At 39.7% G+C, this 144,179-nt stretch overlaps 4 protein-coding genes and 1 long non-coding RNA gene across 8 annotated transcripts; 3 read left to right on the top strand and 2 right to left on the bottom strand.

Moving 5' to 3' along the window:
• The first annotated feature begins 1,061 nt into the window (after window positions 1-1,061).
• LOC149500712 (uncharacterized) lies at window positions 1,062-3,504 on the top strand. Its single transcript, XR_016324755.1, has 2 exons — window positions 1,062-2,098; window positions 2,173-3,504. It is a non-coding gene; the product is annotated as an uncharacterized LOC149500712 (long non-coding RNA).
• Window positions 3,505-37,933: 34,429 nt separating this feature from the next.
• On the bottom strand, window positions 37,934-39,516 carry LOC149500711 (uncharacterized). Its single transcript, XM_089735740.1, has one exon. It carries the CDS (start codon window positions 39,155-39,157, stop codon window positions 37,934-37,936), a length of 1,224 nt encoding a protein of 407 aa, XP_089591866.1. The 5' UTR covers window positions 39,158-39,516.
• Window positions 39,517-64,013: 24,497 nt separating this feature from the next.
• LOC114248954 (phospholipase A1) lies at window positions 64,014-83,691 on the bottom strand. Its single transcript, XM_089735944.1, has 4 exons — window positions 83,538-83,691; window positions 74,357-74,509; window positions 71,591-71,744; window positions 64,014-64,927 (listed from the first exon to the last, which is right to left on the bottom strand). The coding sequence occupies exons 1-4, from the start codon at window positions 83,656-83,658 to the stop codon at window positions 64,255-64,257; spliced, it is 1,101 nt and encodes a 366-aa protein (XP_089592070.1). The 5' UTR covers window positions 83,659-83,691; the 3' UTR covers window positions 64,014-64,254.
• Window positions 83,692-110,896: 27,205 nt separating this feature from the next.
• Window positions 110,897-113,502, top strand: LOC114247724 (carbonyl reductase [NADPH] 1). The gene has a single exon (XM_089735649.1). The coding sequence runs from the start codon at window positions 112,530-112,532 to the stop codon at window positions 113,376-113,378; it is 849 nt and encodes a 282-aa protein (XP_089591775.1). The 5' UTR covers window positions 110,897-112,529; the 3' UTR covers window positions 113,379-113,502.
• Window positions 113,503-113,556: 54 nt separating this feature from the next.
• On the top strand, window positions 113,557-140,766 carry LOC114248629 (uncharacterized). 4 transcript variants are annotated; one of them, XM_028181936.2, is made up of 16 exons: window positions 113,608-113,749; window positions 114,334-114,476; window positions 123,203-123,323; window positions 127,065-127,172; window positions 127,793-127,879; window positions 128,195-128,361; window positions 129,081-129,179; window positions 129,735-129,857; window positions 130,811-130,976; window positions 131,408-131,586; window positions 132,056-132,211; window positions 133,750-133,929; window positions 134,769-134,893; window positions 135,933-136,040; window positions 137,355-137,451; window positions 138,235-140,766. In XM_028181936.2, the coding sequence occupies exons 2-16, from the start codon at window positions 114,351-114,353 to the stop codon at window positions 138,316-138,318; spliced, it is 1,926 nt and encodes a 641-aa protein (XP_028037737.2). In that variant the 5' UTR covers window positions 113,608-113,749; window positions 114,334-114,350; the 3' UTR covers window positions 138,319-140,766. The 4 variants fall into 4 exon arrangements, with proteins under 4 accessions (XP_028037745.2, XP_028037737.2, XP_028037731.2 ...); XM_028181944.2 differs by lacking the exon at window positions 114,334-114,476 and having other exon boundaries at window positions 113,557-113,749; XM_028181930.2 differs by lacking the exon at window positions 113,608-113,749 and having other exon boundaries at window positions 114,196-114,476.
• Window positions 140,767-144,179: the final 3,413 nt, after the last annotated feature.

Genomic DNA, 144,179 nt, shown 5'->3' with positions numbered 1-144,179 from the left:
AGTGTAGCAACTTTTAAAAATCATCATATCGTTTACTTGGCAAATTCGAAGGACGAACTTGTCTTAGATTTCACCCATCTAAATCATATCATATTTGCACATAACAATATACCTACTTACTTCCCATTAAAGTATAAATTCTACAAATAAATAATACTCAACAATATTTAAAATAAAATGAGCCAAGAACGTTTATCGATAAAACCTGATAACATTGAAATCTTTTGTACAGCACTAAAGCCGCCATGTTTTGTGGCCAGATGACGTCACAGCGGCACGAAATTTTGGTTGACGTTTCATTTCCATAGGTTTCCTACTTCATTGGTTCAACCATAGACCTATATAGTAGGGACACGACATATTGTTCTATACGTACAATTGCTTATATAAATAGCACCCATTTTGAAGGCACATACATAAACATATATCTATCTCGTTCTTACTCAGCACTTTAACTCGCAGGAAAACAATATAACAGTATTTCAGTGCGTACATAAAATGAAATATGAATATACGTAAATGTCTCCGTCTCCGTCTAATGAGGCCGAAAATCCGCCATGTTTAGCGCGCCAAATGTCATTGTCACGTCAGTTCGGCCGTCTGTTTTGGGTTGTACATTATTTATTGACTTTGATATCGATTTAATATGATTGCTTATATAAAATTTCTTATTTTATCATGCTTAAAACATACAAAAATAATAATTAAAACATATTTTATAGGCTCTCAAGAAAGTCGTCGGAACTATTTAAATAAAATAGTTTTATAACACTATTGTCAACTCGTTAAATATTTAATAATTAAGTGATTTTAGAGAGGAAGTCACAAGGAATGACGTTTGTAATTTTATTTACGAATAAATGTTCTGTAGGTGTTTTTTTTTATCAGGCGGTCCCTTGATAAGTTTAAAATTTTAATCACTCTCAAGTGAGAGTGATTCAAATGGTGCGGCGTACCTTCCTTGAGGTGCGCTGCGGTAGTGTGTTACGGACTTTAGGTCAGCAAAACAATTAAAATAGATTGTAATAGTCTAAGAAAAACACGTACTTGACGGCGTTAACGATATTTATGTTATACAGCACGTGCAATAGGAGTGACTCACACAAGCGAGGCGCGCCGGCCGTGTCGTTCCACTCGTAAACAACAGCTGCAACAGAAGTGACTCATAAGCCAGCTGCGCCGGCTAGTATAAAAAGGCGGAACGTGCCTTGAAATGAACATTCGTTGGACTGCGCTTGCCTGGTGCACTTACTATATCTTTGTTACGTTGTGTGATTCAGTGATTGTTGTACGTACTGGTTAAAGTTGGACAAGTGTTAAAGTGAATTGTTAAGATAACATATTGTTGATTAAATCAGGAATCAGAAGTGACATCGTTTTACTTGGTGTTCAACAAGATAATATCTACCCTCAAGCTTACATCAGAAGTGAGATCAGGACTCTACTCTCACTGGCGTGACGTGTTTGAACATGTTCAAAGTACAGCAAAAAAAACATGATGCAGATCAGAATACTAGTAGTGGTACGCCACAAGAGCGTGAATGCAGCATACGTAAGTCGTGTAATAACGTCTCTGTTACCTCGATGGAAGATCTGAGCTACGAAGAAATCGTCACATCTTACGTTCTGGCTCATGTTGCCCAGTTTGACTGTCGACTTCATCACATGGCATTTACTAACGGAAATACAACACGTAACAAGCTATTGCAAGAAATTAAGGCAAGTGCAAATCTCAAGTGAAACTTCGATCGCAATAATGGATCTGTCATGACGAGTGGGTAGTTCCGACACGAATCGTTTTTAAGCCAATGACTACTGCTAGAGTTACATGGCACTAGTACAGTAAACCAGGACATGAGACTGTGAATTGTCGCTGAAATTTTAGAATCTACTCGATTCAATACCAATAACACTACACGTTCGATGACTTCGGGCTCCAGCAAGCAAGCAAACAAGAAAGCAAGCAAGTTTCCGTGGGGAAGAAAAATTGACACATCTGAAGTCGTCGTGACCTGTAAGATAAGACGTCCGGTGCGTTCGTGTCTGGCGATGCGGCGGTGTTCGGGTTCCGCTGGCGGATGCAGGTTTTTCCGGTGAAGTGCATGCTTGTGCGTGCTTGACATGTGTTCGCGGTTGGCTTCCTCAGTGTGGGAGTAACATCGTGTAAGAGAGGTAGCCGGAGGTGAGACTTCCGCGGTCGCGGCCCACCCAGTCCGCGAGAGCCGGGCAGATCGCCTCGACGGTACGGAGGCCGGCCGACGGGTCCGCCAGACGACGAGACCACGCCTCCAGCACGGACTGCCGATATTGGAGCCCCCGCGCTCCGGCTGCACTTGCGCTAGGGCGCGCCGCCTCGTAGGAGACTGTGAGGTATCATTGAATAACTGCGATCGCGCGCTGCCGGCGTCGCAGCGCGGCGACGTTCTCGTGGGTAAGGACGTGGCACCAGACGGGTGCTCCGTATAGTGCCATCGACCGCACGGGTACCATCACCCTGCCTATTTCTGCCGTGAAGCAGTGGTGTTTTTCGGTTTGAAGGGTGGGGCAGCGGTTGTAACTATACTGAGACCTTAGAACTTCTATCTCAAGGTGTGTGGTGCGTTTACGCTGTGGATGTCTATGGGTTCCAGTAACCACTTAACAGAAGGTGGGCTGTGAGCTCGTCCACACATTAATACGAAGAGCATAATCAAACTAAATTAGATACGAAGTTTAAAGGGCCGTTTAAAGTAGTTGAAGTATTGGATGGTGTCGATTTAATTTTGACTCTCACACATTCGCTTAAGGCTCGAGCTGCTACTTGCCTCACAAAAATACAGCCTGCAAAACCTGAACAACCTCCTCATCCGTGGGCGCCCGGCTCTCGCCTGCAAGTCGGCTGTTACGTGTGCGGTGATGCGAGCCATGTAGCTTCTGGGTGTTCCATGCGCTACAAGAAGAAAAACGACACTGCTCCAGGTGCTGTGGCAGGTCCAACCAGAGACGTCAACGTGTGTTCCAGAGCTTCAGTGTGTTACAGATAAGTGGTTTTGGCTCCCCCTTTATGTTCCATTCAGGGTCAGACTGTAGTCTTATAAAACAAAGCCATAGTAATTTATTCAATGGTAAGCGGTTTCATGAACAAATCACCGTAGTCACCCTAGACACGTCCTTACGGATCCATCAGATCCAATAACTCTTGCATTAGATACCTTCAGCTCTAACACTAGGAGCAGGCTGAGGAACCCCAGTAATCGTACTCGTCGAACTCGACAAAGAGGTCGACGTGCAACCTAACCCATGCATCAGCCCACTGAGTTTCTCGCCGGATCTTCTCAGTGGGTCGCGATTCCGATCCGGTAGTAGATTCATTCGCGAAGCAATTGCTCTTGAGTTGTTAGGTCTCCTGCGGAGGCGCTCGGGCAGTTGTTAGCAAATCCCACCCCTCTTGGCTGAGCCTTTGCTCGCCCACCCGTCCTGGTGAAGCAGGAAAGGCCTCCGGGCCACCAGTAATCTTTCAATCATCTGCAGTTTTGGAAAACGATAGGTATAAGTTGAGATATGTAAATGGTTCTAGTGTACAAAGTTCCCCATGAAAACTTACGCGAAGTACCTCGAGGCCCGTCAGGCCTACTAGAAATTTCTGAAAATTATAGTGACGATGACGTGACGGCGTACACAGATGGGTTAATTAATCTTGTTCGTGAAACTGATCTTAATGATGACGACTCTATCACTGACAATAGAAGCGACATTTTTGTCCGCAAATAGCGATACAGCAAACATAGTCTGTGGGTAGTGATACAATGTCTGTAAGCTCAGGCACCTCAGGTGCAGGTGTTGGAAATGTAGAAAACGATGGTCGGTCTCGCACTATTTCTGAAGAAATTCCGTATAAATGTTCTGGTTTAAGAAATGTTTTAACAAACGCTACCGTACACGCAGATTAAAAAAAAAAAAAAAGAGAATTGTATGTGGCTAGAGAGATGTTAATCCGGACTAGCAAAAAAAAAAAAGAGGAAAAAAAAAAAAAAAAAAAAAAGGTGTGAAGTCATTGAAGGGTCTGTCCGGTCCAATGGCTTGGCTATAGGGATTTTCATCCAGATTAGCCACAACAATTAGCTACAGGGATTGCGATTCGGTCTAGCATTATCCGGTCCAGTTCGAAAAACTGAAGGGATAACAATTCCGGTCTAAGTTAAAAGGGACATACTTACATACCTGAAGAGTTTTAAATGAACTGGCCCAGGTATGTAAGCAGTCTGAAGGTTATTTATAGCCAGTATAGGATTTTCTGAAGAATTATGCGAACCGAACCGTACTAGATTGTTAATATCATAGACCACGTTTTAAGTTGCATCCGTTAATGTCAGGATGAACGAACACGTTTGTTGTTCACAGACATACCATAAGAATGCGCGCACGAGGACGAGCGCACGTCAGTATGGCCGTGACGGCGTTAACGATATTTATGTTATACAGCACGTGCAATAGGAGTGACTCACACAAGCGAGGCGCGCCGGCCGTGTCGTTCCACTCGTAAACAACAGCTGCAACAGAAGTGACTCATAAGCCAGCTGCGCCGGCTAGTATAAAAAGGCGGAACGTGCCTTGAAATGAACATTCGTTGGACTGCGCTTGCCTGGTGCACTTACTATATCTTTGTTACGTTGTGTGATTCAGTGATTGTTGTACGTACTGGTTAAAGTTGGACAAGTGTTAAAGTGAATTGTTAAGATAACATATTGTTGATTAAATCAGGAATCAGAAGTGACATCGTTTTACTTGGTGTTCAACAAGATAATATCTACCCTCAAGCTTACATACTCAAAATACGATAACATTCAGCATGCTAGAAATGGGCAGATGGCACTGTACTACGCCATATCTTTATGTTTTGCGACAAACGACAACTTTATAAAATCAGTGTAGCAAATTTTAAAAATCGTCATATCGTTTAGGTACTTGGCAAATTTGAAGCACGAACTCGTCTTAGATTTCACATAATATCTAAATCACATCATCTTTGCACATAACAATATACTTACTTCCTATTAAAGTATAAATTCTACAAATACATTCACTCAACAATATTTAAAATAAAATGAGCCAAGAACGTTTATCGATAAAACCTACTAACATTAAAATCTTCTGGGCAGCACTAAAACCGCCATGTTTTGTGGCCAGATGACGTCACAGTGGCACGAATTTTTTGTTGACGTTTCATTTCCATAGGTTTCCTACTTCAGTGCGTTCAACACATTCACACGTTGCGCTTGTGTAGTGTTTGTGAACAAGCGCGTGGCGGGACGTCACACTGCATTTTGTTTGTTTTATTGCATAGATGGGTGAACGAGCTCATGGCCCACCTGATGTTAAGTAGTTACTGGAGCCCAGTAACCATTTAACATTTACAACTATTTTTTTTTTAATTATTGTTTTAATATTAAATTATCATTGTCTAATTATAATTGCATAAGTTGATAAAAAATGCTATGCAATAGCTTTAGCGCGGCAGTTCCCGAGGGCCACACGTTTTTTTTTTTTTATGTGAAACATCTATAGCCGCACGTAAAACCGATTTCTGGCGTGGCGACGCGTCGCCATGCGCAATCGACTGTGCGATTCTCTCCCACTCGATCCGGCGTTAAGCCATCTCTCTCGCTACACTGAGCTCGGATACCTATAGTGTATACTCCGTAGTGTATACAGTGTTGCTTACTACAGTACACATAACCTGTGTTTTACTTGAAAACAAATTATTTTTTCGTAATATTTTATTTTATCATTATGACATATTTAGTTCCTATCACAATCTGTTCTTTTCTGCATATTACTTTTACAAAATAATGTCGATGTTTCACATCTGCCAGGCGTCCCGTGACGGCTCACATTTTTTTTTATTAGTGAATTTCTATTACTTGATTATGGATGAAAATTTGTTAATGTCTTCAAAGGAAGACATGGACAGGGAGAATGTACAGGCCACTTGCGAATGAGCTTCAGCGCTCATAGATGTCACAGTAATGCTCAAACCTCGTTTAAAAGATAACAAACATATAGCTCAAATGAGGGTACAATATGTTTTATTGGGCAACTAGCTGACCCGGCAGACTTCGTAATGCCTCAATCGATAAATAAAAGATCTAAACTTTTGTATAAAATAAACTTAAAACAAACAAAAGGAATCCGTCCGACGGGGGACACATCAAAGGAAAAACAAAATTGTTATTTTTATTTAGTTCCGAGCATTTTCATATTTATCTTTTATCTTTTAAACCTTCTCTGGACTTCCACCAATAATTCAAGACCAAAATTAGCCAAATCGGTCCAGCCGTTCTCGAGTTTTAGCGAGACTAACGAACAGCAATTCATTTTTATATATTTAGAAGATATAGATAGATAATTCGAAGAACTTCTACGATTGTGTATTCTATGGCGTTCTTCCGACGAATTGTCTCGATGACGTTCGTGTCCCGTCGTATTCATTTGCATTCGAAATATCTCCCCGTCCTTATTTACTTTATTTATAATTCAACGTGTGAGTGAGACAACAGCTCGTGCTCATTGAAGCGTGCAAATTAAATGAACCGATTAAAAACCTAGACGTCTCTATCACACCGAGGTAGTAGCTTTAAAAAGATTTAGTGTAGGAAAGAGATGAAGATAAATCTAAAACTTCCTATTAAAGTGAGTCTTCCACTTGATTGACTTCCACGGTGAAGGAATAACATCGAGTAATAAAAATCAAACCCGCAAAATTATAATTTGCGTAATAACTGGTGGTTGGATCTCTTGTGAGTCCGCACGGGTAGGTACCACCACCCTGCCTATTTCTGCCGTGAAGCAGTAATGCATTTTGGTTGGAAGGGTGGGGCAGCCATTGTAACTATACTTAAGACCTTATAAGTTAAATCTCAAGGTGGATGGTGGATTTACTTCGTAGATGTCTATGGGCTTCAGTAACCACTGAGCTCGCCCACCCATCTAAGCAATAAAAAAAGTCTCGCTGTTATAATGCTAAAGCAATGAAAAAGGCACTTAAACTTCCGAACAAGTATCTCCGGGAGAAACAGATTGACAATGCAGCTGCCCTTGAGCTCTTAGATTTCCTTCGGAGCAAAGTTCGGCGCTCAAACTTACCCTCCTGTCCTGGCGAAACTGGAAAGGCCTCCGGACTAACAGTAATTCATCCCGGTCAAAAAAAAACCCAAATGTGTCCGAAGACTATATAATATTATATAATAAAGCTTATCTTGAAAATGTCGTTAGCGAGTGCTGCGTCTATTTCTTAGAGGTATCTTGAGGTGGCCAGGAAAAAGAATAAATGCGCTTACTTCTTTAAATACTGATTATATTATTTTTAACTAGTTGACAAGGCAGACTTCGTAATGTCTCAATAGATAAATAAAAGACCTAAACTTTGGTATAAAATAAACTTAAAACAAACAAAAGGAATTCGTCCGACGGGGGACGCATCAAAGGAAAAACAAAATTGTTATTTTTATTTAATTCCGAGCATTTTCATATTTATCTACCTTTTAAACCTTCTCTGGACTTCTACTAATAATTCAAAACCAAAATTAGTCAAATCGCTCCAGCCATTTTTGAGTTTTAGCGAGACTAACGAACAGCAATTCATTTTTATTTATACTAGAGGTCCCGCAGTAGTCGAAATTCGACTATAATTAATTGGAATTGTATGTTTGTACACTATTATGATTGTATTTTATACTTTTACAATCACGAATTTCACCAAGGCTACACTTTAAAAAATATTAATAAAGACAAACAATATTTAATCTATTCTCAATTTGACAACAGACGTCACGAACAAAAGTTTGACAATAAATAGTATGCATGCATGTGTGCGTCAAATACATGGCAGTGTGTGTAATGTTTTCTTTATTGATTTAATGTATCTTTTACGCATTATTTAAAAAAAATATTAGCATTGTGCACTTCTTCTCTATATTCTCTATAAGTGTGGAAAATTTCATACTCCTCTGTCCGCGCGATTTTCGTAAAAAGGGATACAAAGTTTTTGCTTCAATTATTAATATATAGATAGATTATATTACAAAAATAGATTAATTGACATGCGCGTCCATCTTTTTTCTTCGAGTAAATAATTTTGAAATTTTGACAATTGGTGCCACTATTGCGTTTCCTGACATGTGATTGGTTCGTGTGATATGACGTCATCGTTGACCAATCACAGCCATCAATGTATGACGCGAAGTTGATTCGTTAACAGCGAAATTCTAGCATCTGTCAAATATCTTGAGTTGTATGATAGCTACCGCAACACTTCATAGCTTCATAATATCCATATATTAATACGTGAAGCAAAAACTTTGTACCCCTTTTTACAAAAATTTGCGCGGACGGAGGAGTATGAAATTTTCTTATAGAGAATATAGAGAAGAAGTGCAGAATGCTAATATTTTTTTTTAATAATGGATACATTAAGTCAATAAAAAAAACATTACACACACTACCATGTATTTGACACACATGCGCATGCATGCTAGGTATTTGTTTATTGTCAAACTTTTGTTAGTGCTTAAAGTCTGTGGCCAATTGAGAATAGATTAATTACATATGGTTTGTCTTTATTAATATTTGTTTTTAGTGTAGTCTTGGCGAAATCTGTGATTATAGAAGTATAATAATTAGTCTTTGACAATAGAATCATAATAGTGTATAATTTCAATTAATTATAGTCGAATTTCGATTACCGGGAGACCACCTAACTATTATTTTCTGTTAACCATAGAGCGGATCTTTATTCTCGTTTCAGCTTTGAGAATGGCCGAAGCCCTTCTAAATTTCGCAATCAGCCCACGAGGCGGTACTCAAATTAATTTATTTACTGATTACATGCCGTGGAGTCTATTAATACAAAAGCAACATCTTCCCTATCAGACTACACTCAGCAATAATTTTAAGCCATTCTAAATTTAAATGCTTAAAAACGTTGTCAATAAATATTAATTTAAATTAAAATTTAAGCAAGAGGAGCAACGGACAAAAGCCATATACATTCTTGATATTCTAGTGAAGAGTCAGTAGGGTTTGCAATACGAGTTTTTTGTTTTTTTTTATTGCATTTAATAGTCTCAGTCGGTGCTAAGTGGTTATCGGAGCCCATAGACATCTACAAAGTTAACGCTTCTCCCTACTTGAGACATGTGTCTAAGTCCAGTTTACAGTACAATGGCTGGTCACCCTGCGAACCGAAAGGAAGAACTTCTTTACAGCATAAGTAGGCAAGATATTTGGCGGACCCACAAGACGTCCTACCACCAGTAATTACGCAAATCATATTTGTTTATATTTTGATTTTTATTAGACGATGTTGTTCCTTCATCGTGAAAGTAATTTAAGGACATTTGCCAAATTACATACAAAAATTGGTATCTGCGGTAGCATGCAGGTACCAATTTTTGCATGTTGCCTGTTTTTTTTCCTACCGAAGCTGGTAGCCTTGAGAGGCTATACCAGCGTAACCTTAACTAGTAGGTGAGCTCACGGGGCTCAAACCTGACGACGTTGCTAACACGACATGTTGCCTGCTGCAAGCTACGGGGTTCAAGCACTGGCACCATTGCACTGCCCAATGCGAATGGACCTGACGTCTTATCGTTTAGGCCAATCTAGTCTAGATATGAGTCGACTATTATCAAAGCCGGCAATGTGACTTTTGGACAATTATTGGTAAATCAGAAAAACGAATTATTGACTTTGTATTCCATTGGCAGTCACAAAACTCTTCTGAACGACATCTTAGATAAATAACAGGTTAAGTATTAACCTTTATTTAATGCAGGTTTTGAACCGTATTCTTTGAAGTAGACGATTATATTCAAATCAATCTGTATTGACATATCAATAACATTTTTTTGTCCAAATGCACAGATTGCCACCTTTGATAATAGACGACTCATATATAAAAATAAATTTCTGTTCGTTAGTCTCGCTAAAACTGGAGAACGGCTAGACCGATTTGGCAAATTTTGGTCTTGAATTATTTGTGGAAGTCCAGAAAAGGTTTAAAAGGTAGATAAATATGAAAATGCTCGGAATTAAATTAAAAAAAAACAATTTTGTTTTTCCTTTGACGTGTCCTCCGTCGGACGGATTCCTTTTGTTTGTTTTAAGTTTCTTTTGTACAAAAGTTTAGGTCTTTTATTTATCGTTTGAAGCACTACGAAGTCTGCCGGGTTAGCTAGTCTTCTTTTACTATATATATAAAAATTAATTGCTGTTCGTTAGTCTCGCTAAAACTTGAGAACGGCTGGACCGATTTGGCTAATTTTGGTCTTGAATTATTTGTGGGAGTCCAGAGAAGGTTTAAAAGGTAGATAAATATGAAAATTTGGATTCCTTTTGTTTAAGTTTATTTTATACAAAAGTTTAGGTCTTTTATTTTTCAATTGAGGCATTTCAAAGTCTGCCGGGTCAGCTAGTACCTAATAAATAATGTGTCCAATAAAATTCAGAGCGCACCGACCCTGAGCAACCAAAAGGGCGAGTCAATATTGACATTGCGGCCAAAAGACCTTTGTTGTTCGAAATTTGCATACGAGAGCTTGTAATTTGATAACCGCACTACTTGACAAGGTTGCGGCGACCTGTCAAATGTCACGCCTCCAATACGGGTGCTTGTTCGAACGAAATCAAAATGATATTTCTTTTGACTATACACGCGAAAGACGTATTCGCGAAGGGGATGTAGCCCGGAGTGATGTTTGCTTTGTGAAACGAAGTGAAATAGGACTGGATGAATTAAAATTAAACTAGTGGTCCCTCTGTAGTCGAAATTCGACTATAATTAATTGAAATTATAAGTTTGAACATTATTATTACATTGCGTTTCGGTTTGAAGGGTGGGGCAGCCGTTGTAACTGTACTGAGACTTTAGAACTTGTATCTCAAGACGCGTCTACGTTGTAGATGTCTATGGGCTCCAGTAACCACTTAATACCAGGTGGGCTGTGAGCTCGTCCACCCAACTAAGCAACAAAAAAAAATCAAGGTTCTATTGTCAAAGACTATCATACTTCTATAATCACAGATTTGGCCAAGACTACACTATAGACAAATATTAATCTATTCTCAATTTGATTACAGCAAAGTCTGTGTAGCAAAAGTAATGACAAAAGTTTGACAGTAAGCAAAGGGTATATATTATATTATATATGTGTGGGTGTGTGTGTCAAATACATGGTAGTGTGTGTAATGGTTTTTTTATTAAATTAACGTATTATATAATTTTAAAAACATATTAGGATTCTGCAGTCCTTCTCTATATTCTTTATAGGTGTGGGAAATTTCATACTCCTCCGTCCGCGCAATTTGCGTAAAAAGGGGTACAAAGTTTTTGCTTCACGTATTAATATATAGATTGATTGTTATCGAATTAATAACGAAATGAAATGATATCGGAACGAGGTGAGATGAGACGACATCGCGTATAATTGGATGATGGTGGGAATTAACTCGGAGGTCAATGGACTTATTGAGAAATAGGAAAAGTCACATACAGCTGCTGTTTTTTCTTATTCCCATGCTTTTGACGTTTTACTCATTCTAAATGGTTAATTAGCTACCATTCACTACACGCATTACAATACCAAATAAAATAAAAACACGTGTGGCACTCTTGGACTGCCGCGGCAAAGCTATTGCATAGCATTTTCTATCAACTTATGCAATTATAATTAGACAATAATAATTTAATATTAAAACAATAATAAAATAAGACCGCGCTATATTTATAAACATTAACAAAAGCAAAACATTAACTGTCCCCTTCACACTCATAAGCTAGACCGCGCGAGAGAGAGTTGGGCAGACTTTTATTAATGCGCATGCAGTGCGACGTCAGGCCGCGCGCTTATTCACAAACACTACACAAGCGCAACGTATTAATGTGTTGAACGCGAGCTCCATGGTAGGCGGAGTGGTGGGTGTTAGGTTTTATTTTCGTTACGGAATTTCTTGATTCTGTCGCCGCGCTCAAAGTCCGTGATAAAAGCTATGCTTAAAAGGACTTAGGTTCTACCGTGGAGATAAGGGTCGTTGGTCATTGTCTATCACCTTGACGACCAGGCGCTCGGATGTCCTCGGGGTGACGCCGCGAGTCCGGTTGTAGTGTTCACCGTAGGTACCCTTCTACTCTGTCCGTGGGTGGATATCGGACGGTGGGTGAGGGAGTAACAGGGGAATCGTTTGGTGGGTAGAGCCCTAAAAACTCGCGTTGTGCGAAATATAACCTATCATTTCCTAATTCAGCTCTTCCAAAACCTTGTTTCTAGACATACTGTAGGGACACAGTTTGAGTAGCGCATGCGGTTGAACATCGCTTATTAAAGTCAGTCGTTAGTTCTATGGATTACAAATTTTGTTGCGGTTTTTTTCCGCAACAATTTTGTAACATTTCGCGGTTTTAAAATCAGTCGCGGGAAAAAACCGCAAGTGCGGCCGCTTGTATTCGTTTTCGTGTTTCATAAACTCACACGGTTAATAACCGCGGCGGTTTCACCGTAGTGCGGCCTAGGCCTAAATAGCCCGCCCGACACGGCAGACACTTTTTTTTGTTTTTTTTTTTTATTGCCCTTGTAGGCAGACGACCACATGGCCCACCTGAAGGTGAGTGGTTACCGTCGGCCATGGACTTCACCAACGCCAGGGGCAGCGCCAAGCCGCTGCTTACCGCTTAATACTCTCCACAAGCCTCGTTTGAAGAAGGACATGTCATAGCGCTCGAGAAACACCGTGGAGGGGAGCTCATTCCTTAGCCGGATGGTACGCGGCAAAAAGACCTCTGGAAACGCACTGTGGATGACCGCATTGGCTACAGGTAGTATGGATGAACTCTACTCCGATGGTGGGCATTGCGATGGTAAAAACGAGATGACGGCATCATCTCGAACATTTCCTCAGAGCACTCTCCATGGAACATACGGTACAAAATACAGAGGAACCGAAGTCCTTCCGCAGACCCAGAGGTTCCAAACGATCCGTGATCCAATATGCGGAGTAAAATCGGAACTAGCTTGTTTTATTTATAAAGGACAGCTATCACCTTTACCACGCCTTGTAAGCCGTTCAGTGTTCCTTATAAACCGTACACATACGAATTGTGATAGCAATTAAGCCGTAAGCTCTTAATAGAAAGACGAATGTCCAATTTCACAATGAAGTCATCACCAAATCAAGTCCTTACTAAGCAACGTACGTATGGAGCACTACAATTGTATTCGGTTTTTTTTTAAAGAAAAAGCAATTGATATAAATACATTGAAAATTATGTATTCCGTTCACGGCGCTTCGGCCGAGCGTTGTCATACAAGCGACGTGCTCTACATCTCCAAGTGATCCGTGAACCTTCATGTCACCCGAAGAACGGGTGCTTTAATATAAGCACACCATTTCAATAATAATTCGTGATCTGTATCGATCTTTCCTCAAAACAATATTCGTTGTCTGTATAGACGGTTTACGGACGTGATAACGTCACTAGCAGAACTATTCTAGCTCTGACGTCACACGAGAACTTACTGGTGGTAGGACCTCTTGTGAGTCCGCGCGGGTAGGTACCACCACCCTGCCTATTTCTGCCGTGAAGCAGTAATACGTTTCGGTTTGAAGGGCGGGGCAGCCGTTGTAACTATACTGAGACCTTAGAACTTATATCCCACACTTATATAACCCACAAAACCGTAAAGCATGCTTGCTTCACTAAAAAAATCTCACTGTCTACTTTTTAATATAGAGCTAGACACTACTAAAGCAGAGCTCATCCCTAGCACTTGGAACCGTTGCGCTCATCCCCAGTGTGTTTCCAGAGCTGAAATTCTCTTTTTTTTAACCTAAGCTTTTAACCTTGAGAGGCTATGCCAACGTAACCGAGTAAGGTGAGCTCTCGTAGCTCTAACATGGGGGCGTTGCAAGAGTAGTGCTTCGCAGAATCTACCACCAGACCGGTAACGCGACCCACTGAGAAGATCCGTCGAGAAACTCAGTTGGCTGTTTCTATGGATTAGATTACTCGCCGAACCATTGGTCGCAAGCGACGAGTAAGTACGGTCACCGGCGCTTGAGGTACCTAAAAGCACCGTTAATGGATCGGGAGGTCCGAAATGACGTGCTTAGAGCGACGTCAGCTGTTTACCATTCGGGTATATAGAAATTCTCACTACGTACTAACCGACTCTGGAACGTTCACGGCTGTGTTTCTCCAACACTGTGAGATATACTACAAATAAAGATTGCAATGAGCTCTGAGCGTTTCGCAGCGACCTGACTTTAGCCCTGGCATTGTTAGTGTCAATGGTCGGCTGTTTACCATTCGGGTATATAGAAATTCTCACTACGTACTATCCGACTCTGGAACGTGCTCACGGGAGTGTTTTTTTTCAATGCTGTGAGATTTACTACAAATAAAGATTGCAATGAGCTCTGAGCGTTTCGCAGCGGCCTGACTGTAGCACTGGCATTTTTAGTGTCAATGAGCGATGCTGATCATATATATGGGCGTAAAGGCCACTATTAGCAATAATTAATGTAATATATACTTTAGTTTATTCTATTTTATTATTTATTTATTATTAGCCAGGTGAAACTGTTATTCTACCATATTTAATATTTAGTAGACACTGTTTTGATGTGAAAATGTTCAGAATATGTTTAATGTTTATATTATTGCTTAAAAATCTAAATGACTGTATAAATAACTAAATATTAATTAAGCATAAATATTAATAATAAATTATGTTTTAATTAACATTAATAATTTTATTAAGTATTGTACTTGTTATGCAAATCATGTTGTTGGCGCCATCTATTATTGGCTGGTTAATAACAATGTTAGTTTATATTACTTAAATTAATTTACGAAAATAAATTATGAAAATAAATTAATATAAAAATCACTTAAATATTTATTGTGAATATTAAGCTATATTTTGTGAATTGTTTTGCAGTAATTACATTTGTTTATAAGAAGTTGCAGTTGCTATATATAGGTAACGATCACAAAATGTCTAAATGCGTAAAAACTAAGACGTGACTTTTTGTAATAATAATAATATAATAATAATATAATAAATATTATAAAGAGGAAAGATTTGTTTGTTTGTTTGTTTCGAATAGGCTCCGAAACTACTGGACCGATTTGAAAAATTCTTTTTCCATTAGAAGCCGACATTGTCCCTGATGAACATAGGCTACTTTTTTTAATTTTTTTTTTTTGGTTTCATGTTTCCGAAGCGAAGCGAGGGCGGGTCGCTAGTTTTGTAATAAACAAGTAATGTTAGGGTTTTTTTTTATGTGTGAAAACTCTGGCGTAACACCGACATATAGGATCCTTTGAGCCGTATGTATGCTTACCAGACTTTGTAGGTATTGAAAGCAACGAGTGTTTAAGTTTTTTATCAACATTTCATTTTCGGTGTGAGTTGCGAAGAGAACGTTCTAAACTACCCGCGTTTTTATTATTTGCATTCTACAATGTCGTACGTTGGACCTTACGAATACTTTAAACTTTAAAGTTTTTATTACCGCGAATTTTTTTTTCTTGTTGTATAGGCAGATGAGCGTACGGTCCATCTGATTGGTGAGTGGTTACCGTTGCTCATGCACATCAGCAATGCCAGGGGAAGAGCCAGGCCGCTGCCTACCGTTGCTATCCTACCGTATCAGGTGGAAAAACGATTGTCACTTAGTTCACTTACTAAAGATAAATTGTATGTTTTTATAATCAAATTCCTTTGCCAACACAAAAAAAATACTTTCAAACAACTTTAAGTAGCCTATTTATAATGAAATGAAAAGGTTTCGTGCGAATGGCCACAATTTATATCAATAAACTTGACTTATTATGATAAAAGTAGAATTTAAACTGTCGGTTTTGAAGCTAAAGCTTTTTCTGAACCATTTACTAACTACAATGAACGATGTACATAATTCATTATTTGCTTATAATAAATGTAGGGTGGATATAAATTATGAATACATACGAGATATTTTTAGTTATCTATATATATAAAAGTGAATTGCTGTTCGTTAGTCTCGCTAAAACTCGAGAATTATTTGTGGAAGTCCAGAGAAGGTTTAAAAGGTATATAAATATGAAAATGCTCAGAATTAAATAAAAATAACAATTTTGTTTTCCCATTGATGTGTCCTCCGTCGGACAGATTCCTTTTGTTTGTTTTAAGTTTATTTTACACAAAAGTTTAGGTCTTTTATTTATCGATTGAGGCACTAAGAAGTCTGCCGGGTCAGCTAGTTTGCAATATAAGTTTAAATATGCAGTTAAAAAACCCTGAAGTCATCGTGGCCTGGTTTTCCCCCGCCTAATCGTTGGGAGCTTAAAGAGCTATTCCAATTACGCGTAGACTGATGGGTGGACGAGCTCACAGCCCACCTGGTGTTAAGTGGTTACTGAAGCCCATAGATATTTACAACGTAAATGCTGCCACCCACCTTGAGATATGAGTTCTAAGGTCTCAGCACAGTTACAACGGCTGCCCCGCCCTTCAAACCGAAACGCATTACTGCTTCACGGCAGAAATAGGGTGGTGGTACCTACCCGTGTCGACTCACAATACGTTCTACCACCAGTAAGTAACCTAAGAGCACCGAGGGTAGATGCATACGAAGACCTAAATTATGTACTCGTATTGAGCAACGCCAGACCCGCCACCTGGTGCCTACGTTGTAGATGTCTTTGGGCTCCGGTAACCACTGAACACTAGGTGGGCCGTGAGCTTGTCCACCCACCTAAGCAATAATAAAAACTGACATCTGTAAAAGTACCGTTAAGATAACGAAGTTTTAATATTCAGGACCCATAGCTCCGAGAAGATCCGGCGAGAAACTCAGTGGGCTGTGTCTGTGGGTTAATTTACTCATTGAACTTATTGTAAGTGAAATAGATGTTTTTTCTGATTGTCTCACTACTTACAGGAAAAATCTGTCGCGGATCATCTCCCAATGAAATTAATCTTAAGCAATGAATGAAATGTATTCAAATCTTAGCTGTATATTTTTTTTATTTTTGATGTTAATGCACTGTCGATTGCACCTATAATTGAGGTGACATCTGCCATGAACTTTTGTCAATTTGTCAATGTTTTGTATTGATGATCACTTTGTTGGTGCGACTTAATAAATAAATAAATAAAATAAATAAATAAATTGAGCCCTTCGTCGCAGTGAGAAATGTTTATGAGGTATGCCTGAATATCAAGCTCCAGGCTTAAGCTATGGGTCCCGAATATTAAAACTTCGTTATCTTAACGGTACTTTTACAAATGTCAGTTTTTATTATTGCTTAGGTGGGTGGACAAGTGGCCCACTGAGTTTCTCGCCGGATCTTCTCAGTGGGTCGCGTTTCCGATCCGGTGGTAGATTCTGCGAAGCACTGCTCTTGCTAGGGTTCGTGTTAGCAACGTCGTCAGGTTTGAGCCCCGCGTACTCGCCTACTAGTTAAGGTTACGCTGAAATAGCCTCTCAAGGCTATCAGCTTAGGTAGGAAAAAAAAGCACACTTAAAAGCTGTTCACCCTAGTCCGGAATAAATCAACGTGGCGGTCCTAATCCCCCGGACCATTAGCGTCGCATTATGCTCCTGTTTATAGACTGAGCGTTTTTGCATGTCATCCTTGAACAAGATAATTAGGGGACAATTTTTTTTGTTCAAATACAAATTCTTATTATTTATTTGCCAGAGACACGGTACATAAATGATGGAATTAGAAAATTTTAACATTCCAGCATTATTATTTTTTATAGCCCTCGTAGGCAGACGAGCATACGGCCCATCTGATGGTGAGTGGTTAGCGTCGCCCATGGACTACATCAATGCCAGGGGCAGAGCCAAGCCGCTGCCTACCGTTAAGTATTCTCCACAAGCCTCGTTTGAAGAAGGACATGTCATAGCGCTCGGGAAACACCGTGGAGGGGAGCTCATTCCATAGCCGGATGGTACGTGGCAAAAAGACCTCTAGAAATGCACTGTCGATGAACGCAGCGGTTCCAGATAATATTAGATCCGATGGCGGGAGGTGCGATGATAAAAAGGAGATGAAGGGATCATCTCAAACAATTCCTCAGAGCAGTCACCATACGGTACAAAATACAGAGAGAACCGAAGGCCCTCCGCAGATCCATAGGGTCCAAACGATCCGTGAGAATCCGCATATGAAGAGACCTGCACTCAGCATTGAAAGGACATGGGTTGAAGATAAACAGAAATTACACCCGCGTCATGTCTTTAAATTGTATTGCCTACTTTTCAAGATTAATTCTTTGTTCATAAACCTATTGGTATTAGGACGTATTATAAAGCTGTTGTACCACAATTAAGGGAAGAAAGCTTGCGTCCCGGTTTGTTGGGTCAAGCTTTTGTGGCTATCTCTGATTCCAATACAGGGAATCCTAGTTTGAGCCCGCTGAGTTTCTCGTCGGATCTTCTCGGATAATAGATTCCTTCGCGAAGCAGCTGGTCTTGAGCTGTTAGGTTCGGAGGCGCTCGGGCAGCTGTTAACAAATCCCACCCCTGGCTGAGCCTTTCCTTGCCCGCCTGTCCTGGTGAAACTAGCCTCCGGGCCACCAGTAATCCTTTAATCATAAAAACGCACGTATTAACATTGTGATAAAGCACAATTTCAATTCGAACAGATCCTCACAGAATCCTTTGGTACCGTATCACATTACTGGAAGTTAACCCCTCAATCGACCATTACTTTCCTTCCCATTGTATTTAATTACAAAGCGACGTTTTCTACTCGCAAACAGTAAAGTTTCAATTACCTTAACAACAAGAATTTCGTGTTTTGTTCGTTGCTCTGTGCGATCGTGTTTCCTTATCTCCTCATTTACAAAATTTAATCCACAGACACAGCCCACTGAGTTTCTCGCCGGATCTTCTCAGTGGGTCGCGTTTCCGATCCGGTGGTAGATTCTGCGAAGTACTGCTTTTGCTAGGGTCAGTGTTAGCAACACCTCCGGTTTGAGCCCCGAGAGCTCACCTACACGTTAGGGTAACGCTGACATAGCCTCTCAAGGCTAGCATACTACCTAGGCATAGGTAGGAAAAATAAAAATTATTGATCTATTGATTATTGATCTAAATCTGGCCTTGACAGTAAACAAACGCAATAAAAAAGATCGTAACAAACAAAAATCTAATCTTTCCCCTTTTTATATTCGTGGTTCATTAATTTCGCAAAATGGCTTACAAATAAAAGATAGATAGATATTATGCTGAGTTTTTTTGTAGGACTATTTAAAATAAACATTTCAATTTAAATTATATACGTAGGTATAACTCTAACAGTTTTTGCGGCACACGCGAAAATAGCTCGCAGATGGCAGATTTTTTCCTTCTTACTTATAACAACTTATATTTTGGGTAATTCAAACTATCTATACATATCAATAAAATTGGAGCGTCTGTTTCTAATATTGAAATAACCGCTTTTTACTACATGCATATGAATATATACGGTACATAAACCAAAATAACATTTTTTACAGTTTTTGTCTGTGTCTCTCTATCTAAAGTTTTTTGTATCTCGTGCTGTTGAGTCCCTCACTACGCTCAGGATTCTAACTTTGAATCATTCGCTACGCTCGTGAATCAATCATACTACGGAATCAGCACTCGAAACAAAAAAACAAGTGGGCTGTGCCTGTGGGGATCAATAATAAATTGCAGTTCCCGAAGCAAAGCAAGGGCGAGTCGCTAGTATAAAAACAAATATCACCAATGATCCGCTGTTCGCATTTTACGTCGATATAATATACAATAAAATCTGGAGACTGTGAACGAACCACGGCAAATGCATGCGTCTTTTGTTTCGATCCCTTTGGCAATAACTTTGTATTCGCATGCAAATGATATTGTCCTGAGACCGCAGAGTAAAGAGCAATACAATTTATCTTAGAGTAATAAACTTCAAAGTTTTAAGATCGAATCATAAGCACAATATTAGCCTCAATTACAGGCTAGTCATACTATATGTTCGATCCGAACCCAGCGCTGTTGTGGCAGCCTAGGGCTCCGGAAACCAGCACAAGGTGCCCGTCAATCACGTGCCGTATGTACTTTTTTTACCAAAATATTGTCTATACACTCACTGGAACCGATAACCTCGTCGACTCACGCCGTATCACTTAGGCTTTAGCGCAGGGATGGATAAGGATTAGTGATCATGGAAAACCGTAGCGAAGACCACCACATATGTGGGTATGCCGCATGTGGTCCGTGGGTAATGCCGCGCCAATTCGCAACCCGTCCCCAAATATTATTTATATTACAGATAGCTGACCCGGCAGACTTCGTAGTGCCTCAATCGACAAATAAAAGACCTAAACTTTTGGGGGACACATTAAGGGAGAAACAAAATTGTTATTTTTATTTAATTCCGAGCATTTTCATATTTATCTACCTTTTAAACCTTCTCTGGATTTCCACAAATAATTCAAGACCAAAATTGGCCAAATCGGTCCAGCCGTTCTCGAGTTTTAGCGAGACTAACGAACAGCAATTAATTTATATATATATAGATAGATTGCTTAAGTGAGTGGACGAGCTCACAGCCTACCTGGTGTTAAGTTGTTGCTGGAGTCCATTTACAACATAAATGCCCCACCCACCTTGAGGTATAAGTTCCAAGGTTTCAAGTATACTTACAACGGCTGCCCCACCCTTCAAACCGAAACGCATTACTGCTTTAATTTGTCATTAATCAATCAAATGGGAAGAATGAACTGAGGCATTTTTTATCGTGAACATTAGAACCCATCGCTATAGCACGCGGCACTATGAAGCACAGATTGAAATTACTCAATCACATAACAATTCTCGACAATATAAAAACAACAAAATCAATGACTACACTTGGGACAACCCTAGCTAAATATCAACTGGAGCTTAAGTCATCGTCCTAAATCTCTTTACTATTATATGGTTCACGAAGTGTCAAAGTTCTAGAGATATTTTCAGTTTTCACGACGAAAAGGCTAATAATTCGCAGCTTCCACCTGGTCAGTTCGCTGCGCGCAAAAGCTGACTTGAAAGCTATTTAGGGCTGTCGGAAACACTGTAATTAACGCCTTTTGCAATTTACTTTCTGTTTACGGTGCAGAAAATATATATCGGCGCAACATTACTATCTAGTTAACTAAGATTAGTTAAAGTTGACTGTTTCCTTAATATTGACGTTGTTGGTAAACTATTGTAAGTCCACCGTGTGTAAAATTGTTCAAGACTGTGTACATAACTCATGACTAAGCTACCCCCAATTTCTACTCTAAATACGAGTAACTATTGTCGCACAAACAGAAAAAAGAGATGAGGAGAGGCCACCACACCAAAGAACCAAAGAAGACGGAAGAAAGGAAGAAAGAAGAGTTAAAATGGAAACGAAGAAGGAAGAAAGAAAAGAAAAAGGGGTATCTGTCCTCAACTCCAACACACCATGCCATTTTGTACCCAACCCGCATACATGGAACCATATCAGCAATCTCATCACCCCTGCCTCGTTAGGCAGGCAAGCCCAGGCAGAGGGGATTGCCCCGAGACCCGATCCGTACCCCCTTAATGGTACACGAAGACCCAACGACGCACAAAACGTTCCGGCTGGAGCAGTCGAACCGAGCGGAGCTCTCGGTTGCTATCGTTGTACACTGATATGTAATGAATGGAATTCATTGGAAAAATGAGTATTATTTACTATCACTATAGAAGGCAATGAAAACAACGACGAGGGTCGCTGACGTCACCATTAGGCCAGTGGCAACATCATCCGTCGTTGACGTTATCAGCAATGGTGACGTCACCATTTAAAAAACAATAAAATCAGTCACTCCGTCATATACATACATTCAGAAGCGGGCCGTTCGGATTGTCGATAATCCCATTCTCACGGATTGTTTGACCTCGTTTCCCTCTGTATTGTGTCCCGTGTTGGAACGTTGGCCTACGATTACCGCTAGGGGCGCTGTGTTCCAACTGCATACAAACTTGAGTTAACTTTTACACTATAGAGAACGTTAAAAAACTCGCACTAAGCACACAGATCTTTGGCAACAGTACGAATTTTTAGGTTAGGAAATACTGAAAGGATAAAACAATTCAATACAATGAAGCAGTAGTAGCAAAAACCTTGCGACTTCGTATCTAAGTTGGGCGGCGAGGTGTACTTGTCAAATTAATTAAAATCATAATCGAAATCGACCCAAAACTATTTTGAACCTTAAACGCTCATCTATGAAGTCGGTTCGTAAGTTGCACTGAAATTTCTGAAGCGCTTTAAAACTTTTTTTGCATTGTTTTGATTTTGTTTTTATTACGTTTTTTTGGGCTGAGTTATATATATTTTTTTATTGCTTAGATGGTTGGACGAGCTCACAGCCCACCTGGTGTTAAGTGGTTACTGAAGCCCATAGACATCTACAACGTAAATGCGCCACCCACCTTGAGATATAAGTTGTAAGGTCTCAGTATAGTTACAACGGCTGCCCCACCCTTCAAACCGAAACGCATTACTGCTTCACGGCAGAAATAGGCAGGGCGGTGGTACCTACCCGCTCGGACTCACAACAGGTCCTACCACCAGTAATTACGCAAATTATAATTTGCGGGTTTCACTTTTATTACACGATGTTATTCCTTCACCGTGGAAGTCAATCGTGAACATTTGTTGAGTACGTATTTCATTAGAAAAATTGGTACCCGCCTGCGGGATTCGAACACCGGTGCATCGCTTCAACACGAATGCTCCGGACGTCTTATCTTTTAGGCCACAACGACTTCTAATATTTTTTCTTATATTTTTCGTCCTACAAATTTAGGCAACCCGAAGTATATACATTACATATGTATATGTTTTGTGTATTTTTATTTATGTAACGTCGCATACCCACGTATTGTATTATCCGTTATTGACTGACACGTGTAAATAGTGAAGCGACAGTTTGCTCTCATATCACTGGCGCGCTTGCTTGGTCCCACGTCAAATGTTGACGTTGACATCCCCTAATACGATAGTGACGGGAAAACTAACAATAAAACGGATATAAGATTATCTATTATATTTGTTCTTAAAGCAAAACACTATGTGATTCATCTAAAGCAGAGTTTTATTTATTAAACACAGATATCTTTTACTTAACAAATATCAACTAATGCAATAACTACTAACCTAAAACAGAGAATCGACAATTAAATGTTCATGCTTTACTATTCTTGTATTCAAATTTGAATCGTCCTTTTCACTTTATAATAAAGCTAATTCACAAAGAGTTTTAATGAATTTTAATTATATACCTATTTTTATTCCGATCGAGAAAAACGTTTCTTTCTTTGTCCCACTCATGGCTCCCTCTTATGGTTGAATGCTGATCTGATATACCGTTTTTTTTTTTAACGCTGGGTATCCGTTTACGGATACCCGGTCGAGAGGGGTAATAGACCGGGTTATGTCGGACTCCGGCGCCTCCAGAGAAGAAGAGGGACAAGAGGAAGATCAAAGTCCTCCTCTTCTTCCAATTCCTACCGGGAGACTACGCCTTGAGAAAAGCGCGCGAGGCGCTGCGCGGCGTCTACCACGCAGGACCCGCCCCGCAAAACCGACTACCGGCTAAACCCCATCGAGCTCCACCAATCTGACTCCACGAAACCTACGGTACCGCACAATGCGCGCCGCAGGCTCGCCGTCGCCGGTACCCGTCCTGACAATAGGACGGGATCCCATCCCCGGGAAGATCCCGTAGGACGTCGTCTCGGGAGACACACCGTGAGTGGCACATAGGAGCCACCTTGCACCGCCTCACCACGGAACCGACAGCAGAGCACCGGGCGCCCCCGCACCCAGTACCCAACAGTCCCCACGGGAGATTAACGGGAGCATCGTGCCCGCGTCGCCCACCCCGCCTTCTTCGCTGAGGAGCCGAAGAGGGATCCCACTCCCTTTCGCGCTCCTCAGCCTCACGGAACGCCATGACCAGGTCGCTGATCTGATATACCTACATACCCAAATATTAATGTTGCTGTCAACGTCAATGTCAACGCAAAGCTTACATAGGTATTGACATACTGCATTTTTAACGACATTCAAATTCAAAATTTTCGCGCTAACTCTCTTCTTTTCTCCACCTTATCCCACTAGGTGGGGTCGGCACAGCAAATTTTCTCTTCCATTCTCTTCTATCAGCCGTCATCTCAACACTCACTCCGCTCTTTCTCATATCGTCACACACGCCATCCCTGTCTTCTTTATTCGACCTATTCCCCTCTACCTTGCACTACCATTTCTACACATCTCCTAGTCACATGCATCTTCTCTCTACGCATCATATGTCCATACAACGCTAACACGCAAACTGTTTTTTCAAAATTAAGTATGCGTTTTTCAGAAATCTCGCTTGAAGGAAGCTACATGTGATGCTAAGGCTGGCTGGTACTTTGCACAGAGAGTGAGTCTGGCTGTCCAATGAGGTAACGCAGCCAGTATCTTGGGAACTGTGCCCCTTCAAGCGCATTGAAAGATTGTTCTACTGTATGAATGGATTTATGTTAAATTATTTTGATTTGTTAAGATTATTGACATAATTATTGATATAGGCAAAACGAACTAATTCTATGCAAAACAATATGCGTTTTTAATTCGAATTCATTATGTTTTTTACTAGGCCTTTTTTGTTTTATGTTTTTTTTTATGATTGAAGGATTACTGTTGGCCCTGAGGCCTTTCCAGTTTCACAGGTGGGCGAGCAAAGGCTCAGCCAGGAGGGGTGGGATTTGCTAACAGCTGCTCAAGCGCCTCCGAAGGAGACCTAACAACTCAAGAGCAGTTGCTTCGCGAATAAATCTACTACCGGATCGGAATCGCGACCGCTGAGAAGATCCGGCGAGAAACTCAGCGAGCTGATGCATGGGTAAGGTTGCAGTGTTTTAATGTGCTCGATAGTCATTAAAATACTATGAAAGACAATGTAAGTGAAAAGGTTTGATAATTTTTAAACACTATTGTGGAAATAACGACAAAGGGAAAATCTTCCATTAAACGGGTGTGATTGCGCGGTAGAACGACGGTCCAAATGTTTAACCTAAGCTTGAGAGGCCATTTCAGCGTAACCCTAACTAGTAGGTGAGCTCACGGGGCTCAAGCCTGACGACGTTGCTAACACGAACCCTAGCAAGAGCAGTGCTTCGCAGAATCTACCACCGGATCGGAATCGTGACCCACTGAGAAGATCCGGCGAGAAACTCATTAGGCTGTATCTGTGAGTTAATTTCCTCGCCGAGCCCTTCGTCGCAAGCGACGGGTTCGATGGAAACGATGATGGTGCTTGAGGTACCTAAAAGCACTGTTAGTGGATCGGGAAGGATCCGAAATAACGTGGTTTGGGCGACGTAGAAAGTTAGGTCCGCAGGATCGGGAATGCGGTCCAAATGTTGTGGTTCGGAACTTGTGCAAGCTTATCTTAAAAATGTCGTAAGCGAGAATCAGGCATCCGTCAAACATCTTGTGTTGTATGATGGCTATCCCCTCACTATGTATCGATATTGACGTCATCACCGCCCTATCCCCGACTCACTGTTTTGATCATTTGTTATACGTCATTCGCGCGGAAGATATTGAATGTTCACGGAAACAGTAGCACGTGCGGTGCTTGCCGATTTCCCACACGTGCATACATGCCCGAATGACCCGTAAAAACTCTGTATTAAGTTGGCAATTTACTTAAAACACTATTAAAATAATTTTCGTTATTCATAGACATAATTAGAACTGGTTTTACGGTTTGATCTCGTGTTTTCTTGTCGTGCTCAAATAAATTATCGTTAAATTATCTTTAATTTTCAGCTTTGTATTTCATCACATAATCAAGACGTTCATAGTTGGATAAAAACCTATCTATATATTAATACGTGAAGCAAAAACTTTGTATCACTTTTTACGAAATTGCGCGGACGGAGGAGTATGAAATTTCCACACTTATGGAGAATATAGAGAAGAAGTGCACAATGCTAATATTTTTTTAAATAATGCATAAAAGATACATTAAATGAATAAAGAAAACATTACACACACTACATACCATGTATTTGACGCACACACGCATGCATACTATTTATTGTCAAACTTTTGTTCTTGACGTATGTTGTCAAATTGAGAATAGATTAAATATTGTTTGTCTTTATTAATAGTTTTTTATAGTGTAGCCTTGGCGAAATTTGTGATTATAGAAGTATAAAATACAATCATAATAGTGTACAAACTTACAATTCCAATTAATTAAAGTCGAATTTCGACTACTACGGGACCTCTAGTAAAAACTTAAAATCTCTATATATAAAATGAATTGCTGTTCGTTAGTCTCGCTAAACTCGAGAACGGCTGGACCGATTTGGCTAATTTTGGTCTTGAATTATTTGTGGAAGTCCAGGGAAGGTTTAAAAGGTGAGAAAATATAAAAAAGCTCGGAATTATATAAAAACAAACAATTTTGTTTTCCTTTGATGTGTCCCCTTGATGTGTCTTTTATTTATCGATTGTGGCACTACGAAGTCTGCCGGGTCAGCTAGTATATTTATAAATCTGCCGCCAGGCTAGAGCCCCGTGAGCTCACCTACTCGCTCGGTGAATCTAGTATGACCCATAGAGCTCACTAAAATAAGTAAGAAAAACTTACTGGTGGTGGGACCTCTTGTGAGTCCGCAGAGTGAGGTACCTCCACCCCGCCTATTTCTGCCGTGAAGCAGTAATGCGTTTCGATTTGAAGGGTGGAGCAGCCGTTGTAACTATACTGAGACCTTAGAACTTATATCTCAAGGTGGATGGCTCATTTACGTTGTAGATGTCTATGGGCTCCAGTGACCACTTAACACCAAGTGGGCTGTGAGCTCGTCCACCTATCTACGCAATAAAAATTTGGACGTAAATATTATGGTTTGACATGTACATTAATTGTACAATTTGGCTCTTAATTCTCAGTTTGTGGCGACACTAGGGTTGTGATTCAGATGGAGTTCGTTAACCAAATGAGAGCAGCTAGACGACGAATCCTTTCAATAAAAATAAAGTAAAAAAAGTGTGCTTAGTTCAGGTTTGCCGCTAGCGGCGCTGTTTTTGAGTTGCAAAAGTTGAGTTAACTTTTACGCTATCGAAAACGTTAAAAAAACCCGCACTAAGCACACTGTTTCAATTAGTTTTTTTTTTCTCCTACCTATGCTGATAGCCTTGAGAGGCTATTTCAGCTTCGCCTAACATGTATGTGAGCTCACGGGGCTCAAACCGGAGTGTTGCTAACACTGGCCCTACCTAGAGCAGTGCTTCGCAGAATCTACCACCGGATCGGAAACGCGACCCACTGAGAAGATCCGGCGAGTAATTCAGTGGGCTGTGTCTGTGGGTTAATTCGCTCGCCGAGCCTTCGTCGCAAGCGACGGTTCGGCGAGGACGGTGACCGGTGGTTGAGGTACCTAAATATCCAATTAGCAAACTGTAAACAATTTATATTCTTAATGAAACTGACAACGCTTATGTTGATACAGCTAGTTTGCGCGGTAATCTCAAAAAAAAGGAATAAGATATTCTACGTTTTAGTTAGACTTGCATATATCTTGTGTAGCTCCCTAGCTTGGAGCAAGACGGTGCAATAAAAACATTCTACGAGAATAGCTTCGTGGCTCACTTGCTTTATTTTAAACTTTATTAAAAGGCGGGTTGTTACGTGGCCGGTTAAATCTAAATGAAAATCGGTTAATTTTCTCCAATATATTTTAACAATTCCGGACTTAAACATGCTTTTTTTTTCAAGTAAAACTGCTGCTCACTTAAGTAAGAGTTAAATCCAATCATCATGAGTCATCTAGTCAGTTTCATAAATTGTCTTCCCAACACATTTACACAATGATTAGTTGATACGGTAGCCAAAATTTTGAACAGTCTGTATTGATTTAGTAAATTTCATGAATTATTGACAAAAATTTATTTTAAGTATGTTCCACTATATGTAAACGCTGTCTGTATAGAACATTCAGAATTATACATAACTATTTGTATCATAGTTTATACGTATTTAAAAATACTAGAGGTCACGCAGTAGTCGAAATTCGACTATACTTAATTGGAATTGTAAGTTTGTACACTATTATGATTGTATTTTATACTTCTATAATCACATATTTCGCCAAGGCTACTCTATAAAAACTATTAATAAGACAAACAATATTTAATCTATTCTCAATTGACCACAGACGTCAAGAACAAAAGTTGACAATAAATAGTATGCATGCGTGTGTGCGTCAAATACATGGTATGTAGTGTGTGTATGTTTTCTTTATTGATTTAATGTATCTTTATGCATTATTTAAAAATATATTGGCATTGTGCACTTCTCTTATATTCTCTATAAGTGTGAAAAATTCATACTCCTCGTCCGCGCAATTTTCGTAAAAGGGATACAAAGTTTTTGCTTCACGTATTAATATATAGATATGGCAGCATATGTATTTTAATTACGTATGATGTCTTATATTACCATCAGTAAGTATATGCAGTCGACATTAAGGAGCAATTTCGCGAAAGCGGCACGACACGAGAACCCTCTCACCGTGGCCGCCGTAACTACATTCCCGATCTTGCAGACCGAATGGTAAACAGTCTATGTCGCCCAGAACCCGTCATTTCGGATCCTACCGATCCACTAGCGGTGATTTTAGGTACCTCAAGCATCGGTCATCGTTCTCGTCGAACCCGTCGCTTGAGACGAAGGGCTCGGCGAGTAAACTAGTCCACAGACACAGCCCATTGAGTTTCTCGCCGGATCTTCTCAGTGGGTCGCGTTTCGATCCGGTGGTAGATTCTACGAAGCACTGCCCTTGCTAGGCCAGTATTAGCAACACCTACTTACTCGCTCGGCGAATTTAGTATAACCCCTCGAGGCTAATAGAATAGGTAGGAAAAAAAAGTAGATTTGGTAAGTAAAAGTAGGTAGTAAGTAAAGTGTGGTAAATAAAAAGTGTGAGTAAAAAAAGTAGGTTAGTAAAACTGCAATCTTACAACTTGTAACTTGTAACTATACTGAGACTTAGAACTTATCTCAAGGTGGGTGCGCATTTACGTTGTAGATGTTATGGGCTCCAGTAACCACTAACACCAGGTGGGTTGTGAGCTCGTCCACCCATCTAAGCAATACATAAAAAATTAAAAAATACATATCAGAAGAACATACGCTTCAAGGTTTTTTTATTGCTTAGATGGGTGACGAGTTCACAGCCCACCTGGTCTTAAGCAGTTACTGGGTGACCGGGTAATCCATCAAGGCACTAGTATACAAACGTTCTCTTAAATCTAACAAATAAATATCCACAGTCAGCATACATACTGCACGCCATAACTGATATCACACGTCTAACCAATGATTAGCCGTTGTTTTAATATTGCTGTGTAACCCGCCGTCGGGCGCGCGTTCACGTTGTTTTTCTAAAGCGAAATAAATTCTGTTTTATAAAACTACGTAAAACGCTTTGCACGTGTTCCTAAAATGATATCGAGGGGTGAAAGGCTATTTGGTTTAAGCGACATTTTTGCAACTTTACACGAGAGCCATTTAAAGTTTAAAATTTTGGAAAAAAATTCATAACAAAAAAACTTCCTCAGCATTTGAATGGAGTAAACTTAATTGAAATTCAATTAAAACATCAAGTTGTTGATGCTAATACCGAATAAAACGGACCTTTAATTAAAAGATAAACGTCGCTTAATACAAATTGCCTTAAGCCCTTATTTTTCAGAGTATGGAATAAAGATTTAAGTGACTTCATAACCACAATTGGCTATAGGGAAAAAAAATAAGCGACGCTGCAATATATTTCAGAGTAAGCCAAAAGCATGAAGTGACTTAGCCCAAATTAATAGTAGCAAGCTATTTATCTCAACTACCAATTTAGATTAAAATGATGACAGGCGAATTTACTTATGTGACATATAATATTGAAATTTACCGTTTGATGTTACATTTTTTACGTCTAATACTATCAGTGGCTGTTAAACAACCTAAATATATCGCAATCACTGAAAATCTCAGGTGCTTATATTGAATAAATAAAGAATACACAAACACAACAACAGTTAAAGTATTTATTTAGAAAAATAATTAAGTAGATCAGTCTCAATGTGGAACATCAATTATATTTATTTATTTTTTAGTCTTAATCAACAACATCAGTTAAACTATCATATTTTGTATAATAATCAGTAAATCAGTCTGAATGTAGGAAAATCAACTATAATTATTTATTATATTATTATAATTATAGATGATTTTCCTACAGTCAGACTGATGTTACTTGATTAATATACAACATATTAATTAACAACATCAGTTAAAGTATTCATATTTCGTATAATAATCAGTAAAATCAATCTGAGTGTAGGAAAATCAACTATAATTAATTCATTATACATGATTTTCCTACATTCAGACTGATTTACTTGATTATTATCACATCAGTTAAAGTATTAATACGTATTAGTATTTTGTACATTATAAGTATTATATTTTACTGATGTGATATTAATCAAGTAAATTCAGTCTGAATGTAGGAAATCAACTATAATTAGGTATTATTTATTCAGTATTACTTGAGATCGGCTGTCATAAAACTTACTAAGAGTATAATTACCACAACCAATATTGTTTAATTATAACTTAAACTAATAAAAACAAAATAAAAATATCAAATCAATAACAAAACTTGTAGTAATTATAAAATACAGCCAATGCTTGATATAATCATAATGCAATAAGAAAGAACGTATTTAATAATCATTTTCTTCGACTGTATCTTCTACATCAGTATCCAGTAGAACATCTTTGGAATTGCAGTGTTGTAGATTATGTATTCTTTATGAAATATCTTGGGTATAACCCAGTGTCACACAATTTCTTTAGGTCCATGTATTGGCTTTGGTAATCGGCAAACTTGAATTATATCTACGATTGATAGCTCTAGGTTTCGCAATAATTTGTATAATCTCTTCGGATGCATTATCTTTCATTGAAATTTACTTTCATTTGATTTTCATGAGATTTTTAAATGTTGCTGTACGGGTTTTACTAATTTTACCTAAAAGGTTACCCTTAAAATTTTTCAGACATATCATCAAAATTTAAGAAATCCTCGTGTGTCAGATTTTCAACATTATAAGGTGCTGGTTCTTTTCTGCTAGCTGGCTTATTGTAGCCCATGCGAAGGGGCGCATTTTTTTTTTTTTTTTTGGTCAGGAGGAATCGCCGGACTTCCGCCCTCCACTGGGATAGAGGGCGGGGCATGTCAGAGTCGAACTGACTAAACCTCCTGTCGCTCAACAACCAACGTCCAAACCTCGCATGAGACAGAATCATGAAGAGGCAAAGGGGGAAAGTGAAGCGTTTAGTGCGGAGCACATCTCTCCCATCACCCTCCCCTCGGGACGCCGGACCGGCGGTCGTCGGCGCCACGACCACCAGCCCTCTCGGTCGGCAGGCTATCCGAAGCCCGCCTAGATGGCGCCGGTTAGAGTGAGCTATCCTACGGAATACCCCGCTGGACCAGAACCAGCGTGGGTCGAGGATAGCGGCCTTCATCACCCGGATGCTCTTGCGTAAAACGCGTGCAGAGCACTTGCACGTCGTCTTCTTAGGCCCCCCTCGCCGGTCCCCAGACCGACATGTGAGGGGGGACCCGAAACACTTAGAGGGCCAGGCTTGGGCGAGATCCGCCTCCCTGGCCCCGCTCGACGGCGGCGGGATTGTGCGTCTCTCACGCGCCCGCCGCCTCCTTCTGCGAGATGGTGCACTCGCAGAAGTCGAGCATCGCCTTCCACGACTCGTCGTCGCCGAGCATCGATGCCACAACACTCGGCAACGACAAGTCGTTTCCTACTTTTGCGACGAGGACACGGCGCCACCCCTCCCATGCGGGGCAGCGACGAGTGTATGCTCTGCCGTGTCCAAGTCGCAATCACAATGGTGGCACTCTGCCGTCGGCTCGGCTCTGATCCGGTGCAGGAACTCACCGAAGCAACCATGCCCAGTGAGCACCTGCGTGACCGAAAGTGAGGCGTCCTCTGTCACGATTCACCCAATCCACAAGGACCGGGCGAATCGCCTCGACGGTCCTACGACCGGCCGAAGGATCAGCCAGCCGTCTGGACCATGACTCCAGCACGGACCGCCGAGATTGGGCCCTCCGCGCTCTGACCACACTGTGGCTGGGACGCGCCACGCCCGGGCGCGAAGGTCAGCCCGCCACTGATAGTCAGCGGCGAGCGCCTCCGCTTCCAGAGCCCAAGGCGGCGTCCCAGCCAGTACACACGCCGCCTCAAAGGAGATTGTGCGATAACCACGGATGACCCTGACCGCGATGGTGCGTTGCGGCCGTTGCAGCAGCTTCGCCACCCCGCGCCAGGACTGGCCCCACACAGGCGCCCGTATAGGCCATTGATCGCACCACCCCGTATAGAGACGGCGCGTCACTGGTCAGGCCCCCGACGTTGGGCAGAAGCCGGCTTGATGCGCCGGCCACCCCCAACAAACGAGGGACCAGGTGCTGAAAGTGAGCACGGAAGGTCCAACGACTGTCCAGAATGAGGCCGAGGTACTTCAACTGCACCCCGACCCCAATCCGGACGCCTCCAACCACGATATGGGCATCGACAGTGGCACTCTCCGGGGCCTGTGGAACCACATGGCTCGGATTTACTGAGTGCCACGTCGAGGCCCAATCTCCTGATTTGCCGACGACATGCGCCACCCAGCGGTAGCAAGACGGGCAGACTCAGCAAAACTCCCCCCGGGCCACGACCAACGTGTCGTCTGCGTAACAGATTACGCTTAGGCCCGGAGGAGGGCACCCTCAGTACCCAGTCATACCGATATTCCACAAAAGGGGGCCAGCACCGACCCTGTGGAACACGCGCACGACCGGGAACGGTGCACGATCCACCGTGTCCGGTACACGTGACCGATCTGTCCTCCAAGTAGGAACCACCAGCCGGCGAAGGTAGGGGGCACTCCGTGCCGTTCCAGCGCCCCCCTATCACGGACCAGGGCAGGGTGTTAAACGCATTGGCGATGTCGAGAGACACCGCAAAGCCACCCACCCTGGAGACGGCTCCTCCGAGAGGGCCCGCACGCGAAGGATCGCGTCTACCGTTGAGCGGCCCTCTCGGAAGCCATACTGCTCCGCGACAGATCGGTCCCACCCTGACCAGATGCTGGATGATGCGGGCCGCCAGAATGCGTTCCAGCAGCTTGCCCACCTCATCCAGCAACACGATGGGACGGTACCCGGCCGCAGTATCCGCCGGGCGCCCCTCCTTTCTCAAACAGCACGAGTCTGCCGTCCTCCACGATGAAGGAAACCGTCCCGACTCGAGGCAGGAGTTGTAAAGCCTCAAGAGTCGGTCCCCTAGGGCACCAAGAGCCAAGGCCCAAACCCGGCCATGCACGCCGTCCGGGCCGGTGCAGTGTCTTTCGCGCACATTTTGCGCACGGCCACACGGAGCTCCGCCCCGTTATACGGGGCACCTCAGCAGGGACTTCGCCGTCGTATTCCGGCGGCGCGTCCATAGCGGGAGCGAAAAATCCCTCCCGCTCCTGCGGGAACAGCGCCGAGACGATGTCCCGCAGCTGCTGAGGCTGGAGACGCTCCGTGATCGGGGGGGCCCATGGGCGCATTTTATTGCGCACCATATGATAGGGCCGCCCCACGGATCCTCATCCAGCGTCTCCAAGAGACCCTCCATGTGTTGGTTCTTGGCTCTTCTGATGGCCAGCTGCAATGCCCTCTGCGCGACGCGAAATGCGCCGTGCAGCCGGGCCTTTGCCGCCGCGAACGCAACCGGATCGTTGCACCGCGGCAGGCGGCGGCGGCGATGCCTGGCGTACTCGCGCCTCGCCCGAACGCATTCCACGCGGAGTGCGCAATTTCGGGCGACCACCAGTACGCCTGGCGATTAGGAGTCTAGGGCCGATCCGGGCATCGACGCATCACAGATGCGACGCATCGTGTCCCGGAACCACCCCGCCTCTCCTCGACTTCGACCGGGTGTGGACGCAATGGGCGCCCACGCCGCCACCGTAGAGGCTTCCATCAGGAGCGCCTTATCAGGCGCTTCAGTGCCCACTTGGGGAATGACCGGGATGCACCACGGGGTGGTCCCCGTGGACGTCCGCAACTGCGGAGCGGGCGGAGAGATCAAACCGAATATATCGGTGATCTGACAGCGTCTCCGCCCCCTCCAAAACTCTCCAGTCGCGGATACGGCGTGCGATGGCCGGGCTTGCGAACGTAACGTCCACAATAGACTCGCCCTGCCACCGCACGCACGTCGCACGCAACCGAACCTCTATTCAACAAACAGAGGCCGGCCGCGTGCGCCCACCTCTCCAGTAGCCTACCACGAGCGTCCGAGCGGGGGGAGCCCCATGCGACAGACTTCGCATTGAGGTCCCCCGCGAGAATCACTGGACGAGGAGCGAGGCGGCGAGCAATCGCCCCGATCCCGCCCAGGAAATGCCCGAACTCGACGGTAGGCCTATTCGGAGAGAAGTACGCCCCGATCACGACGGTCCCTTCCAGCTGCACCGCGACGAACCCTTGACCCCTGGTCACCATCGCCAGGGGGGGATCGCCGCGTCTCTTCTTATGACTATGGCCGCCAGGCCGCCGTCGTCCCCAAACCAGCAATCATTTGCTGGGGGAACGAAGTACGGCTCGGCGACCACAGCCATATCTATGGACCACTCTGCCATGCTCTGAGACAGCATGTCCTGAGCTCTGGCGGAGTGGTTTAGATTTCCTTGGAGGAAGCGATAGCTGCGGTCCATTACTGTTGGACCACATCCATCGCCCCCTCCCTTTCACCGCTGCCCCCGCCCTCCGGCACCGGCGCCGCATCGGGGATTACAGCGTTGGCCAGTGCTCCTCTGGCCAACCTTCTCTTTTGTCGGCGCTTTGATTTTCGGCGCCGGTTGCGTTCGGTATTATCACCGGACGGGAAGCACGCCTTGCCTCCCGCCCGGTGGTTTGCCCTGCGCCCGGCCGCAGCGCACAGAGCGCAGTGCGGGGCGGCTGTGCAGGACGCCGCTTTATGGCCCGGCTGGCCGCAGCGGAAACACAGACCGCTGCGGTCAACCGAGCTAGTGCACCTAGCGAGGCCGTGCCCGGTGCTAAAACATCGGAGACATCGCCAGGCACGTGGTTCTTGGAGACGCACGTGGGCCGCTATCCAGCCCACGCGCAGTCTCCCCGGATCCCCCGTCGATCTTCCCGGCGGAGGAGTGGCCAAGGAAGTGGCTGCCTCCACAGGGCAGCGCGCCCACACCGACCTGGCTCCAGAGTACCCTGAGCGAAGTTCGCCCACGGTCACGCTCTCCAGGGCACATCCACCTTGGGCGGCTATCGCGGCTGCCACCTCCTCCTTGGTAGCACAGTCGTCCAGGCCGGTGATTCTAATCTCGGCCATCCTCACCGGCCTGTGCACGCGCACCTCATCCTCCGGCAGTGCCACGCGGAGCGTCGCCACTAGTTTGTCTGCGATGCCAGAACTATCGGCACCGGGACACTCCAGCAGCTTCGCTCCATTGGCTGTGTGCCGGAAGCGGAGGCCCTCCTCTGCCCCGATTTCATCCAAACTTACGGCCGCGCGCGCCCGGGCCATCACCTCATTATAGGTGAGGCCCTTTTCGGCGGCGGCCGGCAGCAACGTCACTACGACGGCAGCCGACCGCGCTGCGCGCGGCCTCTTCTTTTTGCCGTTCTTCTTCCTGGCTGCCAGTGCTCGATTCTCACGAGGAGCAGCTACGGCCGCCAGCTCTGTGCTTCGTGCTGCAGCGGTCGGCGCTCGACCCCCTCTGGGAGCTGCCAGAGCCGCTGTCTGCTGCCTTGCTTTCTTGCCCCGCTTCACCACTTCCGTCCAGCCCTCGTCCATGCTTGACGGGGGAGCAGGAAGGGGACGGGGTTGGGATTTTGGGGCAGGATTCTGGGCACCCGTACCCTTGTTGTTTTGGTCCCGGCCTCTACGCCGGGCCAACCTCGCGGATGGAGTGGGGATAGAGGTGGCCTGGCCCTTGGGGTGGCTGCGGCTGTTGGCGCCGGGATGCAATCTCCGGAACCAATCGAGGAACGGAGCATCTCCTCGAGGCCGGCAAAGTGCTTGCCGACCTCAACCGCCACCGCCCGCGAGATACAGGCCACCATTTCTCCATCCCAGCAGCCGTGTTGTGTGGCCCGCGAGCCTGCAACCCGCAGCACGCGAGGGCGAAAGAGGCGGCGGTAGCGCCGGCCACTCATCCACCATCCTCGCCAGTGGCGAACGGATGTCTTCAGCCCGCGCTGGCGCAGGGCTTAGCCTTCCTCTCCGTGTAGACGCAGGGGCGGCCGATATCCGCGGAGGCGGCGCAGCCTTAACTCGACCCTACGTGGAGGGCGAGGGAGCGCGGGCTAGGCGCTAGCGGGACAGGGGCCACAGGATTGGGCTCTGGCATTTGCGCCGTCACACTCACAGCGGACCGCAAGTGCACGTCAATATCCATCGCCCCCGCGGGGGGGCCAGAGCGTGTCAGCGGCGGCCTCGGCAACAGGGGAGTCCCTCCCCGCAAGGCCGGGGTATCTCCCGAGATGCGACTCTCTCTGGAGTCACAATGAGCGACAAGATCTTTGCTCTCCACCTCTCGGCTCTCTACCAAGTCATAAAGCTTGGACATGGTGGGGATCAGCCTTGTTCCACCATAGCGGCTGCCTCCCGGAGCCGTTTCCGGTAGCTGCTGCCTGGCTCGGCGCCCTTGGCAGCCACAGTCGACAGAAGCTTGCCCAAATTGACCAGTGCAAGGTCGAGGTCCCGGAACGTCTCGTCCCCGCTAGCCAGGGACGCGGCCGACGTCGACATCGACTCCACGGACGTCGCTGGTGACACAGCGCCCCTCCTCCTCACTGGTACCCACTGGGGAGCGGGCATCGCGTCTTCCGACGTAGCAGGCCCCGAAACCACCGGAGTCACCTCCTCGATGGCCATCGTCTTTTCCGGCACTTCAGTGCCGGAGGATGACGCGCAGCTGTCATCGGAAATTGGTAATGCCGTCTTTCTTCTCCCCCTCTTTTCCCCGCCGATGGTTTGGTGGGATTGATTATACCCGAGTCGCTGGCGAGCGCAGAGCGCATCGAGCCGGCGATCGGGGAACGCCTCGGTTCGACGGGAATTCCGCTGCCCGTCGCACAGCCCCTTCATCCTGACAATTGTTGCCCCCCCCAGAGTACGTGGGGCAGCGTGCTTCCACTGAGGTGGAAGCACGGAGGGATTCTCCGCCCGACTCGCGGGCGGTACCCTCCTGGGGTACAAACTTTTACAATGTGCCATCATATATTGCCTTTTTATTAACCAGGGGTTTGGTCCCCTGGGATCTATGACACCCTCGGGACTGGAAACCCTCCAGCCATACATCCCATCGCCGGGTGTCGAGCTTGGGATTAGGGTATTTTTGAAGAGGTTTGCATCCTCGCGGCTTCGACCAGTAAAGGCAGAAGCCCCCGTTCCCCATGACTGGGGTTACGGTTTGGCCGACGGTGGCCGAAGCCTGTCCATCGCCCACAACGCGGTGCGGAGCCACGCCGGCGAACCGGTACCTCCCATATCTGGAAGGCCTTCCCCTGTAGCCGAAGCCGGGACATGGCAACCCGCAGCCGGAAGACACCAAAGTGCCGCTGGCTCACCAGGCTCCCGAGAACCAACCCCTCATCCCCAGAATGGAACTCTTTGTCAGTGCAAAGGGCGTGGGGAGAAGGTCCCTCGCTCCCTCGCAAGGCAGAGCTGGGCGCAGTTCTCTTAGTCGCGGCGTCCCACACAGATTCCTCTGCACGCGATTTTAGGGACGCACGCTTAAGCCCCACCGCCACGACAAGGCGGAACTACATTCGGTGGGGAAGGGGCGCATACAGTAATATTTCTTACGGATTGTTCGATTGTAGAGTGTATGCTGTCTACCGACATTTCCGTGTGGCCAGGGAGAAGGTAATTCATTTGAATTGCTTGTAAATTGTTCGATTGCAACAAAGCATTATGTATTGTTGCAAGGACTATTTTATTTTTGTTTTGTCCAGGGCAAGAATCTGAATACAAGATCAAAGATGTAATGGTACCTCGAGAATCCACATTCTCTATGTATTTCTGTATAATAGTAGCAATTTCATTTGCACCCCTCTTTGCTTCAGATTCTCCCCAGATAAAACAAAAACCATTCCTTGTGATGCTTTCATAAAAACATAAATTATAAACAGCATACTTTTTAGAATAAAATAGTAACATGTTATTGCCATGAGGCGTATTGAGAACTTTCTGGAGGTCAAAAGATGTGCACAGAATGGAAGGATTTTCTTTACCTAACTGTCGATGACATTCTAACCGCTTCTTTGATGCCTTCTTTTCCTCTAAATGATCTTGAAATTCGGCACAATCCTCTGGCTTCTGTCCTTCAAAACGTAGGCATTTTATGCATTTATCCTTCTTAGGCACATGAAACCCAATGTTAAAATCAGTAGTGAATATTTGACGGAATACTTTTTCACTTACAACATCGACTCCTTTACTAATGAGGTCTTCTTTATAACAGCGGTATACATTTTTTATATTTTTAAATTCAACAGGCAGATATAGTTTTGTGCTATCCTTTCGGCAATAGTGCGATGGTATTGCAGGTAACCTTTTGATAAAAGATTTTACTGATTCTTTGATTGCGTTAGATGTTTTGTTGGGGGGAATGCATTTTCCTCTTCCATCTTCTTTCGCCATACCAAGTTCCTGTGTTGTTAATGTATAATAAATGTATCTTTGAGTGACATCAAGAGTATTCATGAGGAACTTTAAACAAACTTGTCGCCGACCCTCTCCATCATTTATGAAATAACAGAATGTGTTATTCCTGTAATTAGAGTCTTTGGATCTCTTCCTTTTTATGGATTGCTTAGAGGACATAGATATTATCCACTGCTTTTTTATTTCCGGAGATAATTCCCAAAAATGTTTAAATATGGCACTCCTTTTTTCTGAGGTTATTTCTTGACACTTGTAGGGACAGTTTTTTTCTAAGCAAGGATTCGGTTTCATATTTCTTCACGTCACTCTTCGATGCACTCTGGAGTTCGACTGAAGCGCCTGCGCGCGGCAGTCCGGTTGAAAGATCACGATTTTTAACGCCCGGGAGATGAAATAAATATGGTATCATGCGACATGAATGAAATGTATCATATTAAAATTTAATGATTGAAAGACCGACCCGTATTTTTATTTATACCGAAAAAATGTTTCATATTGCGTTACTTCATTTTATTGTCTGTATTAAGCGACATGCATTTAATAAAATAATAGGACCAAAATGTTTTAACGGCTAAGCAAAATATCTGAAACAAAAGAACTACTTGATTTAAGTAGCACCCTGCATGGAAAATAGATGCAGCTGAAAGAGCTTAAGCGTCACTCCATGTCGTAATTGGGTGACGGACAAATGGTTTAAGAGACATCACACCATGTAATGGTAGAAGTCAAAATGATTTAAGTTACTGCTTAATAAAAAATTGAAACAGGAAACACGCTTTAACTCTTATTGGATTATTTTTCTGCGAAAAGGTAACTGGTTTATGTCTCGTCTCTTAATATCATTGTATGGTTTAAGTACATTACTAAAAAAAAAATTCAAAATCAACGTTGGATAATACACTGCCACTTTGGAAACAACCCAAAAATAGTATTGTTTCAAACGCCAAAAAAGTGCTCTGATTTTAATAAATCCGGCATCATTCGACGGAGAAAAATTCGCTGATTCCGTATATGTATATAATTCGATATCACCCTAGATGTCGCTTAAACCAAATAGCCTTTCACCCCTCGATATAATACCCTGAAACAAGATTCACTGAAAGGGGAATCTTTTTACTGAAACCGTCTGCATTTTTGCTTTGAGAATTTTAGTGTGCTATATTCCGAGCAATATTGTACCAATTGAAAATGAACTTTATTTTGACTGACTCGGTGGTGATGTAGTTAGCGTCGCTGACTTTTGCGCTGAGGGTCGTGGGTTCGATTCCCACATCGGTGTAACATTCGTGTGATGAGCAGGTTTGCTTGCTCTGTGTCTGGGAGTTTATTATCTTTATATTAATTTATCTAAACGTAAATAAGTATGTATGCATGGACAACCGTGCGTGATTTATATGTGTTTTCCCAAACAATATTATTCCCGGTTTTTTTTATTGCTTAGATGGCCGGACAAGCTCACAGTCCACCTGGTGTTAAGCGGTTACTGGAGCCTATAGAGATCTACAACGTAAATGCGCCACCTACTTTGAGATAAAAGTTCTATGGTCTCAAGATAGTTACAACGGCTGCCCCACCCTTCAAACCGAAACGCATTACTGCTTCACGGCAGAAATAGGCAGGGTGGTGGCATTGACGTTTTAGGTGTATATGGCTTCGGTAAACACTTAACACCATGTGGGACGTGAGATCGTCAACCCAACTAAGCAATAAAAAAAAAGCTTCATGTTTAGAACATTTTTTAAAGTTACACAGTAGAAAAAAAAGTTCAATTACAAACCTACAAACAAGTCCCAGTGGAACTTTTGAGTATCGAAATGCTTGGGGCGTTCGGATACAAAGTAAAAGTTGTGATGGAGTACGGGCGACTTCCGCTGAGTATTTACTGAGCTTTATATTTGTATATATGTAAAGCTTTTCCCTGCTTGCGCTGTTCGAAAATCACCATCGAATGAAAGTCTAATGTCAATGAAGCATCAATATTAGAACTCATTCATACCTAAAGGTTTTCTTGAGAAAATTACTAGTACTGGGTTTTTTATTGCTTAGATGGGTGGACGAGCTCCGCCCACAAACCGAAACGCATTACTGCTTCACGGCAGAAATAGGCAGGGTGGTGGTACCTACCCGTGCGGACTCACAAGAGGTCCTACCACCAGTATAAAATTGCAATAATGGCAAGGGTATTGGAGCCATATCAAACAAAGAGTATAAATGGTAGTAGAGTATTCTCAGGACGGAGGCTAGTTTTTGTGAATTGGCGGTAGTTCTTTTTGACGTTCAGCAAGTATGTACTTTCATTTATGTTGAATGGACTTTTTGGCGGGAGCGCGAGGAGTGAAGTTGTGTGATATGTTTTATTTCGTCTATTTAGTATTTCTTCAGGTTTAAATGTATAATAACGGTGGTTTATTAACTGTTTAATATCTGTGATAGTGCACAAATGTGGGAAAATGAAACAAAGCTGCTGGACGTAACTTCTCGGGTTCCTCCAAAAAGTCCACTGAAAAAATCTCAGTAAATGACCACCATTTTACTGCGATTATATTTCATTCCATATCATCTCATTTCATTTAATTTTATTTCATTTTATTTCACTCCATTTTATCATTTTTCATAAAATTAAGAAAATAAATTAAAATAAGACATGACTTAAAGTTACCAACCAGGTCATAAAATCCATTAAAAAAAACTATGTTGAATAAATTTTTTTGATTTGATTTGATTTGAATGAGTGATCATCCTCTTTAATACGAAAAAACAAAACAAAATTTGAAAAACTATATTTTATACGTCACACATTTAAAAATAATACTCACACGCTCAATTACTTTGAACTAGAAGTTTTTCCTTAGTTTCTATCGTGCAGAAGATACACCCTGTATACAGGGTGGATGAAATTGTAATTTAAATCGAAGCACGTACTAGTGATGTTTTATGGTTGCACACAAAAAAATAATTCAACTACACGCTGTATGTAGCTCAGCCACGGAATCATAATAAACATTTTATGATTTCACGTAAGCTGTAGACAACTTGAAGAAATATCGACATTTAATCTGAAAATGACCTATTTAAAGCCTTCGTCAAAGAGAACGCGTACTTAGCGCCTCGTACTTAACGTCGCGCTCTTCAAATTGACTAAGTAGAAGTAGATGAGTCTAACGCTCCTTGACGCAACGCATTCCAAATCATAGTGCCTTTCAATAGCAGTGTGAAAATTTAAAAGTATTAAGAAATCGAGTGATTCAGATGTGGCATTGTATAAGCATGGGTATTTTCTAACTATTTCTATCATTTGTTCGGGCATTATCTAGTATTTTAATACACATTCACTCGGACGCTAAAATAAAATTTGTAATAAATTACAACGCCTGACGTCAAAGCGTCCTAACGCCGCGACAGAGCGCTGCGTACTTATAGCGCTGAGGCTCTGTTTGACGGTATGTTACCATAGTAGTAAAACAAATCTCGGCGTCATAGCGCGGCGTCAGTTTAGCGCTCTGACGCGCGCTAATTACGCGTTCTGTTTGGCGAAGGCTTTATCTGAAATATCGTTAAGCCGCGCTATGTCGTACAATTAGTGTCTCAATAAGATTTTAGTAGACTTTCTGTATTTGTATATTTTTTTTTAAAGTGTTATCTAATATTATAATACTATACAAAATCATAGAACCAAAAACGGAAGCAGTAAAAGAAACAATAAAGAAGAATCAGCAAAAAACCTGTGGCACGTACCTACCCTACGTATGGTATATACTGGAGATATAACCTAAGGAGAGTAGACTATCCGGGTGATGGAAGGCCGGCTATCCTTGACCCACGCTGGTTCTGATCCAGCGGGGTACTCCGTGCTATAGACCATTTTAACCGGCATCATCTAGGCGGGCTTCGGATAGCCTGCCGACCGAGAGGACAGTTGGTCGTGGCGCCGACGACCGCCAGTCCGAAGTCCCGAGGGGGAGGGTGATGGAAGAGATGTGCTCCACACTAAGCGCTTCACTCTCCCCCCTTTGCCTTTTCATGATTTCTGTCTCATGCGAGGTTCGGACGTAGGTTGTTGAGCGACAGGAGGTTTTAGTCAGTTCGACTCTGACATGCCCTACCCTCCATCCCTAGTGTAGGGCCGAAATTCGACGATTTCCTCCTAACCAAAAAAAAAGGAAGGTGGTCACCAGATAGGCGGCCCATCGTAAAACTCCTGCCGTATCCTTATACAAGAGGATATGCAGCACCGACCCAACATATCGTGGGATAAGGGCAAGAAGGAGCTTGTTAATAAGTTTAAACCTTGCTGTTTTTTATGTACTGAATCGATGTTCCATTTAAGACTACAACGTATTTCCTTTTGTATAATTACCAAAAAGTAGCGAAGGGTACAGAAATATTTATTTTATAGCTAATAACAACCATACATGTTGAAACCTGAGTTCTAAGTCTCAGTTTTACAGTACAAAATCTAACTCACTCTTCCAACTTAAACGTATCACAACTTAGTGTCAGAAATAGGCAGAGCTGTGGTACCTACCCATCGGAAATGGGCAGGGCGGTAACTAACAAGGTACCTACCCGACCAATACCGTGAGATAGCTCTCGTCACATTGCCATCATTAAAAACTAGTTAAACAAATAAAAAGAATTATTCTAAATTAAATCACATCATGACAATCAATTTTCGGTAGGCAGCGGCTTGGCTCTGCCCCTGGCATGGCTGATGTCCATGGGCGACTGAACGGTCGAAGTTTGTACTATTGTTGTCTTATATGGGAACGGTCAATTCGTTCTTTTTCGTCTTTTTGTCCGTCTTTGTCGAAGTCAAAAAATGTACTGCGTCGCTGCTGGTCACGTACGCCCTCGTTCCATTTATTTTCGAATTATTTTCAAATCTCTGTCTTAGTCTGCCTATGTCTAGTCATTATAGGTCTTATGTCCTGTCAAAGAGGTTGCACGCCACGACAGGTGACGGTAACCACTCACCATCAGGTGGGCCGTATGCTAGTCTGCCTACAATGGCAATAAAAATATAAAATAAAAAAACAATCGCAAGTAGCCTTACACTTACTAAACAATGGGCACTGTAAAATGACACCGAGGATGAGATAGGCCATTTGCAAACTTAACGGGTAAGGATTATTAATTAAATTTCCTTATACAAGCACTTTCAAAGCACCCCAGAACTTTACCACGGGCGCTGAATGTAATTTCGTCAGTTTGAAGTATCGGCAGGAAATTCTGGGTTTGCTCATACCCAAACTATTACTTGCTTAACTAACTTATTATTTGCTTACTATACATAACTTTTTAGCATTCTACTAACAGAGCAGAAAACTTAACTAACCATCTTAAATCAAGTACACGTTACAAGTGAACCTTAGAAATAGACGAAAGAAGTCTTCGTTATAGCATTCTGTACAGAAATGCGATTCGCGCTGTTTCTGATCCAATGCCAAACTCGGACGAATGAAACTAATAAAGAGAACTGTAATTGTATTATTGGGCTCTTAATTGGGGCCGAAAGCCATGCGTCGCTTACTTCTTGATTAGTCTATACAAATATTATAAAGAGGAAAGATTTGTTTGTTTGTTTGTTTCGAATAGGCCCCGAAACTACTGGACCGATTTGAAAAAATCTTTTTACATTAGAAGCCGACATTGTCCCTGATGAACATAGGCTACTTTTTTTTTTTTTTTTTTTTTTTTTTTTTTTTTTTTTTTTTTTTTTTTTTTTTTTTTTTTTTTTTTTTCCGAAACGAAGCGAGGGCGGGTCGCTAGTATTATAATAATGTTACGCGCTGGGGTGCGGGATAAATAAAATTTCACCAAAGTACAACTTAAAAACTGTATTCAACACTTAAAACACTTTAAAAATCTCAATTCGCTTGTTCCGCTTCGCTTCAGTTGATCCGTTCTGATTACTGACTGACTGCGTGCCATCCCTACAACACGGCAACGCTTTTATAATCGATACCTCATCCCTAGAATTATCGAGAATGTTCCACACAACTCTAGTCTTAGTTCCCACTATCTGACAATAGATGGCGTATAATAATTCTCGAGCATTCTGGATCCTTCGATATACGTTCGACTATTCGGCGATAGATGGCGTTACTCTAACCGGCGTGACAATAATACAAAAGTCGTTCTAATAAACCGACACCATTAAAAACTCTTTACCAGTTATTGTTCAGATGGTGATGGTCTCATCTATAATTATAATTAATACGCCGAAGCAAAAACTTTGCACTCCTTTTTATGAAAATTGCGCGGACGGCGGAGTATGCCCACACTTATAGAAAATATAGAGAAGGAGTGCAAAATGCAAAATTTTTTTTTACATTAGACATAAAAAATAAATTAAATCAATAAAAAAACATTGCACACACCACCATATATTTGAACACCACTTATATACTATTTTGTTTATTGTTAAAGTATGTGGTCTAATTGAGAATAGTTTAATATTGTTTATCTATAGTGTAGCCTTGACGAAATCTGTGATTATAGAAGTATAATAAATTGTCTTTGACAATAGAACCATAATAATGTTCAAACTTATAATTTCAATTAATTGTAGTCGAATTTCGGCTTTTGGAGGCCCACTAGTTATAATAAATTTCTCCCTACAGCTAGAGTCTGCGATACTTCCCAAAGGCATCCGCCAGACAATCACAGCACTGAACTACAGACTATATGAGAATCGAAGTAACAAATTATGATTTTCTTTGAAATGTTAAATTCTTTTATGAGATATCGTCCTAAGGCTACGTTTCGTGTTAGTGATGAGCGGCAGCGATAAACGCAGCGGTATTGAGGTAATTGAGTTGCGGGATCTTCCCGGGTATGGAATATCTCGTTCTATTGTCAAGACGGGTACCGGCGAAGGCGAACCTTCGGCGCGCACTGTGCGGTACCGTAGGTTTCGTGGAGTCGGAGTGGTGGGGCTCGATGGGGTTCAGTCGGTAGTCGGTTTCGCGGGGTGGGTCCTGCGTGGTCGACACCGCGCAGTGCCTCGACCGGTAAACGGGTAAACGGATTCCCCAGTGCTACAAAAAAAAGGGGTAATTGAGTCGAGTCGATACCCCGATTGCCACGGGACGTAAATTCCTGTGAATATTTCGATTCTAGGTGTACTTGTCTCGAATTTATTTCCAGGATACATACCACAGATGGAAATACTCAGCTTGGATAATCGCAAGCTTAAAGCTTCAAGATAAACATACTTTTTTCCATGGCCAAATCAACTCCCAGACCGATACCAGACCAAGATATTTACAGATCCTATCTCCGACGCTATAGCAAAATCTATGCAAGCTGTATTTGGAGAAGTGGAAGAGGATCTGGAGCCTAAACATATATTTCTACGCACCGGAATTCAGGATAAATAAAAATTCTACCGAAGTACAGATTAAAGCTGTATTTAACACTTAAAGTGCTTACAGAAGACTTTATAACTCGTATTTCTTTTCTTCCGCTTCGCTTCAGGTGATCCGTTCGCTGTTTCGCTACGAGTAGATCCGATTACTAACTGCTTCCGTGTCATAACCGCAACGCTTTCATAGTCGATACGACATTCCTAGAATTATCGACAACATTCCTGACAAGTCGAGTAGTGTCGGTATGTGGTTCCGCCATTTGACAATAGATGGCGTTGTACTTCTCGAGCGTTCTCGATTTTGCTAGTTCTTTTGATATTCGTTTCTGCTGTTCTACGATAGATGGCGTTGTACGTCTCAAGCGTAACAATATTCTTATGGGTCGATTATACGAGCGTCCATTAAGCCAGTCTAATTATATATTTTTAATTCGTTCATATGCTCCCGCTAACGCTCGTGGTGTAGGCGCAGGTTAATCAACAAAGCGCTACAGGCGATGTCATTTGCCACACTAGACGTTGACGTCGCGCCCGTATCAAATTTCAGTTCTCTCGTTAACTATAACATATTCGATACCTTAGTGGAGTTACATGAATTTTCGCTTATTCGTGATTCGTGACTTGCCCATCCCTAGGACAAGAAGAAATTATGTTTATTTTACTGGTGGTAGGATGTCTTGTGAGTCCGCGCGGGTAAGTACCACCACCCTACCTATTACTGCCCTGAAGCAGTAATGCGTTTCCGTTTGAAGGGCGGGGCAGCCGTTGTACTGTTAAAAGTGAGACCTCATCTCTCAAGGTGGGTGGCAGCATTTATGTTGTAATTGTCTATGGGCTCCGGCAACCACTCAATACCAGGTGGGCCGTGAGCAGGTTCAATTATCTAAGCAATAAAAAAAATGTATTAGGATGGCAGTATAATTCAAGATTAGTTGTTTAAAGGTGTTGTTGTGAAACGCCACGTGTAGGTACCACCATCATAACAATGAAGCAAGGGCACATTACAATTAAAATTTTAACCTCATATCTCAAGGTGTCAATCCGTAAAAGATGATATGTCTAAGAGGAAAGTGAGTGAAGAAATGGTATACGATAGAGGAATATGGAAGGAGAAAACATATTGCGCCGACCCTTGGTGACTGGTAGACGGGCTGGAGAATGATGATGATAATGATCTCAAGGTGTCGATCACGGGTCCGGTCACCAAAGCTCTCGGAGATGAGCTCCACCACCGCATCCCAAAAGTATAACTCGCGTATAACGGCTAACCCCCCACCCTCCCTCAAACAACAAAAAATGGGACGGTGGGGATAGATGTAATATGCTCTGCGTCAACCCTATCTCACCATCTCAATAGCCCCGACTGGGCTCCGACCCGGTCTAGGGTAGGACGCCGGCTGTCAGCGGCAGGAGGTATTAGTGAGGTTCAACTCCCAAATACCCCACCTGCGGCACGGCCGGGGATACGGCGATTTTCTCCTGGGAAAAAAAACAACAAAAAGCGTTGCCGCATCAGGATTTGTACGAAATACGACGACTTTAACACGTAAACCAAATGTAGACATCAAATTATCTTCTAGACGATTGTTACGCGAATCGATAGACGCGCCTTTTTTACTTCTAAAACTAAATTATGGGGGGGAGGGGGAGGGGGGTTAGTTCAAGCATCCTTGGGCTTAGTGTCTACTTTAATTTAGATTGGAGACGAGATATACTCGTGTTTCTGAGACTAAAATAATACCTACGTGATTACTAAGGAGCATTGAACAAACATTTATTTAGTAATGTGTTAATTTGGAACGCACAGACGAACTTTTAGCCGATCTGGTGATAACTGGCTACCAGAGTACGTAGGGCTTAGAACGTAAACTTGGCCTTGAAACGTGAGGTCGAAATCTCAATTACATTTAAGCATGACTGGTCCTTTCAAACCGAAACGAATGACTGACTGAATATCTTTAATATGACATTCAGGTTTGAAACTGTTGAGATATAAGATATATAATAATATAAACAGTGGATAGTTTTTAAGTTCTTTCGCAGTCTAACTCTCCTGGATGCCGCTGTGATTATCAGATCATTAGACGCTTCGTCATTGGAACATTTGAAAGATGATAGAACAGAATATAATATAAATCATATAAATATAAATATTTACTAACAATCACGCCACGTTAACTGGTCCCGTGATAAGTTCGTAAAGAACTTGTGTTACAGGTACCAGATAACGGAAATAAATGTAAGATTTTTATTATACACATACATATATTTAATATACATCCATAACCCTGGAAAAGACATTTCTATATTTATCACAAGAAATATCTTCCCTTGGCGGGATTCGAACCCGCGACCCCCTTGTGTAGTGACCATGTCACTTACCACTACACCAGACGGCCTTTCAAACAGAAAGCGTATATTAGCAAATCCTTTTATCCATAACAAACATCTTTCGATTTAACGAGACGCAAAAAGATACATCACCCTTTATCTCTGTTGGAAAAAAAACCGATTTTATTTTATTAACCAACGGGTGAGCGACATCGCGAATATTTACAAAACCCTTTTTTCATTAAACAGAAAACTCATCTGAAAAGTCTGAGAAAAACAGCTTTCTCGAAGATAAATTAGAGAATGTTGAAGCGTGTTCGTTCAGACACGCCTTAGATAGGTTTCAACTTAAGACAGGCAACGCTGAATAATTCTGAAGACATTTCTATATGCTCTCTCATTTCTATATCTACTAGTGGTCCCCTAGTAGTTGAAATTCGACTATAACTAATGGAAATTATAAGTTTGTACACTATTATGATTCTATTGTCAAAGACTATTAAATACTCCTTTAATCACAGATTTCGTCAAAATTTATCTTTAATGCTTTAGTTATCTTTTATGCATTATTTAAAAAAAAAAATTAGCATTGTGCACTTCTTCTCTATATTCTCTATAAGTGTGGAAAATTTCATAGTCCTCCGTCCGCGCAATTTTCGTAAAAAGGGATACAAAGTTTTTGCTTCACGTATTAATATATAGATATCTATATGTTCAGTACTTCAAACGTTTACGTCTTATAACGTATAGTCGTAAGAACGTCCATCAATCTTAAAGCAGAAAGATTTAACTGTCGCATTGAAGAATACAAATAGATCATGAAAATAGATGAAAAGGGCACATTGATTTAAATCGAATTCTAAAGCATTGATTGATTTTTGTAATTTCGATGTTTTTTATCGAAGCCTACTCTGGGGATAAACGACAAAAGGAATATCTTCAATCGAGCCGATGAAATTGCTCGGTAGACCCCTCCTAATATTATTGTTCGGAATTTGTATTATAAACGGAAACTTATCTTGCAAATTTCGTTGGCGATTTTCAGGCATCTGTCAAATATCTTGTGTCCCGTGATGGCTGCTGTCATACGAAACAGTAAGCAAGTTGCCAAATTTTATACTTTTTTTTTTTATTATTAGTTGGGTGGACGAGCTCACAGCCCACCTGGTGTTAAGTGGTTACTGGAGCCCATAGACATCCACAAAGTAAATGCGCCACCCACCTTGAGATAGATAAGTTCTAGGGTCTCACGTATAGTTACAACGGCTGCCCCACCCTTCAAACCGAAACGCATTACTGATTCACGGCAGAAATAGGCAAGGTAATGGTACCCACCCGCACGGACTCACAAGAGATCCTACCACCAGTAATTGCGCAAATTATAATTTAGTAAATTTATTTATTTAAACTGTAAAAAGCTCTCCTGTAAAGTTGCTGAAAAGTCGCTTAAAACAACTTTTCACCGCTCGATATAATTATCTCTATTTATAAAAATGAATTGCTGTTCGTTAGTCTCGCTAAAACTCGAGAACGGCTGGACCGATTTGGCTAATTTTGGTCTTGAATTATTCGTGGAAGTCCAGGGAAGGTTTAAAAGGTGAGAAAATATAAAAAAATCTCGGAATTATATAAAAACAAACAATTTTGTTTTTCCTTTGATGTGTCCCCTTGATGTGTCTTTTATTTATCGATTGAGGCACTACGAAGTCTGCCGGGTCAGCTAGTTTCTTAAAAAAATATATATATCATATGTTCGGCCTTTTTCTCCTGCTGTTTATGATGACCCAAGTGAATATAAAGCTTGTACACACTGTATAGATCTCTGGATTACATCTGTGAAATTATAGCTTAAGCCAATAAACATCGCTCATACATAACGCAGCCCCTCATTAAGTTTGAAGTTGCAATTTTTCGCGGCGCCTCCGAGACCGTTTTTACGATCTTTCCAGAAACAAGTCCGCGCGTAAACCTTTTATAGCGGCTCAATTAAGATACCGGATAGCAATATGAAGATGCTAAATTCCTTTAAGACTTAAACAACATAGAGTTTTTCGGCAAATCTTGCTGCAACTTTTTTTTTGCTTATAGTATCCGTGACCACGCCAACAGTGCCGAGCTATTTAAATATAAAAATCGTAAAAGAAGTAGAAATATCGTACAGACACATAACTTAAAAAAAAAAACTGTTCATTTATCCAGAAATCCGTATTTACAGCCAAAAATTTGCACGTGCTCCAGGATTTGAGACACGCTGGTATATCTCGATGTGAATACACGTATCTTCCACATACCACTGAGATTTTAAAATACTAGGCTGCTTCAAAGCGTAACTGGTATTTCGATATCAAATAATCGTGTGAATATGTATTGCAATGTTTTTTTTACTCTTTATTGTTATAGAGCAAGAAGTACGGATCCAACAGAAAACAAAAAAAAACTCTAAAGCCTCGTACGGACTTTGCGTTCCAGGGTACAATTCAATTCAAATTCAAATTCAAATTCAAATTCAAAATCATTTATTTCAACTTAGATGTCAGTATGACACACTTGTTGAATTTCAAAATACAAATAACAATGTTAACTCTACCACCGGTTCCAAAAAAAGCCACAGTCCTGAGAAGAACCGGCGAAACAAACTCAGCGGGCTTTTTTTTTTGTTTTTACTCAAATATTTTCTTTTTTTTAAATAAATATAAATATTTACAATAAATGAAAAAACAAATTACAATTAAAAAAAATTAATAATAATGAAAAATGAAAAGGCCAGGAGCGAGCGCCTCATTCCCACGTAGTGCCATCTAGTAAATAATCCTTAACTTATAATATGCCTTGTTGCACAAACGTTCCTTAACAATTTTCTTAAACCTATGAACAGGTAGTAAATGAAAGTTTAGTGGGATCTTGTTGAAAAGTTGTACACCCAGTCCCCTAAAAGAGTTGCTTATTTTCTTAATTCGAGCCGCCGGCAACGCAAGCCTATGTTTGTTCCTAGTGTTCACATTACGCGTAGTATCCGTAGCGCGTACAATCCGGACGTGTTGCTACGCGTATACATTCGCTGTACGCGTACCCCGATCCATTCGCAGTCGGTATTTAGTCGCGAGTCAAAGGAGTTGTCACGCGTTCTTTGGGCGGCACAATGCCAAGCCACACGTTCCCGGATTTCGATAATGAAATCTCTATAAAACGAATTCAGTTGTATAAATCAAAATCATTATTATGGAATACGAAATCATTGGATAATAGAAATAATATTATGTACATCATTACGTGAAGATGCGTGGAGAGATATTTCAACAAAAATGAAGATTCCTGTGAAAGACACAGATATTCTAGTAAAATTAATTACTGAATTTTCAGTTTCATGACTTAAGTCGTACATGAGTCTGTTTCCGTATTGCTGTCGATCGCTATATAATTTTTTAATCCAGTATCGCGGTTTCTTCCTTTCCTTTATATTACGGAATATAATTATGTATATAAAAACGCGGCAAACGCCATAGCCGTTCACTTCGTCAGCATTACACAAGGGTCGCGCGTGCACTGGGTTCTTTCGGCTCGCACTGATTACGCGTAGTTGACTCGTGTCGCTTTATAAACGGTTTCTTATTTATTTGTTGCTTAGATGGGTGGACGAGCTCACAGCCCACTTGGTGTTAAGTGGTTACTGGAGCCCATAGACATCTACAACGTACCGTGCGCCACCCACCTTGAGATATAAGTTCTAAAGTCTCAAGTATAGTTACAACAATATAGTTAGAATAGTACGCGTACCTTTTTATAGGCGTAGCTTAGGTACGCGTTCCTTGGAACGGAAAGTCCGTCCGAGGCTCAATGTACATTTGCTGTAATTTTTCATTGCTCTTGAAGATGTATTCTCATCACATGAGTGAGTGAGTTACTCCTACAATGACAGTAGCTAGTGGTTTTGCTCTGCCGCTCACATTGCTGATGTCCATAACCAACGGTAATCCTCAACTATCAGGTACGCCGTATCCTTGTTTACTTACAGGAGCAATAAAAAAAACACATCACTGTTACGCCGGTAAGAGTAACGCCATCTAAAGCCGAATAACCGAACGAATATCGAAGGTACTAGCAAAACCGAGAAGTACAACGCCATCTATTGTCAGATAGAAGAAACACACATCGAAGTTACTCGACTTGCCCGGAATGTACTCGATGAATCTAGGGATGTCGTATCGGCTATAAAAACGTTTCTGAGATGCAACGCAGTCAGTCAGTAATCGGAACTACTCGAAGCGAAACAGCGAACAGATCACGTGAAGCGAAGCGGAAGAAGCGAATTGAGAATTTTAAAGTGCTCGTCAAGTGCTCTAAGTGTTAATACAGTTTTAAGTTTTACTTTGGTTGAACTTTTATTTATCCCGAGCCCCAGCGCGTAGCATTACTATAATTGAGTTCTCATTTAAGGCAGAGAAACCAGAATTTACCATCCCCATTTTTATAGTATGAAATTAAATTGTTGATTATTGAGAATCTAAGATCATAGCAATAGCGGTATTCCTATTGCCAAACGTAATTACGAATGGAATCTGTTTCACAGTAAAGTGCCGTTGTAAAATTATTTTACAACGACAACAGAGAAATACGATTTTAATAAATATTTTAGAAGACATGTTCTAAATCTTTCTGAGATTGAATATCGTGTTTTTAGTTAGCGTTAAAGCATTTTAATTATTAACTAGAGGTCCCGCAGTAGTCGAAATTCGACTATAATTAATTGGAATTGTAAGTTTGTACACTATTATGATTGTATTTTATACTTCTATAATCACAAATTTCGCCAAGACTACACTATAAATAATATTAACAAAGACAAATAATTTTTAATCTCAATTTGACAACAGACGTCAAGAACAAAAGTTTGACATTACATAGTAATAATAGTATGCATGCGTGTGTGCGTCAAATCATGGTATGTAGTGTGTGTAATGTTTTCATTATTGATTTAATGTATCTTTTATGCATTATTTTAAAAAAATATATTAGCATTGTGCACTTCTTCTCTATATTCTCCATAAGTGTGGAAAATTTCATACTCCTCCGTCCGCGCAATTTTCGTAAAAAGGGATACAAAGTTTTTGCTTCACGTATTAATATATAGATATGGCCGTCTGTTTATTCTAAAGGATCAAGATCTTAAGGTGGTCGCGTGAGTTCCAACGCGACACTGACCAGTGACTAAACTATTTTTTTATTTTATTTTTATTGCTTAGATGTATGGACGTGCTCACGGCCCACTTGGTGTTAAGTGGTTACTGGAGCCCATAGACATCAACAACGTAAATGTGCCACCCACCTTGAGATATAAATTCTAAGGTCTCAAGTACAGTTGCAAAGGCTGCCACACCCTTCAAACCGAAACGCATTACTGCTTCACGGCAGAAATAGGCAAGGTGGTGGTACCTACCCGTGCGGACTCACAAGAGATCCTACCACCAGTATACGATGCCATGAAGCTACCGGCCATAAGCACTCATGATCGCACTACTTCAAAATGACAACGTCTCAAGGTCAATCACATTATAAGGTCTTTACTTATGGTCGTGGGTCATGACAATCACCTCAACTTCCGTCGTAAAATTTAACCATACAACCCACTGAGCTTCTCGCCGGATCTTCTCAGCGAGTCGCGATGCCGATAGTAGATGCATTCACGAAGTAGCTGCCCTTGGGCTGTTATGCTTGAGCTGCATAATCCTATCCCTCCTGGCTCAGCCGCTACTCACCCTCCTATCCTGATGAAACTGGAAACGCCTCCAAAACACTAGTAATCCATCATTCAAAACAAAAAGATACAAGGTATTTTTTTATGAGGCAAATGAAAATGTTAATCAAATACATAAAAAATATATTTGGCATTGTGGAATTAAATGCTTTTGCCGAGAAAAAAAAAAGTTGTAAAAAATGGCGACAACCAAAACATGGCCGCGGTACAACGGTTTTGCTGTTCAATTTATTTTACGTGTTGCGTCCTAGGGTTCCGCAGGTGGATAATTAAATTCCAATAAAATTAACCTTCAGGAAGGCCTTTTTCTAGCCATGGAAATCGTCTATAGATCGAAAATAATGATGATCAAACACTCCTTATATGATCAATGTTACGGAAAAGTAAATCAGAAAATCACCGCGAAAATAGTTTTAACTATAGACACAAACATACAATAGCTACAGACTCTATAGCTATTGCAAGTTTATTTGTACTAGACTTTAGGCAAATATTAATATGGACAAACAATATTTATTCTATTCTCAATTTGACCACAGACTACAAGCAATAAGAAAAGTTTGACAATAAACAAATAGTATGCATGCATGTGTGTGCGTCAAATATATAGTGGTGTGTGTAATGTTTCTTTTATTGATTTATTGTACTTTTTATGCATAATTTAAAAAAAAAATTAGCATTCTGTACTCTTTCTCTATATTCTCTATAAGTGTGGGAAATTTCATACTTCTCCGTCCACGAAATTTTCGTAAAAAGGGGTACAAAATTTTTGCTTCACGTATTAATTTATATAGATGTAATGGAGTCTTTGAACGTCTTCTTCACTGGTTTTTGCACTCGCATTGTTGACCATCGACTACCATAGATTTTTTTGCCACGTACGATCCGGCTTTGGAATGACCTCCCCTCCACAGTGTTTCCCGAGCGCTATGGCATTGCTGACGTCCATGAGCGACGGTAACCACTTACTGCCGAGTGGGCCGTATACTCGTCTGCCCACAATGGCAATGAAAAATAAATATATAAGACCGATGAAGATTCAATAATTTCATTACTTCGTTCTAATATCCTAACCAGTATCAATGGGATAATAAAAAATAACATTAGCTTAGTTTTTTTTTTTCTGCCTATGCTGATAGCCTTGAGAGACTATTTCAGCTTCGCCTTGACGTGTAGGTGAGTTCACCGGGCTCAAACCGGAGTGTTGCTAACACTGGCACTTGCTAACACTAGCAAGAGCAGTGCTTCGCAGAATCTATTCAGAATCCACCGGATCGGAAACGCGGCCCACTGAGAAGATCCGGTGAGAAACTTAGTGGGCTGTGTCTATGGGTTAATTTACTCCTCGAGCCCTTCGTCGCTAGCGACGGGTTCGGCGAGGACAGTAACCGGTGCTTAGTTCGATTTGCTATATAAGTGTGTTTTTTTTAGTATTTAAGCTATCTATACTAATGTTATAAAGCTGAAGAGTTTGTTTGTTTGAATGCGCTAATCTCACTATAACGTTTTTTATGTTAAACAAATTTGTTCTAAAAAAAAGTATTTTTGTGAAGGTGTTTTCGTAAAGATGATATCAATCCTTATCCAAATAAATACGTTATTCATTACGAGACTAAAAATTTTAGAGTTTTCTGGATTTCTCCAGGATCTCATCGTCAGATCTTGATGACTACAGGACCATTCGGGAAGTCTACCTTTGCGAACAAAAAAAAATTTTGTAGCATTCTCGAGAAATCGGTGAACATACATAGATAAAAAATTATGGTCGAATTGATAACTTCCTCTTTTGGAGTCAGTTAAAAAGCGTGATTTTGGTACCTTAAATAGCTCCTTAACATTCTATTATTCAAAAATATTTTCACTTTCAACGTAAATGAAGAGGCGGGTAAAATTTAGCGTTATGCCAAAGTAACTATTCCACGCGGACGAAGTCGCGGGCACAGGCAAGTATATACCTATATATATACCTAGTCAGGTCATAAATTCTGTCACATGTTTAATGTAAAATAATTGAAGCAAGTTTATTCATTATGTAACCATTCATATACCTAAATGAACTTAACAAAACATAGATTCTTATGACACTAAAGTTTATTCAAAATGACCTCCGTGATTTTGAATACAGGCCTTCAATCTGCGCGGCCAGTCGTCTATCGCAGCACGAACGAGGTCCATGTCAATATCGGCGGCTGCCTTAATCAAGGATGTCTTGAGTGACTCCAAATTGGGATGAGGCGTTGAGCACGCCTTTTCCTCCAAGTGTTGCCATATCTTGTAATCTAACGGATTCAAATCTGAACTAGAAGAGGGCCAGTCTTCGTGCCGGATGAAGTCGATTTCACGCGCCGCCAGCCAGTCTTGTGTGCTCTTCGCTCTATGAGCTGGCGCTGAATCTTGTTGGAATACCCAGTGCCTGTTATTGAACATGGTATGAGAAACAGGTTCCACAAGGTTCGTCAGGACTGTATTTTGATACACAACTGCATTCGTTTTTACACCTTTCTCACAAAAATGTACCTCTATTAAGCCCCAATAAGAAACTCCCAACCATACCATGAGCGAGGATGGAAAATGACCTCGTTGGACACGCGGAATACGGTTGCTCGCTTCTTCACTACTGTGTGCGTACACCTTATCATTTTGTTTGTTGTAGCTCTCTTCTACGGTAAAAATTTTTTCATCCGAAAAAAGAATTTCCCGATATTTTTTTACCGCGTACCGCTTCAACAAAGCGCGGCATCTCTTCAGTCTCAAGTCCATTAGACGAGCATTCAAACGATGTCCTGTTTTTCTTCGATATGCCCGAAGCCCTAAGTCTTCATTTAACACCCTTTTCACCGTGGTTCTGCTTAACACCATCTGAAGGGCCAACAGTTTCTGCTTACGTTTGGGATTTCTTTGAATTCGCGCCTTCACAGCTTTTATCACTGCTGGAGTCCTAACAGACCGAGGGCGACCACTGCTTGACCTGTCATCTACACTAGAGTCTTCATTGTATCGTTTGATGGTACGATAAACGAATCTTTTGGTTATATTCAAATTTTTCAGTATGTTAAAAATTTGAATTAGCGCGTAACCGCAACGATGCAACGCAATAACTGCAACACGGTCTTCTTTAAGCGTCCACTCCATATTTAAAAATGAGTAAAATTCTAAAAGTATACATTTTTATTTTCATGAACAATTCGAAATTCGAATTCAATAAACTTTTTTGTGGCCAGCATTCTAAAAGAAAAGTTTTTATTGTGTGACAATACTTATGACCTGACTAGTTATTATCATTTGTTTATTGATGGAAACACATTTGCATTCAGATCATAAATCATCATCATTCATTATATTGATTGTTCTTTACCGAAGTAATTAAATATTTCAATTAAAATTAATAGCACAGACCTATAGCCATCTAGAAATCTAATGATTTTAGCCTCCGTACATAATATACGGAGCTGAACTTCTAAAAAAAAAATATTTCGAACGGAACCCAACTATAGCATCCATATTAAATGATCCAATTAGCGGCATAATCCGGTCAGGATTGTAGGAGTCCGGCCCGTTCGAATTGAACGAGTCCAGTGATGAATTCAAAATGTTTTCATTTCACTCAATCTCCCGAGCTGGAGGGCTACACGTGCGTAATTAATTAAACCTCAATCCAAAGGTCGTGTGTGTGTTTTTTCTTATTATTAACATGTCCGAATCATCGCTTTTAAATATCTCGCTCTTTTTTTACTGCATCTCTCTTTTTACTGGTGGTAGGACCTCTTGTGAGTCCGCACGGGTAGATACCACTACCCTGCCTATTACTACCGTGAAGCAGTAATGCGTTTCGGTTTGAAGGGTGAGGCAGCCGCTGTAATTATACTTGAGATCTTAGAACTAGAAATAGAACTAGATCTTAGAAATCTCAAGGTGGGTGGCGCATTTACGTCGTAGATGTCTATGGGCTCCAATAACCACTTAACACCGGCTGGGCTGTGAGCTCGTCCACCCATATAACCAATTAAAAAAAAAGCAACCGTTGCTTTAGCCCACTTAGTTTCTCGTCGGATCTTCTCAGTGGGTCGCGTTTCCGATCCGGTGGTAGATTCTGCGAAGCACCGCCCTTGCTAGGGCCAGTGCTAGCAACACACCCGGTTTGAGTCCGGTGAGCTCACCTACACGTCAAGGAGAAGCTGAAATAGCCTCTCAAGGCTATCAGCATAGGTAGGGGAAAAAAAGAAAAAAATAACCTTTGCGTGTTCTGCGTCGAAATAATATAATAGTAATAATTTAGAGTTTTTTTTTTTGTAATTGAATTTGTCGGAACACTATTAATGATTGCGAACACGAGCTACCTTGAACTTAAATAATTATAGTCTGAGCTAAATAAGAAACGATTTTAACTTTAATTTAAAATGTAATTTTAACACTTTTTCATTCCTAATCTAATAAAAAATATATATTCGCTTGCACATTTTTTTTGATTTGTGTAATGATTCTCTAGATCTTGATCTTGATTGATGATCTTTTAAAGTGTTCGATATCAATAAAAAAAACTCATATAATAATAACCAGTTTTATTCAAATGCTGGCTCCATGCAAACGATCAGAGCTGGTTTTTTCGATAACGAAAATATATTTCACAGCAGCCAATGACGAAATAGGATTTAGTAAAATAAAAACGCAAAACTAAAACCGATTTGTTTTATTAAAGACTACATCACAGATATTTATTGCCGCAACATAAATTTTAAAGCACAATACAAAATATCAGATTAACAAAACGTGTTCTTAATTGATTTGCAAGATTATTTAATGGTGTAGCGACATATAAAGGTCAATAAAATAAATATAATGAATCTCATAATAGCGCTAACAATAATTTCAATAATTCAATATACAGTCGACTCTCGTTAATTCGAAACTTGAGGGACTCTTAAAATATTACGAATTATCGAATGTTTGAAATATCAAATGGTTCGAAATTTTTGAGAGAAAATAAATAAAACTTCGAATTACTAAGTATTGATCAATAATTATTTATCAACTGCTATTCTGTAACAATGAAAAAAGTTTAGAGTGTACATACATACATGTACCTACATTCGTATACATACATAAACCTATTCATAATGTAAATTAATTAATGTTTCGAAAGAACTCTGTTAGACTGGTTTGCTTCAAAACACATTGCTGCTGCTCAGACTGCTCAATAACTTTTTTAAGAGAAAAAGTGCCTTAAATGCTTTTTCATCACTTTCGTTACAATCATTCGACCTCTTTCTCTCTGCATCTTTGAATTGTCGAGCGTTGGACGCCGATGAGTTCGAATTAACGCGTCGTTTATATAGCATATATATAGCAATGATTTTTTTCGTTCGAATTACCAAGTGCATAAATATGTATTGATTTAGTTCGAAATATAGTAAAGAGATTTTGTAGGGAACTCGTGATAACTTTGAATTATAGAGAGGTTCTAATTATCGCAGGTCGGAATTAACGAGAGTCGACTATATATATTTTTTTTCTTGTCATTAAATCTTAAATCATCAGAAAATTAATTTCGAACAATAAACGCCGCCATGGACTCAAATTGTCTTCTTTATTTGAATGTTTGAAATACGTTACCATAGTGTAAGTTCAGGACGTTGTGATATAGTTATCTGTACCAACATCTACTTATAAGCTAAGTATAGACTTTTTGGCGGGAACGCGAGGAGTGAAGTTGTGTGATTTGTTTTATTTTGTCTATTTGGTGTTTCTTCGGGTTTAAATGTGTAATAATGGTGGTTTATTAACTGTTTAATATCTGTGAAAGTGCACAAATGTGGGAAAATGAAACAAAGCCGCTGGACGTAACTTCTCGGGATCCTCCAAAAAGTCCACTGAAAAAATCTTAGTAAATGACCACCATTTTACTGAGATTATATTTCATCTCATACCATCTCATTTAATTTCATCCCATTTGATTAATGTCTTAAATTAATCATCTTCATTTCATTTCACTCCATAATATCATTTTTCATAAAAATATGAATATACATTAAAATAAGACATGACTTAAAGGTCTCAGTTACCAGGTCATAAAATCCCTTTAAAAAAAAAACTGAGTATAAAATACTTGCTGTTTTAGAACAAGCAATGGATCGTGAAATAATTTACGACCCCACCGTCCCTGTAAATATCGCAACACGACTGCGGTCACTCGCCTTAAAACCATGAGATTAATGAGATCTAATTGTCAATTTAATTACATAAAGGCATTTATTAAGTTGCACCAACTAAGTGATCATCAATACAAAACATTGACAAATGTTCATGGCAGATGTCACCTCAATTATAAGTGCAATCGACAGTGAATTGACAAAAAAAAATAAGAAAAATAACTAAAACTTGATTACATTTGATTAGTTATGATTAATTTATATTTAACTAGATATGACCGAGCTTTGTTCGGTTTTTTTATTTATATATTGTGTTTTTTAGAAATTATATTTCAATACGAATTACTTATTGATGAAATATAAATAATATTTTTCGATCTTACCGACAGAATAATAAAATAAATATGAACTGGTTATTTAAAGAAAAAATGAAAATTATCGATAAAGTTGATTATTGAAAACACGAATAAAACAACATTTTCTGAAAATAAATCGTAGCTAGATCGATTTATCGCCCCCGAAATCCCCTGTATACTAAATTTTTATGAAAATCGTTGGAGCCGTTTCCGAGATTCAGATTGTTTATATATATTTTACAAGAATTGCTCTTTAAAAGATATAAGAATGATCCGCGACAGATTTTTCCTGTAAAGCTACTCCACACATCAACTGGAACACATGACTACTTAACGGCAGAAACGGGAGGAATAATGATACTTATTCTCACGAGCTTTAAGCATATAGTAAAAAAAAAACGAGTCTGTGAATGTCCTGAACATCCCCTAAGGATTCCAGCAATAAAAAAAAGGAATATTATTTATCAAATAACTTTTGCCCGCGACTTCGTCCGCGTGGAATAGTTTTTTTTTTATTGCCCTTGTAGGCAGACGAGCATACGGCCCACCTGATGGTGAGTGGTTACCGTCGCCCATGGACTTCAGCAATGCCAGGGGCAGAGCCAAACCACTGCCTACCGCTGTTGTTACTTGGGCATAACGCTAAATTATACCCGCGACTTCATTTACGTACGAATTGAAAAGATTTTTGAATAATAGAATGTTTAGGAGCTATTTAAGGTGCCAAGTGATGTTGTATAGCCTATATATAGCCTTCCTCAATAAATGAGCTATCTAACACTGAAAGAATTTTTCCAATCAGACCAGTAGTTCCTGAGATTAGCGCATTCAAACTCTTCAGCTTTAGAATATTAGTATAGATTTTACTAAGCAAGACACTAGACGGAACGTGAGAATAACATTTGAAGCTTTAAGTCCTCCTACATAAAGTCTATTTTTGTTTATTTCAGTGAAGAACGTAACGCTTTTTGACGACGCTAGATTTTATTGCCCATCAAATCGATATACCGGACGGGAGCTTTGAACGAAATCGATTCTTAAATAGCGAATTCCGAAGATGCTTTATCCGTATCAAGGGTCTCCGAAATTATAGTGTACATACGTCGGCTCCGAAGTCTATTTATATGTTTGCAAATAATAAAAAACAAATCCAGTAAATAATCTATTTATATATAAACTCTTGTCAATTAAAATTAAAACTGAACTGAGTATGAATAAACACATTTTTGAATAGTATCATTTTTTGCCACGTACCATCCGGCTATGGAATGAGCTCCCCTCCACGGTGTTTCCCGAGCGCTATGACATGTCCTTCTTCAAACGAGGCTTGTGGAGAGTATTAAGCGGTAGGCAGCGGCTTGGCTCTGCCCCTGGCATTGCTGAAGTCCATGGGCGACGGTAACCACTCACCATCAGGTGGGCCGTATGCTCGTCTGCCTACAAGGGCAATTAAAAAATAAAATAAAAAAAACAGGCAGATGTTTGCTTTTATTAATGAAGTTTAAAGTTTTGTTTTAAATATTATCGTTTTTTATTTCTTTAGTCTAGCAGAACTATTTATGAACTATATATACCTAGTCAGGTCATAAGTATTGTCACACAGTAAAAACTTTTCTTTTAGAATTCTGGCCACAAAAAAGTTTATTGAATTCGAATATCTAATTGTTCATGAAAATAAAAATGTATACTTTTAGAATTTTACTCATTTTTAAATATGGAGTGGAAGCTTAAAGAAGACCGTGTTGCAGTTATTGCGTTGCATCGTTGCGGTTACGCGCCAATTCAAATTTTTAACATACTGAAAAATTTTAATATAACCAAAAGATTCGTTTATCGTACCATCAAACGATACAATGAAGACTCTAGTGTAGATGACAGGTCAATAAGTGGTCGCCCTCGGTCTGTTAGGACTCCAGCAGTGATAAAAGCTGTGAAGGCGCGAATTCAAAGAAATCCCAAACGTAAGCAGAAACTGTTGGCCCTTCAGATGGGGTTAAGCAGAACCACGGTGAAAAGGGCGTTAAATGAAGACTTAGGGCTTCGGGTATATCGAAGAAAAACAGGACATCGTTTGAATGCTCGTCTAATGGACCTGAGACTGAAGAGATGCCGCGCTTTGTTGAAGCGGTACGTGGGAAAAAAATATCGGGAAATTCTTTTTTCGGATGAAAAAATTTTTACCGTAGAAGAGAGATACAACAAACAAAATGATAAGGTGTACGCACCCAGTAGTGAAGAAGCAAGCAACCGTATTCCGCGTGTCCAACGAGGTCATTTTCCATCCTCGCTCATGGTATGGTTGGGAGTTTCTTATTGGGGCTTAACAGAGGTACATTTTTGTGAGAAAGGTGTAAAAACGAATGCAGTTGTGTATCAAAATACAGTCCTGACGAACCTTGTGGAACCTGTTTCTCATACCATATTCAATAACAGGCACTGAGTATTCCAACAAGATTCGGCGCCAGCTCATAGAGCGAAGAGCACACAAGACTGGCTGGCGGCGCGTGAAATCGACTTCATCCGGCACGAAGACTGGCCCTCCTCCAGTCCAGATTTGAATCCGTTAGATTACAAGATATGGCAACACTTGGAGGAAAAGGCGTGCTCAAAGCCTCATCCCAATTTGGAGTCACTCAAGACATCCTTGATTAAGGCAGCCGCCGATATTGACATGGACCTCGTTCGTGCTGCGATAGAGGACTGGCCGTGCAGATTGAAGGCCTGTATTCAAAATCACGGAGGTCATTTTGAATAAACTTTAATGTCATAAGAATCTATGTTTTGTTAAGTTCATTTTGGTATATGAATGGTTACATAATGAATAAACTTGTTTCAATTATTTTACATTAAGCATGTGACAGAATTTATGACCTGACTAGGTAATAAGATGTTGAATTTTCCAACGTTTCTCCTGAAAAATTACATAAATTGCATAAGTTTTTTTTTTATTTTTTGCATAGATAGGTGGACGAGCGCGAGCGTAACCTGGTTACTGGAGACCGCGCAGCGGAAGACGTAACGTGGGACGCCCCCTGGCTAGATGGTGCGATGACCTCCGCACGGTGGTCGGCAAGAAGTGGATGAGGAGAGCCGCAGACCGGGCTCAGTGGTGTAGATTGGGAGAAGCCTATGTCCAGCAGTGGACGACTGTGGGCTGTTGATGATGATGATGATAAGCCCATAGACATCTACAACGTAAATGCGCCACTCACCTTGAGATATAAGTTCTAAGGTCTCAAGTATAGTTACAACGGCTGCCCCACCCTTCAAACCGAAACGCATTATTGCTTCATGGCAGAAATAGGCAGGGTGGTGGTACCTACCCGTGCGGACTCACAAGAGGTCCTACCACCAGTAATAAGTGACGTTATCGCACTGTATGTGTGATATATCAATTTCCGATTAATATTTTTTTCCTTAAAAACCAAACATCCTTAGGCTTCAAACAAATCAACCGCGTTTATCTGCTTAGTAATTGACGTATATATTTCGTTCTCGGCTTTTAAGCCAGCCTTGCCTCTGTAATACGGAAACTCATTGTGCGTGGGCAGATAATAAATTCCACTCTTACTAAAATCAGTTTCTAGGCCCATGTAAACGATATCCGTGTTGTTGAAGCAGTTCGCCAATCTAGCCTCCTGGATGCTAGCGCATTTCACGCCTATGAACTTCTTTGGATGCTCTAAGGCTTGCCACCAATATAATATCGAACGTATGTGACTGCAAACCACAAGGCAAGGAATGTAGGGGATGTCGCTGGGCTGGTACTCGCCGCCATTGACGTAGACGTCTATATGACCAAGCCTCTCGGCGATACCAAAGCCGTCTATGTTTGTGTGGATGACGTCTACATGCTGACCGTCATTTGGAGACAGTTTGAATTCTTCTGGAAGCGATCTAAAGCACGGGCCGGCGGGGTCCAGGCCGGTGACGCGAAACGGTTTGAAGCCAGTCTTCTCGTATATATATTTGGCGGCCGCTCCGACCAGATGACCCCCAAGACTGGCCCCGACTAACTCCAAATCGTCGGGAGATAAGCCTTGTTCCATTAGCTTAACGAGGAATTCGCCGACCTTCATTCCGATCACTCTGGTAATACGTACTGATCTGAAAAACGGGCGATTTACATTTACAGTTCATTGTAATAACGTACGAAAAGAACGTCACGTATGAAATACTTTACAGTTCTTTTCATTATTATTTTATTTATTAGATGGATGGACGAGCTCACAGCCCACCTGGTGTTAAACGTTTACAACGTAAATGCGTCACCCACCTTGAGATATGAGTTCTAAGGACTCAGTATAGTTACAACGGCCGCCCCACCCTTCAAACCGAAACGTATTACTGCTTCACGGCAGAAATAGGCAGGGTGGGGGTACCTACCCGTACGGACTCACAAGAGACGTCTACCACCAGCAATTACGCAAATTATAATTTTGCGGGTTAAATTTTTATTACACGATGCTATCCGTTCACCGTGGAAGTCAATCGTGAACATTAGTTAAGTACGTATGTCATTAGAAAAATTGGTACCCGCCTGCGGGATTCGAACACCGGTGCAATCGCTAGATACGAATGCACCGGACGTCTTATCCTTTAGGCCACGACGACTTCAGTTACAGTACCCGACGATAAATATTACACATCGGACTTTGGAAAGAGACAATCGGCCGATTTCGGCTTCGTAGAGCGTTATCTCTGTCGCACAAAACGTTCCGACAACACACTACCGCAATTGAATAACGACTGACAAACGTCACATAGCTTGCAGTGTCTAAGTTTATCTATATATTAATACGTGAAGCAAAAACTTTGTATCCCTTTTTACGAAAATTGCGCGGACGGAGGAGTATGAAATTTTCCACACTTATAGAGAATATAGAGAAGAAGTGCACAATGCTAATATTTTTTTAAAATAATGCATAAAAGATACATTAAATCAATAAAGAAAACATTACACACACTACAGACCATGTATTTGACGCACACACGCATGCATACTATTTATTGTCAAACTTTTGTTTTTGACGTCTATTGTCAAATTAAGAATAGATTAAATATTGTTTGTCTTTGTTAATGTTTTTTATAGTGTAGTCTTGGCGAAATTTGTGCTTATAGAAGTATAAAATACTAGCGACCCGCCCTCGCTTCGCTTCGGAAACATTAAAACACACATGAAATCAAAAAAATATAAATAAAAAAATAAATAAAAAAAAGTAGCCTATGTTCATCAGGGACAATGTCGGCTTCTAATGGAAAAAGATTTTTTCAAATCGGTCCAGTAGTTTCGGAGCCTATTCGAAACAAACAAACAAACAAATCTTTCCTCTTTATAATATTAGTATAGACAATCATAATAGTGTACAAACTTACAATTCCAATTAATTATAGTCGAATTTCGACTACTGCGGGACCTCTAGTTAAAATGAAAACCGTATTGTAACCATAATCTCCTTTTTACTATCGCACCTCCCGTCTTTAAAGCAGAGTTCATTCATACTACTTAGACTGCGTGTTTCCAAAGATCTTTTCATCACGTAACTTACGACTCTGGAATAAACTCCCCTTCATGGTGTTTCCCGAGCGCTATTTCAACGGTAGGCAGCAACTTGGCTGTGCCGCTAGCATTGCTGATGTCCATGGGCGACGATAACCACCCACCATCGGGTGGGTCGTGTGCTCGCCTACAATAGCAATAATAAAAATAATAACAAAACATGCCCTCCATCAAACGAGGTTCGAGACGACTCCTCAGCTGTAGACAACGGTTTCGCTGCGCCTCTGGCACTGCTGATGTCCATGATCAACGGTGACTACTTACCAACAGGTGGACCGAGCAAAAATGCATTACACATACTTAACCACTCCCTCTATTATGCCGATTTACCCTCTATTATCCCGATTTACAAACTTTAAATAGTTGTGGGTTGCAATCTCACACAAAAATCTGTACAATTTAATTTACCTATGGATAGCAATTTAAAAATATAATTATGTACTCAAATATGTTAAAGATCAATTAATAACTCCACGTTCACAATCAAAGGTCACGCAACTTTTTTTAATTTTTTTTTTATTTTTTTTTTCTTAGATTTTTGGATGAGGACATGGCCCACCTTAAGTGATTACCGGAGCCCATAGACATCTACAACGTAATTGCCGCCACCCACATTGAAACACAAGTTCTAAGGCCTCAGTTTTTATAGTACAGTGGACTGCCCCAAAATTATTTATATTTATTGCTTGGAGGAAGACATTTAAAGCGAGCTTTTGCCCACACTCTTATGAATCCCTTATTGACCTTTCCAAGGTAAACACGTATAGGTAATACCTTAGGTATAGAAGAATATGACCCATTTACCTCAAGGTAAACACGCGATTTGCAGTAACATGTCGAACGCGACAAAAGAATTGACCGTAACATTTAACGAGCACACATATTGAATCAGATAAATTATTCATTATGTTATTACAGATGCATTCGTTCGTTTGAAGTATCTTGCACCTTATACATGGACTGCCTTTGACACCAATGTGTCAATCTTACAAGAATTTAATATTAAAACTAGACTTTCCACGATATGCCTTCGCAGAGTACTGGAATTCTTTGGACACATGGCTCGAAAGGAGAGTCACAATCTTGAACAGCTAATGGTGACTGGCAAGATAGATGGCAAACGTCCCAGAGGATGCAGTCCCACGAGATGGTTGGACCGGATTCGATCTTGTCTGAACATCAAGTTCCACGATGTGCTCTACAAATCAAGGATCGCAGCAGATGGGGAGAAATTGTATATGAAAGCATGATGCAGCGCGGGGTTCCTAATCCTCAGTAATGAGGAAAGCGACGCTAAGAGGAAGGGAGGCAACTGGTGAAACTGTCAAGGCGTCCGGGGCAAGAATAACCAGTTATTGCCGAAAATAATTACTATTCTGGTTTCACCCTGATTGATGGGCGAGCTCACGGGGCTCAGTCTGACAGAATTGCTAACATTCACCCTAGCAAGAGCAGTACTTCGCTGAATCTACCACCGGATCGGAATCAGTGAGAAGAACCGGCGAGATCTGGTGAAAGGATATGTCTAGGGCGACGACGGCTGTTGGCTGTCACGTCGTCTGGGTCAAGGATGTAACTTGAACTAGCTACTAGATAGACTTGAATAAAGGCTTATAGTGCCGCAACGCTTTTTTGAAGAATCAATAATCAAGGTCCTTAAATTAGGATTAGGAGCTGTTCGAAACAAAATATATCGCATTATCTCTCAAATTAAGCTGAATGTGTCTTTTAAGTACCGCTTTTTCATTTTATCGAGATTCAAATCACAACAGTTGGCACTAAACAAGTTTTCACTTGAGAATTTCATAGTGAATCTGAGGTATTTAATTAGCTCTTACACTGATCTCATATGGATGTCGCCAACTAAATTGAAATATCAGGGGCGAAGTCTCCACTTTTTAAATCACAATGTGCTTTTGGCGATTTTTCAAAGCTACCTGGGCCTATTATTTATTGTATAAATATTATTGTCAGTATTTTAAATGGACGTAGATATTATAATTGTATAGTGGAAACATAGGAAGAAGTGAAATGTCAAGATAAGCCTCTTCCTTTTACTGGTGGTAAGACCTCTTGTGAGTCCGCACGGGTAGGTACCACCACCCTGCCTATTTCCGCCGTGAAGCAATAATGCGTTTCGGTTTGAAGGGTGGGGCAACCGGTGTAACTATACGGAGACCTTAGAACTTATATCTCAAGGTGGGTGGCGCATTTACGTTGTAGATGTCTATGGGCTCCAGTAACGATCTAACACCAGGTGGGCTGTGAAATAGTCCACCCATAGAAGAAATAAAAAAATCCTTACTCATTGTTCAACCACGTTCCATAAACACGCTTCTTAGGCAAACCAAACACATTTAAACAAACATTTTAATTGATCATTTCGCAGGCAAACGTTATAAAACTGCTGTCGGTGCCTTATACACGGAGTGTAAAATAAGTATCTCTAAATGGCTCAGATCTAAAACTATAAGGAAACAGAGGCTATTCTAAATATATCTATATATTAATACGTGAAGCAAAAACTTTGTATCCCTTTTTACGAAAATTGCGCGGACGGAGGACTATGAAATTTTCCACACTTATACAGAATATAGAGAAGAAGTGCACAATGCTAATATTTTTTTTAAATAATGCATAAAAGATAAATTAAATCAATAAAGAAAACATGACATACACTACATACCATGTATTTGACGCACACACGCATGCATACTATTTATTGTCAAACTTTTGTTCTGGACGTCTGTGGTCAAATTGAGAATACATTAAATATTGTTTGTTTTTGTTAATATTTTTTATAGTGTAGTCTAAAGTATAAAATACAATCATAACAGTGTACAAACTTACAATTCCAATTAATTATAGTCGAATTTCGACTACTGCGGGACCTCTAGTTAAAGTAAAACAACAAATAAACGCGCGCGCACACACCCACACACACATGCACATGCACACACGCACACACACACCCACAAACACACACATTTGTTATATATCATTAGTAATATTGTAGTATATAACGTGCTTTTATGGAAGAGCGGAGTTTCCTAGTACAGGTTTGCAGGCTTAAAAGGAGACTCCAATCATTGTATTATTTTAACTCGCCTTTTGGAAATAAAGAATTTTTGTATTTTCGTATTTTGCCTCAAAAGTAACTCGTGTTTGATATTTAGATGTGTTTTTTTTAATGTTTTCTTTTATAATTAAAACTTATTTTACCGGATAATCTCGTCTGAGTGGTAATGGTCAGCCGTGACCACGAAAACCGTATAAGTTCCGAAGCGTCGGAAATAATAATTTGGAAACCATAAACGCGCAGCAGTAAAACCGTAAAAGTTGTTATAATTATGTCCCAGATTAACAAAAACCGAAGAAAATACTAAACCATTTTTTGTTATCTCTGTCACGGTACCGACATAGGTTCCAATTTGGGAGATAGAACAGTACAGTACCTGGCAACAAATATTACAAATCGGGATTTGAAAAGAGACAATCGGCTAATTTCGGCTTTTTCGAACGCTATCTCTGTCGCACGATGCAGTCTGACCGCACACTATGACACTCGAACTGTCTTGAACAACGACTGACAAACGTCACATAGGCATATCATTTTCCGGAGTAGAGTTCATCCATACTACCTGGAGCCACTGCGGTCATCCACAGTGCGTTTCCAGAGATCTTTTTTGCCACGTGGCATCCGGCTATGGAATGAGCTCCCCTCCCCGGTGTTTCCCGAGCGCTATGACATGTCCTTCTTCAAACGAGGCTTGTGGAGAGTATTAAGCGGTAAGCAGCGGCTTGGCTCTGCCCCTGGCATTGCTGAAGTCCATAGGCGACGGTAACCACTCACCATCAGGTGGACCGTATGCCCGTCTGCCTACAAAGGCAATAAAAAAAAAAAAGGCAATGTGTAACAAAGCAAGCGCTCTACGAAGCGAATATTACCCAATCATCTCATTCCACAAGTCGATGTGCAATTCTTATTGTCAGGTACTGTAATCAAAACTTAAATTCGTCAATATCTTATCAATATATTCGTCAATATCTTTTAGTAATATTCTGATTACGATTCCTTTTACGAACTTATTTGGACAAACCAAATCATTGACCATTTGGTAACCAACGCCCATGCACTGTCATACACTGTCGTTCCCATACTTTTTTTTTTATTCCTTTATAACGTGGACGAGCTCACAGTCCACCTGATGTTAAGTGGTTACCCACCTTGAGATATGATTTCTAAGGTCTCAGTACTAAGCTGCACTAAAAGTATCGGGAATGGAATATTTCCACTGTTCCTGTCATATTAAAATCTTTTTAATTGAAGACTCCTTGGTTTTAAAAATCGAATACCATTTATTTATTTAAAAAAATATTCTCGGTCTTGTCACGAGATTTTGTCAAACTTGTTTAGTCGTATAGTTACAACGGCTGCCCCGCCCTTCAAACCGAAACGCATTATTGCTTCACGGCAGAAATAGGCGGGGTGGTGGCACCTACCCGTGCGGTCTCACAAGAGGTTCTACCACTATTAAAAAATAATACTACGCTATAATACCTAATAATATAATACCTAATATAATAGGATTTAATGAGAGAATTTTATGTAAAAATACAGAGAATACATATTGTAACGATGCTAGAAGGTTGAGAGACTGATGTATTTTACAGACTATTTGCTCTAGAATACAACCAGTAATTACTATAATGGCTTTAACTCATTACATACTAACATTCCTTCGCAAAACTGATTCGTGAACATCAGATAATTAACAAATTACGTTTTCCTAATTTAGATTCTATGGTATCCAATCATTCTGCGTTTGTGGTCAATAGAAAAATTAAGTGGCATATACAGATATGTTCCAGAAGAATTGCCAGTTTCACGAGGACAGGTGGGTGAGGACGGGCTCAGCCAGGAGGAGGGAAATTGCTAACAGTTGCCCGAGCGCCTCCGGAAAATACCGAACATCTCTAGGGCAGCTGCTTCGCGAATCTATATATATAAAAATGAATTGCTGTTCGTTAGTCTCGCTAAAACACGAGAACGGCTGGACCGATTTGGCTAATTTTGGTCTTGAATTGTCCAAATCAGATCCAATCCAAAATCCAATCATTTGTCTTGAATGAATTGTTGTGTATGCCTTCACAGGACAACGTCTGTCGGTTCCGCTAGCTAAATTATACAAAAAAAATTAACTACTTACTTCGGGTATATGTATGACAAGAAATGTACTGTTTCCGTAATGAAGACGTTGTAGCCACGCTTCGCGTAGGCGGTGCCTATAGCCTGCGAATGTGGGTAAATCGAACTGTCCAGGAAGCCCACGGCGTACAGCATCGTCTTCTTCGATCTGAAATCTATAGCGAAAAAGTTACAGGGTGTTCTAAAACGATATTTTGTTTTTTAGCTATTGCATAGCTTTTATCGCGGGTCTTGAGCGCGGCGACCGAATCATGAAATTCCGTAACGAAAAAAACCTTACACACCTCACTCCGCCTACCTCCGTTGCGCTTGTGTAGTGCTTGTGAATAAGCGCGCGGCATAACGTCACACTGCATGCGCATCATGAAAAGTCTGCCCATCTCTCTCTCGCGCGGTCTAGCTTATGAGTGTGATAGGGGCAGTTAAGGTTTTGCTTTTATTGATGTTTAATATAGCGTGGTCTTGTTTTATTACTGTTTTAATATTAAATTATCATTGTCTAATTATAATTGCATAAGTTGATAAAAAATGCTATGCAATAGCTTTACCGCGGCAGTTCCCGAGTGCCACACGTTTTTTTTTGTTCACGTTCTAATGCTGTTGGATATTGCTGCTGGTGGTCTAGAAAGATCGTAGAGTGAAGTCGTCGTGGCCTAAGGGTTAAGACGTCCGGTGCATTCGTAACGAGCGATGCACCGGTGTTCGAATCCCGCATGCGGGTACCAATTTTTCTGATGAAATACGTACTCAACAAATGTTCTTTTTTTTTATTGCCGTTGTAGGCAGACGAGCATACGGCCCATCTGATGGTAAGTGGTCACCGTCGCTCATGGACGTCAGCAATGCCAGGGGCAGAGCCAAGTCGCTGCCTGTTCACGATTAACTTCCACGGTGAAGGAATAACATCGGGTAATAAAAATCAAACCCGCACAATTATAATTTGCGTAATTACTGGTGGTAGGACCTCTTGTGAGTCCGCACGGGTAGGTACTGCCGCTCCGCCTATTTCTGCCCTGAAGCAGTAATGCGTTTCGGTTTGAAGGATGAGGCAGCCGTTGTAACTATACTGAGACTTTATAACTTGTATCTCAAGGTAGGTGGCGCGTCTACGTTGTAGATGTCAATGGGCTTCAGTAACCACTTAGCACCAGGTGGGCTGTGAGCTCGTCCACCCATCTAAGCAATAAAAAAAAACTTGTATCATCATGTAAATGAAGTATTAATATTTTTACTCGGAATATATCCTAACGAATTATGTTAATTATAAGGAATTAGAGGCGATACGATAATGATATTAATGTTTCTTGTTTTTCTGAGAATTCAATTTACATTGAACTTGGAAGTTTTAATCGTACGACTTCGACGGTAGGTACCGCCATTCGGCCCATTTGTACCGAAATGGGCCGAATGGCGGTACCTACCCTTGCGGGCTCATATCCGCCATAGCACCACTAGAAGCCTACAAGCGCAGTACAACATTTGGGTTGGGTTGTCAACGCCGAGTTCACAACAAAGTATCGTCAAAGTGTTGTCTCAAACACAATAGTACTTGAAGTCTTGAATACTTGAAGTCGACGTGGCCTAAAGGATAGGACGTCCGGTTCATTCGCATATAGCGATGCAACGGTGTTCGAATCCCGCAGGCGGGTACCAATTTTTCTAATGAAATACGTACTTAACAATTGTTCACGATTGACTTCCACGGTGAAGGAATAACATCGTGTAACAAAAATCAAACCCGCAAAATTATAATTTGCGTAATTACTGGTGGTAGGATCTCTTGTGAGTCCGCACGGGTAGGTACCACCGCTCCGCCTATTTATACCGTGAAGCAGTAATGCGTTTCGGTTTGAAGGGTGGAGCAGCCGTTGTAACTATACTGAGACCTTATTTATTTATTTATTTATTAAGTTGCACCAACAAAGTGATCATCAATACAAAACATTGAACAATTGACAAAAGACAAAAAGATGTCACCTCAATTATAGGTGCAGTTATATCTTATATATCTTATATCTCAAGGTGGATGGCGCATTTACGTTGTAGATGTCCATGGGCTTCAGTAACCACTGAACACCAGGTGGACTGTGAGCTCGTCCACCCATCTAAGTAATAAAAATAAAAACGACCCTCAGACAAAGGGAGCACGACTGGATAAGTGTCAAATTATTTATTGTCATATAATATATTGCGTACTTATAAATCCTGCGAGTTTACATTATAATTAGTTCTTTAAATTTGTATTTTTAATGGTGTTTTGGTAGTTCGTTTATTTCAATTTGGATGTGATGTCATTACAGGCTTATTGTGTGTAGTTAGAACATAACAGAATCTCATTAATGCAAGGTCAAGATCAAGTCTGTTATTAATGAGGCAAACGCTAAACTAGTCGAATCCAAATCCACAAGAAAATACGATGACAAAAAGAAAAATAACATTTTTCTCCTACCTTTTTTTTGTATTGCTTAGATGTGTGGACGAACTCACAGTCCAACTAAGCCGTTGTAACTATACTTGAGACCTTAGAACTTATCTCAACGTGTGTGGCGCATTTACGTTGTAGATGTCTATGGGCTCCAGTAACCACTTAACACCAGGTGGGCTGTGAGCTCGTCCATAAATCTAAGCAATAATATATATATCTCCCTCTCAACTTCCGTTCGTCTCGCCCGATCATATTTCTCGTAACGCTCTCGTCACGCATTCACCAGCTTACTCCTCAAATCAAGCGTGCGTAAAGAAGTTTCCCTTCAAAGACAGAACTCACCGTAACTTTTATCTTTGGCCACGACCTTGGACGCAGTCTCGATCGGCACCAGCTGTCTGCTGATCAGTCCGTTTGGAAGGATTTTGTGCAGGGTGATTTTCAAGTTTGGCAGCATCCGAGCGCTGATTGTGGCGTTCTTCTGAACTCCTGGACCTGGATGGATAAAATAAGACTTGTTGGTTCATTGAGTGGATGGGAAAAGGCCTCTGGTGCGGAGCCCTCTTGCGGGTACGCTCTTGATTCCACATTTCACGACGCCCTCCACACAAAAACAGATGGAGAAAATTCGTGCGAAAGAAAATGATAGAGAAGGTCGGTCACCACCCTCAGAATTGAGGAATACTAAGCAAAGAGGAGCATTCATTCATTCCCTCGTTGGAAGTTCCAGAATTATCTCAGCACATTTATTGCTATTATTTTGGACAGGTATCAATATCTCTGACATCAGTCATGCGTTCCGACTTGAAGTTTTTTTTTATTGCCATTGTGGGCAGACGAGCATACGGCCCACCTGATGGTAAGTGATCACCGTCGCTCATGGACGTCAGCAATGCCAGGGGCAGAGCCAAGCTGCTGCCTACCATACCATGTAGAGACAATTGAGATATCGATGTCTCGAAGTAGCGCCTGGCATGTCCATAGGCTCCGGTAGCCATTTAATGTAAACAATTAAGGTGGGTCGTGAGGTCGTTCACGAAACTTAAAAAGGGAGGTCAAAATTAGGGTTGCAAATCCAAATGTGTTAAACACTTGGATTTGTTATCACTTTTCTTTTCCTACCTAAGCTGATAGCCTTGAGAGGCTATATCAGCGTCGCCTTAACTAGTAGGTGAGCTCACGGGGCTCAATCCTGATGACGTTGCTAGCACGAACCCTAGCAAGAGCCGTGCTTCGCAGAATCCACCACCGGATCGGAAACGCGACCCACTGAGAAGATCCGGCGAGAAACTCAGTGGGCTAGTTATCACAATTTTACGTATATCACATTTTTCAAACCCTCAAACCCAAGATCCCGTGGTCACGGAGGACTAAGATGCGATCTGTCAAATTTGAATTATCATAAAATATCTTTTTAGATTCCTTCTAGATTAATTGTAATATAATGTATGATTACTTCTAATTCAGGATCGAATGCTATTAAGATGAGCGTCTGTGTTTTTTTTAGTATTTAGTGGTAATGTTATCATAATATTTTTGATATTTATATATTTATAAATATATGTATTGTATTTTCAATCGATAAGTACACCGCGGTTGTCTGAAAGAGATCGCTCCTGTCGATAAGCCTGAAAAATAATTAGTCACGTTGAAGTTATAATTATTAAAATTACAATTAATGTATAAAATAATTATAAGTTTATTAATGTTTTATTTTTTTCAAGCTTCCTTTATTATATTTTGCTTAATATTATTAACACGGAATAGTGAATAGTTATAAAACATATGATACATTCAAAATAACAACCCAATTAGTAGTAATTGTATTAATCATATATTATATTCTCAAGACATTTCCAGGTACCGGTGGTAGGACGTATTGTGAATCCGCACGGGTAGGTACCACTACCCTGCTTATTTCTACCGTGAAGCAGTAATGCGTTTCGGCTTGAAGGGTGGGGCAGCCAGCCGTTGTACTGTAAAAACTGAGACCTTTGAACTTATGTCTCGTGGTAAGTGACGGCATTTACGTCAGAGACGTCTATGGGCTCCGGTAACCACTTAACACTAGGTTGGCCGTGAGCTTGTCTACCCACCTAAGCACTAAAATAGTTACATTTTGTTTTCTGACTCGCGCGTCCATGCCTCTATGGCGGTGACGCCACTAATTCATAAGTGCAAATTTTGTTATTCCACTGCCCCAAAACACCCTAACATCAGATTCGATAAGTCTCTAGCTGATAAGTAACAAAAAAGGATTTTAAATTTTATATCCAATTTAATTTATACAAAAAAAAGGGTGCGTGTACTTATGTACGCGCGTAAGAAGTTATACTTTATTTTTATTAATTTTATTTCTTTTTTTTTAATATTAAATAATTAATAATAAATATTTAACGTTAATAATTTAATAATATTTATTAAATAATAATTTTGTCATTTATATTACTAAAAAATGAATGCTAATAACACTTTTTTTTACGAGTGTACATGCGCGAAAGTACACCTGCGGCTATATTCAGACTCGCCAAGTTACGTCGGTCGTATTGTAATGAGCGATTTAGTGTTAGTAACTTCATTCTGTTAATTTAGTGTCACGGTGCGCGCGCATCGTAAAATTTCACTATCATCAATTTTTCATAACGCGCCTAAAGAAGTATAACTTCAAAAATAGTAAACCCGATATCAAACTGTAAAAGTAATTTTAAATGCACATATTAATACTAAAAAAATATCAACTGAGTAAACTATTGATTGAATCGAGGGGTGAAGAAAGGCTATTCATTCGGTTTATACGATATTTTAGTCGTCGTGGCCTAACGGATAAGACGTCCGGTGCATTCGTGTTGAGCGATGCACCGGTGTTCGAATCCCGCAGGCGGGTACCAATTTTTCAAATGAAATACGTACTCAACAAATGTTCACGATTGACTTCCACGGTGAAGGAATAACATCGTGTAATAAAAATGAAACCCGCAAAATTATAATTTGCGTAATTACTGGTGGTAGGACCTCTTGTGAGTCCGCGCGGGTGGGTACCACCACCCTGCCTATTTCTGCCGTGAAGCAGTAATGCGTTTCGGTTTGAAGGGTGGGGCAGCCGTCGTTACTATACTTGAGACCTTAGAACTTGTATCTCAAGGTGGGTGGCGCATTTACGTTGTGGATGTCTATGGGCTCCAGTAACCACTTAACATCAGGTGGGCTGTGAGCTCGTCCACCCATCTAAGCAATAAAAAAAAAAAAAAAAAAAAAAAAATTTTTGCATTACAGCAGAGCCATTTAAAGGTTAAAATTTTGAAAAAACATCATATCAAAAACCTTCTTCAGCAATATATTTGAAAGGGGTGTAAACTTAAATGAAGCTGTTTTTTTATTGCTAGGTGGATGGACGAGCTCACAGCCCACATGATGTTAAGTGGTTACTGGAGCCCATAGACATCTACAACGTAAATGCGCCATCCATCTTGAGATATAAGTTCTGAGGTCTCAAGTATAGTTACAACGGCTGCCCCACCCTCAAACCGAAACGCATTACTGCTTCACGGCAGAAATAGGCAGGATGGTGGTACCGACCCGCGCGGACTCTCAAGAGATTCGCATTTCTATTGAACGTACCATTTGACGTGTTTTCGTTTTTGGCGGGATTTTCGTGTCTACCACAGACTATATCACCTTTTACTCTGAACATAGCATTCGACTATAGGTATTTAGTTGTTACATAAACCAGAGCACTGTGTCGCGTATATAAATAAGAAGCCTTAGAAATTATAAAATAATTTGCCCTTACGAAGCGCGTTGTTGACATTGACACAGTATACACATCGCGCAGAGAAATAGTTCTTGTCATGCGAAGTACAAAGTCGAATCTACATTTTTCACGAATAGCTTATGAACGGATTCGACCTCTAGACTAGAACATCTATTTTAAATCATAAAGTAAAAAAAAAAATCGAAGGAGCGTAACAAAAAATTTATTTGATAATAAAATTTCATGGAGGTTTTTAAGACAAGTTAATTTATTAATTTGGATATTGCTTTTTGAAATTGTTTTACGCTCAACGAACAAACTGTTAAGTGAAAAAATATAGCCTGGTGTTAAGTGGTTACTGTAGCCCATAGACATCCACAACGTAAATGCGCCACCCACCTTGAGATGTAAGTTCTAAGGTCTCAAGTATAGTTACAACTGCTGCCCCACCCTTCAAACCGAAACGCATTACTGCTTCACGGCAGAAATAGGCAGGATGGCGGTACCTACCCGCGCGGACTCACAAGAGGTCCTACCACCAGGTCCTCTATCTGCCGTAGAGTAGTGAAAGCAATCCACAGACTTCACAAGACGAATGCTGACGAAGAGCTCCCTTAACTCATCAATATCGGAGTTAAGAAATCCCATCAACTTCCACGTACCCCGCGTGACCCATATGCAGGGACACCACTTATGAGGTTCGACACCTGTTCAAAAAAAAACCACAATATTCCTTGTGCCTTGCCATGGGGGCAAATACGGCAATTTGTTTATGACCCACGTCACTATGATCTAGTTGCGACATAGGGGGTTTGCTTATTATGGGAACCACGGGTTCAATAGTAATGTTTATTGCAACTAAATGGATCGGGAAATGAAATTATGTATTTAAAGGATAAGTAAAGTGTGATTAAATTCTATATATATATAAAAATGAATTGCTGTTCGTTAGTCTCGCTAAATCTCGAGAACGGCTCGACCGATTTGGCTAATTTCGGTCTTGAATTATTTGTCGAAGTCCAGAGAAGGTTTAAAATGTAGATAAATATGAAAACGCTCGGAATTAAATAAAGTTTAGGTCTTTTACTTATCGATTGAGGAACTAAAAAGTCTGCCGGGTCAGCTAGTATATAAATAAATACATAGATTATTTAGATAATAAAATTCAAGGTGGGTGGCGCATTTACGTCGTAAATGTCTATGGGCTCCAGTAACCACTTAACACCAGGTGAGCTGTGAGCTCGTTTACCCATCTGAGCAATAAAAAAATTACAAAATTGACAGAGCTGGAATGTCGATAAACCTTAACTTCGTCTTTCAATTAAAAATGTAAGGTTGAAAAGAGAATGTACTGTTTTGAAGTGAGCGAAAACAAAAATCATTTGTAAAACAAAATCTATATATTATAGGTATTAATACGTGAAGCAAAAACTTTGTATCCCTTTTTACGAAAATTGCGCGGACGGAGGAGTATGAAATTTTCCACACTTATAGAGAACATAGAGAAGAAGTGCACAATGCTAATATTTTTTTCGAATAATGCATTAAAGATACATTAAATCAATAAAGAAAACATTACACACACTACATTCCATGTATTTGACGCACACACGTATGCATACTATTTATTGTCAAACTTTTGTTCTTGACGTCTGTTGTCAAATTGAGAATAGATTAAATATTGTTTGTCTTTATTAATATTTTTTTATAGTGTAGCCTTGGCGAAATTTGTGATTATCTATATATATAAAAGAAAGTCGTGTTAGTTACACTATTTATAACTCAAGAACGGCTGAACTGATTTGGCTGAAAATTTGGTGGGGAGGTAGCTTAGGATCAGGAGAATGACATAGGATACTTTTTATCACGTTTCTGTGGGATATGACATAAAATGTGTTATAACAAAACGCAACAGATATGGAATAACAAAACGCAACTGACAGCTAAACGTAATGTAGTTTATGGTTAATTATAGTAGAATTTTGAAGTTGACCGTTTGATGTGTTTATTTCGAGTTTCGATTAGCTTATTGTGCCGAGATAGGTAATCATTAAGAAAGCCATGCCGCGATCAACACGATCAAATCTTTCCCGACGAAACCGTAATGCAACTAGGATTCGAAACTTTGCGAGTGAAAGGACTGAAGAAGAACAAGAAAATATAATAATAATAACTAAAATACATGGCCAATAAAGAATCATTAAAATACTTGCTTTTTTAATTTACATTCATTATATCCAAATAAAAAATTGACATTGATCAAAAGTCTTTTCATTTATTGCCTCTAAGGCGGAACAAAGTTCGCCGGGTTCGCTAGTAGAAGTATAAAATACAATCATAATAGAGTACAAACTTACAATTCCAATTAATTATAGTTGAATTTCGACTACTGCGGGACCTCTAGTAGGTATTAATACGCATATAATAATATGTGGCATTGAAATTGTTTCCGAATTCATTTGTTTATTATTTATAGAAGTGATGGTTTTGAATGCAACGTCTGCCAATAAGGAAATCTATGATTTTAATTGAATTTTTAGTTTTTTTCCAAATACTAATTTATGTAGCTCCGTAGCATCCGTAATAAAACGAAATTGATGTGTTTATAATACGCTTTTAATAGCTTCATACGTATGTATGTAACGGAATCTTTGAACATGGTAAAAACGTCGGATTAAATCGAAATTTGGCATATTTATTAAGAACCGATGACAATTCAATATTTTAAACAATTTGATCCGTTATCCTTACTAGGATAATCAGGATTAGCGTTTTTTTTTTTTTTACTGAGACCCGGAGTGTCTGCGTCAAGACCAAGAAGGGAAACTACCAGACGAGCCGATCATCTATTTCTCGGATAAGTTACAGACTGATTCAGATGAATTTTTTGTAAAATTGAAAAAAAAAACATTTTAAAATTGAAATATAACCAAAAAATGAAAAATAAATAATAGTTTAAAAAAAAACTAAAAAAATACGCTTTTATAGAAAATCCAACTAAAAAATAGAAAATAAATTTTAATAAATCTGAATTAAAAACCGTGTAAGAAAAAATGATTTTATTGTAAAAAAAACCGTGGGGTGCATGATATCAATCAATATGTAGTTATAAATATTCTATGAACAGATACGAGTAGAAGGGTTATTTTGATAATATCCTGAAAAGCTGCCCACGCTTTTTTTACAATTCATTAATTTGCCTAGAAGGGCAATCAAAAAATCTCAATTTTACAGTACAACGGCTGCCCCACCCTCCAAACCGAAACGCATTGCAGCTTCACGGCTGAAATAGGCAGGGTGGGGCACCAACCCACCCTTGCGAGCTGACAAGACGTCCTACCACCAGTAAGGGCGACTTATCGTGAAGGCCGCGACGAGTTCAAACAGCAACAGATCAGTTTTAATGTTCGACATTTACAAAGAGTGTGTAGTGTATTTGTAGTCGTCGTGGCCTAACGGATAAGACGTCCGGTGCATTCGTGTTGAAGCGATGCACCGGTGTTCGAATCCCGCAGGCGGGTACCAGTTTTTCTAATGAAATACGTATTCAATAAATGTTCACGATTGACTTCCACGGTGAAGGAATAACATCGTGTAATAAAAATGAAACCCGCAAAATTATAATTTGCGTAATTACTGGTGGTAGGACCTCTTGTGAGTCCGCGCGGGCGGGTACCACCAACCTGCCTATTTCTGCCGTTAAGCAGTAATGCGTTTCGGTTTGAAGGGCGGGGCAGCCGTTGTAACTATACTTGAGACCTTAGAACTTATATCTCAAGGTGGGTGGCGCATTTACGTTGTGGATGTCTATGGGCTCCAGTAACCACTTAACACCAGGTTGGCTGTGAGCTCGTCCACCCATCTAAGCAATAAAAAAAAAACGCGAAGCCGTTATCTTGGATGGCGATACAGATTGTTGTTTGAACACCAGGTACGCACACGGAAGGCTGAGGTTCCCTCGTAATCTATGACTCAACAAATATTTGACGATCACTCGACAACGCGCGTGGAGTGTGAACAAACTTAAGTATGCGTGTTTAATTAAATTTAATAGAAAAAAAAGCATTAACAAAAAAATATATATAAAAAAATATCGAACGATTAATTGTTTTTTTTTTTAATTAACAAACACGTAATTTGCGTAATTTTTTGGTTACGTCTTGTGTCTATACTTGAGACCTTAGAACTTATATCTCAAGGTTGGTGGCGCATTTACTTTCTAGATATCTATGGGCTCCAGTAACCACTTAACACCAGGTGGGCTGTGAGCTCGTCCACACATCTAAGCAAAAAATAAGAAAAAAAAATTGTAGCTTTACTTGTGCTGAAACGAAAAGATTTCTTGGACTTCGTTTGAGGAAACTCATGAACGCTCAGAGATATCTTACCAGAAATACATAGTATTCACTTTAAAAAATCTGTAAACCTTACTTACAGGTACTTAGAAAAGTCGGTTCATTAAAATACCGGATAACCACTTGCGTAAAATACGAAAGAGAGAGAGAGAGAAAGAGAGAGAGAGAGAGAGAGAAAGAGAGAAAGAGAGATTGCTTTTTTGCTCATCCAAATAAAAATCTCAAAATTCAGTGCTATTATCGCTACTAGTGGCCCCGCAGTAGTCGACTATAATTAATTGAAAAAATAAGTCTAAACTTTATTATTGTTCTATTGTCAAACACTATTATATTTCGTTAATATAATCACAGTATTCGCCAAAACTGCACTATAGACTAATAATATTAAAGACAAACAATAATAATCTTTTTTTCAATTCGACCACAGACTTTAAATAATAACAAAAGTTTCCCAATTGACAATGGGTAAACAAAGATTATACTTTTATGTATGTGCTGTGTCAAATACATGGTAGTGTGTGTAATGTTTTCTTTATTGATTTAAAGTATCTTTTATGCATTATTTTAAAAAATATTAGCATTGTGCACTTCTTCTCTATATTCTGTATAAGTGTGGAAAATTTCATACTCCTCCGTCCGCGCAATTTTCGTAAAAAGGGATACAAAGTTTTTGCTTCACGTATTAATATATAGATAGCGATCTCTTCCACACAAGTTTTTTTTTTTTTGTTGCTTAGATGGGTGGACGAGCTCACAGCCCACCTGGTGTTAAGTGGTTACTGGAGCCCATAGACATCTACAAAGTAAATGCGCCACCCATCTTGAGATATAAGTTGTAAGGTCTCAGTATAGTTACAACGGCTGCCCCACCCTTCAAACCGAAACGCATTACTGCTTCACGGCAGAAATAGGCAGGGCGGTGGTACCTACCCGCGCGGACTCACAGCAGGTCCTACCACCAGTAAAAAAGTGTTTTCGTATAGGGAAATTCTAAAAAAGATAGTACGACAAGTTGTATATTATGTTGCTTTATACAGAATGATCATAAGATCTATAATATACAATGTTTATTATAATAATAAGAAGCACATAATATGTGTACAGTTTATAAATATTCATGATGCTTTGTAGATGATTCGCTTTGTACGCATTTATATATTTATTTGACTATGTGTTAAGTGTATTTACTTTATAATATATATGCCCCATATTTACTTTATCAGCAGAGTCAGAAGACGTTGAATCTGATCCAGTGATCCCCTACGAGCCGATACCACCATCACGCCTGTTTCTACCGCGACGCAATCATGTAATCCGGTTTCAGGGTCCGATGACCTTCATTCATGGTTTACCACCACCACCACCAGCTTTCGGTCGGCCCAGCTAAACCCAGTGGAAATAACAAAAGATAACATACATTCAGGTATCAAGCCGGCCGGATATCCTATATCCGCTTTAGGAACATATGAAATTCCCGTCGCTATGTTGATGGAAGCTACCACCAGCAATGTCATCAGGGTTGGCATGATCCTCGACATTTTTCTGAAAAAGAGAATTCGGAATTATCCCACTACAGTTGAAAGAGCGGTTGTAAGCTTTGGACAAGTCGCCCGTAGTGTTCCGTAGGGCTTAGAAAAACTTTATTTATTTATTTTATTTATTTATTTATGTACACACAAAAATTAAGACATAGTACAGAGTAATAGGAAAATTATGTACAAAGGTGCTGCTTATTTCTTTAAGAAATCTCTTCCGGCAGACCTGCGAGAGATTATGAGAATAATAATTTTAAAAGTGATGAGTGTGTGTAGAACAGCTAAAATAACAAATACAACACGAGAATTATAGTAATGCACTAACACATAGCAAATATTGTTAAACTTGAATACAAAATATTATAAGTAGCACAGTATATACGAAGAGTATAATATAACAATGAAGTATAGAACCACTTTATTGGTATGGTCCGGAAAATACCACGCAATATGTCTCCCATGTGCTGCGTAGATCAAATATGACCCCTCAGAGTTTATTATTTTATTGCCTCTGAACCAGACGAGCGTACCGACCACCTTATGATGAGTGGTTACCGTCGCCCATGGACATCAGCAATGCCAGGGACTGAGCCAAGTCACTGTCTACCGTTAAAAATTCAACGCTAAGATCCGTCACAATAAAGCAATCGGTTTTTATAAAATAATGTTAATGTATGTTTATAAATTTACATAATTAAACATGAATATATTTGAGCATTTTTTCTCTAAATGCTCCAACACTATTCATATGATTGTTACTTTCGACGAAGAGTTCGACCTGCAAGCATTTACGTTGTAGATGTCCATGGGCTCCAGTAACCACTTAGCACCAGGTAGGCTGTGAGCTCGCCCACCCATCTAAGCAATAAAAAAAAAACAAAAAAAAGACAAACCTGTTCATCACACGAATTTTGCCCGAAGCCAAAATCGAACTCATGACCCTCTGCGCTAACTACCACTGAGTCAGTCGTCACCGAGAGACAAATAAATAGTATAGACAGATAAATACCTAATTAGACGGTCAAAAATTAATCATAATTTCTCCGGATATCTTTCACTATAGCAATGTACAATCTTAACAAGGATATGAACAGGCCTGCTGAGGCAGATAGAGCCCGCGACCCGTGCCCTACCTTCAAACTCTAAATAGAAAATAATACCACAACGTTCACGGCTGCTGGAATACCTACATTAAGCAAGTCATTACCACGAATAATAGAACATCATTATTAGTTCGAATAACATTAGATATAATCTAAAATTACATTGAGTAATAATTAGGAACAGAAACATGTACCTAATTCATTGCTGATATCCACGAAAAAACGTAATGTATGCGAAAAGTTGATTTTTTTTTTTTATTGCTTAGATGGTTGGACGAGCTCACAGCCCACCTGGTGTTAAGTGGTTACTGGAGCCCATAGACATCCACAACGTAAATGCGCCACCCACCTTGAGATGTAAGTTCTAAGGTCTCACGTATAGTTATAACGGCTGCCCCACCCTTCAAACCGAAACGCATTACTGCTTCACGATAAAAATAGGCAGGGTGGTGGTTCCTACCCGCGTGGACTCACAAGAGGTCCTACCACCAGTAAAAATTTTTAAAATTGTTTCAAATTATATATGTTACCGGCAATCTGTGTAATACGGTATTCTATACAATGCCTAGGCGATATATAGAATGCCTAAAGCGTTAAGGTAATATAATAATATGTAATATTATGAATATTATTTTACCTAAGTAATGTATACAATTCCTAGGTATTACTAATTGGTAATATTCCTTGGTATCCCTACTTACTAGGGGCGCTGTTCCAACTGTATACAAATTTGATTTAACTTTTACGCTATCGAGTACGTTAAAAAACTCGCATTAAGCACACTGATGGTGAGCGGTTACCGTTGCCAATGAATTTCAGCAATGCCAGGGACACAGCCAACCTGCCGCCTACCGTACTCTCCACAAGCCTTGTTTGTAGAAAGACATCTCATAGCGCTCGGGAAACACCGTGGGTACACAGCCGATTTCTAGTGCTTTCCGTAAGATTCAATCATTGAACACATGATCTGAGCTGACGAAGGAGTGTCCTGATAAAGGACGAAGACGAAGAAGGCTCACCAGGTGAACCATCTACGCTGGTAAGAGTAACGCCATCTATCGCCGAATAGCCGAAACGAATGTCAATGGAACTAGTAACGGCGAGAACGCTCGATAAGTACAACGCCATCTATTGTCAAATGGCGGAAACGCATATCAAAAATACTCGACTTGTGAGGAACGTTCTCGATAATTGTAGAGATGTCGTATCAATTAAAAAAGCGTTGCAGTAATGAGGGAGTTAGTAATCGGATCTACTGGAAGCGAAACAGCGAACGGATTACCTGAAGCGAAGCGGAAGAAGTGAATTGAGAATTTTAAAGTGTTCGTTAAGTGTTTTAAGTGTCCTAAGTGTTAATAAAGTTTTAATTTGTACTTCGGTAGATTTTTTATTTATCCCAAACCCCTGCGCGTAACAAAACTTTTCATACGACGTTGACTATTGGTCATCATCACCTTGTTTTGTACTTAAAATATAAATGCTACCACTTTACTGGTAGTAGGACCTCTTGTGAGTCCGCGCGGGTAGGTACCACCACCCTGCCTATTCCTGCCGTGAAGCAGTAATGCGTTTCGGTTTGAAGAGTGGGGCAGCCTTTATAACTATACTGAGATCTTAGAACTTATATCTCAAGGTGGGTGGCGCATTTACGTTGTAGATGTCTATAGGCTCCAGTAACCACTTAACATCAGGTGGGCTGTGAGCTCGTCCATTCATCTAAGCAATAAAAAAAAAATAAAAAAAAACATAAGCCGGACATTATATTCTGTCGAAGTTATCTCATAGTTTTAGTGTTTCCCGACCACAAGAATATAAATAGATGTTTTTCAACTATTTTTACAATTTTTTTATTACCTGGCTAGGTAATAAACTCAAATAATTGTTCAAGGGACAGCATTTGCAGACGAGTTATTTAGAGCCAATAGCTATCTCAAATATTAAGTGTATAATCTATGCAATAGCTATTATGTAACCTTTGAGCGCGACCGTCGATAGATAGATTGTCTATTAATGAGTATAAAGTGCAGTGCGTCGGAATACTGACTACTACGTAGTTTGATTACGGGTATTAGTTATCGACTTGTACGGACGTATCTTAATGCGCGCATGTAGTATATAATTATAAGGTTTTTTAGTAAGCTAATAAAATTTTATAAATAACGTTATAAAATTATGTTGCTGCGAATTTAACCTTGATTTTTGTATTTTTAAAGTTTTTTTTTATAATAATTTTTTTTTAAACTTCTTTAAGTAATCTAAAGTATATAAAAATGAATTGCTATTCGTTAGTCTCGCTAAAACTCTAGAATGGCTAGACCGATTTGTCTAATTTTGGTCTTGAATTATGTGTGGTAGTCCAGAGAAGGTTTTAAAAGGTAGATAAATATGAAAATGCTCGGAATTAAATAAAAATAACAATTTTGTTTTTCCTTTGATGTGTCCCCCGTCGGACGGATTCCTTTCGTTTGTTTTAAGTTTATTTTATAGAAAAGCTTAGATCTTTTATTTATTGATTGAGGCACTACGAAGTCTGCCGGGTCAGCTAGTTTCTGCAATATATGTGAATATAAGCTCCGGTGATTAACAAATTAAAGAGCGGACGTTTAGCGTGGTATGGACATGTGATGCGTAGAGAGAAGATGCATGTGACTAGGAGATGTATGGAAATGGTAGTGCAAAGTCGAGGGGGAAGAGGTCGACCGAAGAAGACACGGATGGAGTGTGTTAATGACGATATGAGAGAGAGAGAGAGGAGTGAGTGTTGACATGACGGCTGATAGAAGAGAATGGAAGAGAAAAATTAGCTGTGCCGACCCCACCTAGTGGGATAAGGTGGAGAAAAAGGAAAAGAAGCTCGGCACTAAAAGTGTTAATATAGTCTCCAAGACTGGTAAAGTTGACGCGGATAAATTAAATTTTCACGTCCCGGGTATCGCTCCAGTTTTCAATATATGTCATATCGACGCTTGAAAGCCAAACGTGACTAAGCGACAATAACTGCTTTATACATTTTATAAATGATAGGCAATAACCATATTCGATGCGCAAAAAATATATATTTCTAGGTCTATTAAAATAATTTCATTCCTACAGCTAGATTCGTTAAAATAGAATTTTTTTCAGGTATTTCAACTTTAAATTAGTCTACTGTAAAGTTCACGCATTGTCGCTTAGTCACGTTTGCCTTTCAAGCGTCGATATGTATATCTCCGCGATAGCAAGTGGTCTCGTGGACGAAGCCCCATGCGCTGGACTGATCAAGTGAAAGACTTTACCAGAACCCCACCTAACAAATGCGTGCGCCAAGCCTCAGTTCGCGAAATAAGGAGAACAGCTGTCAAGGCTTCCATACAAGGATTCCATATGACCACGACTGCTTTGCCAAGAGTAACCGACTATGATAATGATGATGATGATATTGTCACGCGCTAGGGTTCGGGATAAATAAAATTCTACCGAATTACAAGTATACACTGTATTCAACACTTAGAACATTTTAAATACTTCAAAACTCTCAATTAGCTTGTTCCGCTTCGCTTCAGGTGATCCGTTCGCTGTTTCGCTTCGAGTAGTTCCGATTACTGACTGCGTGACATCCCTGCAACGCTTTTATAGTCGAGACGAAATCCCTAGAATCGTCGAGAATATTCCACAAAAGACTAGTATTTTGTGTTTCCGCTATCTGATAATAGATGGCGTTATACTTCTCGAGCTCTCTAGATGCTGCTAGATCCTTCGCTATTCGTTCGACTATTCGGCGATAGACGGCGTTACTTTTACCGGCGTAACAATATGTATCTATATATTAATTACTACGTTTGAGTACCCAGAATGTACAAAAAATGACTCTATTTTAAGTTAATCATTTATTCCCACAATTAGATTGCCATTAATTCGCAACACTGCCTAACATTGCTTCCAAGTTCAAAGCAATTAAAAAAAGTATTCAATTAATAAAAATCACACAATAACACGCCAATAGACGTTAACGGTGTATGTTAGATGTGTTGAAACGTAGTATTTGAAAATCAATGCGATAAACAAGACACCGAAGAGAATGGGGTGCATTTGAAAAGACTTGCACTCAGCATCGGGTGTACACAGGTTGAAGAAGAGAAAAGAGATATGAATATCTCTTAAAGGTGCACTGCGGTGTCATTACTAAATTACTGGTGGTACGACCTCTTGTGAGTCCGCAAGTAGGTACCACCGCCCTGCCTATTTCTGTTGTGAAGCAGTAATGCGTTTCGGTTTGAAGGGTGGGGCAGCCGTTGTAACTATACTTGAGACCTTAGAACTTACATCTCAAGGTGGGTGGCGAAATTTACGTTATAGATGTCTATGGGCTCCGGTAACCACTTAACACCAGGTGGGCTGTGAGAACGTCCACTCATCATACTCATAAATGCGCCACCCACCTTGAGATATAAGTTGTAACGTCTCAAGTATAATTACAACGGCTGCCCCGACCTTCAAACCGAAACGCATTACAGCTTCACGGCAGAAATAGGCGGGGCGGTGGTACCTACCCGTGCGGACTCACAAGAGGTCCCACCAGCAGTGGATATATATATATAGCTCTAAAGGTGCCATATGCTCTCCGTTTAATAACATATTCAGTGAGCTTCTCCACTCGTCTAGAACAAATTGAAGAAAACTCATGGTACACTAGATGACGGCTCTTCCGCTTCGGAAGAAATAGGCAATTCGTAATATAGTTTCAGCTCAGGGCTCTTCCTACTAACTGTGATCGAACACATTCTGCAATGATATTAAAGTCACGGTCAAATGAATGCTAATTGAAGGTTGTGTCAATGAACTGCTACATATTAGGGTTGGCACAGATATCCGATAAGCACTATAATAATTTATTATATTGATTACTAGCTGACCCGGTAGACTCCGTAGTGCCTCAATCGATAAATAAAAGACCTAAACTTTTGTATAAAAAATAATAATTAAAACAAACAAAAGGAATGCGTCCGACGGGGGACACATCAAAGGAAAAACAAAATTGTTATTTTTATATGTTAATTGCGAGCATTTTCATATTTATCTAAATCTCCTTTTAAACCTTCTCTGGACTTCCACGAGTAATTCAAGACCAAAATTAGCCAAATCGGTCTAGTAGTTCTCGAGTTTTAGCGAGACTAACGAACAGCAATTATTTTTATATACAAAGAAGACGAGATAATAATTAAAACTAATAATAACCGGGGACAAGTCAAACATGGCTACCTGGCTTTAAATTACTATTCCCTATAAGGATCCAGATATATGTGTGTAAAGGAAAACCTTTAGTATATAAAAGCATTAAAATTGTTTAGTATAAAATATATATATATATATATTCTAAGACGGACTCACTGTCCTGTCTGTCATTCAGTGAAGAGAGTAGTTTAGTTTTGCATAATCTGATAATATTGTTTAAAATATTGATATAAAAATGTGATTGGAGGCTTTAAATGTTGTTTTGTTAGTAATGATGTGACGTAATGAAACTGAACCATTTTTGAAGAAGCTGATAGCTGGTGATGAAAAGTGGATCACGTACGACAAGAACGTGCGAAAAAGGTCGTGGTCAAAGGCCGGTCAGGCTTCACAGACTGTGGCGAAACCCGGGTTAACTCGCAACAAGGTGATACTGTGTGTGTGGTGTCATAAAGTTGTCATGACTCTTCCCGACATCTATTGGCGAATAATAATAATACTATTTTTCTTAATTGAGAGCAACTAACTGCTTTAAAGGCTCAATAACACTAAAGTTACTTCAGCAGATGGCGTTGTTAAGCAAACCGAAGCCAATGAGTGTTTTGTTTGAGGTTAGACTAAGAAAATGAATTGTTTATTTAAATTATTTGTGTCTTTTCAACTTCACTTAAAAATGCCTAAATGATCTTGGAGTATTTCATAATTTTAACAATATGTAATTCGTATTTAAATATAATTTCTACAAAACACAATTTATCAAAAAAATAACCGGGCAAAGCTCGGTCATCATCTAGTTAGCTTAATACCAGATAGGCCATAAAATCCCAAACTCTATAACTTATTGACAACATTTCCTTCTTTCGTCTCCGTACCGTCTATAGGTTCTGACCGAAGCAGATAACACGGTTTTGATACGTGTATGTATTTTTTTTTATTGCTTATATGGGTGGACGAGCTCACAGCTCACCTGGTGTTAAGTGGTTACTGGAGCCCATAGACATCTACAACGTAAATGCGCCACCCACCTTAAGATATAAGTTCCAAGGTCTCAGTATAGTTACAACGGCTACCCCACCCTTCAAACCGAAACGCATTACTGCTTCACGGCAGAAATAGGCGGGGTGGTGGTACCTAACCGTGCGGACTCACAAGAGGTCCTACCAGTGAAATGTAAATGAGTATGAAATATTTTTAATGGGATTCCACTTTCAAATTTGTGGATGAGGAATTTCTCACAAGAACTAATCTCCCACCTGTAAGACTTTAAAAAAATAAACATCAACCTTCCACAATACCTAAGCTTCCTTAATTTAAAATCTATCGTTGTTGAAATGATTGAAAAAAAAAAAAAAAAAAATTTAAGCTAGTGGCGTGAAATTATTGGGAATAAGCTCTTGTTGCGAGGAAACGGTCACGATCCTAAGTATTGAGGAAGCGAGCAGAAAAAAGTTGTTGAAATTCTAATTTACTTACTTACAAATGACTTTGTATGTAAGCACATTTAAGGTTTAAAATCATGAATTTTCTCTTGCGCTATGAATATAATAAAACCACAAACGCGAAAGATAGCAGACATTAACTAGGACTCGAATTTGACTCAAATAATTACATAAAAAGAAAAAATATTCCAAAAAAACAACAAGCCCGCAGCCCTATCACCTAAATAAAACCTTCATACAAAAACCGCATGCTAAATATTAAAAGTAAAACTGAATGCAATGGATACGACGTCTAAAAAGATCGCAAGCACAATTTTTCCGCTAAACGAAAACAAGTTTTAGCGTATACCAAAATAAAAGCTATTATTGAATTTGCGCCAATTCATCTTGTTATTTAATCGTACATCGGATATCTTATTAATGCTAAATGCCTCTAGCTAAATATAAACTTCGCGATAACATAGTGACATTAATAAATCTTAATAAATTTGAATTAAAAATAGTGTAAGAAAAAATGATTTTATTGTAAAAAAAAGCGTGGGGTGCTTGGTAACAGTAGTTATAAATATTTTATGAACAGATATGAGTAGAAGTATTCTTTTCATAATATCCTGAAAAGCACCCCACGCTTTTTTACAATAAAATCATTTTTCTTACACTATTTTTCATTCAAATTTATTAAGATTTATTTTCTATATTTAAGTGGGATTTTCTATAAAAGCGTATTTCGTTAGTTTTTTTAAACTATTATTTATTTTTCATTTTTTAGTCGAATTTAAATTTTTTCAATTTTTTTGTTAGTGTTTGATTGTCATCGGTCCTTAATAATGACACCAAAATTCCAGTTAATCCGACGTTTTGGGGGGGTCAAAATCATGTTCAAAGATTCCGTTACAAACAAACATAGTAACGTCGTGGCCTAAAGGATAAGACGTACCTATCCGTTACATTCGTATGTAGCGATGCACCGGTGTTCGAATCCCGCAGGCGGGTACCAATTTTTCTAATGAAATACGTACTTGACAAATGTTCACGATTGACTTCCACGGTGAGGGAATAACATCGTGTAATAAAAAATCAAACCCGCAAAATTATAATTTGCGTAATTACTGGTGGTAGGACCTCTTGTTAGTCCGCACGCGTAGGTACCACCACCCCGCCTATTTCTGCCGTGAAACAGTATTGCGTTTCGGTTTGAAGGGTGGGGCAGCCGTTGTAACTATACTGAGTTCTTAGAACTATATCTCAAGGTGGGTGGTGCATTTACGTTGTAGATGTCTATGGGCTGCAGTAACCACTTAACACCAGGTAGGCTGCGAGCTCGTCCACCCATCTAAGCAATAAAAAAATAAAAATAAAAACGCATTCAATTGATAATTCCAAAAGAATCGAGTAAAAAAATCGGGAGATCCGTATACCAGCAAAGGATTTGTGAATCTGTTTGTACGTGAAATCACGAACCAGCAAAGATACTATCGTATTTATTATTGCGAACATATCCGCGCTGCGGTCATTTAACTTGATAAAAAGTATCATGTGTCCATCCAGGATTGCCATCCATCATGCTTTGGTGGATGGACTAGCTCACAGCCCACCTGGTGCTATGTGGTTACTGGAGCCCATAGACATCTACAACGTAAATGCGCCACCCAACCTGATATAAGTTCTAAGGTCTCAGTATAGTTACAAGGGCTGCCCCACCCTTTAAACCAAAACGCATTACTGCTTCACGACAGAAACAGGCAGGGTGGTCGTACCTACCCGTGCGGACTCACAAGAGGTCCTACCACCAGTGAAATGTATTCAATCTATCAATCTATCAGCCCATAGACGTCCACTGCTGAACGCAGACCTGGCCAAGGCTAACCACAATAACAAATGCTAAGCATCTAATGGACTCCCGCAACCTCCAACTGGTTATCGATTTTATATAATTACTAGTTTTTACCCGCGTCTTCGCCTGCGTAGTCAAGGAAAAGGTCAGTGTGGTTATCTGTCTGAATGAGATGTTTTTTCGGGACAAACGGTAGCCTTCAAATACTCTCCTGATCTAATACTCTTACTAGGATAAACAGACAAACTTTCAGATTTATAAAATTAAGTATAAATATAATATACAGCACACATTTTATTGTTATTACTCATATATTGAATATAAATCTTTGTCCGTTACAAAGATTAAATCCGAAGGTTTAATGTCTAATAAATCACTAAAATATTATGAAGTACATTGGTTTAAAAAAAAACACGACAGAATAAGCCGAAAACTTATTTCTTGTTTTCCCATCCGCTCTGACACTTCTGTTTTCATCTTCCTAGCGTTTTCCCGGTCTAATACCAGAGACTGTTTTTCTACTTAAACTCCTCTACTTTGCCCGGTCTTCGGCATCTTTATGAGTGAGGTTATTCTCCTCCATATCCGCCTTATACTAGTAAACACAATATCCGAAATTACAATTAATTTTAAATTCTATTTCGTTTGACCACTCATTCATACGAATGATCAATCAATCAATAAAATTCAAATCGAAACAAATAACACGAGATCGTAATTGACCATGGCCACGAAGTCCGTATTTTTCGAAGCGTGTAAATTATAAATTTTGTCAAGTAAACCGCGCGACCAAATTTGGAAGGTTTTTTTTGATTATCCATTCGCTGGTGGTCTAAGAGGCTATTCCAGTTACATACGGACGGGTAGGTGAGCTCTCAACCTTTTTTTTTAACGCTGGGTAATCCACTTACGGCTACCCGGCCGAGGGATTTTTTTTTAACAGACCGGGTTATGTCGGACTCTGGCGCCTCCAGAGAAGAAGAAGGTGAAGAGGAAGATCGGGATTCTCCTCTTCTTCCAATTCCTGCCGGGAGACTACACCTTGAGAAAGGCGCGCGAGGCACTGCACGGCGTCAGCCATGCAAGAGCTACACCGCAAAATCGACTACCGACTAAACCCCATCGAGCCCAACCACTCCGACTCAACGAAACCCACGCTACCGCACAGTGCGCGTCGAAGGCTCGCCGTCGCCGGTACCCGTCCTGATAATAGGACGGGATTCCATCCCCGGGAAGATCCCGCAGGACGTCGTCTCGGGAGACACACCGTGAGCGGTGCACAGGAGCCACTTTGCGCCGCCTCACCACCGGACCAACAGCCGAGTACCGGGCGCCCCCGTACCCTGAGAGAATTTGCTAACACTAGGCCTAGCAAGAGCAGCGCTTCGCAGAATCTACCACCGAATCAGAAACGCGAACCACAAAAAATACTGTATAAGTCGTAGTGGCCTAAAAGATAAGACGTCCGGTGCATTCGTATATAGCGATGCAACGGTGTTCGAATCCCGCTGGAAAGTACCAATTTTTCTAATGAAATACGTACTTAGCAAATGTTCACGATTGACTTCCACGGTGAAGGAATCGTGTAATTAAAATCAAACCCGCAATTTTCAATTTCGCGTAATTACTTAGGGAAGACGTCTTGTGAGTCCGCACAGGTAGGTACTACTGCCCTGTCTATTTCTGCTGTAAAGCAGTAATGCGTTTCGGCTTAAAGGGTAAGGCAGTCGTTGTACTATTCTGGAGCCCTTAGAAATCACTTCTCAAGGTAGGTGGCGGCATTTACGTTGTAGATGTCTATGGGCTCCGGTAACCACTTAACACCAAAAAAAAGACCCAGCGAGAAACTCATTAATCTAGGAGATTTAGAGCAATGCATATGACCCACTACAAATTTATAAACAGAAAATACTCCACGTATCTTATTAGGATGGTAATATGTTTTCGATCTTTTATTATTTACAATTAATTTTAATAATTTTGTAGTTGTAAATAGACATGCTTTAACAAAAACCGACTTGAAATAGAAAAAAAAAAGATATTCCAAAACAAATTAATATACACCAAAAACAATAATCATCGAAATCGGTTGGCGTGATATTGAGATATAGAGTTATTCATCTATTTGTCGCGCACGTACTTAATGCAAATTTAAGACTTATATAGTTTTCTCATGGATACCATTATCAGAACTGGACTAAATTGAAATGGGACTACACGGGAAGCGTCAGCTTTCTAATAAAAAAAGAATCATCAAAATCGATTCACCCAGTCAAAAGTTATGAGGTAACAAACATAAAAAAAAACATACAGTCGAATTGAGAACCTCCTCCTTTTTTGAAGACGGTTCAAAATAATTTAAACCACGTTTTTAGAACTGACTAGTTGAAGACGCGAAAACATTTATTGTAGCTAGGCGTACGATACCTTCATCACTCATTGATGAAATGTGACGAAAACAAATGATCATCTAGATTGAATACAAAACTTATTTTTTTAAGTGATTTTATGACCTGGTAACTAAGACCTTTAAGTCATGTCTTATTTTAATTTATATTCTTATTTTTATGAAAAATGATAATATGGAGTGAAATGAAATGAAAATGATTAATTTGAGACGTTAATCAACTGGGATGAAATTAAATGAAATGAGAATGTATGGGATGAAATATAATATCAGTAAAATGGTGGTCATTCTACCCGATGATATGTAGGCGAACTAAAATGTCCCTTAGAAATAAGGTGACACTCTACAAAACTTGCATACGCCCCGTCATGACCTATGCAAGTGTAGTGTTCGCTCACGCGGCCCGCACTCACTTAATGTCATTCCAAATTATTCAATCCCGTTTTTGCAGGATAGCCGTCGGAGCCCCGTGGTTCGTCAGGAACGTCGACCTCCATGACGACCTGGACTTAGAGTCCATCAGTAAGTATCTGCAGTCGGCGTCCATGCGCCACTTCGATAAAGCGGCACGACACGAGAACCCTCTCATCGTGGCCGCCGGTAACTACATTCCCGATCCTGCGGACAGAATGGAAAGCAGTCGACGTCGCCCAAAACACGTCATCTCGGATCCGCCCGATCCACTAACGGTGCTTTTAGGTAATTCAAGCACCGGTCACCGTTCTCGTCGAACCCGTCGCTTGCGACGAAGGGCTCGACGAGTAAATTAACTCTCAGACACAGCCCACTGAGTTTCTCGCCGGATCTTCTCAGTGGGTCGCGTTTCCGATCCGGTGGTAGATTCTGCGAAGCACGACTCTTGCTAGGGTTCGTGTTAGCAACGTCATCAGGTTTGAGCCCCGTGAGCTCACCTACAAAAGTTAGGGTTACGCTGACATAGCCTCTCAAGGCTCTCAGCTTAGGTAGGAAAAAAAAAAAAAAAAAAAAAAAAAAATTGTGGTCATTTACTAAGATTTTTTCAGTGGACTTTTTGGAGGATCCTGAGAAGTTGCGTCCAGCGGCTTTGTTTCATTTGCCCACATTTGTGCACTTTCACAGATATTAAACAGTTAATAAACCACCGTTATTACACATCTAAATCTGAAGAAACACTAAATAGACAAAATAAAACAAATCACACAACTTCACTCCTCGCGTTCCCGCCAAAAAGTCCAATACAAAACTTATTTATTTAAAATTATGACTACCTACTTTTGAGTTTGTTATTGTCATTATAAAATATTAATTCGAAGGTTCCCAATATATATCTATCTATCTCTTAGGTTTATGGCGCATAGACCAGGTTTCATACTTCAGTGCCAATATCATACAAGTTGACGTTTACATATTGTATATTGACTACCGTAATTTTTTAAATATAGAAATAGTTCGATTGATTTTTTACGTTTCATTTAACGCAGAATGAGGTTATAGTATCTTAAGGTCTGGCAGCCTGTCTGATTTGGGTTTTCATCTTCACGATAAGAGGATCTCAGGCGTTAGACAAGAGACAGCTATTTTTTCTCTATTAAAGTAAGTGTTTTTTATTTATTACAATGGCCTATGGCGCAAAAGTGGAATTAACTCCATCGAGTATTTGGATTTCGTCAAATATTAGAAAATAGTTAAGGCTACTGTTCAAGATTCTATCTGCGAAATCAAACCATACAAGTAGTTCTCATTATATCTACGACTAAACCGAAAAAAAAATCTACAGCAGCCGTATTTTTGCTGAAAATAAAACAGTAAAACCTCTTTTTTTTAAAACTTTTTTCTTCTATCTTAACCTTTTCTTGCATTGTTTTCGGAGTTCCGAGCTAAATTCAAATTTTATAAGAAACTAGCTGTACCCGTCCGCTTCGCTGGGCATTTAAAGTTAACATTATTATTTCTCACCCCCACAAAGATTCTCATCATTAACGCCCTCGCAACTAGTGTAGGGACTCCAACGCTCATATAAATATTAGCCTATCCATTAGGTACATGTATTTTCTACATGGATACCAAGTTTCAAGTCAATCGGATGCATGGTTCAGTAGTTATAATGGAACATCCGTAAAAACCACTGCAGATTTATATATTAGTATAGATGTAAACACAAGGAAGCAAAGCAATAAAATATAATATTATACACAAGTGCAAGGTAAACTTCATTCTTCCAAGAACAAAAAATCTATGGAGACATCTTCTTTTGATAAACATTTATATTTGTATTTCAAAAATTTATCATTTGCCTAATTGAGTTTTTAGCTTTGGGCCATTATTGTAATTTATATGTATATTGATAGGCCGGCCTGGCATCCCTAGTTTAGCATAGCTCAATCGTCCCATGACATCCGACAGTGTATTTTAAAATGTCATTAAAAAAAACATTTAAAAAAGTTAAAAAAAAAAACAATACTTTTTTCTTTTTTCAATTCACCCTACAATTGTCAAGATTGTTAACGACCACGGCTTTTCAGAGCTACTCTTTTGTTATTAATTGTCTTTTTATTCATTGATAAATTTTCTTTTTATTATTTGATAAATTCTACGTTCCGTAAAAAACTAAATAAACAAATCAAAAAAATACACACCTGTCGCACAGTGGGTCGATTCTATGATTTTAGTGACTTAGGGACCAACTTTGTTTTTTTATAAATTTTTTTATGTAGATAGATAGAGCTCGTTAATCTCAATAATAATTGTTTTGGGCAAAAATTACAAAAACTTTATAGTTTGGTCAGAAAAATGTGTTTTGTGATTTTTTTGTATGAAGCGGGTCACATTAAATTAAATTCCTGCTAAGTACCGCGAGGTCCCGCTTTGAAACTTTATTTTCCTTATACCTTGTCTAGTCTACTATCATTTGATGCTATAAGCATGTGCATAAAGTTGCAACTCTGCCAAATAAATGGATCGAAAAAAATTAATAAATACATAGAATAAAAACCTTTATATTTTTTTTCGTAAGTGCTTTTAAGTTAAATTTGATATGGATTAGTAAGTAAAAGCACGTAATGATACCCATAATTACATAATACCTAACAACAATACATTTATTAGGTCTCTAATTATGCAATCTCTCTAAATATTATATATTTTGTTTCACCTTTCGATCTTTGGGTCAGAAGACGAAAGAAGATTGTGTAAAATATCCTCATTAGTCGACGTTCTACTTCTCATTCTTGAATAACAACTCTCTGTATATTTCCGAAAATCTTTATTGCGAGCTTCCACTGCCTTTTCGGAGAGTTTACCTATACGAATGGCACCAAAGTTCTTCATTATTGTATATCACTGCCATATGCCAACAATTTATGGATACTGGAAAGCATATATTATAATACCAGGGATATAAATTAACATACAATTCTGCAGTATATCTAAAAAATTCCGAAAAATTGGAAACGCGCTCTCCAGATGCAACAAAGTGAAGAATCACGTGAAACCTCTCTATTAAATCTTTACGTATTCCTGTTATGCGGGCTGTTTCTTCTGCATCCCTGAAAAATCTTCTGGCAGTATTGCCATTATTGGTTGTTCCTACTCCTTGCTTGACAGCATCTATAAGTAAACCGCATTCCTTTTTAAACGCTTGCTGTATAGCACTTTTTCTGGTTGTTATTTTTTCTTTGTCATCGCCCCTTGCAACTCCATTTCTTGAAGTCCAAACGATAAGACGTAAAAAAAGTGTCATTTAAAAAATTATCTCACAGGAAACTACATACGATGAAAAAATTGTGAAGTAATAAAATTATATTTACCGATATGAAGTAAGCACTCCATGTATCTTATCCAGGCAGGTAAAGATGGCATTCCATACTGGAATATTTCTTCATTATTTTCTCTTTGATAAGCAAGTCACTCCAAAAAGCTCTGACGGTTTTGCTTTGCAAATATCACAGACAGCAGAAAATGTTTCTGACAAATATGAGGTTATTTGTCCGTCTATCATCATCATGTGCAATTGATGCTTAACTTCAACTTGTTTGATTTTTGATGGCTGAAGTCTTTCTATTTCTTCTGTTATGCTAGCTTTTATAATTGTCACTGTTGACTGCGTTTCTTTTGTAAATTTAAACATTATTGGACGGCAATAAAAAGTTGATGAGGGTAGGTCGTTTTCCCAAACAATTGTTCCATCAAATTTCTGAAGCCTTATAGGAACTAGACTGACCATGAAAATAGATGAATCATCAAACTCTGTTTCAGTTTTTTCTTTATAATTACTTTGACCTGGGGCTCTATCAAAGCCTATTTGCTTATAAGCAGTAGCTCTCTTGCAGAGTCCAAATCCGAAGTAATCACATCTAAAAGCCTATATAGCGCCAAGTTTAGTAATGCTTGCGTTTTAATAGCAGCTCCTTCTTCAGTAATAATTACCTCGTCTTTCCCTGGATAACATTTGGTCTTTTCTTGCTTAATTTTATATTAAGAAGGGTATAAATCAGACCCATTTTCACTTGCTGCTTCTCTTAGGTTTATATACTGCCACTTAATTTAAGTGAAACTAATATTGCCTTATCGGGAGAATATGTACTACTTTTCACTTTACTTGTAATTAAATACTCCTTAACTTTTTCTAGATCTTCGGGGTGATTTGACAAGTGGTTCATTATTTCTCCTACATCTTCATTTCTAGTGTTTCTCAAACTAGCAATTGTAGTAGCTTTCATTTCATCCGGGGATAACGAAAGCGATTGGTAAATTTGTTCAATGCGTCTTCGTTTTTGCCTGGATCCCAATTCTTCAAAAGGTTTTCGAGGTGCAAAAATAGATGTCGAGGCTTCTGTAGTACATTTGAGGGTGGTACATTTTCAACATCTTCAGTATTAGAATTAGATTAGATGCCTTTCATGTGCAGTGTTGATAGCTTCAGGTATCATTCCTTCGGGCCAGTTTATTGCACATTCTAACCAATCACATTTTTTTCTTATAAACTGTGCTAACATGCGACTACTTCGTTTCCATATTGCACTTATATTTGAACAAAATTGCGTACAGAATTTTTGGAGCCCAACTTTTTTCTCTTCGGTCACGTTTATTTGATTTTGTAGGAATTGAAAGAGTTTTTTTATTATCAGACAGCGACAGTAGTTGCTCTCTTAAAATCATAAATAATTCTAAATTGTTAACAAAATTATCAATTATAACGGAAACAGTAAGATCACAACGACAATCACGAGATGTTAGTAGTAGTACGAATAAACGAACACTAGTTAGTATATAATAAACATGGTCACTTTATACTTCCAGAGACAAACAAATGTTTACTATATTTTCTACTACCCAGTAATGGCTGCTTAACTAATTATCCTCATTAAATAATGTTAACTATCCTAATAATTAGAGAGATTGCTTAATTAGAGACCTACTAAATGTATTGTTGTTAGGTATTATGTAATTATGGGTATCATTACGTGCTTTTACTTACTAATCCATATCAAATTTAACTTAAAAGCACTTACGAAAAAAGTTATAAAGGTTTTTATTCTATGTATTTATTAATTTTTTTCGATCGATTTATTTGGCAGAGTTGCAACTTTATGCACATGTTCATAGCATCAAATGATAGTAGACTAGACAAGGTATAAGGAAAATAAAGTTTCAAAGCGGGACCTCGCGGTACTTAGCAGGAATTTAATTTAATGTGACCCGCTCCATACAAAAAAATCACAAAACACATTTTTCTGACCAAACTATAAAGTTTTTGTAATTTTTGCCCAAAACAATTATTATTGAGATTAACGAGCTCTATCTATCTACATAAAAAAAATTATAAAAAAATAAAGTTGGTCCCTAAGTCACTAAAATCACAGTATCGACCCACTGTGTGTCGTATCCACCACAAGTCTCTCTAGACAATCATTTCAGCTACACAAAATATTGTCTTGAAACGTAAAACTTTAAAACCACAGATAATAAAATTAAAATTATTTATTTAAAAAGAATTAACTAGAAACACGAATCTAGTAATTTAAATCCGATAATTTTTTTTTTTTATAGATTATAAATAAAACTACATAGTCATTCAAATTTCCCTACAAACCGTTTTTTTTTTTAAATTTCGGATTAACGAATTCGCTCTTTTCACTAAAAATGTTTTTTTTTTTATTCGCAACCGATATGCGTGTGGCACCCGCGCCACACATTCGCAGACACGTCCGGTTGGTGTTACAAGTTTAAGGACACAACGCGGTCAGACGGACAGTTTTATGTAGCACGTTTTCATTAATTAAGCAAATATTTACCTAATATATCTTAGGTACAGAATCTACAAAGAGAATTTGTCTGTTGAAATATTTAAATAATTCAGACTAGGATCTCAATAGTATTGGAAAAGCAACGTAAAATAAAGTAACAAATCTCATTTAACGATAGTAGTGTGTTCAACTATTAGTCTATGGATCGGGGCATGGGACCCCAGTTTCCTTGATCTGCTACTACTTCTCTTTCATCCGTCCGTTGTTCTCATGCGTGATGAGATGAAAGCTAACACGGTGTATTTTAAGTGCGAAGTAAGTAATTGCGCGCCAAAAGGCATTAGGTATACTCTGCACGGACCATAGATAATAAGTGACTACTGGAAACTTGATGGCTTGTAACAAATAAATATAGGCCGAATCGAAATGTCAATACCCAGTCGCGTTCCATTTTTTCTAATGAAATACATACCCAAAAAATATTCTCGATTGACTTCCACGGTGAAGGAATAACATCGTGTAATAAAAATCAAACCCGCAAATTTTGATTTGCGTAATTACTGGTGGTAGGACATCTTGTGAGTCCGCGCGGATAGGTACCACCACCCCGCCTGTTTTCTGCCGTGAAGCAGTAATGCGTTTCGGTTTGAAGGGTGGGGTAGCCGTTGTAACTATACTTGAGACCTTAGAACTTATATCTCAAGGTGGGTGGCGCATTTACGTCGTAGACGTCTATGGGCTCCGGTAACCACTTAACACCAGGTGGGCTGTGAGATCGTCCACCCATCTTAGCAAAAAAAATTTTTAAAAAAATGCACCTAAACTAAAATGCATCCTTTTCTCCCTAACATCACGTTAATCGAATTATTGAAATTGTAGCCAAACCGGGATACGATTTATTATACAATTTCATTATATTATATTTATTTTTTATGAACAAAAAGTCAAATCAAAATAATTTAACATAACTCAACCCACACAGTAGAACAGATCTTCCAACGCGCTTGAAGGAGGCACAGTCCCCAAGATACTGGCTACGTTGCCTCGTTGGACAGCCAGACTCACTCTCTGTGCAAAGTACCAGCCAGCCTTAGCATCATGTGTAAACTCCTTCAAGCGTTTGGAGATTTCATTATATTATATTAAATTATACTAAGTGAGTATGTTTGCACTGGTATAACGGTTGTGTACTTTAGTTTTAGAATCTTAACATTGATTTTTTTTATCAATTACGGAAATCAACAATCGTCTGAAGTGTGCCTTAAGATGATGGTTTAAGATTTTTGTGATTCAATATTCAATTTTTTATCGTTTCTTATATCTAATTTTTGTATATTTTAATTTTTATATCTAATTTAAATATAATCTATAATCTAATTTAAATATTTTGCTGAGGGTAAAATGGACTGCTCACCGCACTAATGTATCCATTCTCAAAGAGCTCCAAATCAAACAAAGGCTTTCGTCGATTGTGCGATTGCGAATCTATACTAATATTATAAAGAGGAAAGATTTGTTTGTTTGTATTGAATAGGCTCCAAAACTAGTCCTTAATATGTTTGGACATATCATTCGTAATGAAAGCTCATTGGAACGCTTAGTGGTTCAAGGAAGAGTAGACGGTCAACGCTCTCGCGGCCGATCATCCACAAGGTGGACAGACTTGGTTAAGTCATCTACGAAGTGTTCCCTTACTGAATGTACACGTACCGCCACAAATAGAGAAAGATGGAGAAGTCTCTCAAAAGCCGCAACAAAGCATTAAGACATACGCAACCACGACCACTCCGCCAGGAGTGAACGACTGGTGGTAGGACCTCTTGGGAGTCCGCACGGGTAGGTACCACCACCTCGTCTATTTCCGCCGTGAAGCAGTAATGCGTTTCGGTTCGAAGGGTGGGGTAGCCGTTGTAACTATACTGAGACCTTAGCACTTATATCTCGAGGTGGGTGGCGCATTTACGTTGTAGATGTCTATGGGCTCCAGTAACCACTTAACATCAGGTGGGCTGTGAGCTCGTCCATCCATCTAAGCAATAAAAAAAAAAACTGAGAAGAAGAAATATCTTATACGATTGAGATGTTTTCGTGCATAGAAATTGCTAAAAACCTCACTAAATTTCAAAAAGATCAAAAACATCAGAATTGTGTGCAACAAATGATTCTTGGCGTTTTCATATAAACTGCATATCGCCGTCCTTCTGGATAAGCTTGTGGCTGACAAACTAGACGCAAAACGCAAGACGCAAAATCTTCTTAGTATTTTGCAGAGTTCTATACTATGCAAAACTATGTTTCAAGAGAAACAGAGACGGACCTTCTAAATGACATCGAGGCTACCTTAACGAGCAGCTAATTTCGAAGAAAAAAATACGCCAAAAATACCTTCAGGCAATAACAAGCATCAATGACAATTTCATTACAATCAGCCCTCGGGAAATATTTCAACTGTGATTTTTGTAAAATCGAAAAACCACGTCGAAGTAATGAATTTATGGTAGGCAGCGGCTTGGCTCTGCCCCTGGCGTTGCTGACGTCCATGAGCGACGGTGACCACTTACCATCAGGTGGGCCGTATGCTCGTCTGCGTACTAACGCAATAAAAAAAAAAGTAAATTTAAAAGACGGTCGCGCGTTTAGTTCTACGCTATTATTCGAACAATTAAGAGTCTGACCTCATGCCTCAATACGGACCGCATTATTACCCTGTCTATTCTGGTAACTGGTTCACCTGTTGATTATATAGAAATGTGACGGATGAATGATGTAAGCCGAATAGTTCAAATCGCGACGTGGAAGGTTCCTCTGATGCCGTTATCATCTTAATAAAAAAATTGGTACCTAGAAGCTATTGGGAGCGGACTCCAGGCTCAGAGCTCTACCTACCAAACGACTCCTCTGCACTCTCGCCCGATCATCCCAACCCCCGAGATCAGAGCCCTTCGGGGTTGTTTGACCGTCGTTTCAACAATTGTAATTAACTGTCAATAGGTATTAAGGTTACTACCACTGTAAACAATTCGAAACATAGGAAATAATATAGAAACAATAAAATGACGTGAGATTGAACCTTAAAATCAGAAAGTAAACCCTAAAAAATAAATAATAGTTAAAAATAAATAACAAACTCAAAGCTTAAAGAGAAAATCTAACGAAAAATAGAATTAAAATTTATTGTATAAAAAAACCACGGGATAGTTAGGATATTAGTTAGTATAGGATCGATAGTAGTCAATAGATATATAAATATTTTATTGATATTTAACGAGAAGGATTATCATTATGATAATAATTAAAAAGCACCCCACGGGTTTTATTCACAATTAATTTATTTTATACAAGAAAAAAGGACCCTCGCCACGATCGAAGTTCCCGCGCTTTTTTTTTTCTTATATACATATAATTTTTATATATGTAGAAAAGGGGATCGCAGCGCATAAAATAAAACTTCCACTATTCCAAAATCTTCTTTTATAATAATAATTAATAATTAACACTTATTACGTCTTGCTCATTTTTCAACCGTCTTCGCCATCTTCCAATTCTCTGTCATTCTCTTCTCTCTTTCTTTCCGTTTTCTCTCACTCACATCTTAACGCTCCGTTTCACACTCTTTTCACACGTTCCGTTCTTACCAATCCTACATATATAGATAGATTTTTATTTGGATTTTCTATTAAAGCGTGTTTTTTAGTTATTTAAACTATTATTTATTAAACGTGGTGTTACAATTAAACATCGACATGTCAATAATAAGCTATTAATTTTTGCAGCGGTTGAATTAGGCTTTATTCTTACTGGTGGTAGGACCACTTGTGAATCCGCACGGGTAGGTACCACCACCCCGCCTATTTCTGCCATGAAGCAGCAATGCGTTTCGGTTTGAAGGGTGGGGCAGCCGTTGTAACTATACTGAGTCCCTTAGAACTTATATCTAAAGGTGGGTGGCGCATTAACGTTGTAGATGTCTATGGGCTCCAGTAACCACTTAACACCAGGTGGGCTGTGAGCTAGTCCACCCATCTAAGCAATAAAAAAAATGTTTATATTAATATTATGGAAGAGCTGTTAAAATTGAAAGCTAGTCCTAACAAAAAAATCTTTAATCCTGATTATCCTAGAAAGAATAACTGTTTAACTGTTCAAAATATTGATTTGTCATCGGTCCTTGATGGCAAATTTCGAGTTAATCCGATGTTTTGGAATTGATCAAAATCATCTTCAAAGTTTCCGTTACACACTATTATATGTTGAAGCTAATAAAAGCGTGTTCAAAATGGATGAACATTTGTTTAAGAATTTATTTATCATTACAATATTGTGCACTGGAATCTCGACCAGACTGGCAGTTCGAGGAATTAAATCATATGCGGTAATACTAATACTAAGCCACTACAAACAAATTACAGATTCAAGACATATGACATTGAATAAATTGTTATTGTTAAGTAGAAAATAAATGTTTATTTTGATATTGTATACTTAATGTCCGTAATTTGATACTTGAATGAGGACCGAGCGTAACTTCCATGTTTTATGTTAAAGAAAAACAATTTTGATACTTTTAACAGTATGCGTTTATTGAAAACAATTATGTCAGCGTTAACCTTTTGATCTTAGAGGAGCGGATGAGCTCTCGGCCCACCGAACCCGTCGCTCGCGACGAAGGGCTCGGCGAGTAAATTAACCCACAGACACAGCCCACAGAGTTTCTCGCCGGATCTTCTCAGTGTAGGAGTGGATCGCGCTTCCGATCCGGTGGTAGATTCCGCACGGCTCTTGCTAGAGTTCGTGTTAGCAACATCGTCAGGTTTGAGTCCCCTATTCGCCCGGTTACGCTATAGCCTGAGAGGTGATCTCTCTGAGTCCCGAAGACCCAGAAGTGTGTTGCGTTTTCACACACATTTTAAGCGATTTTGACGAAATTCCAATATACTTTTATTGCTCAGATTGGACAAGAGTTCGGATGCTCAATTTAAGAGTAGACATAGCATTTAAAAATTCAGAAACAATAGCAGACCCGGCCACACGTTGCTGTGGCTAAGGTTTTTGTTTCTAAATAAAACGCGGCCGGCTATGCTAATACCAAAAATTGCCAAAGTAACAACAGTTGCATTTCACTGTATTGCGTTTACTACGAAATAAGTTTCACTTATACTTTAGCCCCAGCAACACATGGTGTTTATGCCATTAAATTATAGCTTATGTGAAACGTTGGTATTTTTAACACAGCGCCATCTATGAGATATTAATGTCAGTATTACAATTATCTGTAAAAACTGATTTAAGGCGCCATCTGTTTTAGACTTATGAAACTTACAATTAATAACAAAAATCAACATAAGAAATCATTTTATTGTTAATTAATAAATATTGCGACCATTAATCAAAATAAAAACCATCCTATCTTTCAAGTTGGATCAAACTGCACATGGTGTGCGAATTTTATTATAATCGGTTAAGTGGTTTAGGAGTCCATTGAGGACAAACATTGTGACACGAGATTTATATATATTAAGATTATGAATCGATTTTTTACTTTTGCAATTGCGCGAACCTCAAATTTCTTCTATGCAGTCAATAAAATGTTTTTCATTAATTCGTTCAATTTTAATCTATTCCTATTAAGACTAACACGATGTTGTCTCAGATAAAAGAATTACCTATTTAGTTACAAACAAAAATTCTTAGATATTAAGTAAGATTGAATTATTTCTCTTCATTGAATGACAGGTAAGTTTTGTTTTTTTGTTTTTTATTGCCCTTGTAGTCATATGAGCATACGGCCCGCCTGATGGTGAGTGGTTATCGTCCCCATAGACTTCAGGAATGCCAGGGGCAGAACCAGGCCGCTGTCTACCGCTTAACAGTCCACAAGCCTCGAAGTGAACTTGTCTAAGAAAAATCCTTTTAATACTAAAGAGGTTATTCTTTACATTTGCATGCAACAACGCATTGCCTAAACTATATGTGACATTATTACGTAAATTCGTACGAAGATTTCTAAAGAGCACATCGCCATTCGGGCAAATTGTTAATCAATACAAATAAACGACCGCCAAGTACAAAGCCCATGTAATTTGAATTAATTCAACGCGTTCTAATTACCGTAATACGTGTACTCGTGGTAAAACGAAGCTACGTTGGGTATCCTAATGCTCTTGGCTTGGCACTGTTGTCTTAATTACTTTAAATAACTTGAAACTTTGACCAGACCAGACCTTGTTTGGTAACTAATGATTGAGCGGTCGAAATACAACAAAATCCCTCTTTTTTTTCCTACCTATGCTGATAGCCTTGAGAGGTTTTTTTTGCTTAGACGGGTGACCGTGCTCACAGCCCACTTGGTGTTAAGCGGTTACTGGAGCCTATAGACATCTACGACGTAAATGCGCCAACTACCTTGAGATATAAGTTCTAAGGTCTCAAGTATAGTTACAACGGCTGCCCCACTCTTCAAACCGAAACGCACTACTACTTCACGGCAGAAATAGGCGGGGTGGTGGTACCTACCCGTGCGGACTCACAAGAGGTCCTACCACCAGTAATTACGCAAATTATAATTTTGCGGGTTTGATTTTTATTACACGATGTTATTCCTTCACCGTGGAAGTCAATCGTGAACAATTGTTAAGTACGTATTTCATTAGAAAAATTGGTACCCGCCTGCGAGATTCGAACACCGTTGCATCGCTATATACGAATGCACCGGACGTCTTATCCTTTAGGCCACAACGACTTAAAATACTTTAAATAACTTGAAACTTTGACCAGACCAGACTTTGTTTGGTGTAACTAATGATTGAGCGGTCGAAATACAACAAAATCACTATTTTTTCCTACCTATGGTGATAGCCTTGAGAGATATATATTTTTTTGCTTTGACGGGTGACCAAGCTCACAGCCCACCCGGTGTTAAGTGGTTACCGAAGCCCATAAACATCTACGACGTAAATGCGCCAACTACCTTGAGATATCTAAGGTCTCAAGTATAGTTACAACGGCTGCCCCACCCTTCAACACGAACGCATTACTGCTTCACGGCAGAAATAGGCAGGGTGATGGTACCTACCACCAGTAATTACGCAAGTTGAAATTATATCAGCGTTACCCTAGCGCAGCCTTTCCCAAAGTGGGCGATAACGCTGCAGGCTTAGAGGGGGCGGTAAGAGACCCAGAAAAAAAATGGGGGCCTGATGTAGCTCAGAGGCTTAAGAGGCGATTTTTAATTTTCATCTACGACTCTTACACCCGTATCTTTAGTCGTTCACACGAGCGTAACTCGACTCGACTCAACCTCCAACGCGCGTTTTGGTATGATTAGTCGTAAAAATAAACTCCACTTAAACGTCCTTGGAAAAATTTCCTAACCGGAGTGAAGTGACCGAACTGTCAAGTTAAGGTACGTCGCGACGTACCTTGAACGTTCCTCAAGGCTGGTATTCTATCGATGTCCAAATAGTATGTGGACCGCAAATGGAAATATATGATATTGTTGTGCAATGGCCTGGATCTGTGCATGATTCGCGCATATTTTGATAATTTAAGTTTGATAATATTTATTAATAAAGTAAATAGTTCGAAGTTAGACATTTGAAACTCTTTATTTTATTTACCTACATACGAGTCATATTTTGCTTACTACCTGATAAATAAAGTCAATGCGATTATAAGTTTTATTTATATAATAATAAACTGGTGGTTGTGGAAAAGCACTTCAACAACACGATGCAACCAAAATCACATAAAAGCGGCGAATAAAAATACAAAGCCGGATCCGAAATCTAAAATAATGACAGGTTAGAAAATAAATAATACACTTTCAGATTTACCGCATGCACACATATTTACGAATAACTCAGCAACCAAAACATCAAACAAGTTCATCTAGTGTCAAACAGACAGCGGCAGCTTGACTTTGACATTAAACAATGACCATAGACTACAGAACTCTAACACCCGTATCTTTAGTCGTTCACACGAGCGTAACTCGACTCGACTCAACCTCCAACGCGCGTTTTGGTATGATTAGTCGTAAAAATAAACTCCACTCAAACGTCCTTGGAAAATTTTCCTAACCGGAGTGAAGTGACCGAACTGTCAAGTTAAGGTACGTCGCGACGTACCTTGAACGTTCCTCAAGGCTGGTTTTCTATCAATGTCCAAATAGTATGTGGACCGCAAATGGAAATATATGATATTGTTGTGCAATGGCCTGGATCTGTGCATAATTCGCGCATATTTTGATTTAAGTTTGATAATATTTATTAATAAAGTAAATAGTTCGAGGTTAGACATTTGAAACTCTTTATTTTATTTACCTACATAAGAGTCATATTTTGCTTACTACCTGATAAATAAAGTCAATGCGATTATAAGTTTTATTTATATAATAATAAACTGGTGGTTGTGGAAAAGCACTTCAACAACAGGATGCAACCAAAATCACATAAAAGCGGCGAATAAAAATACAAAGCCGGATCCGAAATCTAAAATAATGATAGGTTAGAAAATAAATAATACACTTTCAGATTTACCGCACGCACACATATTTACGAATAACTCAGCAACCAAAACATCAAACAAGTTCATCTAGTGTCAAACAGACAGCGGCAGCTTGACTTTGACATTAAACAATGACCATAGACTACAGAACTCTATGGGTTTGATGCTAGCTTGATCAAATTTTCATCATTATTACCTCACTCGAGGACAGTTGAGGAATATTGTAATGGTCGACTAAAAATACCAAATTCGAGTAAGTTTGGAGGGAATTCTCGAGCATCATCGGATGAGTTAAGAGTGGAGGACTATTTTACGAAACGTCTAAAGATACGGGCATATGGGTTTGATGCTAGCTTGATCAAATTTTCATCATTATTACCTCACTCGAGGACAGTTGAGGAATATTGTAATGGTCGACTAAAAATACCAAATTCGAGTAAGTTTGGAGGGAATTCTCGAGCATCATCGGATGAGTTAAGAGTGGAGGACTATTTTACGAAACGTCTAAAGATACGGGCATTAGACACCGATTAAGCTCTCGCTATAGTGGTAATTAAAAAAAAATACATAACATGAATACGGGCGCCGGCCTGGTATCGATCTTGGGTAGCACCACCCCATCTCCTCCCTGTGGATATCGTAAAACGCGATTAAGGAATTCACTGGTTTATTATGCTACAGCGTTTTTTTGAGGATTTACTTTATAAGAGCGTATTTTAATCCAACACGGGCAGATAAAAGCATTTGGCCTGTATCTGTCCCGAAGCAGTCTCGCGTGGGATACCTCCTCTATAATTGGAAGTTCTGATCGAGTCGATTCGAGTCAAGATGGGTCACGCTGTCTATGAGCCCATATTACCACTTAACACCGGGTGGGTCTTTAGATCGTTCACACATCAGATAGAAAAAACAACTATAAATTATTTACTTTGACACTAAAATGTAGTTAATTATAATAGTTCGTTGAACTCGAACAACAGAGGGCGTTTAGATACAATAATTATATTCAATTCTTTAATAAAATAATTACAACAGATAATACGATATTGGCTGTTATTGTTAATAAGGTTCTGTATGTTTTTGTGACCATTGAGTTCTAAATTCCATTCTTGTTACATTCTTGGGTCCGAGCTTATGATATCGGTGGACCCACTGTTGCCATAGAGAATAATCTAAATAAATTACGACTGGGTCCAATCTTTTAGACCTTTTTGTTGATAGAATGGCTATTTTCCTGGTGGCTCGGAGGATTTTCCATCTTCACCTGAACGAGTGGTTGAGCATGGACTCAGCTAAGGGTAAGGCTTGCTGGCAGCTGCCCGAGCGTGCCAATGAAGGACCTTACAAGATAAGGAGGCCAGTCGAAAAGATTCCACGAGAAGTTTACATTACGCTAAGAGTCACTTCGACGAGTACAGTAGCCTAAGCTATGGCCAACGCTAGCGCTAGAACCAGTGTGCTCAGTGCGTGTTTTTAACGTTCTCGATAGCGTAAAAGTTAACTCAAAATTTTATATAGTTGGAACGGTTACCTACGTTTGCCACTAGGGGCGCTGTTCCAACTGCACACAGATTTCAATTAACTTTTACGTTATCGAAAACGTTAAAAAACTCGCACTAAGCACAGAGACGAACAAAACTCATCGTTAGTGACAAGTAAATGTACGCTCAAATTTCTGCAAAAAACGTCTCCTTTTTTTGACATAGTGGGCGAACTTGGGTAAGCATGCAAAGTGATTGCGCGGCATGAAACGATGCTAGTACCGAGACGTCTTCACTCTTCCCAAGGCAGACAACGAATGTGTTTCGATTCCACTCGAGCGATGACATCTAAGCTCTGCCGAAGCATACCACCCGAACCGAACCATCTATTGACGCGTAGTTGCGACTCTCGCCCACTAGATGGCGCGTTTTCATTTCGCTGTCATGTCCGGATGCGACATATATATATGTTAAGTTTTGTATTCCCTTTTAAGAAATAATAAATCACGAATTTAAGTAATATCCATAATTCAAAACAGAACCCAAATAATAAACACGCTGTTATTTTTTTTATCGGAAACAAACAACTGTAAATATTATTATGTGCAGTGATAATACTTATTTTATTTCACGTTGTGTTTTCAAAGCAGTGGCATTTGGAATCTAGACAATGTCTCAAAAAGTAGCTATTATTATTAACGGGACTAATATTTTGGGTCTTGCTATTGTTAAAGCTTTAAGTGAAAAATTAAATGGCACTGTTTATTTCACCGCCTCGGATGAAGAAGAAGGGTTAAAAGCTTCAGAAAATTTTAACAACATTGGTTTGTATCCAAAATTCCTCCTCGCACAAATCACTGACAAGCCCGCTCTGAAAGAGATTGCAGATACAATTCAAATGAACCATGGCAGCTTTGATATATTAATAAATAATACGGAGGACTTAAAACAATGTGAAGATTTTCCAACTTACGAAGAAGCTAAAAATGTTATTGACTTGAAGTACAAAAGTTTGTTAATTGTAGAGCAGTATTTGTTTCCTCTACTAAAAGATGGCGGTAGAGTCATCAATGTCACAAATGCATATGGTCATCTTTCGAACATAAAGAATGACAAATGGATCAAAATCCTTACGGCTCCAGATTTAACGGTAGAACAAATTAATAATTTGTTTGTAGATGAGTACTTACGAAGCTTAGAAAATGGAAAGTTCAATAAAAAATGGTTCAGTGATGACGGGAAAATTGCGGAATATAAAATCTCAATGGTTGCTCGGACTGCCCTAACGTTTGTGTGGCACAATAAATATAAAAGTAGAAATATTTGCGTTAATGCTGTTTATCCTAGATTGTTGGCTTCAGATATGGAAAGCGCTGAAGAGTCAATCAAAGCTATCCTATATCTAATTTTCGAAGCCTCGCCAAAGTTAACTGGAACTTTTATGTGGCATAACAAGAAACTAATTGACTGGTACGATACAGAAAGTGATTATTCGGGTAAAGATGTTACCTTAGAGTAAACAAGTTTTTCATTTTTTCTAAAGTAATATACTATCAACATTTTTAATTTACTAAATCTATATATCCTTATTTCAAAGTAATTTATTAAGTACTAAATTCTGCGTCAATAGGAACAGCTTTTGACATCGATCGCAGGTGACAGCTTCAAAAAGTTACAGATTAATGACAATTCGATTCATTCAAGTTTCAAATTACAATACACTCAGAATTTCCTTCACCACGAAACTTCTTTGATGTTGCGATAAATTATAAATTAAAAACACGAGCCGAAACATCCTACAAATTTAATTAAAAATCTAGGGTATCTTGAAACTAATTTCCGGTGAAAAAAACAGTGCTACTCATTTTAAATACTTCAAAAAATTATTAGGTAAGTTTTCAGTGCGTTTTTGAAATGTAAGTCTTTCACGTTGCGTTTGTTTGAGTAAATGAGTAAAAAGATATTTTCTCGTTTGCGTCTTCAAACAAGCAATAAACCAAGATTCGTTGCTACAAGCTGTCAAATCTATAGCAAAACGCGGAATCAGTTTTCACATAAGATTTATGCCTTGACCTACCTACAATTCATTAACATATCATATGCTAAATACTTGCAAAAAATTTGTCTGCAGAGTTTTTGGAGTGTATTTGTTTTTTAATGTGATGTGTACATTGATTATTGCTGTAAAGAAATAACAATTTTATTTTGGGGTCTGAAACCTTGACTTCTGTGCCATGTTTCGTAACATAGATAGGAAAAAAATATCTAATATACAAGAACATTGGATGTTTATTTTAATTGGATTTTTATAATTTTCATTTAAAAATCAACATGAAAGTTTTTAAACAAAGTGATACTTTATGCTATTTAAAATTATATCAATGTATAAAACACTAAAAAAGTGAAAAAGTGAAGCTAAAGAAAAATATGCCAAGAAAAGTGATGTGACACTGTTGACTTAACCATGTTTTTAGCTCGGTCTACCAGACCGATGGCACAATTTGCCGCTCAAGCAGCACTGCGTTCTCGCTGGGGCTCTCTGATTGAGTCAACCAGCATCGACGTACCAGGCGAAGTTACAGATGGTGTCCGATCAGTAGTGGGATGGCTAAAACAGGCACAGTTTTGATTTAAAACTCTATAATTGTTGTTTAGTCTTGGCTATTATGTTGGGAATGGCTTGGTTTATTCTTGATGTTGTTTCTTTATTGAGAATCATCAATCAATACATTACAACTATAACTTTGAGAATTAATCATAAATAAACAAAACCCAGCACTTAAATTAAACATAAAATAGTAAATAACAAAGCAGTATTTATGAATTTAAAAAATATTTAAGTTAATTATTTTTAAATTCTGCATTACTCAATTCAATCTACTACTACTGCTAAGGCACATAGACCTCATATCTAACCTTATCTGTGGCACCCGCACAACTTCTCTGAGCTAAGTGGTTAGGTCATATAATTTTAAATATCGATTCTCAATACAGAAACAGATTCTTAGATTGATGTTGTAGATAATTTATGAATATATTTTTAAAGAACCACAAATATTGTTTCATTGAAGCTTACTGTGTCAGTATATTACTTAGTAGCACATAATTTAATTATCTGATTTATTGTATATATGTTACCGGAAATGTATGAAATCAAGGAATTGTATACAAATCCTAGGAAATGTGTACAATTCCGATACTATTTAGGAAATGTATAAAATATTGTTTGAAAAACTATTTAATGTATAGATATCCTAGGAAATGTATAAATTTCCTCGGAATTGTATATAATTCCAATATCGTATTAGGAAATGTATAAAGTAAATGCTTTCTGTAATAAAACACATTGTTAATTATATTTTTTTGTCATACCGTAAAATAATAATAATATATTCATATTATCTTACTAATTAAAACTTCTAAAATTAACTATCTATTAACTTTTAACGTATCACAAAATCAACTTATATTTATTCTTATAAAATCAAATTTTCATTTGGCAAGTAATCAGTCTGGTAATTAAGTAATTATAAATGTCAAAGTATAAAAGTAAATCTTTATATTATATTACTTTGTCAGTCCATATAGCTATTTATTTTTGCAGGGTAAGCTCGAATGGCATTTGGAAGTACATAGTACTTTATTTTTAAAACACAGACATCTTGATGTAGCACAGTTTTTCTTGCAAAGGCACTTCTTAAATCCCTGGCCGGTTCCAGTGGATTGCAAGATTGCAATTTGCATTTGAAAATTTGAAAATTTATTGTACGTGCGTAAAAACATTGTAGAATTCCCCAGAGTCTGCGATTTGCATAATGTGAACACTAGGAACAAACATAGGCTTGCGTTGCCGGCGGCTCGAATTAAGAAAATAAGCAACTCTTTCAGGGGGCTGGGTGTACAGCTTTTCAACAAGATCCCACAAAACGTTCAACTACTACCTGTTCATAGATTTAAGAAAACTGTCAAGGAACGTTTGTGCAACAAGGCATATTATAAAGTTAAGGATTTTTTACTAGATGGCACTACGTGGGAATGAGGCGTTCGCTCCTGGCCTTTTCATTTTTCATTATTATTATTATTTATTTGAATTGTATTTTTTTGACTTGTTTTTTTGTATACTGTAAATATGTTTTCTTGTTTAAAAAAAAAGAAAATAGTTGAGAAAATACAAAAAAAAAAAAAAAAGCCCGCTGAGTTTGTTTCGCCGGTTCTTCTCAGGACTGTGGCTTTTTTTGGAACCGGTGGTAGAGTTAACATTTTCTTTTACATTTTGACATTCAACAAGTGTGTTTTTGATGACATCCAAGTTGAAATAAATGATTTTGAATTTGAATTTGAATTTGAATTTCCTAGGAATTGTATACAATGACGGATTACATACATTTCCGGTAACATATACACTGATTTAGACATGACAAGTTTTTCTCCATATGTGTAAACATGGTCGTGTTAATTTTGTTTGGAATTGTATTCTGTACTTTTTAGTATTCCATGGTCACCATTTCTGTCCATGCGTATGCAAGTATCAATAAAATCATTAGTAAACTTTGTAGAAAATATTTTTTTGTGAACAAAGTAACTGGTGTTATTATCAGCCATTGTGAGTTCTACTTTGCATTTCCAACTCCGCAGACAGCATTCATGCTTTGTACTCTATGAGCGATGGTAACCATCTAATAAGTGGTGGATCGTGAGTGCTCATTAATTCCTCCCGGTCACCGTTCTCACCCAGTGTTAGCAAGGTTTGAGCCCCAAGAGCTCACCTACACACTATGATAACGCTGATATAGCTTCTCAAGGCTATCAGAATAGAAAAAAAAAAGATTTCTTACAAAGGGCATCTAAAATACTAAATTATTAAAAAAGCTATAAAATATATCATTAAAAGCTATAAATTTTCACATTATTGTTACTGTTGAATAATGCATGACATTCTACTATACACATTGTTTTATCATTGCACATGCACAAGTAGTTTGACTATGTCATCGTCATTATATCCTTAAAGCTCCCCAAGACTTTATTCGTATGTAACTACAGAAAACATGAACAGGTCAACAAACAGTAGGCATCAGGGAAGTTTTTTAGCGAGCATACTCCAACAAGGTCATAACTCTTATAATATAAAAATAACGTTTCTATAAGAACTCCATTCACTGTGGGAATGTTAACAAGTTAGTCTTAAATTAGTAAAAAATTAAGAAAAAATGTTGAATTAGCCGTCTATGTTTCTACTGTTGCCGATGTTTGAGTTTTTTTTTTTTTTATTGCTAGGGAGTGGGCGAGCTCACAGGCCACCTGGTGTTAAGTGGTTACTGGAGCCCATAGACATCCACAACGTAAATGCGCTACCCACCTTGAGATATAAGTTCTAAGGTCTCAAGTATAGTTACAACGGCTGCCCCACCCTTCAAACCGAAACGCATTACTGCTTCACGGCAGAAATAGGCAGGGTGGTGGTACCCACCCGCGCGGACTCACAAGAGCTCCTACCACCAGTAATTACGCAAATTATAATTTTGCGGGTTTCATTTTTATTACACGATGTTATTCCTTCACCTTGGAAGTCAATCGTGAACATTTGTTGAGTACGTATTTCATTAGAAAAATTGGTACCCGCCTGAGATTCGAACACCGAAATTTATATAGATATCATACGAATATCTTAAATACGATTTTTTTTTTGTTGAAGGGTGATTTGTAATCTGTGTTAACACAAATAATACTTTTTATCATAATGAATGACATGACCTGGACGACGCACAGTGGGACGAAACTATGATTTTAGTGACTTATGGACCAACTTTGTATTTTAACATTTTTCTATATGTGGATACATAGAGCTCGTTAATCATAATAATTATTGTTTTGGGCAAAAATTACAAAGATTTATAATTTGGGCAGAAAAATGTGTTTTGTGATTTTTTTGTATGGAGCAGATCAAATTAAATTAAATTCCTGCTAGGTACTGTGTATACCTACTAGAATAAATACAGCAGTGTGTTTGCAGGTTCGTAAAGTCGGGTACCAATCGATCTACAAAGAGACTGGTAGTTTGGGTCTTGAGAGAGGTCTTTAACAATGGCCTGGCTATGTTTTTTTTTTTTTTTTTTTATGATTGAAACTTTACTGGTGGCCCGAAGGCCTTTCCAGTTTCACCAGGACAGGTGGGCGAGCAAAGGCTCAGCCAAGAGGGGTGGGATTTTCTAACAACTGCCCGAGCGCCTCCGAAGGAGACCTAACAACTCAAGAGCAATAGTTTCGCGAATGAATCTACTACCGGATCGGAATCGCGACCCGCTGAGAAGATTCGGCGAGAAACTCAGCGGGCTGATGCATGGGTTAGGTTGCACGTCGACCTCTTTGTCGAGTTCGACGAGTACGGTTACCGGGGTCCCTAAGCCTGCCCCTAGTATTAGAGCTGAAGGCATCTAATGCAAAGGTTATTGGATCTGATGGATCCGTAAGGACGTCTCTAGGGCGTCGACGGTGACTGGCTCCTGCATGATCAGGATTTGGGGAGTAGTCAGCGGCGGCAACGATAAGGCGATTATCATGACGCATAGCCTTATCGAAGTATCGTTCCGACGCTGACTTCATGTATTTCCGAATTGATTCGAGGCCCAGGTCGTCGTGTAGGTCAACGTTCCTCACGAACCACGGAGCCCCGACAGCTAACCTGCAAAAGCGGGATTGTAGGGATTGGAGGGTGTCTATGTGTGTGCGGGCCGCGTGAGCGAACACCACACTCGCGTAAGTCATGAGGGGCCTTATGCAAGTTTTGTAAAGTGTCACCTTGTTCCGAAGGGACATTTTACTCCGCTTACAGATCATGGGGTAGAGTCTACCGAGAATAAACGCGGCACGGTCACGGACTGATTTTATATGCGGGCGGAATGTCATCGATGCATCCAGGGTAACGCCCAGGTACTTGACCTTCCTGGCCCAGGGTATGGGTTGTCTAAAGAGAGTAATCGGGGGTGTGAGATTCCTCCTCCTAATCCGGGAGGAAATCCGTGTGGAGCTTCCCCTCTGAAATAGCACCGCAGTACTTTTCGCTGGGTTGATGTCTATGCGCCATTTTCGGAACCACTGTCCTAGGGCTAGGGCTGCGCTCTGAAGCTTCTTCGCGATTAGGGACTTATTTCTACTAGAATAGTAAACAGTCGTGTCGTCGGCGAATAAAGCTAAATGGGTCGGCGGCGACCGGGGAATATCGTTGACGAATAAGCTAAATAGGAGGGGTGAGAGGACAGAGCCTTGCGGGACTCCAGCTGTGAGAGGTCGTGGGGAGGAGCGGGTTCCCTCGACTCGATATCGAAAAGAGCGGTTCGAAGCCTGGCTATGTCCCTCGCAACGCCATGTATGCAATGTGTTACCGAATATTTACTAGGATAACGATACTTTAAAAATTCTAACAGAAAATATATTGTATACTATAGTAGAATTATTTTGTCCGTGCAGTTTGGGTCATAAAATATAGCCCGCCTAGGGCGGTGAACATGTTGCGCGGGCGCAACGCCATTATCGATAACGACAAATGTGTCATCGAAGGCAAGTACACGGCGGCGGGGTGGTATACGAAGGGTGGTGAGACATTGTTATGTTAAGAGTCATTTGTACTTACCTGCAAATTATAGTACATTATGTCGAAGAGTAATGTGTTTTTATGCATTCGTTCTCTGAATTTCTTTAGTGACACAATGGCTGCTCCTTTGTTTTGTATCAAAACGGCAGAATTTATTCAAAATAATATTTGCACGTGTTGTATCAATAATATGTTAAAATTTTTCACTGAAATAAGAATAAATCCCGAAAATATACAAAGTGTTAATTTCTGCCGTTCTCGTTAACTTGCTGCGGCGATATGTCGTGTAAGTGTTCGATTAGTGATTCTTTCTTTCATTTTTATCACTAACCCACAAAATTACAAAACTAAATACACTATCGATAACGCTTATCGACAACAATAATGCGCATCCCTATGCCCGTCCATAAGGCTCGTGAGCGGAAGAGAGAGCGAAATACTCGCTTCACCGCTCCGATTTTTTATGACCCAAACTGCACGGACAAAATAATTCTACTATAGTAACAATACGCCATTTAGCTATATCTATAGTTTAGGCCAATCGTACATTCTAATTTTAGAGATATTAGGGAGTCGAAATTTCTAATATACTTGATTCAACATTTAAACAATTATACCTCTACAATTAATGGGTGTTTCCATTCTTTAAAAAAGAAATAGGAAGAATCTTGATACCGAGCTGTGCAGACTCATACAATTCGTCCTATGGCCAGTCTTAAACCCACAAAATATGCACAATATACCGCACACACGGTGCTATAAAGTTACTTATGCAATTTTTGTAATACTGAACCGAGTATGAGAAAATACATTTTTTAATAGTTACCTATTAGTGAGACGATAGAGATGTTTGCTTTTACTTATGAAGTTTTAAGTTGTGGTTTAAATATTATCATTTTATTTCTATAGCCTAGCAGAACTATATAAGAATTATATCTTTCTCCTGAAAAATTACATAATTTGCATAAGTGACGTTATCGCACCGTATGTGCGAATACTTTTGCAAGAAACCCATTACTGGTGGTAGGACCTGTTGTGAGTCCGCGCGGGTGGATACCACCACCCTGTCTATTTCTGCCGTGAAGCAGTAATGCGTTTCGGTTTGAAGGGCGGGGCAGCCGTTGTAACTTACTTGAGACCTTAGAACTTATATCTCAAGGTGGGTGGCGCATTTACGTTGTGGATATCTATGGGCTCCAGTAACCACTTAACACCAGGTGGGCTGTGAGCTCGTCCACCCATCAGCAATAAAAAATAAAAAAAAAATCTCATTGAATCTACGTAAACAGTTATTCGACGAATATATTATATAAACACAATTCGTGGTACGCTGTGATAACTGAAGCGTGAAAAAAACGAAATGTATAAATCGAAATACAGAAAAAAAAACGTCTGAAATACTTGGCAGACTATACTTTTCCGCAAGTACGATGACCTGTTATTTTTAGAGGTTATTTCATTTGTTTCAAATAAAACAGAATCTATATCAGAATCTATGTTTGAAGCCGCAGAACTATACAACCATGCAACGCGCTCGTGGTCCAACGTCCTATGACAACGCATTTGGGCTTACAGTTCTTAAGAATGTACTCAAAATTGAAACTTCTTCTTTTTCAACGCGTGTCCACCCAATGCTGAGTGTAGGTCTCCTCGAATGCACACCATTCTCTTCGGTCTCTTGCCTTTCTCATCTAATCCCTACCAACTACTTTGACCAGGTCATCGGTCCACCTCGTTCGCTATCTGCCCGCGTTACGACGTCCAGTACGAAGTCTCCACTCCACTTTGACAATTAACACTGTTAATAACGTAATTCTGAGCTGGAGTTGTTCGCTCGTCGACAAGCCCAACTATAGGTATTAAAATTATTCTTGGCTAATAATAGGAACAGCGTGAATGAGGACAACCTTAATCTGGAAACTGGTCATATGGTATGCCGGGAATTTCGCTATTTCTGTCTTAAGCTAAGCGTTCCAATTTAAAGAGTGGTACTTTTGTTCCTTAATTGCTGTCAAGATACCGACTTTAAGGTACTTACGATAAGCGTTAGCGTCTTGAAATCTGTAGCTAAGAGATTGGCTGTGCCCCTGGCATTGCTGAAGTTTACGAGGAACCGTAAACATTCACCATCAGAACAGCGGTGTGCTCGTTCTGTCTAGCATCGCAATGAAATAAATCTCATGCCTATGAGCTCCAGCAACCATTTGACGCTCACTCACAACATCTGACCATATTTGGAAAGAAAAATAACCAGTTTAGCAAAGCTAACTCTTAAATTGATCACAAAAACAACTTAACAGCAATTGCTCAGCTTAGGTGCTCAGCAAATTTGTAGCCACTTACAAAGGTATCTTACAGTATTTTGAAGCGCTACCCAACGCCGTATTTTATACTTTGCCACAGACACAGATTGTGAACAGTATAGTACACTAAGACTTGCGTGCTTTGCGTGATCTTGATGATTTGAAACTAACGTGGCCGTGATTCGGCCGAAGAAGATCGGCACATGCACGTATGATTGTACCAATTCTTTAAAACGATACACACCCAGAAATACAATGAAGCACTGGACAAAGTCAATAGAGTCGCGATCGCATCTATTTTTAACAATAAATTAGTAAACCCATAGATCTTTTTAAATTAGAAATTAGTGAAAGGTTAGGTAGGCAGCGGCTTGGCTCGGTAGGCAGCGGCTTGTCTCTGCCCCTGGCATTGCTGAAGTCCATGGGCGACGGTAACCACTCACCATCAGGTGGGCCGTGTGCTCGTCTGCCTACAAGGGCAATAAAAAAAATAAAATTTTTTTTTATGAAATCCCATGAGGATATGTCCACTATAGATGTAAAGCAAGCACATTGGTAGCTAGTTTTTTACTTAGTGCACGTTTTTGGGTCACAACAAAACAAACTTTAATTGTATGTAAATTGGATTTAAAATAGCTACACGTGGCCCCCCTGCAAGCAAGAGATAAATTGGCGTGACCTTCGTTCCGAGTCGGGGGACCGACCGTCAGACCTTGTGGTTATATGATTGTCGCATCATACGCTCAAAACTCGTAGAGAGGTATGCTGTACGCTAGAAGGATGTCTATATTAGCTTTACAAAAGCAGATAAGTGATGTGCGTTTACTACGTTTTATTAAAACTCAAGCTTAAAGTCCGTGGTTGTTTCGTCTGAAAACTTATAAACGATTCTTCCGTGATCGGTAATGGCATGTTTCTGTCATTGACATAGAAGCCCATGGAAGGCGGCGAGTGAAATTATTATTATTCAAAAGCTCACTTTGCGAATGCTACTCGATTAGCAAGTCTAATGACCTCAAACTCGATTGTTTTTACGAGGAGTTCCGTCACTCACATTCCAGGTTCTGTATCAGCTAAATTCGCTACCACGCTATTTTACTGTCATCAAAAGTGCACACGACCCCCAATTGTCGTAATGTTACCACAATTAATCCTAAAAGTTTCATTAATACACTCTTAAGAAGTCAAGTATATGTATAGCATGTCTATGGGCTGCTCCCAGACGACGCCCAAGTCCTTCAAGCCACTACATGTAGACAATCTTTAGCATAAAATGCATGATCTTTGTGATACAATGAAAGCTTTGAGGGGTCCCCGGCAAAGCATATCTACGATAAGTTGCACACTATGCACGCTCAACGGCAAACGAATAGCTTCCAAAGCTAGAAGCTAAAGCTGTCTATCATCCATTCCAAATACGTTAAGGTAACATATTAAGTAAATTTTCAGGCTTCACTCGAAGTGCGTCAAGTCGGAAGGCGTGCAGTGAACCAGCTCGCGGGCCGAGGGATGGGCGATGAGGTCATCATCATACACTTCAACGATGTTTACAACATTGAACCGACGACGAGTAAGTATTTTTATTAACGCACAATAAATAATGCGTATGTTGATATGGGAAACTGATATCCCGGTAGATGACGTTCGATTTTAGACCCAGGTGTCGGATTTTATATAACGAACAACTGAGAAAACTTCGTTTGGAACATCTGGGTCTGCAGAGGGACTTCGGTTCCCTCTGTATTTTGTACCGAATGTTCCATGGGGATTGCTCTGAGGAATTGTTTGAAATGATCCCTTCATCTCCTTTTTATCATCGCACCTCCCGCCATAGGAGCAGAGTTCATCCATATTATCTGGAACCGCTGCGTTCATCGACAGTGCGTTTCCAGAGGTCTTTTTTGTCACGCACCATCGGGCTATGGAATGAGCTCCCCTCTACGGTGTTTCCCGAGCTCTACGACATGTCCTTCTTCAAACGAGGCTTGTGGAGAGTATTAAGCGGTAGGCAGTGGCTTGGCTCTGCCCCTGGCATTGCTGAAGTCCATGGGGGACAGTAACCACTCACCATTAGGTGGGCCGTTTTTTATTTTTATATACTCGTTTTTATATACCGTATACTCGTCTGCCTACAAAGGCAATAAAAAAAGAAAAAAAAATCATGATTCCTCATTTGCACAAGCCAATAACTGCATCTCCTTTACAAACCTCAGTACGGGAGTGGAATTGACCAGATTTCGCTGTAAACACATGCGTCTAGTAAATGATCTATTTCGCCAGTTACTACGAACTCACATCAGTGTGCTTAGTGCGAGTTTTTTAACTTCTCGACCGCGTAAAAGTTAACTCAGATTTGTATGGAGTTGCAACAGTCTCCCTACGTTTGCCGCTAGTGGCTCTGTTCCAACTCCATACAAATCTGAGTTAACTTTTACGCGATCGAGAAGTTAATGAACTCGCACTAAGCACACTGATATGGCTTCGTATTCATCACATAGAATGTTCCAAAAAGGCTTATGAGAGTTACGGTAGACATTGGCGCAGCTCTGTCCTCGCGTTACCTATGTGGGCGATGGAAACTAGTTTGCCTATTGAGGAAATAAAAAAATAAACAAGTATTGACATGTTCTGTTGTTAGAACAGATCCAGCTCCGAAGCGTTGCGTGATTACAAATTATTTGTATTGCTCGTAAGATTTATTTAATTTAAAGATAGATTTATTAATTTTTTATTTATTTATTGCTTTCATAGGTGGGCGAGCTCACAGCCCACATGGTGCTAAGTGGTTACTGGAGCCCATGGACATCTACAACGTAAATGCGCCACCCACCTTGAGATATAAGTTCTAAGATCTCAGTATAGTTACAAAGGCTGCCCCGCCCTTCAAACCGAAACGCATTACTGCTTCACGGCCGAAATAGGCAGGGCGGTGGTACCTACCCACGCGGACTCACAAGATGTCCTACCGCCAGTAAACTTATTTGAAAAAAATTATTTTAAACTTATTTGATTTATCTGAAAAGATTTTCAAAAACGCCCTAAACTGACGCTGTGGTTCAATTTGATGATAATGAAGTTCATTAGGGGAATCTCCAGCTGGTAAGATAGTTCGCTTGCGATCCGGCATAGACGGGACCACAATCGTGCCTATCGATTCCACAAAGCCATATTAACTTACGTTCAGGAGGACAACAGAACTAATTTAATTGGGACTCTTAATTTTATGTCTCAAAACTGGCTGCGAAATCCAAGCCAAGGGGGATGTGAATTAATTTGTCTTTATTAAACAAAATGAGTATGTAAGAAATAAATTTAATTTTTGTATATTTTATTCGGTCTACGAGAAAAGTAGACCTAATTTGAAGTACTTTTACGGTCCAATTTTGCGCTTTTTACTTTTCATACGTTTCAAATACCGACTGAGGTGTTATTTATAGACATTTCAATAATGTTCTTATATGCTCATGTCCCCAATATTCAAACGTGATATTAAACCGTAATATAAATAAATAATAAATAAATATTTACTAACAATCACGCCACGTTAACTGGTCCCGTGGTAAGTTCGTAAAGAACTTGTGTTACAGGTACCAGATAACGGAAATAAATGTAAGATTTTTATTATACACATACATATATTTAAGATACATCCTTAACCCTGGAAAAGACATTTATATTTATCATACAAATATCTCTCCTTGTGGGATTCGAACCCGCGACCCCCTTGTGTAGTGACCATGTCACTTACCACTACACCAGACGGCCATTAAGTGTAAAAATGTAAAAATTCCTATAGGAGTCTTTCAATAACGGTCACAATATAGTTGTCCGGAACTTGAATTCTAAGATTACTCTTATAAATGTCTTAAAAAGCGCTACAGATTTATGTCGGGAATGACCAATTCTAGAAAAGCCACGGCTAGAAGCTATTATTCCAGTCGAGACCGAAATAGACCATAAATCTTAAGTGAAGTCGCAGTTTTAAAGTAAACCAACTTCCCCGTCATTCAAAGCATTACTGCTTCACGGCAGTTTTTAGTTTTAGGCAGAGTAGTTTTGATTACATACTCGTATATGTTTGTATGTAAAAAGGTATATATTCTGGTTAAACGCGTTACGTCAAGGTAATTGACATTCCTTAATTAGACGTAGCTGTCGTAGTGAATATGTAATTAGCGACGTGTACAATAACTAGGCAACTCATGTGTTTTTTTGGGCCAGTTGACTTTTTTTTTGTTGAAACGCGAGTTATTTTTTATTATTGCCGTTGTAGGTAGACGAGCATACGGCACACCTGGTGGTGAGTGGTTACCGTCGCCCATGGCCTTGAGCATGCCAGGGGCGGGGCCAAGCCGCTGCCTACCGCTGTTAAGATTCAAAATTCTTGTATTATCATCAAAGGTAGCTTAGTCCAGTCCAGACTTTAGTAACCAAAGAACCACAGCCGCTCACACATCAATCACACAACAGACATAAACAGATGAGCTGCTGTATAACCAATAAGGACTTTTAAGTACCCTATAGAAGGACATAGCGTGGTAGCAACACCGCTGAAAGGTACTTATTCTAGATCCGGATGATACGTAGCGAAAATCGTCTCTAGAAATATGCTGTATACGGCTACGTCTCCAGAGAATAGGCATGATATAGGCACCATATGGCGAACTGTGAGATTGTCAAAAAGGGACAACGAATCTTGCCACATAGATACAGAACTGACACATCTGTTAAACGGAGAAAGCAGTTGTGACCTTAACACTGTAGGTAGAAGTGGCTTTATCTATGGTGCAGGGTGTGGTCGTGGCGGCTTTAGGGAGCGCCAGCCTAGGCACTTTCAATACGCCCGTTACATTTGTACCTATTGCATTTTGATCGTACTCTTACTAGAGGGTGCTAAGGTGACTGCACACAGGCGCTGCACAGGCTTTTCCCTGCACGTGTCCAAAGGCACGCACAAGAATTGCATAAATCTTGATAATCAAACAAAAAACAACTGATATACATCTAACAAAAAGGCTTTGTACAGGGAAAAGCTCAAATATATTAAGGACTACTTCAGTATAAATTGAATACATTGTTCAAAAATTATCCTTGTTATTTTAAACCGACTTCAACGAGGAGTTTCTGAATTCAGAGCGTATGTTTTTTTTTATAACGCTTAATTTATGAAGCGAATCCCTTTTGTGTTTTGTTAAGTAACTTCCATTGTTCCATCTAGTGTTCGTTGACTCGTTTTACCATTCTCGACGCTTCTACGACCCCGGATCTGACTAAGACAGCTGTGAAACAAATATTAATCGCTTCATTCCAGCCACGGAACCAGTGGGGGGTGCACTGAGATTCAGTACGGCTGTCAAAGCGTTGCAGCATTTGAATCCTCTGGTGTTATTCAGTGGGGATGTTTTCTCGCCCAGCATGTGTAAGTGTATTCAAAAATATTTTGTTTAAGTAAAAACTGGATTTGCATTGAAAGGAACGTATGCTCCTATTTATTTGGATATGGATACTGGAGCAAATATGTACATACCATACGATCTACATAGATATAAATATAAAAAATCGGTTTAAAATTCATTATTAAAATAATTGTCAATCCTTTAAAGCCACATTATAGCCATATGCTTTCTTATTTAAAAATTACAATAAAATTAGTTTCAGATTTGAAACAGGGGAATACGAAATTTCTATAGAATATTGTTATACATAGATGACCTTGCATTATCTGTTAATATGCAACAGTCAGGTTGAGGCAGCTATAGGCTCAAGAGTTTTCGCACTCATATTTTTTGATACTGCCATAATTATATCCAGTCCATATTTCAAAGGGAATAAATGCATAGGTGTGTTTTGTAAAGACACATGGCTATAAAGACCCTGTTTGGTTTCTATTTATATCCCGCCTATTTAGGCTTCCAAATCACTTTATTTTACAGTTTGATTATACTTAATTTGTGAATCAAGACAAAAAGTAATAATGGTGGTAAATGAATACCAATTATTTCGAGCGAGCGTTATGTTGATGGACGTTTTCATCCACAGTGAGCACGTTCACGAAAGGGGAACAAATGGTTCCTGTGTTGAACGAAATAGGAACGCAATGTGCCGTGTTCGGGAACCATGACTTCGGTAAGTCATTTTACAGCAGACGCAACCAGTTGCTATGAAGCCTAGTGTTTGTATTATGAGATATCTGATGGAGCACAACCCACAGGAGTAGGAAGTGGACGCGATCGACTACATAGGGAACTGCCACTCTCCACCAGTCGGAGATCCAGAGGAAGACCAAACGAGCAAGAAAGTGTAGTGCTAAATATTAACGGAAATTGGTTAGAACGAGTTCTCGAGTCAAAATCATGAACATATCAAAGTTAAAGCGCCACTAAACTACCACTGTCTATTAGTCAAGTTTAAAATACTGATTTAAACCATTTGTGTTGCCAGATTTCGGTCTAGAAGTCCTGTCCGGCTTAGTAGCCCAATGCAAGTTCCCATGGTTAATGTCCAACGTGATTGACAACGAGACTGGTAGACCTCTCGGTGATGGACGAATAACGCACCCTTACATCGCTAACGGACACAAGATCGGCCTCATAGGTCTCGTGGAACAGGTAAACGTTCTTTGAGGGTAGTTGCCACAGTTGGACCAACCTATGATGACCCGTTCACTTTTTAGAGTTCCATTGACCATACGGTATGTCACAGATATATTGCTCTAAATAATTGAAATTGAAAGTAATAATAATGATTTGAGAATTCGCTCTTATGATCAAGATGGGTGACGACTTATAGGCTGTGATATCTGTGGGCTCATACCCACTAAATATCATCTCGGGTGTAGGCAGCGGCTTGGCTCTGCCCCTGGCATTGCTGAAGTCCATGGGCGACGGTAACCACTCACCATCAGGTGGGCCGTATGCTCGTCTGCCTACAAGGGCAATAAAAAAAAAAGTGTGCTTACCGACATAAAAAAAAAACTTAAATCCGGAATCTTAACTTCTCATGTAGGTCATTGACCCCGCGTGTCATCTAAATATTTGTAATACATTGCTTGCATTATTAAAAAAATATTGACCACAATGCTACTACAAACTAAACTTTATTGTTACTCTATAAATTCGAGATTCGACTAACGGTGCGCAGCGGCTTGGCTCTGCCCTTGGCATTGCTGACGTCTATGAGCGATGGTAACCACTCACCATCAGGAGGGCCGTGTGATCATCTGCCTATACAGCTATAAAATAAAATTGAAATTTGCTACAGAGCGCTACCTTGTATAAACAGAAGCTAAACGGTGAATGTATGTTTGTGAGCATTGTGTCTTCCACAGGAATGGCTCGAAACCCTGGCCACCATCAACCCTGAAGAGGTGACTTTCATAGACTTCCTCCAGGCTGGATCGAAACTGGCTTCGCAGCTGAAACAAGAGGTAACTCCTGTCTTTTATTTTAACAAGCGTAGATTCAGTTAGAACAGCTAGGGACTCGATGAGTGAAAAGAGACAAAAATATAAATATATAGGACTGAGTCTGCGAGAACCGAAATCTTGTAGTGTAGTTTTTTTTTGGCCACCTTTTGCCAATAGCCTGGAGGAGCTCTTCTGGCTTCACTTGACTCACGGAACTCTTTTTACTGATGGTAGAACCTCTTGTGAGTTCGCACGGGTAGGTACCACCACCCTGCCTAATTCTGCCGTGAAGCAGTGGTGCGTTTCGGTTTGAAGGGCGGGGCAGCCGTGGCAGAACTTATATCTCAAGTGGGTGGCGCATTTACGTCGTAGATGTCTATGGGCTCCAGTAACCACTTAACACCAGGTGGGCTGTGAGCTCGTCCACCCATCTAACAGATTTGGAGGACTTGCTAAGATCTCCTCCAGGAGGAGCAGTGCTTCACTGAATCTACCACCGTATCGGATTCGCTTTGGAGATCCGGTGAGGAACTCAGTGGATTGGCGTAGGTAACGTACAATGATTGTTTGTTCCAGGGCTGTGAGTACGTAATAGCTTTGACACACATGAGAACGCCGAACGACATTAAACTGGCCGAGGGCTGTCCGGACATCGACCTCATACTCGGCGGACACGACCACGTCTACGAGGTCCTTGAGGTTAGCGCACTGAACTCGTCGGTTTTGAGGCATGGACATCACTAGACTCTAACCTAAACATCAGCCCGCTGAGTTTCTCGCCGGACCTTCTCAGCCGGTCGCGATTTCGATCCGGTAGTAGATTAATTCGGGAAGCAGTTGCTCTTGAGTTGTTAGGTCTCCTTGGAGGCGCTCGGGCAGCTGTTAGCAAATCCCACCCCTCCTGGCTGAGCCCTTGCTCGCCCACTTGTCCTGGCGAAATTTGAAAGTGCTCCGGGCCACCGGTAATCCCTCAATCATTAAAAAAAAACATCGCTAGAAACAGCCAAACGCTGTCTACGGCTTTATAGGACCTAGAATACTGGTGGTAACGGCACGGGTAGGTACCACCAGCCTGCCTGGTGCTGTCTCATCTTGAAGAAGTGGTACCATAGCGTGGAGACTTCGACTGACTCGATAGTGCACTGATGGTGACTGTGGTGCCGAGGGTCGTGGGTTCGATTCCCGCATCAGGCAAACATTGTGTGATGAGTATGTTTGTTTGTTCTCTGTCTGGGTGATTATTATTTATATCTCCTCCTCCTCCGTGCGTCGTATTCCTCAGTTCTGAGGGTCGTGACCTTTACTGAGCACTTTTGTCAGGACTATGTTCTTCCATTCACTTCTATTATTTATATATGTATATATTTAAACGTATATAGGTATGTTCGTCAATCTCTGGTACCCATAACACAGGGAATCCTAAATTGGATCCGGATGACTGTGATTTGTTGCCAGCTATTTAAAAAATGAATATTTTAGATTTCGATCTCAAACTGACCGTCAGCATTTAAGTTGTCTATAGGCAACTTAGCAACAGATGGGAGCTTATTAATTCATCTCATCATAATAATATGACAAACTGGTTAAATTGATTTTAAGTCAAAATTGGATGCTTAACAAGACGATCTACCCGCAAAAAACTTTAATTGCAGATAAACAACACGTATATAGTGAAAAGCGGCACGGACTTCCGTCAGTTCTCCAAAATCAGCATATCGTTCAAGGGCGAAGCGCCCAAAGTGGAGATAACCGAAGTCCCGGTGACCAGCTCGTATCCCGAAGACGAGGTGCTCAAAGCTAAAGTGGAGAAGTACTCAGGTAAGGGCGGCCTCTTCGCACTGATGTGTTAGGGTCCATTACCATGTCCACAGCTCTCCTTCCCCTAGTTGTGGGGTGGGGGATAAATTTCTAGATTATAACTTTCTAAAGCAGGTCAATAAATATATAGTTTAAACTATATTTTTATATATACCAGTGTGTGAGTATGGATGTGTGGACGAGCTCACGGCCCACCTAGTGTCATGAGGTTACCGGAGCCCATGGACATCTACATCTTAAATGCCGCCTCCTACCCTGAAACATGAGTTCTAAGTCTTAGTTTGATAGTATAACGGCTACTTCACTATTAAAAACGAACTGCATTACTGCTTCACAGCAGAAACAAGCTGGGTGGTGGTACCTTTCCCTCATGGACCGCCAGCTTGTTGAGCCGTATAAGCAAAACTTAATTCGTAGTATTTTTCTTTTAGCGATGATCGAAGGTAAAATGGACGAGGTATTGGGCAAGTTCAGCGTACCGTTGGAAGGTCGTTTCTCGTACATCCGCCGCATGGAGTGCAACCTCGGCAACTGGGTCACGGACGTGCTGCTGGCGGCCACCGGGGCCGACCTCGTCGTCCTGAACTCGGGAACCTTCCGGTCCGACCAGGTCAGTAGCCAAGTGCAGACCGGACTCACTACGACCTCTTCAACTTAAAGCTCTTCGTCAATAAACAGAATAGTTCATTTTGAAGTCATAACTCACTGCTCGCTTGCCGTTAAAATGTACCTGTGGTCCATAGACATCATAAACTCGGGCAACAACACGCAATGGCAAGATGCTTATATCTGTTTTGACAATAATCTCAAGCAAGCGTAAAGTACGATAAGCTTTTCAATATTTTTGCATGGGTGAACGACTTCATGGTCCACCTGATGCTATGTGAGTACCGAACCTCCTTGAGACATGAGATCTAAGTATCAATTCAATAGTAAAACGCAGTTGCGTGCACGCACGTTCGAACACTTCGGACGGAACTGTATGACTGCTTTGCAGCAGAAATAGGCAGGATAATGATAGCTACCCGCGCAGCCCACCGATGCGCCCTACCAACAGTAACCACACCCTCCCATCTCAGGTACATCCAGCTGGCGACTTCACTTTACGCGACCTGTCCACCATTATACCGATGCGGGATCCGCTCGTGGTGGTGGAAGCGACTGGTGACGTCATCCTCCAGGTCCTGGAGAACTCTGTCAGCAAATATCCGAGTCTGGAGGGAAGATTCCCTCAGGTTTGTAAAAGTTACGCCGGATTTTCTAGTTAAAGGACTCGAAAAAACTATTTTATTATTATTTGTGGTCATATAGGTTAACAATGATTAATAGGTTAATATTAATAAATGCATCACTATGTCCTGCTAGTAAAGCGTACAAATATTAGCTGTAATTATAATCTACATACAAATATTAAACTTAAATTATAATTATTTAACTCTATTCTACTTTATCATCTAAATTATCTAATGTTATCGTTGACATAGTATAGTAAGCCTTATCTAATAAAAATGCTTGCAATTTTCGCTTCAAATCTTGTAAATCTACTGTCCTCAAAATGTTTATAGGTAGTTTATTAAATATTCTTGTTGACATACTAAAAAAACTCTTGTCATAAAGGGCAGCTCTATGAGGTAGCGAAGAAATCTTTAAAGCATCTTGCAAACACTTGTTTGTTCGTTTTGACAAAAATCGCTACCTCATAAATATATAAAGATTAACTTGTGTAACAATTAATGATTAACTTGAAGTTTCTGTGACTCAATATGTACGAAGCGCTCGTATTGTTAGGGCGATCCTCGGGCGAGTACCGATTTCCCTAACTGGATACGTCCTTGACGCCATATTCACAAACGACTTCCACGATGAAAGAATGAAGTCGCGTTATCAAAATCTAATCTTAGTGCCTGTGCTTCAGCTAAGGTCTCTCGTCCGCCGCTGTTACGCGGTATAGTTTCACTAGTGGTGTAGCAAGTGGAGTTGACCCTTTTACTGGTGGTAGGACCTCTTGTGAATCCGCGCGGGTAGGTACCACCGCTCTACGTATTTCTGCCGCGAATCAGTAATGCGTTTCGGTTTGAAGGGTCGGGGCAGCCTTTGTAACTATACCGAGACCTTAGACCTTATATCTCAAGGTGGGTGGCGCATTTGCGTTGTAGACGTCTATGGGCTCCGGTAACCACTTAACGCCATGGCCGTGAGCTCGTCCACCCATCTAAGCAATAAAAAATAATAGTTTAAAAAAACTAACAAAGTACGCTTTTATAGAAATACCAACTAAAAAATAAAAAAGCGTGGGATGCACGGCATCAGTAGTTATAAATATTTTATGAACAGATATGAGTAGAAAGGTTATTTTGATAATATCCTGAAAAGCACCTCACGCTTTTTTTACAATAATATTATTTTTCCTTACACTATTTTTAATTCAAATTTATTAAAATTTATGTTCTATTTTTTAGTTGGAGTATATTTTTATGTATGTGTTATATCAAATACGTGGTAGTGTGTGCAATGTTTTCTTTATTAATTTAATGTGTCTTTTATGCATTATTTTGCACTTTGCATTGTGCACTTCTACTCTATATTCTCTTATAAGTGTGGAAAATTTCATACTCCTCCGTCCGCGCAATTTTCTTAAAAAGGGATATAAAGTCTTCTGCTTCACGTATTAATGTATATAAATAATGCACCATAAGAGTCATCTTCCGTATCAACTCAAACTAATAAAAACATATTTAAAAAAATTAAAAACCCGATTGCTTTGTTGGCGCAGGTTGCCGGTGTCTCGTTCGCGTTCGACCCGTCGCAGCCCCCGGGGCGGCGCGTGGCCGAGCACGTGGTGAAGGTCGGAGACGAGTACCTGCAGCGCGCCCAGCGGTACCGCCTCGCCGTCAAGCAGTACCTGCGCGCCGGCAACGACGGCTACACCATGCTGCCCTCATGCAAGCTTCTCGTGAGTTGCACACACCACTACTTTTTGAAGTGACACTTCTAACGCGACTTCCAACAAGGTTGCGTTAAACGTTTAACGCTACCATACTAGAAACAGAGACCGAGAGTGAGTACTGCTGTTCCAATGACGACAGCACTGTCGAAGCGTATCTGTAATCCTGGTATACAAATTGAAGTGAAACTTCTAATGCGACTTCCGACAATGTTGCGTTAAACGTACAACGCTTCTGGGGAGGAGGATTAAAAGAGAGAGCGAGAGTGAATGCGCGCAGTATAACTGGTACAAGGCCAGCGGGAGCGTTAGCAACGAGTAGCGAGCAATGGTTTCTTCATGTAGTATTTAGAAAATAACATTTATTTTTCTTTCGATAACTTAAAATATATATAATATAAATGTTGAAGATGTCGCATCTCTTATACACAGCATTCCTTTTTACAAGAGAAATCTGATTTAAGGATGAAAAATGAAGAAAACCATAATACTACACAATGAAAAAGAAGTTTCACTTCATTCACGTGCACCGAGTTGCACGCGCACCGTTTTTTTTCCTACCTATTCTAGTAACCTCGAGGGGTTATTCTAGATTCACCGAACTAGTAGGTGAGCTCACGGGCTCAACCTGAGAGAATTTGCTAACACTAGCCCTAGCAATAACAGTACTTCGCTGAATCTACCACCGGATCGGAAACGCGGCCCACTGAGAAGATCCGTGATTGTTCCTCTATACGAGTAGAACAAATCGATTATTTTATTGTGAATCATTCGTGATTGTCCCTCGATACGAGTAGAACAAATCGATTATTTTATTATGAATCATTCGTAATTATCGCCGGCCCTAGGTATCGGAGGACATGTGCCCCGAAATAGGGATGGCGATACAGAACCACTTCGCTGCCATCAACGTGCGCACCGGTAAATCCAAACCTTCGAAGCACAGACAGTCGCTGGTCACGCTCAGCCGGAGGTAATGTATAAAAGTCGATCGAATTTTTTTTTATTGTCTAGATTGGTAGACGAGGTCACAGCCCACATGGTGTTAAGTGGTTACTGGAGCCCATAGACATCTACAACGTTAATGCGCCACCAGCACAGTTAAACGGCTGCCCCACCCTTCAGACCGAAACGTATTACTGCTTCACGACAGAAATAGGCAGGGTGGTGGTATCTACCCGCGCGGACTCACAAGAAGTCCTACCACCAGTAAATAATCCAGTAATCTCTCTTAAAATGTAAATTATATGCTTACGTCATACTTGTTGAAATTGAGGAATTGTTTAAGATGATACCATCATCTCGTTTTTACCATCGCACCTCGTACCGGACTAGAGTTCATTCATACTACCTGGAGCCACTGCGTTCATCGCGTGCGTTTCCAGAGATAATTTTTGCCACGTACCATCCAACTATGGAATTAGTTCCCCTCCACGCTGTTTTCCGAGCGCTATGACATGTCCTTCTTCAAACGAGGCTTGTGGAGAGTACTTAACGGTAGGCAGCGGCTTGACTCCGCTGAAATCCATGAACGACCGTAACCACTCACCATCAGGTGGCTACAAGGGCAATAAAAAAAAAAGTTAATAGAAGTTGTTTCGAAAACGTGAATTCTTGTCTGAAAATCTAAAACGAATTAGGATTATTGTTATTATTTTAGGAATCACCGTGTCTTCATTCTTAAGATCGCAAAGTAATAAACATACTAATATAAACCTTAATGCGACCAATTTAAAAGTCATATTAGGAGATGCTCATAGATATTTTAAGAAGATTCTTCTTCTTTGTCGCTTCCTCATGACTGAGGATCGTGACCACCTTGGCCCAGTTTTTGCACTAGCTTCCTCCAATGTTGCCTGCATTTGGCCTGCTTAATGGCGCCCGGGACGCTAGTGTTTGTGGCCTCCTTGACAATTTAAGAAGATTAAAGTGTGCTAATTTGTCAGAGACTATTTATTCACCGTCTACTGCATAGTAATAGTAGTGCTAGCTAAGCTGTCATTCCCGCACAGGCACAGCTTAGTAAAGATGCTCGATGTGAACGAGCTGGACGGGCCGCCTCCTCTTCGGAGAGCTTCGTCAGCAGCCGTGGAGCCCACTCCACACAGCGGTCATCACAGGTATTTATTTTTTTAAGGGAATTTCTGAAATGGTTACTAAGACCTTTAAGCCATGTCTTATTTTAATTTAATTTCGTATTTTTATAAAAAATTATAATATGGAGTGAAGTAAAATGAGATAATATGATATGGGATGAAATGAAATAATGGTCATTTACGACGATCCTAATATTATCGTTATATGTCAAAACTTATCTTGAAATTGTTGTTGGTGAGATTGAGGCATCTGTCAAATATCTGGATGGCTACCCGCCACAGGTGTCTTCGAGGTCTAACAGCCCAGGGGTATCAACTTCGAGAATGCAACAGAGCTAAAGTTATAAAACGCGGCAGACTTTACTAATGCTCCGGAAACATTCATTCGCGAAGCAGCTGCTTTTGAGTTGTTAGGTCTCCTTCGGAGGCGCTCGGACAGTTGTTAACAAATCCCATCCCTCCTGACTGAGCCTTTGCTCGCCCACCTGTCCTGGTGAAACTGGAAAGGCCTCCGGGCCACCAGTCATCCTTCAATATATAAAAAGCAACAGCTTAGATAGAATAATAGAAAAACAAATATGAAACCTATGTACATAAACAACTTAAATTATTACAGAATAAAAAAATTAAGCAAAGCAATAATGAACATCAAAGCCAAACAAGAACTAGATGTAGTCACTCGTATAGGAACATTACAAACTAATTTATTTATTGATTTACTTGCACCAGCAAAGTTATCATCAAAACAAAACATTGACAAATTGACAATAAGTACATGACAGATATCACCTCAATTACAGGTGCAATCGACAGTGCAATAGTTGACAACATCTTGAAATTATAAAAGTAAAAAAACAATGAGTACATAATTTTAAGAAATGTGATATCCAGAATAATACTTTTGTCACTAAGTAACAAAATATTTAATATCCACACATATTAGAAACTAGCCGCACTCGCCCCCTCGCTGGTCATTTGAAATTAACATTATTATTTATTGTCATTATTATTAGGGAGTCCAACGCTCATATAAATATTAGCCTATCCATTAAGTACATGTATTTTCTACATGGATACCAAGTTTCAAGCCAATCGGATGCACGGTTCAGTAGTTATAACAGAACATCCGTAAAAACCACTGTAGATTTATATATTAGTATAGAAAACTAAAATTTAATAAAACGAAATAAAAACTTAATAATTATGTAATAGTATTTTAATTTGCTCGCAAATAACATAGGTGATTAAGACCTGTCTTTCACGAGACATTGTCTCGACCCGGACGCCGGCTCCGTGGGACGTAACCCATTAATATGCTTCGTCCTGTTGTGATTTCAGGCTGACGAGGAGAGCGTCCCTGGACGACCTCGAGCAGCAATCCTGCGAGCTGGCCCCCAAAATAGAGAATAGAATCGTCGTCCTAGATAAACCAGAGGTCCGTATAGTGAATGGATTAAAACTGTAGGGTAGCCGGATATTCTCATTGGGTCGCGTTTCCGATCCGGTAATAGATTCAGGGAAACACTGCTCTTGCTAGGGCTAGGCTTGGCAATTGGTTGAGCCCGTTGGAATAGGTGGGTGGTGCGTTTACGTTGTAGATGTCCATGGGCTCCAGTAACCACTTAACACCAGGTGGGCTGTGAGCTCGTCCACCCATCTAAGCAATAAAAAAAAGGTACATACACCGCTTCTTTTTATCCTTGGCGGTGTTCAGACAATCTTACCAGCCGCTGTTACAGTTTCTCCTTGTCAATTGTCTCTAAGAATAAAGTCCACTGATCTTACTTACTAAACTACTACTATTTACTAAACGCTTTGTTCGTGTGTTCTTTTCTAACCATCGAATGGTAAACTGTCGACGTCGCCCAAAGCACGTCGTTACGGATCCTCCTGATCCATTAACGGTGCTTTTAAGCACCACAAGCACCAGTCACCGTCCTTGTCGAACCCGTCGCTTGCGACGAAGGGCTCGACGAGTGAATTAACCCATAGACACAGCCCAGAGTTTCTCGCCGGATCTTCTCAGTGAGTCGCGTTTCCGATCCGGTGGTAGATTCTGCTCTTGCTAGGGTCAGTGTTAGCAACACTCCGGTTTGTGCCCCGTGAGCTCACCTACAAACGTTAGGGTGAAGCTGAAATAGCCTCCAAGGCTATCAGCACAGGTAGGAAAAAAAACCTAACCATATGTGTCGAGAAAATATATCCATTTATTCCGCAGAAGCTTCAGGCCTTGCTCGCCGAGCGCGCCCGCTGGGAGTCCGATACCGTCATCAGGGAGGTGGAGGATGAAAACTCACCCTAAGAATTAGCACACCCATTATTCGGGTGTTTCATTTGGTACAGACATTTCATGTAATTTCGACATCTCGGTTTGCCGTCTCACTCGATTCTCGATATCGTGAGTATTCATTATCATTTCATCTAATAAGAAATGCAACACTCTGTATAAGGAGGTTTCGTTTGCTGTAATATTTACGTACATAAATATACTTTCGTAGGTAATCAGACTCTGTTGTCAATAGTGTATTAAATCTGAACTGTCTTCCGGAAATATAACAAGGTTGTGTTTACAAAATAACACACCCTGTACCAAACTCTCTCTTTGATGTTAACATCTCAAATATAAGAAATCTGAAGTTATATATTAATTAAATACAAATAAGATACAAAATGCAATACTCGTTGAAATACTACTTGTTTTTAAATAGCTTAGCTGTTTTTGTATTTATTCAGCATAAAGGGTGTTCGATTTTACTAAATATCAATGTCAGCTTATTTGCATATGCTTGAAGTTATATGTATTTGAATATGATGTTGAAATTTGAACTAACATACTTTTATATATTATGTCATCATCACCATGACTTATTTCTTCCCATTTCAATATTGAAAGAGATCTGTGTTAATAATCTTCCATCACTTTCACATTTTACGTGTGAAAATAGGATAGCATTGTCTTTTCTTCCCCTTAATAGTTTTATTACAATTTTAATACTCAGCTACACTCCTAAAAGATAATCTTTACGTTCGAATACGATTCTTTGCGATTTTCTTATCGATAATTCGAATATATGTTTGAATCGATATTTAACTACTCGAGATATTGAGTTATTATTACAAAAACAGAATCGATACAAAACTCACTATGATTATTCGAATATATCTTTGAATCGATATTTAACTACCCGAGATATTGAGTTATTATTACAAAAACAGAATCGATACAAAACTCACTATGATTATTCGAATATATCTTTGAATCGATATTTAACTACCCAAGATATTGAGTTATTATTACAAAAACAGAATCGATACAAAACTCACTATGATTATTCGAATATATCTTTGAATCGATATTTAACTACCCGAGAAATTGAGTTATTATTACAAAAACAGAATGAATACAATACTTAATATGATAATTCGAATATATGTTTGAATCGATATTTAACTACCCGAGATATTGAGTTACTATTACAAAAATAGAATCGATACAATACCTAATCTGAATGAAAATAGAAATATCATGATACAAAATATCGTTTTGTACTCGTACTAGTATTTAATACGCACTAGTGATCACTGTGACGCAATATTCACTTTGGATTGCTATTCGCTTCGTACAGTATAGCTTCACGCGCTTCGCACTCTTCATTTCAAAATTGACGTCGCTATTTACCCTCCCGTCTCTATAGGGGGCGTAACGGTCGAATTTATTTTGAAATAAATAATTTTCAGTGCACTCTCTACCTTTAGATTAGTTTTGATGTAGGGTAGACGCACCATTGCCTCTTTTTTCATTTAGGCCATTATCATACGTATTATTTAAGTAACAACTACCCTAAAAATGGTCGTATAATATCGATACAACCAATCTCTATCAAAGGAATCTACGTGCCTTTTATACTGTGCGCCTAGTAATAAAACACTAGTACGTCTAACACAACCCTGAATTAGGGCTGTACCAGAATAATTTTATTAATAAAACTTTTTTTTAATTAATCACAAAGAAACTTATTGTTGTATATGCTTTCAAAGCTTATTTTAGTTTTATGATTACGTATCTCATTCTCATCTAACCATATCATTTTTATGTCTAAGTTTTTAGCTTCAAAAGCACGTTTACTCTATTAAATAGTCTTTTTTTAATTAATATTTGTTTGTTAATTATTGTATAGACATTAATTAATATCATAGCTTACGTACACATAGGAGAATATTATTTTTAAATGGATAAAGACAATTAAAAATGAAGCCACAATATTTTCAGTGCCTTGCAGTTATTTTAGTACAGCGTATGTGCGTTTTGTAAGTTAATGATAAAGTACCAAAACCAAAAAATAAAATTACTTTTTTTTTCAATAATTTTTACACTTACATTTTACTTATGACTGTCAAAGGTCAATATTGATTCACTAACAGATAATTCACGCTTTTGTTATTAGGATCATCAGTGCCATGCATATATAATAATGTCATCCACATATAGCTGCCATTCGAAATATATCGAGGAGTGAAAGGCATAACATTAGTTTATGAGATATAACGCTAATACGCGACATTTATCTTTGTAATTAAAGGTCCGTTTTATTTGGTTATAAGCATCAACCGTTCGATGTTTTTAATTAAACTTAACAATTAACTTAACTCCATACGAATAGCTGAAGAAGTTTTTTTGTTATGATACTTTTTCCAAAATTTAAACTTTAAATGGCTCCGTGGTGGGTAGCCATCATAGAACGCAAGATATTTGACAGATGCCTGAATCTCGCTTACGACATTTTCAAGATAAGCTTGCGTATATTATTATATACAAGTTCCGAACAACAATATTCGGTCCGTCGGTCTACCGAGAAATCTCATCCGCTCGGTGGAAGATCTTCCTTTCATCGTTATACCTAAAGCTCTCCTGTAAAGTTGCTAAAATGCTCAAACAACCCTTTCACCCCTCGAACATCCAGAAATTTTCGATAAACCATGTTATTAACGCAATTATCTATCAGCAGACATAGCTTTAATTGAGGTGGTGATATGCTTTTTATTATAATATAACGTTCGCAAACCTGTCTAATAGGAGCTGTTCAAGTATTACTGGTGGTAGGACCTCTTGTGAGTCCGCGCGGGTAGGTACCACCCCCCACCTATTTCTCTCGTGAAGCAGTAACGCGTTTTGATTTGAAGGGTGGGACAGCCGTTGTAACTATACTGAGACCTTAGAACTTATATCTCAAGGTGGGTGGCGCATTTACGTTCTAGATGTCTATAGGCTCTACTAACCACTCAACACCAGGTGGGCTGTGAGCTCGTCCACCCATCTAAGCAATAAAAAAGGGGGATGGGGAGTCTTTGCTTTGAGTCATGGGGGGTTCTAGATGGTGATGACGTCAGCACTAGTTATTTACTTTTTTACGCATATTGGCAACCTACACATTGTCTATGCTTGAAAACGATACGCGTTTTCGGGGATTCCCATAAATAATGAATAAGTTTAGGTACTCGCTTGGAACCGAATAGGAGAATTATCTCGCGCATATAAATGAATATTACGTGTGTTAAAGTCCTCTATCCTAAGCCTATTTTCTTGTTTCTAGAATTATAACTGCTGCTCATGAATCATTAAAAAGTTAGAATAAATTAGTAGAGAAATTCATATACCAATGTTTACGTTAGCATTTCAGAGCTTTGCTTACGTTTGCTGACAAGAGGGAAGGGGGGGGGGTGATGAATAATTGTAATAAATCTGCTTACGTAATACTTGAACGGCCCCATAAGGTCTTTTGAAGTTTTCATCACTGACTCTGCTGTCTGTACGGCGGCTTGTACAGATAGCAGCGCATATCAGTCCGATAACACTAAGGGCTAACACTAGCATAACACTAAGGAATCCCGCACGCTTCGAAGCTTTGTTAATTCGAGGGTCAATGGTAGCTAGATGTATCGAGAGCTTTTTACATAGACCGCTGGTAGGATGTGTCCCTTGTAACACCATGTTTCTACGTCATCAGTTTTTTTCTTTATTGCCGAGATGGGTGAACTATCTCACGACCCGGTGGTCAGCGGAGCCCATAGACAACTACAACGTAATTTTTATTTTTTATTGCTTATATTGGTGGACAAGCTCACAGCCCACCTGGTGTTAAATGGTTACTCGAGCCCGTAGACAACTATAACGTATTTTTTTTATTGCTTATATGGGTGGACAAGCTCACAGCCCACCTGGTGTTAAATGGTTACTGGAGCCCATAGACATCTACAACGTAAATGCGCCACTCACCTTGAGATATAATTTCTATGGTCTCGGTATAGTTATGCGGCCACCCACCTCGAGACAAGAGTTCTAAAGTCTCAGTTCTTACAGTACAACTTCGACTGGCTTCGTCATTATTAGTAGGTATACTAAGAAGCTATATAATTACGAATTGCAACGCCTTATTTGTGTAAGCAATATGATTGCTTCCGCCTGTATTTGTAGTAGGTAGTCGTTTGGATTTGTAATTTTATTGACTAAGACGATATTTTTTTAGCTTGGGCGTTTTCAATTTCGCCAACCACTACGCTATAGTTATTGTATTCTGTATATATCTTCTCTGTTATGTGCGAGTCATAGACGTAATTAAAACTAATATTACAGTTAAATCTCGGACTTTTTTTTTATTGCCCTTGTAGGCTGACGAGCACACGGCCCCACCTGATGGTGAGTGGTTACCGTCGCGCATGGACTTAAGCAATGCGAGGGGCAGAGCCGAGCCGCTGCCTGCCGCTTAATACTCTCCACAAGCCTCTTTTGAAGAAGGACATGGCTTTTTAATCGAAACATCGGAAATAATGTCGATGGGTTTATGCGACATTACAGGAGAGCCATATGTAGTTTAAAATTTGAAAAAAATATCATGTCAAAAAAAATACTTCTTCAGCTATTTGAATGGAGTAAACTTAATTGATTAAAAACATCGAACTGTTGATGCTAATATCAAATAAAACGGACCTTTAATTACAAAGATAAATGTGGCTTATTAAGCGAAATATCACTTAAACCAAATAGCCTTTTAACCCTCGATGTAATAATGACAATTTAATAATAAAAACGCAATTTTAAACCGTAAAATTAATTGGAATTACAATAAAATTTATTCTCGTCACGTAAACTCGCAATGGACATCAAACCGATCAGCCGACGGATCGCAACATTCATTGCGTGCAATAGAAAAATGTTGAATATATCGACGCTAGAAAGGCAAACTTGACTAAGCGACAATACGTGAATTTTACAGTAGACTAATTTAAAGTTTAAATACCTGAAAAAAAATCTATTTTAACGAATCTTTTTTTTTATTGATTAGATGGGTGGACGAGCTCACAGCCCACCTGGTGTTAAGTGATTACTGAAGCCCATGGACATCTACAACGTAAATGCGCCACCCACCTCTCAAGATCTCTCTGCCAAGATCTCAATATAGTTACAACGGCTGCTCCACCCTTCAAACCGAAACGCATTATTCCTTCACGGCAGAAATAGGCAGGGCGGTGGTACCTACCCGCGCGGACTCACAAAAGTTCCAACACTGCTCGGACTCACAAAAGTTCCAAGCTGTAGGATTGAAATGATTTTAATAAACCTAGAAAATTTTTTTTTTGCGCATCGAATATGGTTATTGCCTATCATATAAGTAAAAACGCAGTTATTGTCGCTTAGTCACGTTTGCCTTTCAAGCGTCGATATATTTGTTTGATTATCGCGTCAGAAGTCACCGACCTACCTAACATGTGATCGTATATTGTCAAGAGAGATACAATTACACCCTGCGTTAACAATTATTAACATTGCACATTAACAACCATGTTATAGGTAACTTATTTTAAGCCTTGATTTCGTCTGGTGTATAAATAACCTAATATTTAACTTAATCAAAAATGAGTTGTGATAATTTCTAAATACCCTCTGAATCGTCTACATCAGTGATCGGTAACGCGCAGCTTTTGACTCCTTGGGCACGGCGGCTCTTCCGCGAAATGTTTAGTTCTGGCAGGGAATATTACATATTATCTTGCCTTTAAACAAGTCTTTAAAAATAAACGTTAATAAAATTAATAATTGGTTGTCTGTAAAGTCGGTTAATGGACAATAGTTTTACGTGATAACGTCAGTAGCAGAGCTATTCGAAC

This window comes from Bombyx mandarina, chromosome 20, assembly GCF_030267445.1.
Source record: "Bombyx mandarina strain Sakado chromosome 20, ASM3026744v2".
In the NCBI taxonomy this organism is placed as follows: Eukaryota; Metazoa; Arthropoda; class Insecta; order Lepidoptera; family Bombycidae; genus Bombyx; species Bombyx mandarina.
This window is presented reverse-complemented; position numbering and strand designations above follow the sequence as displayed.

What these genes read in the sequence shown, in the direction of transcription:
- LOC114247724 (XM_089735649.1), top strand. Translation starts at nt 112,530, where the DNA reads ATGTCTCAAAAAGTAGCTATTATTATTAACGGGACTAATATTTTGGGT.
- LOC114248954 (XM_089735944.1), bottom strand. Translation starts at nt 83,658, where the DNA reads ATGTCGAGGATCATGCCAACCCTGATGACATTGCTGGTGGTAGCTTCC. An exon ending in GGCCGGCTTGATACCTGAAT is followed by an intron (nt 74,510 to 83,537) that starts GTATGTTATCTT and finishes TTATCCATCCAG; the next exon opens with GTCCAGGAGTTCAGAAGAAC. An exon ending in TTGTCATACATATACCCGAA is followed by an intron (nt 64,928 to 71,590) that starts GTAAGTAGTTAA and finishes CCCGTTTTTCAG; the next exon opens with ATCAGTACGTATTACCAGAG.
- LOC114248629 (XM_028181930.2), top strand. Translation starts at nt 114,324, where the DNA reads ATGTTTTTAGCTCGGTCTACCAGACCGATGGCACAATTTGCCGCTCAA. An exon ending in ACGTCTACGAGGTCCTTGAG is followed by an intron (nt 129,858 to 130,810) that starts GTTAGCGCACTG and finishes CTTTAATTGCAG; the next exon opens with ATAAACAACACGTATATAGT. An exon ending in TAAAGTGGAGAAGTACTCAG is followed by an intron (nt 130,977 to 131,407) that starts GTAAGGGCGGCC and finishes TTTTTCTTTTAG; the next exon opens with CGATGATCGAAGGTAAAATG.
- LOC149500711 (XM_089735740.1), bottom strand. Translation starts at nt 39,157, where the DNA reads ATGAAACCGAATCCTTGCTTAGAAAAAAACTGTCCCTACAAGTGTCAA.